Below are 144179 nucleotides of genomic sequence, written 5' to 3'. Positions count from 1 at the left end.
CTTCCCAGCAGCCTGCACAAGTGACTCACGCTGACTTCCGTGGGAGCTCCATGCAGGGAACTAGGTCCCTTTATATAATCATGGGAAAGAAAAGCGCTGTCATCTTTACTTAAGGAAGGCAACTTGAATCTGTAGATATAGCTGGCTATTTTTATGGCATCCTCCCATTTTACTCACTGCCATTGAATTCTGCTTACTCTTAATGTTCCTTCAGAGATTCTTTACTCCCACATCTCCCATGGTGTTTGATTTCCTAGGCATTGTGGCCCATGTTTTTCCTTTTAGGCACATTATCCTCACTGATGGTAGTATCACCCCAGAGATATGAAAGCAGAACTGGTTCCTCTGGCTCTGAGAGAGTTCCTTTGTCTCCTAAAGTCATTCCAGTAAAAGGTATCAGTTGAGTTTTCTCCTCCTCTTGCCTACTCCTGCTATACATTACTGCAGCTGCAATAGTTGCAGCAGATCAAATCCTGGCATATGTTGGTGTGAGAGAGCTGACTGCTGCTTTGTGTTTTGTTTAAGCCTTAGCTGTCGTGCTTGCACAGTGCAGTTTGTGAGCTTGACGTTTTGTGCATTGTATAAACTACGGATGAGTCACAGAGTCAAAGATTCATGGGAACCTCTCCAGTAACTTCAATGGGCTTTGACTCCAGCCTCCAGCTCCCTTAACTGAAACAGATGGTGTGTCTGCAGGAAAGCAGGCAGCCTGATGGACATAATTTACGGCTGTATGATGTCATTGACACTGATTTATGCCAGTTGTTAGTGAAACAATACTTCACACGCCTGCGAAGACTATCCTGAGAGTTGCCATACCAAGTCCAGTCCTGTCGTCCCTTTGTTCCATCATTCCCTGCCTGGCAGTGGGGGCTGTAGGTGGCAAAGCAGCAATAGATAGATGTGGGATAACCCATTTCTATTACAATCTTCTCTCTTAAGCATTGGGAACTGGGATAGGTTTAGTCCCTAAAGCATGGGTCTTTTTGAGCTTTTCACATTTTAGCATTTATTTCTAACATTTGTATTCAACTTGGAGGGGGTGAAATGCTTTACTAGAAATTGGCTGTCATTTCTACAGAGACGAATGGAAATGTTAACCTTGACTTCAGAAGTAGTACAATAAAGGTCTGTTTATCCACAACTTTTCTGAAGTCATCCTGTGGTAGAACGCAACAGCCTAAAATGTTTACTTTAGGGTACCGGAAAACCTTTAACAGTTGTGGAAATATCACCAGATATTTCCTGTCTGTGTAGAAGTAAACTGATTCCTGTTACTAAGGTCTCATCCTAAGAGCTGACAGAAGGTAAATCACACAGCAATCTCTTTTGTACATCTGAAGCATGAAGGAAGGGTACATCCTGTAAGGACCTATATCTGTAGGCAGTGTACAGATACAGTTGCTGATTGTCTTTGAAGAGACTTGTCATGACCACTTCTTTTTTGCTGTCTTATTCTAATTGCTTCTTTTCGAGTAAAATTCTGGAAAGGGTGACAAATATCAGCACTTCTTAGTCTGGATAGTTGAGGGTTCCTCTTCTTCTGTCTTTGTCTGCTTTGTCTGCTGGAGCTACTGACCCCCAGGCCAACATGATAGCAAATTCTCAGGAAGAAGAACTCCAAACGCCTTTATTTGTACCATGTGGCAAGGATCAGAAAACTCTTCTATTCTGCCTTCTAAACTGTGGTGGTGTAGATAATTTATTGAGCTTGTAGTTTTCAGTGATAATGAAACTGGGGAACTTTCAGTTCAAAAAATACAAGCGGCTCAAGATATAGAATGCAAGAGTGAAAAAGTAAATCTCTGTATTTAAGTTCCTAGAAGTGAATGGAGGTATCAAACTAAAACCAAAAAGCAAGTTCTAGTTTAACGAAATGTCCATTGTGATCAACCACTTTCACACAGTTTCCTTTCTTCTTAAAACAACAGCTTGCATGAGGAACTCTTTCACTGCTCACACTCCATCAGGCTCATGTTTTAGTTTTCCTCCTGAGGCAAAGAATGGGGGAGAATCCTTCTTGTCAACAGTACAAACTGAACCTCCAAATCAACAAAGACTCCATGACTCATGAGCTTTCTTCTCTGGTCAGGTCAGCCACTGCCAACAGCTTCCTCTCCTCTGTTTACAGCCTGCTCCACTGCAGCTAGGAGCGTGGACTGTTCATGTTGCAGCCCACTGTCGTGCTGATGATGAAAGAAGAGGGAAAACTATTTGTATGTCTCTAATAAGCTGTGAGATGTGATGAAAAAATTCAGGATTTAAGGCACCACCAGCGTTAGAAAGAGAACTCTTCAGAGATTCTGATGTACTTCCAATATTTAAAAGAAATCAGATAACTTTTACCTTGTACTCTCCCGAATATTAATATATTGTTTATTATTTTTAGGGAGGAAAACAGTTAATGTTTTTTATTGGCTTTGGATGATTTTTAGTAACTAGAACTATTTAGAATTGGAGTTTGCAACAAGTATCACATTTTAAAATTTATTTTTCTTAGGCAAAGAAATTGAACAGAAAACTGGTTTTGAACAACACATATAACATGTCTGTCTGCATATATGCCTTCAGATATATTATATATGTGATAATGATGTACTGAATTGCATCAGGTTCTTCCCTTCATCTGTGTATGTCGTGACACATTTGGCTCAGTACCTTATGGCAAAAGTTCCTTCTTGACTAATAGTCTGTTTTGCCAGTTACAGAAGTTTTAGGATTTCTCATACATTGCTTCAAATCTGGTTTACTGCTTCTGATCTAAAAAATCACATTTCCTATGATATTCATCTGAAACCTCTATTTAAAAAGTGCTCCGCATGCAGATCTACTTGTAGATAGTCAGGAAATGTCGGTAGTGGTATACACAGTTATGGGGCAAACAGAGAGAGGAAGAAAAGAGTTACGCTTTGTGAACTCACACCTATTCATTTCAGAAATGGTCTTGGGGGATTTCTTCAGAAATAGCTCTTATCTCAAGGTGCAGTTTGTTTATAGTGGGTGGTAGAGGTTGGCTATATATATATATATATGTTCCCTGTTCTTGCTTTGGAGTGTAAGACCATTTCTTCTGCTTCCTCTTGTGGCTGAAAACAAGCTGGCTCATGGATAGTCCAACTCTGCATTCCCATTAGTAGAGATAAAGAGTGAAAAAGAAGAGGATTGTTATCCGCTTCTTGCTGTTCAATGACACCAAATGAGTTAGTGGTTAATGTGCAGATGTGCGCACCACAGAAACATTACGGACAGAAGAAAATTACACAATAAACTCTACTGAGCTGTTGGAGGCTTGTCACTTGCCAGCAGAGCAGACCCTAGGCAGCCCTTGAGAGGAGCTCTGCTGCAGCCTTCCTCTCTGCAGGCGATACTACATTGCTCATCCTTTCTCTTGCTGTCTTTTGACTCCACATTTGTAGAAGAAAGACTTCAGTATCCAACTTCAGCAAGGATAGTTAGGCCAAGCTCTGTATGAAAAACCGCAAAAGTGACATTTTTTTCCTTGCTGAAAAGTATTTATTTAAAAAAAAAATATTTTATTCAACATCTAAGCAGTAATTAAGGCATGTGAAGCTCCATCTGCCAAATCGTTAAGTCCCATGGCTCTTGCAAGGAACTCACAAGTGCAGCTGAGACCTTTGCCACCCACCCGTTTCTGCACACATGGCTGTCTCACAGGTAACTGGAAGCAGTCTGGCAGTCAGTTGACAGAACTGCTGAGCAGCACAGCAAGACTTTTGGCATGCAGAAACCTGAAGTCTCCTGGAAGGTGCCCTTGCATGCCATGCTTACGGATTCACTGTTGCTGTTGCATGGGTTAAAAGGCCTACTGAATCCAGACAGCATCAGTGCACCGTCCTCTGGCTGTTCTTCTCAGTTTGGGCACCCCTATCTAAGACCAGACAAATAATGGCCTCTTTAGCCCTTGTGACCTGTTCAGATCCTTCAGACTTCTTCTCCAGCTTCACTACACCTTCTCACAGAAGTCCAGGTAAGTAGTACTCTGGGGTTATGTTTACAGGTGTAACACATCACACATATGGAAGCAGTGTCTTCTGAACATTTCAAGGCTTCATTCATGTTTTTTCATTTGTGGTTTTTTTTCTGTCTACATTGTAGCGTACCACAGAGAGCTTGAAGAAGCTTTCTGCTGTTCTTCACTTGAGCCATGGCCCCTGTATGCTTTCACCAGAATAGAGAAACACTGATTTCTAATGGCCTGACATTTGCCTGGTTGAAAAGAGACAGAAGGCAACTCTTAGGACCTGGTGGTGCATTTCATGTATATTGAGGCAGTCTGCATGATGATTTCAAGTGTTGTTCACATGCGAGTTATACATAGAGGCTATTCATTTTAGATGCAGGTCATGTTTGCCTAATGCATGACAAGTTACACATGGTGCCACAGGTCATATATCATGATACTTTCCTCTTTTCAACAGTATATATAATATTTTTAGTTCTAGTACATCTTGCAAAGAGATTCTTTCATAAAGCAGAAGTACAAAACTGCAGCCATTTCATACATAACAGCAAATGTGTGATTAGCAGAATCAGGTTATTATTCTACTTCCTTAAATGTTATAACTACGTAACTCCATTTGTAGTGATCAGTCCATGTCCAATAGTGTAATAGCATTAGCTACCATGAGTATTTAACCAGCTTGGTTTTTTTTTTTTCCTGAGGTCTTTGTAATTTGATTTAACAGTGCTTAGGCTGTTAGGCATAACACATTTAATAGTATCATCTGTTGTGCAATGAGTAAAACCTGAAGAGTTAGTAGCCCACGGTAAATAAAAATGGAGTTCAAAGCCTGTGGATAAAGCAAATACTTTCCATGGAATACAGGAAGAGGAAAGAAGGAGTCTTAAGCTCTAATAAAATATGTGTACTCCTCACAGTGTCCTTCGTGCTTGAGAATGAAAGCTCATTGATAGCACTGGACTGCTTGCTTTCATTGCAGCACTAATTCAAATAAACTGCTATCCAAGTGAACTCATCTTGAGTTAACTTGTCAAGTGTGAGTGTCAACACAAGAAGACTCTAGAGCTCCACAGAGTTACTCCGCAGACTAGCTAAGATTTTACCCTCATGTTACAAACATGTGATGACAAATCTGCCTTAAAATATTCCTTTCTCTCTGCCTGCTGCAGGCGATTCAACTGTTTGTGTAATTGGACTCTGAACTGCATCTGAGAGAACCTGTAGTGGTGACATGGCTTCACCTTCTACAGGAGATGAAGGGATGACTGTCTGGGTGTAGGAACCTCTTCAGCTGGATCTTCTGGTGATGGAGTAGTACCAGTACCATGGAACCACCGCCTGGTGGGTCAGTGAGGACAGGCCTGGGAGCTCATAGGTAATTGCAAAATGAGCTTCTATACTCTGTGCTGTCAGTCTGCCCCTGCCCTGGTGGGAAGACAATTACCAGCATATCTGTTACTTTGCTTCTCCAAGGCCCTTCTGGAGTGTACTCCCTCTCTTCCCCTGCCTTGTGTGAAATCCCAGGATCTACCATCTTATGTCTCTAAGGTTCATTTTTTTTACCAACTGTGGCTCTTCAGAAGCTCCAGGTAGTTCAGCTTCTACGAGACTTTCCTTCTGGGGCTGACAGCAGCAGGCAAACACAATGACTCACATTTGATCAACCCCTGCTCTCTGCAGAGATGGGCTGAATCAGTCAAGTGAAATGAAGTGAGTGACTTCCTGTTTAGCTGGTACACAGAAAAGCAAAATTGTGCCCATTACTCATGCTGGGCTTAAAGGAACAATTCACAGTCAAAGGTCTTCATATCTCATCAAGAAACTTCTAGAAACCCTGGCTGATAAAATCTTGTGCTCACTCTTTCCTCCCTGTTTTCTGTCTTTTTCCTTTATACAGTATAACATAACAATCTCCAGGAGAGATTGCACCATTACCAGCTTGCAGCTCTGGAGCAGGTGTTTATTTATTGCTTCATTCAATGCAAACTGCTCTGTGATGGTCTTTTTTTTTTTACTAAAATACTATGATTTTTATTTCTCTTTGTTAGGGGATATATTAAATTGTCCAAGGGGATATATTAAAATGTTTGCTGTAGTGAAGGTTTAATGAACAGAAAACTTGGCACTTCAAAATGGCTTTCCTACTGCCTAGATTTCCTCTCAGTATCTTAGCAGGGTCTTTGTCTTCAGTTCTGCTTTATTCTTCCTCCTAGGGACCTCAGTTAGGAGTTGACTCCAAGCTGCTGTTGTTAGCCAGCTCTGGATTCAAACCTTTGGGGGTTTTGACTTAGATGGCAAGATTAACTGCCTGCCTGAACAATTTCCACGGTCTCATTGGTCCTTGGTGGTCTCAGATGACACAGGCAGGGGTCACATTTTATTGACAAGTGGTGAAAGTTCAGTCTAACACATTAAAGTACAGCATGACTTACTTATTAGTGCACCTGCCTGTGCATTTGCATTTAACAGTCCTAAGGCACCTCCACTGGCAAGAAGTTACTGGGCATGGTCAAGAGCCAGTCTTCTTGACAAAATAATACATCTGGTGTCTTCTCTTCAACGTCCCAAAGAATTTTAACCTCTCTTGTGAATAGAAGTTATTATTTTTTACTTTGAATGACTAATTAATTTTTAAATGACAAAATTTCTCACACCGGTTAATGCATACTGGTTTTCTGGGTTGGCTGCAAAATGCTATCTTTCCTTGCTTTGGTTTTTTGGGGTTTTTTTGGTTTTGGGTTGGGTTTTTTTGGGTTTTTTTTATGTTGTGCTTGCAGAATATCCTATTTTGTGGACCAGGCTGGCAATTGGAAGCAAATGTGTTTGTAAAACAAACCCTAAAATCTGCTGAGTTTGTAACAGAAGCATGATACCAACATAAGCAGTTCTGTCTGAGCACGTGAAACAACTGTAATAACCTTGAGTTCTTCATGGCAGAAAGCAGCAACAGTTTATGAAGCATTTCAGATTAGTTTATTTCCCTTTTGAATAAAAGGTAGGTCTCCTTCCTCTCCACTAATAAGAAAAAATAATGGGGCTGGAGATGAGGCAGCTGTTGTAGAAAGTCTCAGGATCAGGACAGTCATCTACAGGGAGCCAGTTTGTGGCTTTTCCCCATACAGAATAGGTGTATCACAGGGTGTGTGGTTTAAGTAAATTAAAAATTCAGAACTGAAAACTCCAAGCAAATATGAAGGGCAGCGAAATCCTAATTAGCTGCTTTCTGTTTTGCAAAAAGAGACTTGCAGATTTCATACAGTATCAGTGAAGACACCCAACATGGTTACCCGTAGAGCAACAGAAGGTAAAAGAGATCAAAGCCAAATATTTATTTGCATTATTAGACAGGGACGCTAAATCTGTCAGGAACAGAATGTATAATAGTGCTCACAGGTATTTCTGTTCTCTGGTTGAAAAGAAACCAAATGGTATGCTCAGCTCTTATACTTTCTATTCCAAAAATAATTAGGAAATTTTTTTATATGAAAAAGTACTACTTAAATATTTTTCAGCCTGTAGAATGAGTAATTTATAACCAAGAGTTTAAAAAAATGGCACAAACTGACAAGCTCTCTGAGCCTCTGATGTTAGTGTGTAACAAATTAGATAATAACAGTAAATGTCAAACTCTTTCACAAGCTTGCTTTTAAAAGCTGGAGTTCCTCACTTTGGGGACAAAACATTGCTCTTTTGAACACCAAAACATAGTTCTCTCTGTCTTCTCTGTGATGAATGAAGAATGAGTGGACACGTCTTCCCTGTGGAAGTTGTCACAGAAGTTAGGTCTGTGGTTAGGGTTGTGATTTTGGAACTCATTTTACTTTCTAATATGTTTACTGTATTCCAACCCTGGTCATTAATTAGAGGTGCTTGGAGTAAATGTGACTCGCCAGCTGTATGGTCTTGCCTGAAGAAATGGGATTTCAGAATTTTTCAGTGGTTGATCTCCAGCTACTACTAAGGGATGACATGAAAAAGATTTCCTGGAAACTGATCATCTGAAGGGAGGGAAGGTAGACTTGGATCTTATTATAGTGACTCATGTTCCCTCTGGAACAGACATGAAACAATCTATGAGGAACTACCTCCTGCACCAGCTAAGACACAAACACTAGTAGAGCATGAAAAGACCACTTTTAAGATGACATTAAAAGCAGCATATGACATCGGCGTTGTGTAATTCATACTAGCTGGCTATTGGGTTTTGGCTGAAGTTACAACTTTTCCTCAACCGCAGCATACAAAGGAATTGCATCAGTCGCTCTCTATTCAAGGGGAAGTTAATGAAGTTCATTGTCCTTCAGAGGACCTCAGGTTTGAAACCTTCTTGGTTAAAAAGTCTTCCCAATCTAGGCAGTAGCACAGGATCTGTAACTGTACGTGGTTCTCTGTAGAGGTAGTAGGGCATAAAAGCTGATGTCTTAATACAACAAAGAAAATTTGCAATCAGTGTTGTTAGTAGCCGTCTTTTCACTAAGAGCAGGAAGTAAGGAGTAGTTAAAGATGTACTATTTTCCTGTACATTTAACTTTTAAATAAGTAACTGGAGCCTAAGATGGCATGTTCTTGCATGTATGTATTTACTATGGATGGAAAAGTTGCTGACGCTTGCATCTCCTTGAAATCAATAACATGGCTCCCGTTGTCTTCAGGGGGAAGAGAGGCCAAAGCTGCAAATCCTATTGGATAATTATAAATGAAACAAAGAGTTGCAGCATGCAGTAAAACCCTGTGCGGCCGTGATTCAGGAAAACACTCAGTGTTCTTTGTCAGGGAAGTAAATCATGTAGCAGCAGGAGACATTTTCAAAGTTTTAAATGCTCTTCAGGAAAACTAGACATAATTTTGACTTGTACTCCATACCTTCATGGAATTTTTCCACCTTTGAGGGCTTTTTTTCTAATCACAGAAAAGCTTCTTCCTTCTTTTAATATGTCCCAGTGTGCATTTCTTTCCACAGCTGAACACTGAAACCCCAAGAAGGCAATAGCTGTTGTGAATATATAACCAGATTGCCCAGCTAATTAATGGTTTTAAATGGACTTGGGTTTTTTCCCCCCCTCTCTTTCTTGTGATTTTAGTGTCAATAGCACTGTTAATAAATTCTTAATGAGGAAGAATGTTATATAAGTGTTAGGTAAACTAGGTCTTCTTTTATATTCAAAGCATAGCACACAATTAAAATGTACCGCGGATAGAATCATAGCTTCATTTAACTCATCTCAACCTACGCACTCTGCGCTGAAATGAATATATCCTGCTTTTCATTTGATGTGTCCTGTTGTGTTAAATGTAGCATACTGATCTAAAAGTGGCAAATTCTGTGGGTGCCCAGAGTTGTTATCAGAGCCAGACGCTGCATGCTTGCAAGACATGCCTCCACACAGCTCCTCTAGTTTGAAGAAAAAGAAATGTGTAAAATGATCTCACTTGTCCTTTCAAAACAGGTTTCTAATCCATTTCCTTGCAAAGAAACCATTGAAAAGACAATTTTCCCATTAAAGCTGACAATCTATTACTTATTTTTTCTGTAAGGTTTCCTTGTTTATTCATGGTGTGGTCACAGTTAATCAGGGAATAACTGTGCAATCTGTAAGGAATTTTTACAATTAGTTGGAAATCATTACTTTTAAAAACTGTTATTTAGGATCACTTCTCAACATGAATTTTGGAAGCATACTGATTTTTTTCAAGGGTTTTCCCCCCAAATTGTGGGGTTTTTTAAGAATGTGATTTTTAAAGATAGAGCGTTATATTTAAGAAGCACTAACCAGAGGCTGAAATCTTCTGAAAGCCTTCCTCTGATCACCTCTGCCAAGCAGTGCTGGCAAGTAGGAGGGAAAAAAATTGTCCAAACAGAAAAAGGAAACCTCGCAGATTTTTAAAGCACAACTAAATTTGAAGTGTAAATGAACCTAATTTCTTCAGTAATGTGGGAGTTTTAAGGAAATACCTATTTATGGTAAATTCTCGTTTTTTAGAAAATGGACATGTATCATCAGCTGTCTTTCTGGTGGAAAAGTCCTGCTGGAATTTGTGTGATGTTAACTGGCCTCAGAATACAGAGAATGATTTAGCTCCTGTTTACTGCTGGGGGAGGAAGGCTGCTTAAGCTTCTGCATATAATACCAGGGCCCCACACGCCATGAATCAGCATACCTATAGAAAATAATGACATTAGCTTCAGAATTCATAATGGTTCTGAAAATACTAAATATTAATTTATTTTTTAGCTTTCTGTTTTCTGAGACTTTACCACTTTCATTTTCTGTGCTTTGATCTGCAACTCTGAGGATATGAGTCATTTTTAAAGGGGAAGAGGACTTTCTTCATTGACCACATCAATGCAAGAGCTGGGCTTTTATGAAAGATAATCCAATATTATGAAATATATTATGAAACGTCAGAATTGGTGTGGCTGAGAGGACAGCTTTAGAGCATGAGACGTACCAAGTGCTAATGAAGAGAGTGAAGGGAAGATAATTCTGAGCTCTGTCATTGCATCCTGACAGCCAAGTACCTGCATCCAGAGTTCAGCTTAATTGTTCCTTTTCCTTGCAGGCACCAAGCAAATGTTTTCCTACATGCACCCTTTTAAACATGATTGGCTTGTCTATATTGCTGGGCAGAGATTTAGCTTATTTACCTAAGGTAAGTGAGTCTGTCTGACAATTTCTAGCCACTTACCAACGGTACCCTCCTCAAAACTTTTCTTTTTATGATCTTTTACATAAAGATTTGGTACTTATGTGTCTCTAACTCTAAGGTTATATTTTCTTTAAATATGCTGTTGGTGTGACAATGTGCTCAGTATATGCAGTAACAAAGGTACATGCAATTCTGACCTATATGCAGGGGTTAGAGTTATGGATCAGAAAGGGAAAGAGCTTTTCCTTTCTTTTGGAAGTAATATCCCAGCTGATGTCATTGCAAATGTTGGAGCGGTGCCTCTGCAACTCAGTAGGTAAGCCCTGCCAATCTATTAGTTAAGTTGTTTAGCATGGACTTCGATTAATTTTCATTCCAATTTAACTTTCTCTTGGAAAACCTGTCTGTTTGTTTTCTGTTGTTGCTACAGTTGTGGCTAATATCTTGAGATCTACATTATAAAAGTGAATAAATAAATGATTGTATTGATACGGATTTTTGTTTGGCATCAGCAAGCTATATTCATGCCTACCAACAGCTGAAGGAGCCAGATGTGTCTGTACGTGCGTGGTTTTTCAACCACATGGGCTTTTGCACAATAAATCCATTAGTGCTGATTGCTTCCCTTTCTCTAAAAGGCCCTGCTTTTTCACTTCATTTTGCTATCTCTAACTCTAATTCAGTGAATAGCTTTTAGTAAAATCCTAAAGACTAGGACATTGGTGAATTATATAATTTAATGCATTAGTCACAAAATAGCAGATGAACTTGTTAACAGTGAGTCATGACTTCAGTGACTGCATCTTCTAGATGTAAAATGGATCTTCGTGGATTTTTTTTTTTTTTGCCTCCAACCTTCTTTATTCTGTTCTGAATGACAGATGCCTTGTTTGTTTTATGGCTAGGAAGACATACTGTATGAAAAAGGCACCTGCTTTCTCCCTGGGTTTAGTCTGCATTTTTAATTGTATTTGCTTATTACTACCTGTGAAACCTCACCTTTTTTTTTTTTTTCCTGAGCAAGTTGTAAATATGGCTCCAATATACATTATGCTTAACACAAGAGGAGTATTTCTTGGCATTTTTCACCAGGTCTCAGAGTGGCTCACACCTTGCAAAGCCAGGAAAGCACCCCTGGAGTTGAGGGGGCTCCGGCTGCTGCTGGAGTGTCAGAGCAGAGCCAGGGCCAGGAAGCATGTGAGGTACGGTCTCTCAGTGGCAGAATGTCCTCTTCTCTTGAAGGCATAATTTCAGTTTCCAAATGACAAGTCATTTTATGGAGGTTTATCACCCTGGGCTTGAAACGGAGCCTGCAGCTTAAAAGTCAACCTTCTCTCACAACAATTCATACGCTACTTTGCGGTGTGGCAACTGAAGGCAGCTAGAGGAAGAAGTGATTTCCCTGTGACCCCGACTATTTATTTCGTACATTTACCAATGCGTTTGTACATCTCTCAGCACCCAAAGCTGCACGCTGTGACTAAGCTGTTACAACACCTCCCTGCCAGCAGAAGGTCTTCCTTCCTCTCCGCATCCCTCCCACTGCCCAGTCCCCAGCTCTCCCTTCTGCCCGCTGCTACTTATGCGACCTGTCAGGGAGCCTGGGCAGCCCGGTGGCTTGACACACTGGGTCAGAAGAGGAGGAAGGAAGGAAAAGCTGGGGCAGGGGAGAAGATGCCATTCCCTTTCGATGGTTCTGAGATCAGCTCGTGCCAAAGCCATAAGGCATGTTGCTTCACCCAAAGTTTCACTTTTCCCATCCCATGGGTTGTTAATCGACGAGCCTTTCACATTGCCACACAATACAGAAAACCATTTTTTGAAGACTTGGGAAATGCAACTGTATGATAATGAGATTTGAAGGCACGTTGATAACGTTCCTCCTCAGGGAAGAAGTTGTCACAGTTTCTTCTCAAGATCCCAGCCTTTTTTACAGTCTCTCCAGATACACCCTAAAGCAAGAGACACTGTAGCTTCTTCATGGGGTGGGTCCAAAAGATCCCTCAAGACAAGGTCTATGAGTCCAGCTCTTACTCATTTCCATGGACACGCGAAGGAGTTTGGGTTTTAAGGCACATACCTTCCAGGCAAGTAGTGCTATCAGAAATAATTGTAATGATGCAGCTCTCTCTCCCAAACAAGCCAGCATTTGTTAGTTCACTGGACATAGTTGGCGGTATCCTTTGATTAGAGGGCTGATTCAAAATTCAGATTACGCCTACAGATGCAGAGGTAGCCATGCAACAGGCTTTGCTTTTCCCAGGAAACCTCTTGCTGCTTTCTCTCCCTCTATGCACCTCTTCTTATGCATCTTTGCCTACTATGCCATGTCCTTTTTAAAATTTTAATTACTGAAATTACTCCCCAGTTATCAGACCTTCTGTTATCTCCACCATGGTGCTTTTCCCTCAGGAAAACAGCCCATTCAGCTATTGACAGATCATTTCATACCAGCCTGCCCTGGGTACTGTTTGCCCACATTTTGCTTTCTACAGTCAGGGCTAGTGATTAACTATTTTCCCACTGCTCCCCTGCCCAGCAGCACAAAGGAATCTGGAGAAGCACAAACGTGGTTCATAAAAATAATACCCAAAGCCCCTCATTCCTCACTGAGAGTTTATGTAGGGGTACAAAAGACTTGTCCAAGGGCTCTTGAAGTTTTGCATAAAGCAACGCGTTAAATATTTCTAGTTCACATGTGCAAATGCAACAGCACTTCAGTAGTCTGCAGCTGATCACCTGCACCCCTGAAGACCAATGCCTGGTGTGCTGAGGGGAAGAACGTTGCCCCTTGTGCTTACATAGACTTCATGGACTTTGTGAGGACTTTGTAAAAAGGGTGATTCTGCTAATGGTTAACCAAGTCAATAACAAGACTGGGAAAACTGTTGATGATATATTTTCCTGAGAGTGCAATTTGTAAAATGATGCGTGATACCCACATGCATACACAGACATATCCCAAGAAGAAGTGGGCAGAGTATCACAAGCAGTGTGCAAGGCTTCCTGACTCACTGCACAAATAACACAGTCGGGGGGTATCACTTGGAATGATTCCTTCCAAAAAAACAGTGTTATGTAAGGACAAAATTCACTCCAGTCATGGTAGGTTTGATTTCATCTTTGCCTGCCCACACCTAGGGTGAGAGCAATAACTTGTGCCAGAGTCCTTGACTCGGGAACATCCAGGTCCCTGCATGTTGTTGTATTGACTGGAGAGTTTTGTTATGCAAACACTAAATCACATGGAGTACAGGCAAAGAAGAGAACTGGTTTGCACTGGGATGTGGCCCTATGGTGTTCAGTCATTATCTCCATTTCAGCCCCACCTCTGAAGATGGCTGCTTTGCTTATGGCCACTGCCTAAATGCCAGTGGCTGCATATTAATGCCCACTTTTTTCCCCGCCTTTGCATAAGAGAGGCGGATCAGCTTCTCAGAGACAATCCCACTACCTGTGCCATGTTTGTGCTAGCCCTGCCATAGTCTGTACATGACAGCAGTATTTCTACTAATTCTAGCCCCATCTTAGCAGGGCATGGTTTTGAGAGACCTCTGAACCACCGTGGGCGTCCTCTTCTGCAGGCTGGGGAAGGGCTGCTGCTCTCTCCCATCTTTCACCTCCTGTCTATGGGCCTCACTCAGCAACAGCAGCTGATGGGCTGTTCAAAGGGAGCTTTCACATCTGTCTGTAACCATAGTGACCAGCTTGGTCCCGGTGTTTTGGGTTTCCGGGAGCTAGAAATGCAAGTGCATGTGTAATGTTTCTCTTCTGTGGCATCTTCTCTCTTTCCTGAAGATACCTGCACGTTCTCCCCAGACTATAGCCATGGAGTACAGCAGATTTATGGAAAGTAGTTTCCCTTGTCATTTTGTAAATACTTTTAAAGCCTCTTTTTTATTTCCGAAGGAGAATCACTTGGCTTCCAAAGTGTATTTTTAGAACAACATGACTTCTGTGACTATCCTTCATCCACTGGATTTATATAAATAGCTTCAGTTAAAAAAAAAAAAACAAACCAAAACATGAAGGATTACTAATACAATGCAAATCATCATCTTAAAAGGTATCTGTCTCTTCCTCCCTCTTGTATTACAGACTGCGGATTTGCTGGGGAGTTTCCCTTTGCATTAAGAAGACTCAATATTGCTGCTTGGCTTTCTGCCACTTTTCATTGCTTAAGTCCTTTTGACAATTAGCAGCTCTTCTGTTTATTTGGTTTGTATCAGTTTAATGAGGCGTCTCCACTGGGCGCTGTTAAATCTGCCTCTCTTGAGCAGCACTGCTCATGCTTAGTGACTAGCTTCTCCTGTCTGCTGCGATTCCACTTAGTGAAATCCCAAGCACATCAGCCTGAAGTGTAGCACACAGTCAGTGTTACAGCATGCAATAGTGCAGGGAAGAGGAATTTCTTAATCGGAGGTTGACCCCACAGCCCACTACTTCCATACATGAATCCAGATCCCACAGTGGCTCCTATGCAGGTAAATGACCGTTCCGGCCACTGGAGTCTTTGCACACCCTTGGAGATCTGTGGGCATGGCAGCACATGGGTGAGCCCCAGCCTGAGAGGGACACACTGACATAAGCCTTTCAAAGGGAAGCAGCATAAAAGCACCAACTTCTTTGTAAATTATTTGCATAACAAATTTAGAAAATGACTGAGTATCAGAGTGACTAAAGGAGGTGATGTGGGTTCTGCTGGGGCAAGGCAGCACAGCCAGGAGAATGATTTTTGCTGCCTCTCCTGCCCTGTTTGGGCTGTTAGGCTGATTATACTTAGTTTGTCATGTACACAGCTGCTATGGGAGTACATATGTAAATATTCACTAAAATAAGTATCCCAGCTTTGGTAGATGCACCTTTTCTCAATGACTCTCACCAGCTAGCATAAATTAGTACAGATATTAAAAGCAGAGATAATAAGTAGAAATTTCTCCTTTTGTGCGCACAGTAGATGCCCGTAAACTTGTCACCTTTGCCTTGATGGTGATATCTATACTCTAAGTGGTCTATAGGCTAACACGCTGCCTGGACTGTGGAGGTGGAGGAAAGGAGGGTTTTCCTCAGGACAGATTTTAAAATGAGAATTTAATCCATAAACGAGACAGAGATGGCCTTGGATTTATTCAGTAATGATTCAGAGGCTGGAGTGCCAGGAGCCTCCACTTATCTGCCATACAAAAACAATGGGCTGCGGGAGTCAGGGCCAGAGCCGTGTTTGCCGAGCATGGCAAACGTGCAGGCAAAGCTCCCGCAGTCCTGGGGCTCTGCAGCTCCTCGCTCCTCTTGTTCTCTAGGGCTCAATATTACAAAGTGATGGAGCAACTCTGGCCATGCTGAAATCTCTCAGCTTCCATGGAAATTAACTGAAGTGGAAAGTGCTAAACACTTTCCAAGAGTTACTCGACACTCTGCAAGCTGAAGCTGTAGCGGTTTGTCATTTATTTCTCTTTCATTTGCATGTTGGCCATCTTGCTGAATGGAGCCTGGTGCTTACTTATACTCAGGCCTCTCTGAATCACACCTGCATTAAGATGTGGCGATGACACCTCAGTCTAAATGAAGGTGCACCTGTATAGCGGGCATACGGTCTGCAAAGCCCAAACTAATCCTTATCGTTCTGAAAGGCTGGGGCCAAGCCATCACATGCTGTGCCTTTGCTGGGGGCCATCAAATAAATGTGTCATGAAGTGACAAGCTAGAATTTATTATAAAATCTGATAAATGGAGGAAGGAGGCAAAAAAGAGCAAACAAACCTAATTACCTGCATACTGTAATTGGTCACTGGCATTCTTATGTTGCCTGCAGACAACTGAATCCATTTAAAGGAATACATGTAAGGCTTATGATATCTGATGCTCACCACAAACTGGAAAGTTTGGAAACTGAATCTCATGACCTGTGCCTACTGAAGTCTGACTAATGCTTTGTGTCTTTGTTGCATTTACTTGATCCACAGCTCAAATTACAGCTCAGAAACTGACCACACAATGGGATAAAAGAGAAGCTTATCTGCATCAGACAGAACCTTTGCCTCTCTTGTGCCTAGTCTCTCTCTGGGTGAATTGGCATAGCTTGGCAGGAGGTGAATAAAAAAGGAAATAAACTATTTCCAAATCTTTTACCCGTCCAAGAGCCATCTGTGCTCAAACTTACTCTACTTCTGTTTTCCTTTTATTTTCTACCAACATTTGGAAAAGGGGTTTCTTTTTACTTCACATTGCAGGGAACTTTTTTTCATAGACCAGTTTTAGGTAAACTCACTAGCAGGCAAGTGCACAGCAGAAATAACGCATATGATTTAACCGAAGAGTCACATGCAACAAATAATGAATTATGGATAGTAGAAGTCAAAAGAGAAGTCATAAGGCCAATGTAGCATTTAAATCCTGTTTACAACTTCAAATGAGGGCTCTTAGATTCAGTTCTTTGCATATTTGCGCACAAATCGGCAACCTTTCGGGTTTCTGTGAGCCAGAAAGGAATGTGACTGATTTCCTTTTGCTAGTTCTCCATACCTTGCTCTCCGGCCTATGGAAAAAAAAGAAAAATAGGAAGACATAAGAGACAAAGAATCAATAAATGTCCTTTAGCTGAAACTTTAAAAAGAGCAGCATTTAAAAATGCACACTGCAGAGGCGCCACCAAAGCTGCCAGGAATTGCCGCGCTTGCTGAAAGACTCGGCAGAGAGAAGAAGAAACGTGTGCCTGTGAGAGGCAAACTGCCTCCATCCTCTGTGGCCCCCGTAGCTGAATGAGGCACACTACAGGCCCCACTTACACTCTGTGAGTCCTGTGGTTAAATGCATGGCTTTACTTTCCAAAAGCCTTGGTTTGGTATTTCTCTACAAGTGTTATGTAAGTGATAGATAAGCGATCACACGTATTAAATTCATGTGTGGGCATGGTTAGAAGAAACACAAAGCCCGTTTTGAATAGTTGCAGAAGAGTCTGAGGCTTGCAATAAAAGTATCGCTGCAGAATGAGTTATACCCCCACTGTGGGACCAAGGCTGTAGCTTTTATATATAGCAATCGGCCAAAATACGTAGTTGTTTGCTTTGCACCTTCTGGCACAGAAATTGGTGTGATATTGATCTAACACAATCTTTCTCTTCAGGGTCATGTTGCTCAACACCTGCTCTGCACACACTAGTCTCTGTCTCTCTGGCACCAGAAGCAGAGCTGGCTGATGCAGGGAGTTCATTTAAGTGAAAGCAGGCAGGCAAAACAGGCTGACATTGTGCTTGGACTATGCTGTGTCCCTCGTTACCTCCTCTGCAGATTGGCTCTTAAGCCAAACTCTTTGCCACCCCTTCCTCCCAGTCCCTTCACTTCCAGCCAGCTTCATTGCCTGTTCTTCCGCTCGTCCTTTGCCCGTGGTTTACCACCTTCAGCCTTTGTTTCCCACTGTACTTCCTTTCCTCCCCCAGATAAAATTGCGATGGTCTGGTGTCTCCTCTCTCCTTCTACTTGTGACCAGTGGCCCCACCTGCAGCGCGAGCCCCTTGGAGCAAAGAGTGCTTTGCTGTGAGGCTGTGCAGTGCCCACCACCCAAATGTCCCAGTGCAATCTGAGCCCCCTTGGTGTTGCTTAACCAGCCCATCCCCTGCATCCAGACAGCACTGCCCACCCTCCCACAGGGGTGTAACCAGGTGATTTTGGCCCCTGCTGCAGGTGCTCTCTCTGAAGGCCCAGCTGAAATCACAGCTCATACAGGAGCTGCCTGATTATGAGCATCTTCAAGCAGTAATTAATTCTGCGACAACTTCCTTAAGTCTTCACCTCTCCCTTTTTCCCCACCTCTGGCTCCTGCTGCTCCGTGGCTTTTCCATGCCATACCTCCAACAGCCAGTGGAGCAAGGTGCTCTCTGTTCTCTTGCACAAGCCTTTACGGGCTCGGTGGCAGCCCCAGGTGTAATTTCCTCACGCTCCCAGGACTGCTGATGCCGAAGCGGCACGGGAGGAGCAGGGAAGGGCCACCCTGTTTCTCACAAGCGAGCAGAGCTATCCCAGGCTGGTGGCCTCTTTCTGCTCCGGCTTGTGAGGCTTTTGCCTGCTGCCTGCTCCCCTGCCAGAGGCGAGGGAGCTGCCTGCCTGCTTCAACAGCCCCGGCTGGCCCAGCCTGCCGGAGCAGCGCTGGGAGACACGGCCGGCAGCGCCTTCCCCAGCACCTGCAAGCTGTGGGGCCAGCTCTGCCTCTCACCGCCCAGCACTGCACGATGGCGCTGGCTGCTGCTCATCACCTGGTTGCAGGTTGCTGGGGCAAGGCATGGGCTCGGGTGAGGCTTCCCAGCCTTGCCTCGGGAGCCTGGCGTCAGCCAGTGCCCAAGAGATTTGGAGACCGCCCCGGGGCTGAAGAGGCACTGAACCACATGGTGGGGAGCAGAGCAGGGTCTCATTCACGCAGGCTCAGGAAGACAAAGCAGAGCACTTGAAGTTTCCAGGTGTTTGGTGTCCACAAAAATCAACCAAGATACTGTTTTCCTGCTAATACTCTGCTAATATGCTGGAGTCTGGGGGGGTCTTACGCCAAAGAAAAATGCTGGGGATGGGTCTGTGAGAAATGGTCCCAGAGGGCTGATGCTCACGTAGAAAAGGCAGAAGGATGCCTCCTTCCCTGAGGCTCTTTCCAAAGCACCTTTCCAGTCCTTTCCAGGGACTTTGCACCGGCTTGTCATCCTGCCCCTGTTAGCAGCTGCCTGGCTCTTGCTGTTACCTTGGGACCTCCGTCACTTGCCCTCCCTCAGTGTGGGGAGATCAGGGGTTTCTGAGGGGCTGCTGGAACGTGTGTTTGCAAAAGCAGCTCCTCCTACCCTCTGCTCCAGCCTAGCCAACGAGCAGAGGTAGAAAATTTGTGCCCTTGCAGCCATAAGAAGTAATGTGAGCCTGACGCCAGTCTTGCACCTCTGCCGCGTGGTTGATTTTAACGATTCCATACCTTTGCGGGGCAGAGAATCTTGACCCTGAGCTGCCTCTGCAACCCGCTTTAACCCCCAGCTCAGAGCAATCAGGCACCCATCAAGGAGCCTGCTTACCGAAATGCCACAGGAAAGCGAGGTTGGGTACTGTTCAGAAAGGCAGGCATTGCTGTAAGTGAACCACGCTTTATTTGTAGCATTTGCTTTTACTCACGACACGATGTCACTCAGCCTGTGGCCTTACTGGGTAGTTTAAGAAAATAAATACCTTTGGGCAGTACCAGCCAGCTGATCCATTCCTATTTGGAAGCAAATTTCATGCTGGAAAATGTGTGTGTAGTTAGCTGACAGAAAGGAAACAAAGGCAAAGTTTTTCTTTATTACACAGAATGATTTTGTTGTTTAAAATGATGCAATTAGAATGAGCCCGATTCATTAGCTCTCTTTAAAAAGTCATACACCTTCAGTGATAACGACCTTTAAATTTTAATTCCATTTCTAAGTGGCTTAGTTTGACCTGTTTTCCTAGAAATAGTAATCCTGCTCATGAATACCATCTGCCCATTCAGACTGCTCATGTACCAAATAATATCTTGAAGGCTGGAGCTTACGGCTTTAACTATCACATGATACACAGTCCCATGCTTCTTAATCAGAGCATCAAGTGATTTATTCAATGTGCTTTTTTATTTCCTGCCATGGCCTGCCCTCTCAGAAGTTTCCAACAGCTCAAGGCAGCCAGAATTCATTCCTTTCTGGCTGGCAATGCTTTTATAAGGAGCAGAGCTTTCTGCTTTACCTTGCTGTGTTTGTTTCTCCCTTGCACACTTCCCACGAAGTGGTGAACATTGTCAGTCGGAGCATGTAATTCTGCAATGAATGCAGCAAGATCTCCCCTGCCTCCAAACATTGCAACCTGCTTTAAGGAAGGAGGTCATTTATTTGTACCACACGTGGCACAATGGGACCCTGAACGTGCTAGCCTTTAGGCAGTACCACAGTGTAAATGTTAATAGGTTGGCAAAATTGCATGAGTAAAACTACTTGATATGTCACATTGCTACGGAAAAGCTCAGCCTGTAATATATTTCAGAACTGGCTTTTTTGTATTTACATAGCCATGACCTGCAAATGGCATCTCGTAGGGGAGCCATGTGTCAACTGGTATGCCACTGAATGCTTACTCCAAGCTGACTTGCAAGATGAGCACTCACAGTGATTTAGATGCATACAGAGCATTCATTTAGTCAAATTTTCTGCTGGAAATGTAACTAGACCTAGTTACCCAAAATTTGATCCAATCACCAGACTTCAAATCCAGCATTTTTTATATCAAAGGTGCTCCTGACCTTTCGCAGGTCTATTGAAAGAATGATTCAAAGACCTGTTCAGAGAACAATTTGGCCAACGATGGAAGAATATTACAGAAAGCAGGAAAAACCCAGATCGTTGGGTCCCTAATTTTAAATGTTTGTTTTGTGTAGAACAGGGTGCAGTGTCTTCTTATTTCACATCAGTTAAGGTTTATGCACCAGAGCCACCTTTAATGTGAAATGGCTGTTTGGTGACAGTGCGGACTCACTGCACATACAGCAGGCGACCGGGAAGGGATGGACAAGCGGGGACCCTGCATGGTGGTGCATGTTTCTTTGTAAGTCTGTGAGCCAAACCTTGGAGGGCAAGGGCATGTAGTGAAGTTAGAGTACTAACCCCAATTCAGCCTTCTTCTAGGCATGAAGGGCAGGTAATGTCCAGGGAAGAGGGCACAATGCCGTGTTCCCATGGGAAACGTGTGTCCCAAACACACGGCAGGTCTCGGCTTGACTGATCAGATTAATAACAGGCAATGACATTACACCGTGCTGACTCCAAAGGGCTTCTGGATAGGTTTTGTATATAAACTACGTTTCCTTAGTGTTGATCATAGTGTGGCCTGTCTTCATCACCTCTGACACCGATTTTGGTGGTAGACTCACTGATGACATTTCCACTGACTAACTCTCCTGGAACATCTGTGCCACAGTCAAAGAACAACAAGCTTTCCCTTTCCCTTGGATCACTAACATACGCATTTCTGCCTTTCATGTCTGTTTATAAAACAGAATTGCTTTTTCAGACCAAAGTGGTTTGTTTGTGAAAACTTTGCTTGTGAAATCAGGGGCCTTGCCGCATTGAAGACTTGACATTGTGGACAGAGACCTTGAAAACATTTTTTCGCACCTTAAAAGTTCTTACAATCCTGTAAGCTAAGGAAGCATATCACTCACTCTTTCCTGGGGTGAACAGAGACCAAAGCTACCGAGGAAAATTTTGAAAAGCTGAACGTTGGTCTCCTGACTCGTAACTTGCAACTATAATCACAAGACCATCCTTCCTCCCATTTCAGTTATAAAAAGCAGCAACCAAAACTGGAATGAAATGAGAGAAAAATGTCTCTCTCTCATTGGAAAGTGCTTAAATATTAAGATTAGGGATGTAGGTTGCTGTTTGTTTTTATTTTAGAGCAGGGTGAAGTTAAGGAAGGGAACTTTCTTAGCATCTCCTTTCAAAATGGGTATCTCCCTGAATGTAAGTGCACAATTTGATTCCGGCCATTTTATCAAAATGACAGCTTCCATCTGTGACTGAGTTGCTTTGTGTTTCTCTTACAGTCCTACGAGCAGAATACAGGAGCAGTTAGACTGTACACAGGGTCGGGAGGGAAGCTGTTGCGAGAGCAGTGGAGCATACAGCCGAGGATACCACCCCGAGTCTTTCTTGACTCTTAAATGGCGTTCTGCATTTATGTATTTTAGGTGGAACATCACACTGGCACTGAAGAAGCAGAGCCCTCCGGGATGAGTCATTTGTGTATCCTGTGTTTTTGGTTTTGTTTATCTGCCTGCCAAGATATAGATTAGCATCCTTTGAAGGATGACTAAAAATTGTCGTATGTTGCAGCTAAATCAGCATCAGCTGTCTACGTTAATATTATCTTCTAATTTTTGTAATCTTCCTCATCTGTCTCTTAGAGATTCTGTGTTAACAGAAACAGACATCTAGCTTTCTTAAAAGGGCCTAGCATTGCTATCACTGGCTGGGACAGCATTAATGCTACTGAGGTGACACTTCTTGTGACATCCAAAGTGTTAGAGCACGATTTCCTGACTATGTTCAGTACGAGTAGGATGTGTTAAAGCAGCGGTCTGCAGAGTGCATGCCACAGGGGAGAGCCTCTGGTCTCCAATATTGCCTTGTGAAAAATATGTATTCAAGAACTGACCTGGTAAGTCAGCACCAGCGTAAGCAAAACTGACCTCGCTTATGCACTGTAAAGACATTATTCCAGATGCAAGGGTCTTCCTTCTGTCTCCACGGTGTTCATATCAATTCTGTCTATAGCCACAGTGACTTGGACACCAGTCCCAGCTACCTGAAGCAGTAGTTTCTTGTAGGTTTTCAAACAAGAGCCCTGTTGTACCATGGGAGAGGATGGAGTACTATTACAATCTGCTGGGCTACTCCACTCGGTCCCCCAGTGCCAGCACCAGTGTAAAGTCCTTTTCTCAGGACAGATGAAGGCGAGTGATCAGCTTTCATTTCTTGCTGCTGGGGAATAGCGGAGATGTAGCTGAGTTGATTTCAGGACATGCCAGAACTGTGTAGGGAGAGCCAGAGACTCAAAGATGGCTCCTGAAGTTCACGATGTCATCAGACACCTTTGAGCGGCAGCCTGGCAGGATGGCTCCATGCTGCACCCGGAACAGCTCTTTGCAACCTCTTTCAGATCCAGACTCTGACCCTAAACTGATGTTCGTGGGTCCCAAAATGAAGAATAGCAACTGCAGAACTGCTGAATGGGGAAATGAGTGTATCTGTGTCCCCATCAGGAGCTTGGCACTACTGCACCACAGCTCCGCCAGTTTGAAAAGGAGCTCAGGGGTGGCCATCTGGAAACTTCCATTTTCCCCTTGGCAGTATTGATCAGACGGTGGCTTGTGGCTGGGAGACCCGCAGTGAGCACTGCTGCAGTGTTTGGAGGCAGAGGCGAATGGTACAGCAGCAGTCCTGGGAAATGCAGATAGAGGAGCTCCCCAAGAAACCTCAACAGGAACTTAAACCGTCTGTTTGGTCCTCTTCCCCAACAAACCCTGGAGAACCATAACTTACACCAAGCTGTGGTGATGCAGACGTTAGAGGGCTATCGTGGAAAGGGCTAGGACATGAATATCACATGACTGGACACACTGCATACAATAATGGTCCATATACTCTTTCTGCTGAACTACACAGGAGCTATTGTTACCATCTTGCTGAGCATCTGACTGAACATATACAACAAACATTGATGAGAATTACTTTTGATCGCTTGTGTAACCACGTATAATTTTACTTGTGTTTTCAACTAACTCTCTTACCAGGATGAAAATTAGTAGAAAGTGCTGAAGAAAATGGCTGAATAAATTTCTGTAACCAATAATTGACATCTGATACCAAGTTTTCCTCCGGAAAGGAGCTGGAATGCATGAGCTAAGTAAAAGTTATTTAGAGAGATAATCACAAAAAGTGTAATGCCACAGTCAGGAAATCAGAGAGAATCCAGCAGCTTGTCAGGTAATGGTAATTGTATAATGTGATATTTGCAATGAATGCATTTAAAGGCAAATATTAATGGACTCCTCAAAAAAAGATCAACTTTATTTTTCAGACAAAGCATAGGCTTACAAGCAGTGTACACCAAAACTATTTGTAAGTGTAATTAATATACTTGTGGGAAAACCGAGCATTTTCTGTAATAAAGATAACCAACAAAATACCTAGTGCAACAAAAACTGATGAGCTATGTGATATTTTATACCTCTTTAATGTTTTGGTAGATAGGCATAGCTTCATTCAAAATGAGTAATATGCACTTTGTTTTCTATTTGTTGCCAGTGTAAAATACTTCAAAAGAAAATCGCGAATACCCTGGGCTATGAAGTATGCACAGTGCTAAGACAAGCTAACGAGAACTTCCTGCAACTAAAAAAAGAAAGAACAGTCTTCTGCACGTCAAGAATAACAAAAGGAGCGAGAGCTATGATCATTATATTAAGCCATGCGGCCACTTACTAAGTGCTAATCAATAAAGACAGATTTAGAAAAAAACTAAGTCATTTCCAGTAACAGAAGTAAGCAGAGGGCTTGGAAATGGCGTAGCAACAAACCTGCTCTGCCTGGAGGAAGCCATTACCATCACTCGGGCTCCATTGCCGTCAGCTGTGACACACGCAGGCCATGGAAATGGTACCATTTCAGTGCTGAGTGCGTGCAGCATTTAGGTTTTTCTGTTCCCAAATTACACATACTTGCAATCTGGTCTGAGCAGAAGCGCCTGTTTAAAATCGTACTCGTGGTAAGATTTATGTTGTACCTGGACTGGAGCCAGCAACTGGCAAACTGACTTTGTACAACATGCGTATAGACTTGAAAGCCTGATGCTCTCACTCTCTGCCAGAAGAACATTTCCAGACTTTAAGGTGCTGCAGACTTCTGGACCTTCATCAGGTGGTTGTGCTTGTCTCCCAGTATGTTGGTGTCCTGGTTTCGGCTGGGATAGAGTTAATTTTCTTCCTAGCAGCAGGCATAGTGCTGTGTTTTGGATTTAGTAGGAGAAGAATGTTGATAACATGCTGATGTTTTTAGTTGTTGCTGAGTACTGCTTATGCTAGTCAAGGACTTTTCAGCTTCCCATGCTCTGCCAGGTACACAAGAAACTGGGAGGGGGCACAGCCAGAATAGTTGATCCAAACTGACCAAAGGGCTATTCCATACCATATGACGTCATGCTCAGTATATAAACTGGGGGGGGGTGGCCAGGGAGCAGCGATCGCTGCTCAGGAACTCTCTGGGTATCGGTCGTCGGGTGGTGAGCAATTGCATTGTGCATCACTTGCTTCGTGTATCATTATTATTATTATCATTATTATACTGTTACTATTATCATTACTATTTTACTTTATTTCAATTATTAAACTGTTCTTATCTCAACCCAGGAGTGTTTCTCACTCTTACTCCTCCGATTCTCTCCCCCATCCCATCGGGGTAGGGGGAGTGAGCGAGTGGCTGCGTGGTGCTGAGTTGCTGGCTGGGGCTAAACCACGACAGTTGGGCACACCCTCAGGGTGAGCAGGAGCTAAACTGAATCCTGACTTTGGACCTCTGTACTCCTGCTCAGCATGTGGTTCCTCTGCCCACAATAGTCACCTACCAGAGAGAGGAGACCCCCCCTTCCCACCCCGGTACAACTGCATGGGCCCTCAGACTTTCTGGTGGCCTAAGTATACCCTGTACTGGACCTCCAACCCTATGGGCACTCTGGTTTCCCGTTCCATAGGTAAGCGATAGCTCAGGAAGTCAGGAGAAAATAGGCTTGCACAAGTTTCTGACAGCACCTGATGCACACAGCTCTAGATTACCCCCACAGCCCGCTCCATCCTCATGAATCTGGATTTTCTTTGGTTCCTATCAGTCCAGGGGACTTCCTTCTTCAGTTTAAGGCAGTTGCCTTGGCTTCTTCTATCATTGGTGGAGAGAGAAGGAGAGGGGCAGTTTCAGGGGCCAGTTCACCCCACTTATGCAGCATACCTGTGTTAGGATGGACTGATTTGTCTTCTGGAGATTCCTATCTGTCCCCGCTGACCATACAAGAATTTTGGTTTAGACTTCATGTCTAACTTATTGAGGGGAGGAGTTAGATGAGACAAACCTCAAGCCTCATCCGCCTATTGCAGATGTCCAACTTCCAAGCAAAACACTAAAGAGCCATCGAAATTTCTACAAATGCCCAGGCAGATGTATAAACAGATTTCCCAGTCATCTTATGACATGGAGATACTACAGCACCAATGCAGGAATTGTTTTAGGTCTCTGTGTCAGACAGAAAATTCCGCTATAGTATTTCACAGCCTCCTGTGCCAGGTTTCGTCTCCTTGAAATTGAGAAGCAGCTTTCTCTTGGTGTAAGAATAGGAAGGACTTTTACAACTGGAGAATTTCCAAGAGCTTGTCAAAATTGAGAAGTCAAATTAAATAGTGATTACATGTTTTCAGCAATATTGCACTGGCGATGATCTGTATCTTCTTCCCTCATACAAGCTGCTCTTTGTACAGAGATTTCCTGAGTTGCCCCTCAGACAACTATAACTTCGGAGAAAATCGCCTGAAGTTAAGGTGGTGTAGCTCTGGTGACTATAAATGCAGACTCGAGTACATACAACTGCGCTTAGCCCACACCTACGTCGTTCAGCAAGCATATGGTAAACTTTGCCTTCACGGTGAGGCTTAAGAGACTGACATGCAGACTGAAATCAAAACGGATGGCACTGCTCTTCATCTTGCAGATGCACATCCCCCCTCTGCCTTGTGCTAGCACAGTACTCGTGACTATGCCATCAAACAGGTCAGCAAGCTGATCTGGTTGAAAACTTGCCCTAGAAAAATAGCAGATTGTTTTTCAGCTGGGTCAGTGGGCTGATCCATCTGACTGCAAGATCAGACAAGCACGAGCACTCCCTTTCCAGCACCCAGGCTTGGTGAAACTGTGCCTTGAGATGTAGCTGTGACTATGCAGAAAGTAAAAAACAAATGTGCCTAGCAAATATTTGAGGCAAATCCCAAGACTGTGTTGTACTGACAGGAGAAGCCATGAAGGTAATTCAGTATATTCAGACTAATGGGTAAATTGGCACAGTGATATGTGGCAGGGAAGCTCAGAGAAGCAGTCGAAACCATCGGTTCTTCATGAGAAACGCAAATATTACATTGACAGCTCAGCTCAGTGCTCAGGGAGTTGCATTGAGAGTTAGTGACTTCTCAGCTCTAGCTGTGCTTTTGGCACCTGGCTGCTGCCAGTCCCTCCACCGTGCAAAGGCAGATCACCGTCATAAAGGGTTCATGGCTCTGGGTCTCTTCCCATTTAGCTGAAACCAGCACACCAGTGCTAGCCATAAGAGAGTTGGTGCCTATGCAGTTGGGATCACTCACATTTAGATCAAGTAATTTGGTATTTTAGAACAAATATAACTTTTTATTGCGATTAGAATAAGGGGATCCTGGCCTCGCTGTCCTTGCAGATGGAAATTCAAAAGGAGACATCTAAAATTGCAGGCTCAGCGATACATGTGCAGATTTTGAATTGCACGATTTGATCACCCTTTTCTTTTTTAAATGTGCTTAGAGAAATAACAGCAATTGGAGACTAGAAAGTTTTTTTTTAATCAGCTCAGATTTGCTCATTGAAAGTTTTTTTTGGCAGAACAGGGCAGAGTTTTCAGTTCTTCACACAGTCCTCTCAGTTTATGAATGTGGCCTTAAGGCTGAACTGTTCCCTTTTTATATGCCTGTATACAATACTCAAGCAGACACAATGGAATGGCATATTGGAAAGCTTTTAGCCTCTTGCACCACCTAGCACAATCTTTTTAGCTGTCTGCATTGTTTACTCATCTTCCTGCACCATTGACAGTAAAAGCCTTGCAAGAGTTTCTTTTTGTCTGTCTGTCTTTCCCTTCCTTTTTTTTTTTTTTTTTCCTCCAGCAGCACTGCAGACACAGTAGCCCAACCAACTCAAAGAAAAACAAACCAAAGCAACCTCCAAATTCCAAACCTCTGCAGGACAGGCTGCTTGTGTGAAGCTGAAAAGGAGCCAGAGCATACCAGCAAGGAAGCTGTGATTTCATCCAGCAGCCTGACAGAAACTCTGAGGCTTCACTGCAGCAGTTTGTGCAGATGCAGCAGCGTCCCTCTGACCGGGTCCGTGTCAAATGCTAGCAGAGGAGTCCCCAGAAGGAGGATGCCCACGTAATTCCGTGTCACTGCCCTCTTGCTTTTCAGTTGCAACTCTCTGAGGAAACCAGGTATGGTCTACAGGTTTTTAAACAGTTTTTATTCCTTAGGATGATGCCTAATTTCCAGGGGAAGGGTAAGCTGCATGGAAATGGGGAAGATTGATGAGAGAAAGAAAGGTCCCCAGGAGGGTCATTGCTCTCACCCTGGAGTGGTGGTAGTCAGGTTTCTTGTGGGAGGAGGTGCAAGAACATCAGCCTGAGTGGTGGTGGCTGGGGCATTTGCCTGGGGTGCAGGTTGGCAGGGAGGTTTCTGGCGAGGTCTGGCGCGAAGGCTCGGGGGTGAGTAGCAGCTGTCACACACGTTTTGGTGCTTGTCTGGGGACTGATCGGAACTGGTGACTGGTATTTGTGGTTTGGCATCTGCGCGTCGGCTTGTGTGGCAGCAGGCAGGGGAGCACTACTGGCCAGGTTGGGGAGAAGGTTTAGGACGGCGTGTGCTGGGTTGGGGAAACGCTGAAGATTACAGCAAACCCATTTGCACCAGTGTGGCTCTGGGGTGACTCTGCCGAAAGCAGTAGAGTAATGCTGACAAAACCGTGAACAGGATTTGGCCTTATGAATGCAAAAATGAGAAGATTTGGCAGAGGGCCTGGAGGGGTGCTGGGAGCTAGTCTCTGAATGTATAAATGCATGTGTTTCTAAAAAAGTCTGTGCTGGTTGCTGGATAGATGGCTGAAGCCCTACAAGCATGCATCACCTTTCATAGGGAACAAAGGGGCTGTTGCGTTTCAGCCAGCCTCCCCACTGAATTATTCAATGCAACTAAATAACTACAGAGCTCCACTGAGTTACATAAAACTGAAAAACTGGCTCCCTCCCTTGCCTTGAATCAATGCTATTTTCTCTTTCTGAATGCTACATTATAGCATCGAATGGGTGGCTTGGAGCAATGCTCAAGACACTTGGAGAAAGAACAGAAAACACAGTAAGATGAGCATGGAGGGGAACTGACATAACACTGTCAGAAAGCTTCAGACCGAAGCACAGAATGCTGCTGGTCATGGGGAAACGACAGCATCTGAAATAGAGCATGCTTTGTGCCCCCTTGTGTCTTCAGAGCCAGTGCCTGTCCAAAAATGCTAATCTGGCGACAGCACCACCTAAAGAAAAGCAGAAAAGCACAAAGGCTGAGTGTTGTTCCAGTGACTACTTCATGTGCTGGGTTTATTCCAAAGCAGGCGATGCAAACCCTGAGTACCATCCATGCTGGCTCTCTTCCACCCTTTCGCTTGCTCAGCATCATCGCTCTTCCTGTCAGATCGCCCCACTGTGCCAGCGCGGAAGCTGGTATACGTACCCACAGGGAACCAAATGCCTCTAAATGTCCATTCGCCGGAGCTGCCAGCCTGGGGGGAGCAGTTTGTCCCCCTTAGAGCAGCCCTAAGGAAACGTCCCGTTTGCAATGCTGACATGAGCTCCCATGAACACCATGACAGGTGGGGAACAGGCACTGAACCAGCCCCTCACCTCCCCCCGACACCACGCCAGAACCTCCTGCACAGGGGGACAGGCAGCCACGAGCCCCCCAGCGCCAGAGGATTATTTGAGAGCAGCCCCGTGATTGCTCTGCATCTGCTTTACAGGCAGCTAAGGAGCACCCTGAACGCTCCTTAGCAGTGCATGCATGGAGGTGGGTTATTGCTTCTGAAGATGGAGACATCCGATGCTCTAATCAGAAAAAAAGTGTTTGCAAACATTGAACATTTACCTTTGCTGAATTGCTTTTCCTTTCCCAGCAAAGGCAGTTCACTAAGAAAGTCATGGCTGGGCTGGAAACAAAACTATTAGTTTGCTTGTCAGAAATCACAGGGAGAAACGCAATATGAGTCTCATGCAGGAGCAGAAATGTTTTAAACAGGTTGGCTTGTTTGTTGTTATGTAGAGTTAACGTATTTGTAAAAATCATGGTCAGTTTGCCAGAAAATGATTATGTTTGTCTCATAATTTATTCATAGTGTTGTGATTAACTGCTTTGTGTTGTTGATCTGGCTTACCTATTTTCCTTTTAAAAAAACCCACAAAAACTAATCAATATAGAGTGACATCATTTTTTTGTGAAAGACAAAGTTTTGCTGCTCAATCTTTCTACTGCTACATTGTCTATAATGAAACTCATGGAATTTAGAAAGGCCCAGCTTTAAAAAAAAAAGAAAAAAGAAAAAAAAGAAAAACGGATTATCACAACAAATGCTTTATGTTTATATTTTGATATCTGACCTGGAGTGACCATAAAGAGTTGCAGAAATACTGAACAAATTGGTAGAAACTGTAATATGTAACATAATTAGCAGGTGCATGAACGTATGTGATATCATGAGGAAAAATCAGTATAGCTTTTGTAGAAAAAATCTCTCACAGCTCTACTGGAGTTTTCCGGGAGGAGGGAGGAGAGAGGAGTCACCGGTGAAGCCTCAGAAATCTGCCCCTGGGCCTGTGGTGTTTGACATAGAAGTTATCTGGAAAAAGAAGCGTAGTCTGGGGCGAGAGGTTCCTGATGGTAAGTTACGCTAGGTAGCAAAAATGGAAGTCAGCTGGGAAAAGGATTTCATGCTATGAGTTATTGGTTTAAAATGGCAGAAATAAAAATCGATGTTGATAACAGCAAAAGAATACACCGCAGTCAAAATGATCCTGACTTTGCATGCAAAGATAGAAGTGCTGAAGACAGAAGTCCTGGTACTTGGGTAGAAGAAATCCCTGAGTTACAACACACAATTTTATGAAGCTGTCCGCTCAGTGCTCAGTGGTGGAGGAGGACAGGGAGTATAACATTAGGAATTATTAAGGAAAGAATAGAGAGGAGAACATAAGCATAGTACGCAGGAAATTTATGGTGAACTCGCATCTCAAATATTGTCTGCAGCTCCAGTTCTCTCATGCTAAAAAGAACAAGAAAAGGTTCAAAGGGCAAGAAAGCTGAAGCAAATGGTACACAGCGAATGATTAAATAGTCCAGGACTCTTCAGAGGGGAATAGAAGGAGCCGAGGGGAGATTTGGCAATGAATCTTAAACCCATGAGCAGTGTAGAGAGAGGGACTTAGAGAGTAATTGCTCCCTCTTTCACAAAGCAGAAGAACTAGAGGAACCCAAGAGAATTGGGCAGGTAAAAAGTCCAAAACAAATGAACAAAGATGCTTTGTAGCCAGCCGTATAACTGAACTTTGGAACGCTGCAGGACTTGGTGGGTGCCAAAGCCTTACGTGGGCTCACACAGCTACTGGACAAATCGATGGAAGAAAAATTAATCAAAGTCTGTAAACGATGAGGATACCACAGGTGTGCCGGGATGTTATTGAGCTGCAGACTGGTACGAGCTGAAGCACCTGTTCCAGCTAAGCGTGCCAAGTGTCGCAGTACCCTTGCCTTGGTCATGCAGCTTTCTGCAGGCAACCGCAACTGCTGCGGGGCTGAACAGCTCTTTGGTCTGACCCAGTCTGGCCATTTTGAAGACACGACTGGGCTCCAGCAGGAAACTGCAACAGTGAAAAAGCCACGGAGTTATTTGCATTGAAACAAACCCAAAAAGTGTCCCCCCTGTCAAAATAAACAGCAGTGAAGAAAGATTAGCTGTCATAAGAATAATGAGCAGTATCAGACTGTTTCAACTGTGTCCAGGCAAAATGATTAATTTTTTTTTTCTTGCAAAAGGGAAAAGGAGAGATATGCCAGGAGTGGGAGGAACAGGGTGAAAGGATTCAACATGAAAGCTTGCCTAAGCTTTATCCAGACAAATACAAACTCCTATCGCCCCTGCCATACAGTCAATGGTGTTTGGACCTGCAGCTCCCAGACCTACCACTCTGATGAAAAGTAAAAAAGATTTAAAAGATAGATTCTTATCCTGACAAATTCTTGGGGATAACCTTCATTATGATATGAATGGATTAGCAAGTTATGACAAAAATGTGCATATGGCAATAAGGTCATTTTCAGGGGCCTCTTCGTGCTTTTGTGAATTACCTAGTTTTTGGTTTGCTTTCTCTTTATAAAATATCCACCCATCCTAAACTTTTCAGTCCAATCTTAATTTAATATTTGAAGAAGAGCGGGGCAAAAGTTCAGAAATGGTGTATAAGTGGTGAAAATGAAAATCCACTAGGACTTTCCCTGTGAAACAGTACTAACAAGAAATTAAAAAAAAAAAAAATACTTCTTTCTATGAGTTAGCTAGTTTCATAGTGTTTATCGGGAAAAGGTAAATGCAAAGTATTTGTTATTGTGAACTGCAGATAGGCTTATTGCAGTGGATAAGGAAAATAAGGAGGTTTGGTATTTTCCCATAGGTTGTCGACCCAGCTAAAGACAATGATGAACCTAGTAAGGACATGTGAAAACTGCAGCCTGACATGCCTTTATTGAGATTTCCCCTCAGTTTCACCTCTTGAACTGAGTCAGTTCAAGAACACGTCCTTTGCCTGATTATTTACTGTAGAACAGGGACGAGTCTTTAGACATTGTTATAGACCCATGACAATGTGTAACTGTAAAAGACTATGATCTGGTGCAATTCATACATATGAGAGCCATGAGAAGGTGCGAAATAAACCTCAAAGGCCTGTATATAGGTTTTTATATCATTTGCATTTCTCGTTAGGCTTCTCTCATTCTTTGTAGTGGGAATTATTCTAGCCTCAATCATTTCTATAGAAATTTATTTCAATCGAGTTTTGTTACATCATCCAAATTCACTGCACTAAAGGCAATTTAATTCTAGTTCAGCGTACATTGAAACTAGTGATTTACCTCATCTGTTTTTGAGAAAACTTTTAACTGGATTAATTCCTTCTAAATGGCAAAGACAAGGTTGGTTAAAGTAGACTCACTGATTCAAAACTGATAATACAAGTCTTTTTTAATTCTTTCATCTAGATTAGGCATTGGGTAAATTTAGGGGTCATATAATGTGTTACAGCCAGGCTATCTGGCTACTGCTTTTCTATTCTGGAAACGAGAACTAGAACCATCAGTAAATACGTCTTTACGTCAGTATGTGCTGACCAGGAATTACTGCAATGAAAAATGAAGCGTCACTGGGAATCAAGCCCTGCTTGCAGTAGGCAAGCCTAAACAAGGATTACAAACAACTAGGGAAAGCTTCCCACAACTCCTGTGCTTTAAGCTCCTTTTGGAAACATTTAATTCCACCTTTGCTTTCTATCCACTGAATGATGTTTTCCTTTTCTCTCCAGTCTTTCTATACCACTGTAGTCAACTGGTCAAACACGAAGAACGCAGACATGAAATGCGACCAGCCTGAACTTGTTTGTCCTTGAATTTATTCAACAGCTATCTCCTCCAACATTGATCTAGAAGTGCCTCTACTCACAGACTGTTTCTCCTCATGATATAGATAGACCCACATGTAAACTAGTATGTTTTTTTAATGAATCCAGTATGTTTTTTTAACGAATCACTCAGACCATTCATTGATTCCCTAAGCACAAAATTGTTTTGCTGTTTTATTCACTCTTTCGGATTTTTTATGGTAGCATAGATAAAAAATGGAGTAATGTGCCTCCTTGGGAAAACAGACCGTTATTCATTCCCTGCTGAAAGACTGCTCATCTCAGCTGACAAAAGATGCCCTTTCCACAACCTTTCTGATTTAAGGTTGTGGATTCAGGACAGCTCACATATTATATGTATTACTTCACAGTTTTTATTATTGACTTTATTATACCATTAAAACATAGGTGAATTTTCCTAGACAGGTAAATACTCATTGGAAAGGTGAGAGAGAGAATGAGACTGTAGAAATGGCCCACAAAATATAGGCCTTACATTATCTTTGTAATGCTTTCAGCTGAAACTTTGATGATGAGAGTAGATGGAGCCTTACAAAAAGTGGGTAGTGGATACTTCAGAAGTTCTGGGAATGGACAGTGGCTCATTGACCCCTAAAATTTTGGAACCATTGATCTAAATCCACTGTCTGTGAATGTTAATACCACAAACTGAAGAATTTGAGTACCAGTGCGACCTGTGCAGGTCTCAGTGCTGTGGGCTTGTTCTATTGTCCAGGAGAACAGTAGGGAAATATCACTCATATTCTTGTTTCTTGCTTGTTTTCCATCTTATTACCTTCTGCACGTATGCAGAATAGAGAGAATTATAGTAGAAATTCAGGGAGATTTCAGATGAAAAACTTTATAGATCTTGAGTGAGATTCAGATACTGTTCGTAGAACAGAGGGAGTTTTCAGTGAACCAATGTTGATACAAAGAACCGGACTTGATTTATATTCTGGCATGAACTGGTGTCATTCTACTCACTTTCAAGGAGCTGCTGCAAATTTATATTCACGTACATGAATTCAGAATGCATCATACTTTACTGAAAAACTCAGATTTAAAACTGGCATGCTGTCATATCTGTAGCAGGAGCTTTAATTACTGTAATTAAAGAAAATCTGTGTGAGCTGAAAGATAGGTTGCACTTGGAAGCATTCAAGTGAGAAGAACATTACTGTTCTGACAAAATCTTTAATTGCACCTACTTACCTTTCTCAACAATTTTTTTAGTCCAAACAGTTTATAATCTTTTTTTAGCACACACGACAACCGCTTCTGTGCATTTCAATTTAGGCTACGGCTAACTTCCCTTCTGAAGATTTTAATAGATACCTTGCAAAAATTCACTCAGATGTTTGTACGTGGTGGCCAATTCTCATCTGAAGACTCTTAGTTTCAGTAAAATTTATGTTATCAATCTGAAATGCTCCTATTCTTTGCACTTTAAAAGCTAATATTCCAGGGGTGAGTTGATGTGCTGTTGGCTGTTGACTTCATTTTCATTGCTGCTGTTTCAGTTCTGCCATACAACCACACGAGAAAATGTACGTGCTGCTTAGTTTCACTGGTCTCCTTGAGAAAACCATAGACAACGTGTAAATGTCAAGCACGGTGTTGGCTCTGCCCTACATTGGCTGCTGAGGAAAATTAGGCAGCAGCAGAGGTACCAGCAAAAAGCCTTGGAGTTATTGGTAGGCAGGAGTTTCATGGGAGAGGCCAGGAGATGCCTCTGTCTTCCTGCAGCTGTCAGCACCGAGGAGGGACATATACATGTCCTCATCCTTCGGCAGCTGGATGATCTGAAAGAAAGATAAAATAGTGCTATCTCTTCCTTTTGGTAAACAGGAAGCCCTGGTTCAGAGGTAAAAGAGACCTCTTTTTCTTCTCTGCTGCAGGAAGTGAAGTGGCTTTACACGAGCATTAGGGTGTTTGCTTCAGGGCAAGGACTCCCCAAGCCCAGGGCTGGGAATCCTGGCTCACTTCTCTCTCCGGTAGCTGAAGTGCCAGCTGGGGTAGGCTGGACCAAATCCTACCACATTCTCCAGGAGTTTAAAATAAACTGGCTTAAAAGTAGGATTTAGTCTGCCTGAATTAGCAACTAACTGGCATCTAAACTTCAGGGCATCGAGTGAACCGTTTTTCCCAAAGTGCCTAAGTTTTCTGTGGCCATTGAAGAGAGCTGGGTGCCCTCGAAGGCCACTTGTATCTCTGAGCTGGGATCTGGCCTTCCCAAGGGTGGGCACCTAACTGAGGACATGGGGTGCCACTGGGGCTCCCATGCTTCCAGCTCCGTGGCTGTGCTGTGTAATTTGCTCGGCAGCAGAGCAGCGCGTTGGGCTCCTTGCCCTTCCTGGTTTTTTGCGAAATACCAGCGTCACTTGCCTAGGACTTCTCTTTTTCAGGGATTTAAGACGTTTTCAAGTGCAGAAGTGTTGTCTAGGTGCCTAACTTCCAGAGAAAGGTGCTGTCCTGGGGGTCTGCACAGCTGGCCCTTGCAGGGAAATTGCTCTCCTGGCTTGGACCAGAAGTCCATTTTGCCCAGTTCCCATCTGACAGGGACAGGTTGCTTCCTGTCAGTAAGGTAAGGACCTGCACAAACAGCCAAAAGCAGGTGCTGAAGAAGAAAATAAGAAATGTGGCCATAAACAGATGCCATGGGAAAGACTACGAGAAGGAGGGTGTGCAGGCGGATCGAAATTTGTATTTGCAAAAGACTTAACCGCAGTTACCTCGTGTGTATCTAAACTTACTTTGGCAGATAGGTCCTGGGATCCTGCTGTCTGAAGCATTGCCAAGATCGCACTCTGTCCATCCGTGTAATCCTTGCAGGCAGCCTGGCTTAAGTTTTACAAACCCAATATGCCACTGAGGTAGCCAGCGGCTACCTGGGGTGGTAGCTGAAGTGCAATCACGGAGTTGAAGCAAGTCCTCACCAGGAAAGGCAGCAGAGGTCAGGGAGTAAGAGACCAAAGCAGCAGGGAGAGGCGTAAGGATGCGAGAAGGATGCACTAAGGTAAGGACACTTGTGCACCCTCTGTACCTTTTTCTCATTTCAAGAATCGGGAAGGTTATGCCAAACGTAGGCATGTATGAATATATGAAGCGCGTGCTTGTTAACATCACCTGCAATGTGTTGCTGCCGCTTTCAAAAAATTAGTTAAGTGCCCCGGCGGTGTGAGGTGAATTCCTGGAGAGGACGAGAACAGTGACATGGAGTCAGGGCACATTATAGATTTATTTGCACATGCGAACCAGCTCCGACGGGGAGTTGATCGAGCGGCATTCAGGGCGATCCTTTCTTCCAGGCATCTCAGCCAAGTGCCAAAGCCCAGCTCCACGGCCATAAATCTGCTCCAAGGATTTGCTCGGAGCGAATACCAAAGCAGAGCGCAAACTCTCCCGCTGCTTGCAAAGCCCTTCATATCCAGAGCCCCTGCATCGTGAAACGGGTAACACGGTACGGCGTAACTCGGGAAGCGGGCTGCAGCAACCGGGCAGCACCGGACGGGTGCTCCGGCCGCGCTGGCGCTCATGCCCACGCGCGTACTGGGTGTACGTACGTATGTTAACACGTATGTTAAGGGCGTTTCTTAATGTCGACGTTAAAGCTGGCGGGTGGGGGGACGGCGGTGGTCTGAGCCGTTGTGTGGGGAGCACCTGCCCGGTGGGCTGCGGAGCGGGAGCTGCGGGCAAGCCGGCCGGCCATGCGGCGCCCGCTGTCACGCCGCGGCGCCCGCTGTCACGACGCGGCGCCCGCTGTCGCAACCCGACCCCGCGAGTAGGCGGAGCAGGCGGGGCCGCCGGCCCCAGGCACACCGCGGCGCTTCCAGCAGCTCCCTTCTGCTGCCGCCGCCGCCCGCCCCGCCCCTGCCCGCGCCCTTGGGGGCGGAGCGTGGCGGGAGTGGGCGGGGCACGGGAGTGGGCGGGGCCCCGCGCGCCGCGGGGCGGCTGAGAAGCTGCCCGCCGACGGCAGACCCCGCCCAGCCGGCCCGGGCCCGCCCCCCGCTCGGCCAGGCGGCGGCGCCGATTGGCTGGGGCTGCGCTCGTCATGCCGCCCGCGGCCCACCCGCGCGCCGGTGCTGGCGGAGCGGCGGCGGCGGCGGGAGCGGAGGAGGCAGGTGGGGCGGGGCGGGCGCTGCGTTGCCCGGGCGACGGGGGCGGGCGGCGCGGCGGGGCCGGGCGGGGCCGGGCCCTCCCGCCATGGGCTGCCGGGACGCTGTCAGCGGGATAAGAGCGGAGCGGGCGGCCGGCGGCACCGGCTCTGGCGCGGCGAGGAGCGGGTAAGGGCGAGGCGGGCGCCGCCTCCGGCCGTGGGGAGCCCGCCTGGCGACGCGGGACCGGGCGGCTCGGCGGGCACAGGCCCTGCTGTGGGATTCGGCGAGGGGGGGCCCTGCCGCGGGCCGAGGCCGGCGCCGGGAGCCGCGGTGCGTGGGCCGGGCCGGGCTGTCACCCGGCGCCCGCCGCCTGGGTCCCGTGAAGATGCCGGCTGACGGCGGTCGGCGGCTCAGGGCAGCCTGGCGGACGCTGCCGCGGAGGAGGAGGAGGCTGTGGGAGGCGGAAGAAGCAGCCGCCGGTGGCGCAGGCGGGGCCCTGCCCGCCCCGAGGCTCCCCGGGGCAGGGGCCGGGCCGCGGTGGCCGGCGGCGGCGGGAGGAGGGGTGCGGGCGCGAGGCCCTGGCGTTTCGCAGGGGCAGGAGCCGCGTTTGGCGCCTTTGAGGCGGTTTGTCGCCCGCAGGGCTTCGTCCTAACTTGCGGTCTCCGCTTATTACCGAAAGGCGACGTTTAATGCCCCGTGTGCGCGTGCAGGCGGTGCGGGCGGGGTTGTTTTCCCTTCCCGCCCGTGTTAGCGGCGCGCCGTGGGCCCCGCGTTACGGCGGGCTGGGCTGTGCCGTGCCGTGCCGTGCCGTGCCAGGCGTGCGTGCAGAACCGGAGCACAAAGCCTCGCTGGCAGCAGGGCGTTTGTGGAAGATCGCAGCTGAAGAAAAGCGAATGTGGGCCGTTCACGGAAATGCGATAACGGTGATGGACGTGGAGTGCAACAGTCGCAGCGCTTCAGCACCTGAGCTATGCTTTTTCCTTACCCATTAAAAAGAGGGGACAGAGGAGCGATGAGAACTGTTCTAGATATTCTCTGGGCACGGGGAGAATGTGTGAAGATACTCTTCTGAGGAGGAAAAAAAAAAAAATCTAAGATTTGGAAGTTGCATGGTATCCCCAAATGAACTAAAGAGCTGCCTTTTACTTACCTATACAGTGAGAGGGAAGGCAGGGAAAGCAGGTGCATCACTAGAAATTAGAATGAAACTTCTTGTGTAAGAGAAAGCAGAGCTATTGAAGAAATTCTTCAGAAAGAGGATCAGATGACTGAATGTGCTGGCCTAGGAGTTGGAAAAGCATCTAATGGGGTTATAAATGGGAACTGGCTAGCGAAGAAAATCTGGATGGGAGACTTTTTTTTCCTTTTTAGTTGTAGTGCCACATGAATCAGTAAGACTTCAATATAAGGATCTAGAGAAACTTCAAGTTAGTGACACAAGCTTGTGTCACTAACAGAATAGTACTGTTGCCTGTGAGGTGGTGGGACAACCTTTGGCAGAAAAACCATCAAGGAGATCTGTTTTAGTCATGTGTATCATAATCTTACGCTAGGTAGCAGAAAAGAGATGTCTGGAACATTCCTGAAGGAAGGCTCTGAATTTGCTTGCTTGGACAAGAGACCATGTCTGCATGGAGCTTTTATCATAATGGGGCTACAGCATGGTAAGGAGTCAGGAAAATACTCTGAGCCTCCTTTTGCCTTCAACTGTAGGCTCACAGACCAATAGTGCAAAGAAGAAAGTATCCTCTTAGATACCTTAGAAAATCTGTGGTTTAGTGGCTCCGAGAGTTTCTGCTGGATGTTTAAAGTAGAGTGAATGAAGATTGAGAACGCTTTGATGTGTTGTCGTAGATAAGGAAAAAAAAAAAATCAGCTTTTTATAAGGTATTTTAATTTTACTCTTCTTTCTTCCTCATTGTGCTTTGGACAGAGAATCTTGCAAGCTAAAAGCAAGTAGCTTTCAATGCCTTACTTCTAAAAACAAAGTTAATAGTAAATGAGACCTCCGGAAGTCAGTCGTCACTTGGTTTGTAAGATTATATACAGATTTCTTAAGAGGAGCCTTTTTAATGGCACTCCCTTCCTGCTTTCCCTCTCTCCTTCCCCCATTAGTCTTTTTTACCAGACTCAAAGACAACTTTCCATTAAAAATGTTTACTTAATTGTAAGAATTTTTTCTGTTAAGTTAGTAACTATTTAATTAAGCTTCTTCTTAAATGCTTCTTTTGCTTCTTCCTTTCTCTTAGTCACTGCTAAGTTCTTCATGTGCCTCCACATCAGTTTTTAGTGCAGTTTAAGACAATAAGAAAAGAGACTCTAAGCACCTTAAACAATAGCATAGGATCTACTGGAAAGTAAGACATATATGTAAATATGTAAACATCAGAAAAGAGAAACTACATTCTTAACACTTACTAAAAGTAAATTGTTGCTCTTATATAGTTCTCTTTCCAGTTAAGCTCAAAGAGCGTAAGCAAATACTATGAAATATGAACAAACACTTCAGGAAGCTATTGGTTCTGTATTTTTATTGGCGATTTCTTTAATAGGCCACGTATGTGCTTTTTAATACACAGTCGTACACCCTTGCAGCTTGTGCAGGGATCTAATTTCCTTTGTATTTGAAGAATTTTGCCCTTGTCACAGTGGTCTCCTTTCAGATAAGATAATGTTGCACTGTTTTTGATACTTGTCTTTTGTGGGCAGAATGGAGCAGAGGGAACGTAGGGTGAAATGATTTATTTTGTAAGAGGATTATGGCACACCAGGAAGCCCTTGCTGTCCAGAACACGCTTGCTTGTCCTCTGCAGGCGAATTCAAGTGCTTTGGAGTGAAGAGCTGTTATCGACAAGACCTCACTAATACCTGTTTTATTCCTTTTTGAGGAGATGTCAGGCTCCATGGACTTCCTTAGTGAAGAACTGTAGTAGCTGTTGCCTGAGATGTTACTACTTCATATTGCTTATTCAACTTTAAGGTCATCTTTTTTGCTACGTTTGTTGGAAAATTGGATTATAATGTTGGAAAAGGATTGTAATAGGCAGTGTAGGGAGGGCTGTATGTATGTATGTCTGGGATTATATTGACTCTTGCTTGCTTTTCCAGTTCAGAGATGGTTGTGAGAATGTCAGATACTCTGGCAAATTATTGCTTGATGAAGATTCATAGGCCTTTAGATAGTATCAAGTAATTGAGCTGGTCATCAGAGCTGTTAGCTCCTGCAATAGCACTGATCTGGAGATGATACACCTGTTTTTAGACTGGGACAACATCAGGTAGAAGAGATCTGTGGTTGCTTCTGTTCTGTCACCCGGACTGATTTGTCCGAGCTGGCTAAGCTGATCGAGCAGCTTGTGGCTGCCGAAGGGGGAGATCTCCCTCCTGCCTTCTTTCCTTTGGTGGCAGTGACAACTGCCTGATAACTCAACATGGCAATTCATCAACAACAAAAAAAAATCCAGCTGAAAAAAAAACTAGTTTTCTGCAAACCTGTAGAGATGAATCACATCGAGAAAGAATTGGATGAGCGCAGTGCTGGAGGAAGAGGAAGGGAAGAGTTGCTGGGGAGCGACAGCAACACCTTCCTGCTAGTCATGAGTTGTCAGGTGGGCTGAGCTGTCTTGTTTAACTGTAGCCTAGCTGTTCCTTGGGAGGTGGGGGCTTTTGTTTAGACTGAACATGGGGTCTGCTTCGGCTGTCTCATGGTCATTTGAGAAGAGCTAATAGAGCAGTGTAGTATGCACTAGACCCAGGTTTTCTTTTCCTGTGTGCAGATTCAGGTCTTGCATTTGAACATGTCTTTCAGTGACTTGTTGAAATTAATGCATGGGAATGTCTTGCCTCCAGATAAAGCGCTCTGGACAGAAGTGATACTGGAATGTGTGAAGAGGAAGGGAAAGGAGAGAAAGATGCTATGGGCAGTCTTGAGCTTTTTCTTGCTATAAGCTACTAGCTCTTTATGGCTCATGTTTGCAGCCTGGGGTCTGATTAAAATCTCACTTTTCTGGGAAGTCAGATTTTTCTGGTACTGCCTATTAGAGTAGAAGTATGAATCTTGCTAGTGTAATTTTTAGGTAACTATGCTGTGCTCTGTGTGAAGATCTAGCTTAAGTCTGATGCTGAGTGTGAGAGCAAGACAGAACAAAATTAAGTGCAGAATTCATTAGTTTGTATGTTGAAGAAGGGATAGGTACGTAATTCTGTGATCAATGTAGTGAAGTCCTGGAATAGTGCTATATCTTGGTACCTGTAAGTGCTGAAACTTCTGTTGTATCTTTGCTCTGGATATTTCTTTTAAGTTCCACTAGCTTTTTTAGTCACCACTGCACATCTCATCTTCTTTCATATTTTGTAGCTCAGGTATTTTGTGGGTTTGGTGTGCTACAGAAGAGCAGGGTGTCCACTCTTCTGCTTCTCTGACTTTATTTCTTAGCCTCTTCTCCCCCATAAATAACTCGCTACTGCCTGCTGTTACTGTGGGTGGGATTTTGCAGTAGCCACACAGTGGATAAGCACTGAAAGGCTTGTCTTCTGTGCTTCTGAGCTTGTGTCGTTCACTGCAGGCATCTGGGGTTTGCCCTGTGACAGCTGTGTTTATATGGGGTTTTTGAGCCATGTGGAGCTGAGGCACTGTGCAAATCACTCATATATTGTGAAAGAGCTTTTCTGTGCTTTCTGGATAATTTGTAAGGTGGGAAATGGAGGGCAAAAGTGATGAATGGTGGTTTGTGAAAGATGGTGGAAGACTAGTTCCTGTTAGACTGTGTCTGTGTTAGTGGTTGACCAAGCATCTGACAATCTCAGCTAATCCTCATGTTTATGCATTCTTTGCCCTCTTTTCCTGCACCCAGAAAGTTGAGCTCCTTGACTTCAGTTAAAAGCATCACCGTGCTCCATGAAAAAGTATGGGAGCATGAAGTACTAAATGTGAGGTGGGAGGAGAGAGTTCCTGGTTCCTCAAACTTCTGACAGTAGAGGAAAAACTGTTCTGCTTTCCCAAGAGAAAATTGGGAACATGAAATATCAGAAGGAATTACTGTCAGGCAGTGTCAAATGCAAGGCTTCATTGGAAGGATTGAAACTGATGTTAACTTTGTCCGGTTTTATTTCAGCAAATGCCTGACTTCATCTATTCCTCTTTAGTATTGTGGAGGCATTCACGGAAGATTTGTGTTCTTGGGGGGGGGGGATAAATGGCAAAAATCATCTAACAAGACCTGTTAACCTCAGTAAGCAACTGATTTGGTTAGGCTTTAGTATATTAACTAAAAGATGAGGAATCAGTAACAGAAATGGCAACCTGAAGGGATGAATAGTTCTCAATGTCTTAATTCTGGAAAAGAGTGAATTACTACAGAAAAATATTTAAGACTTAAGGAATGTTCCTGATAGTTCATAACTGTATTGCAGGAACTGGTAAAAGTCCAGCAATATACTTTCACTATAATATTTGAAGAGTTGAAATTTGTCTAGTTTTAATTCAGTAATTCAAACAGATACTGAAATGGTCTTAAAATTAACCAAAAAGTGCAAATCTTTCACCTTCCTATTCCCTTTCTATGGGGAGGCAAAAGAGTTTAACAATCCTAATTTCAAAGAATTGAGAGCATTCTTATGACTTGCTGCACACAGCATCTTTTTCTCCTTTCCCTTCCCCTTTACACATTCCGCTGTCACTTCTGTCCAGAGTGCTTTATCTGGAGGCAAGACATTGCCGTGCACTAATTTCAACAAGTCACTGAGAGACATGTTCAAATGCAAGACTTGAATCTGAAAGAGAAAACAAAAGAAAAGCCCCAAAATGTAAACCTTTGTGTACTACCTGAGGTACATATTTATCTTTGTGTTACTTGCATCTTTCAATTCTAAGGGGATATTTGAGTCACTGAAGACAGTGTAGTTGCATTCTTGATTTGTAAGTTTCAATTAACAAAAGATAAAGGAAAACAGAATTTCCTTTGTGTCTGGATATATAGATGAAATGCTGTGTGTGTGGTCTCTTCAACTCCAGAAGGTACTCCTAATTAATCTAGAACTATTTTTAGAAGCCTAAATTACTTCAGTTACAAAGTCAATTTGATTATTGGAGCCCTGCTGAATCCTTAGCATTTGCAGAAAAAATTATCATATGATGTTTGGTTACTAAAAATATTACTTGGCTATGTACGTAGCGTTCATCTGGCACACTTCATTCATCTCCCCAACTGTCTCTCAGCGTTTAAAATCTTGTTTGTTGATGCATGTGTGATAGACATCTGTAGTTTGGGGACTTCTTAAACATAACATTTGGCTATTTTTTGCTTTGTGGATGGATTTAGGGTTTTCTGCAGTGGTTCAGGATTTTCTTAAATACTTGTCTATCTAGTAATAGGTATACTGGGAAACTTCATACTCTTAGTCATTATTATGTGAAATTAAGTATAATTATCGATTGTAGTTTCTCTGCTGGAGCCTATACTGCTTGATTAATTTTGGGTGCTGTTTAAACTTCAAGAATAAAATAAAAATCTTATCTGTTCCTCATTTGCATTCCCACTGGAGAAAAGCTACCTGAAGTGAGATGTTATGCGAGTCATTTTGCCTGTAGTTCTCTTGATTGTCGACTGGGTCTTCTGGGGCCGGTGCAGTGCAAGAGGGGTCAGTGCAGCTGGAAGAGATACCTCTTTGCTGTAAAGCCTGGGAGAAGCACAGGGTCTGATTCCCTAAAACAACCAAAGCTGTTTGTGCTTTGTAAAGAAGCTGGCAGACTGAGCTTAACAGGAATAACAGTGTAGGAATCTCTCAGATATCTAGGTAAATGATTTTTTTTTAATACCACCTTCAGAATTGCTACCTGCTGTCTTGTCTGCATCTGATGGCTAATAGAAAATATGGACTTCACTGACCAGTTTTAAAGTCCCAGAAGCAGAATTAGTCTTCTGCCCATTAATGACCTGTTTGTTTTGGGTTTTTTTTAAACTCTGATCACTGACGTTCCCCTCTTATTTAATTGCTCTTTGTGGGCACTTTAGACACAATGACAAAATTTATCTGAAGCACTCTACTTTCTGGTTTTAATCCTATAACTACTAGCTTTCAGTTTCAGGAATAGCCTTACTCATTCATAGCCCTTCAGGAAGTGTGCCTCAAGATACTGCTCAACTTTTTGTACCTCTTCTATTTCTCCAAGTATTGGTGCAATCAAAATGTGTAATCTTGTAAGTTACAAAAAGATTTGTATGGTTCTCCAGATCACGATTTGAGTGGTAGATTTACGGTTTAAAATAACCTCCAGGTAGATGCAGTGTGGTCTGCATACTTGTAGTGTGGTCACAACTACAGCGTTTTTCCCAGTTGTACTGGAGACTGTGCTATCTGCCATACTGCAGATTAACGTAAGAGGGTACTCGCAAAGTCTGCCTGGTCTTGCAGGGCTGGTCCGTGTAGGCTCGCTACTGGAGAGGCCCTGAACTTCTGCCTTACCTTCTGTAGTAGACTGCTGCTTTTATTCCACTCTACAGAGTCTGGGGAGGTTGGTCATGGTCTTTAGATTTAGTCAGTACTGTGCAACCATGGCTGTCAAAGCTTGCTTTGTAGTCTCTTTTGGGGGTAAGTATCAAACCTAAAGCTTAGAAGAAGGTATTTAGGAGTTTTAGTTGTATATATTTTAATTTGGGGAAGAACTTGTTAGGATTCCGAGTAGTGTTCAGAATAAGGCTCACTCAGGAGCTATGCCACTTCAGCCTTTTCACTGCTGAATGTTTTACAGAAGATCTTCATCCTTCAGTTTTCTTTTGGAAGAACTTGCTGGTCTTTCATAGCTTATTTTCTACATAGATTCTGTCTTGTGGTGGGACGTTTGTCAGTTCCTTTCGCTAGTACCATGTGTTTGTTACAGGTGTTGTCCTCTGGCACTTCAGATAAGATCTGGAGCAGATCCTTGTCTTCAACTCTGCTAACAAAGCTTCTCTCTAGCATTTTCATGGTATTGGTAACAACTTGGTATTCTTCAGTGCATTTTAGCAGGTTTCCATGATAGCAAGCATATTTGTTTCTAACCCAGTTAATGTTGCAATTATTATCTTTGAAGGCCCCCAGCTTTCCCCATGCCTATTCTAAGGAATGTTTATTCTCTGTACCTGCATGCCCTGGTCTGAAATATGCAAACTTTAAATGAACTGGAATGGATTTAATGTGGCTGACATATTTTAACTATATATTGTAGTACTGACTTTGGATAGTATAAGACCACAAGCTAAGCATAAACGAGTATAGCATAAGTACAGGGTTAATGTATTACTTGAGTGTAGGTGGGTGGTTGAGAGCCTGTCTTTCATTAGTGCTATACTTTTTATCTTGTAGATGAATCATCTCTCATCTTTTAACTTGATTTCAGGCTCAACAAGAATGCATTCACAGGTGTTTCACATTGATGACTAAATAAAATTCCATGTGAAGTTGAAAAGCTGTCCCAAAGCACTTGTGTGATATGCAGCTAGCCTGTGGGATTCTTTGCCATTAACTCTGTCTCAGTGATATTTCATCTAGACTCAAAAGGAGGAAATTGTGGATAATCTGCTAATTTATTAAGGGCATAGAGGTCTTCATAGCTCAAGACAGAACCTGATGAATTTTAGCAAGAAGAACTTTCCTAGCATTGATCACTTAATCTCTGGTGCCTTCTTAGTGTACAGTTGGTATTGCATTGCTCTGTTCTATTACAACAGCTTGCACTGGCCATTATTACAGTGAACACTTCTTAAAACTTTGCACTAAAGACTCCTAAAAATCTTAATCTAATCTAATATTTTTTTCCTAAATAAGGGTCAGATATGTCAAATAGGTATTTATATGTGGAAAATTTAGGATGACATAAAAACTGAAACAGTAAAATGTGATTTTTCTCTTCCCATTTTGTACATGATGGTACACGTAGTCAAAGTTTTTGATACTGTGTTGTACAAGTAGACGGTTGGCATTTAATTCTGGTCTCCAAGGTAACAGTACTTTCCAAGAAACAAATATTAAGCACCAATAGGGTTTGCTGATGCTATATGTGTTAAGTTTAACAAATTCACTTTTTAAGTGTCCTGAAATTACAGCAGTATAATAAAATCTACTTGTAAAAGCTCTGTCATAAGTTAAACAGGTAATAGAAATTAGTGTTTTGCAAGTGGACTTTAAAATGATGAAGAACAAATAATGGTGTGAATACTTCACAGTCAAGTAGGACAAGAAATTGTAGTTTAAGTTAAATGTTGATTAAATGCTGTTTGTGTTTCACTGCTGTGAGTGTTTCGGTAGCTTATCATGCACCAAAAGCTGCATCAGAAGTCACTGAATTGAGCTTAATGAGACATCTTAAAAATGACTCTTCTGACAAAATAGACCAATTAACTAAATTAATAAAGTTGCTATACAGAATTATGCTAGGGATTTCATGTAAGAGATGGAAAGCTGTTGTCCATCAGAAGGTATTACATTGCAGATACAGTGTGAGTGAGAACAACTAGCACCCAAGAGGAACTAGCATGAGAGAGGGCTGTTAGCCCTCTCAATTTCTAAAGATTGCTAGCTTTGAGTAATACGTCGTTTGGCCTGTACCGTACTCTAGTACAGACTTCACCATGTATTCTCTCCCTGAATTGTGGGGCCCTGGTAGGCTAGGGCTGTTGCTGAAATCCTATGTTTTGCCAGTAGCTTTATCATGGTAGGTGTCAGAAGTAGAATATTCATTATAATCACAATGATTATGGTTTTAACCTTTGGAATTACAGACCTCTAAAACATCATACAAGGTGTGCATGCTCAACTTCATTTGTAGATCTCTGGTGCATTGCTTGTGTGTGGACAAGTCTGCAGTTAGTTTGCATGTGAGCTGGCTTGCTTTTGGGGCACTCAGATCCTATGTCACTTGCTCTGTTCTTGCTAAGTTGTCTCTTCTGGTTTTGGTAGTCCCTGTTTGGTCAACTTTTTTAATGCAGTTTATGATATCTTAATGTTGTTCTTGCCTTGGTTTCTGGTCACCTGTGTACTGCTACTAGTTACAGTCCTTTTATAATCAGTGGCAGCTAGTAAATTAGAAACTTGCTGGTTTGAGTTGATAGTCACCATTGGCCTTGTAGGACAATTGTATGCACTTCAGGGCCATTAGTAGGGTTTCCATTTAAGGGATTTATATATCTCTGTCAGATACACAGAATAATGAAATCACAGTATACAGTGGAAACACTAGGCATGTAAATCAGAGTTCATTTAATGGAAGTAATGCCCTAAGATCACACTTTGGAAACTGTTGAACAGGAAAACTAAATTGTGGGTAAATGGGATTTTTTTAGTTGTATGTAAACAAGAATATTGTATATATGTTAATCTGTTATACCCTTCTGACTTGTGCTTCTAATGCTTGTGTTCAGAGCTGTTGTTACTAATAATTATGCTAGAGAAAAGTGAGATTCTAAAAATAGTTATGCTGGGGAGGTCAGAATATATCACAGGAATCGGATTAACCTCTAGCAAATACATTTTAAGTTACCTTTGAAAAAAGTACGTTGGCCAAGTTTGGGAAGTGTAGCCTGGAACATACTTTGTGCCCAAAGAAATTACCCATGAGTTTCATTTCTAACTGTCAAAAAACCACGGAGGCCTGAAAATACAAGGCAAATGATAATTTAGGGGTAAGGAAGGCAAATGATAATTTAGGGGTAAGGAAGGGTTTGGGTTTTTTTTCTTCACTTACCTCATATTCAGTGTGGTGCACCACGGGTCTGGGTCTTGATCAGAAGAATGACATGACTGAAACTGTTTCTGAGAAGTTGACCTGCCCATACATGTAATGCCACTTTGTGTATCTCTAGGTGCCTGTAGCCTTGGGTATGGTTGCTAATTATAGGTTTGCTGACTTGTTTATGTATGTCTGATAGGTATTTTGGAAAGTGCCTGTTTCTTTAATTTGGCCAAATCTAGCATAGCATTTGTCTGATCTTGTCTGTTTTTTCCTTGGCATTCCTAGTCTACAACAGGAATGGCTAGTTTAGCCATCCATGTCACAGTGTTTCCTGACCATGCACAATATAAAAATTAGTACTTTTATTTCTTTAAGGACTCTGTTTTCAGAAGGCACAGTTAGTATAATTACTTAAAATTCTGGTTTTTTTCAGTGTAAGATTTAATGCTTTTACATCCACTTAGAGGTAGAAAATTTCTACCTCTAAGGTTGTATAAAACACAGAGCTTCATGGATTAAATTTTGTTTTAATACCTAGGCAGCAGAACGTAAGCAGACTACACACTTACAGGAGGCTTAAGATACTTGTAGAAGCAGGACTCTCAGACTTCTGGTATTGCAAAACAAGCATCCCACACAGGTGAAGCAGGAGTTAAATATGCTTTACATAAAAGTGGCATTAGTAAGATTATATACACATAAACACACTTGTATATACAGCAACACCATTGCTCTGAAGGTCTCAACATACTTTCCAGTGTTCATTAAAATAATACTTGTTTACCATCTTGTGAACTTGACACACTTTTCCCTGCTTAGTTAAAAGGACAGTACATGTGTTATTTATCCAAAAGAACTAAGAATTTTTATTTTGCACTTTTTTCATTATTCTGGGGAGAGAGACTCTGAATAACTTGATTGGAAATAATATTCATCTAGTGAAGTACACAAAGACTAAAAGCTAGTTGCTGAACTCCTTGATGAAATCAAGGACTTTGTCAGAAGTAGAACTGTGCCAAGGAAATCAACACCTACCTGCAGTCTTATGATAAATTCTGTATGTTAAGAGGTTGCTTTTCATGTGAAACCTAATGGCTGGAGCTACACTGCCTTAGTATGTTTTAATAAGTTGTCTGCTTCTGCAGCCCCAAGTAGTTAATAAATAATAGCGAAGGACAGAGCAAGGAGTGGCTGGAAATAAAGACTAAGTAGGAGGTCTTCTGTGGAGCTGGAGTGTTGTCTGGTATGTCTGTTTTGTGAATGAACCAAACTTGAAGTGTCTTGTTTTTGCTCCTGTTTGCTCATGTTTTTGAATATCAGAGTTGTTGGATGGTTAGCAAATGTTCACTGCCTTTTATAAGCTAGGTTTTGGCTGATTGCCTTGCATTGGTAAAACAAGGCATCAAAGCGTCTCAAGCTTTCTGTTGATGCTCTGCTTGAATTGCAGGTTCCTGCTTTCTTAAAGGCTCATGTGTTGCTCCTGCTGTGTAACCTATTTTGGCAATGTCAGCTGGGTATTTGTTTCTAGCCTATTCAACGTTTCGAATGATAGCAAAACGACAGAAAAGGAAGAATGCTGATTTTTGGCGATGCCTTAGTTTGAGGCTTTACTTTCATTTTACCACCAAGTACAGACCTCAAGGCAGCACTGTAGGGTATGTTCCAGTTTTGTTCCAGGCCATGCTAGATATGTATTTCTCTATTGCACTCTCTCATGCTCTACTTCCTTTTCCTTCTCCAGTTTGCACAGCGGAATTAATCGTAGTGTTCCCTCAGTTTTATTGGTAACAAATTTCTTTAAACAGAAGGCAGTCAAATTTGGTGTCTGCTACTAAGAAGATAAACTTAGTTTCTGTAATAAACCTGGCAATCTGTGCTACAATTGCAAAAGCCTGTTATGGAGTGTCTTAGTGTTAATAACATGCTGGTGCTCATCATTATGCCTGTTGTCCTCTGCTAACAGAAGCTTGAGCTTAAATTGAAAGTTTAACCCCAAAGTAAATCTGATTAAAATTACTGTTGATACAATCATATTAATGTTAAAATCGCTGAAGAGGTCACAAGCATGTTCTCCAGAGCATAAATGTTAAGTACAAGCGATGAGGCTGGGACAAGTATATGTTAAATGGAATGAATACTGTATAAAGTAGATGTAGCATTTATTGGCCAGTGGTGACTCATATTCCCATATACTTTATTCTAGAGAATGGGTAAAAGGGCTGCAAGTTTTGAACTGGAGGCCAGAAATAACTGGATTGTACAATGGCTTATAGAAACTACTTTTTTTAAAAACTGTTAATTTTCATACCTACTGAAAATGCAACTTCATTGTACTCTGTATTCAAAAGGACTTGCAGCCATGCCATGCCTGGTCAACGTTTGTCTCATCTGAAACAGAAAACTAGGGAAGGTAAATTAACAACTTCATGTAGCTGTATGTTCTCTAATCCTCTGCATGATCTGTAAAATAGCTTCTTGTAAGTTTATTTTTCTTATGAGATTGGCTGTCACTTCTTTAGTGCAGTAGATACTCACTCATATAACCTGGTTTAGGCTGGGATAGAGTTAATTTTCTTCCTAGTAGCTGGCCTAGTGCTCTGTTTTGGATTTAGGATGAGAATAATGCTGATAACACACTGATGCTTTAGTTGTTGCTAAGTACTGCTTACACTAGTCAAGGACTTCTCGGCTTCCCATGCTCTGCCAGGTGCACAAGAAGCTGGGAGGGGGCACAGCCAGGCCAGCTGACCCAAACTGCCCAAAGGGCTATTCCATACCATATGACGTCATGCTCAGTATATAAGCTGTGGGGAGTTGGCCAGGGAGCAGCAATCGCTGCTCAGGAACTGTCTGGGTATTGGTCAGTGGGTGGTGAGCAATTGCATTGTGCATTGCTTATTTTGTATATTATTCTTCTATTATTATTATTATTTTCCCTTCCTTTTCTGTCCTATTAAACTGTCTCAACCCATGAATTTTTCTTTTTTTTTTTCCCCCCCGATTCTCTCCCCCATCCCACTGGGGAGGGGGAGAGTGAGTGAATAGCTGTGTGGTGTTTAGCTGCCTGCTGGGTTAAACCACAGCACAAGTGCAGGAAATAGATTTATACCACAACAGCAAATAGAAAATAAGTCCCTCGAGAGCTGGTGCGGAAAGGGGCCAGAGGGCAGACGTGATACGGGTTCAATTATAAGGATGATAGAAAGATGGTCATGAAGAGGGCAGATTATGTGTGAATGTCATATCACTCACGGTTAAGTGGTGGGTTTTTTTTTTTCAAAGCTTTTGGATTTTTCCTTCTAGAAATAAATACTATCTAGTAGAGGTAGTTTTTATGAAATATGATAATATTCTTCTAGAGGGTGAAATGGAATTTAAGAATGTGATTTCTGTGCCCTCCCCTCCCCAGGCTAGCTATGTGAAGCCCTGACACATTGTGTATTCCAAAACTTAAGTGTCCTATTGGGACTGTACACAGCAATGGTGAACTGAGATTCTTTCTGCTCTCTTATGGCTTAGTTCATGTGTGATGTTTCAGGTTTTGGGGTTTTTCCCTAGTTAAGGTGACATCTGTGAAGTCTGAAGAGAGGTGAAGGCACTCTACCTCAGTACAGGTGTTTTGTATAGCATCTGCTTTCGTATTACCAGGCAGTTAGATGTGTCACTTTAAACAAAAGAAAAATTCCGCAGTAGAGTAGTTCCTACTTAAAGCAAATTGGCTGGCATACTTTCTTGGAGTGAGATGAAATGCTATGCTGTGTAGGGTATAGTATCAGCATACCACAATCTGCAGAAAGAGAAGGTGACAAGCAAACTGAAACCTTAGAGTGGGGATGGATTTTTTGTTTTTAAAAACAAAACACACTCCCAAAAACCACCTCTGCAGAGTGTTTGCTATGTTACAGCATCAGCAGGGCAAGTTAACGGAGTTCTTTGAAAAGCAATGTGCTTTAAGTGCTTGAATCACTTGTCAGGAAACAAATATGAAAGGGAGGAAAGTTGTCTGTGCATATGCAGCTTTTTTTTGGAAGCTTCTTAATTATTTCCCAGTTCTCCTTGTATTGTTCTCTGTCTCTAGCTTCAAGATGGGATGAATAATGAGGTTATATCTGAAGCTGTTTCTGAAGGCACATTTGTGCTGTCAGTCTGTTTCAGAACTTAATTGCAGAAAATGAAATAGGTGCAGCTGAGAAGTAGCTAGCACTTGTTGGAATGAGTCCTTCTGAAAGAGATGCTTTATTATCCAGCCTGGTATCTCTTTACAAGTTTTTCTGTACTGTGGAATGAGAGCATTTTAATTCCTTACTAATTATATATTGAATTCTTGCATTAAGATGACATGCTTGATGTCTTTTTGCATTAGCATCAACAAAATAGTACTTTTACCTCACCACTGATGTTGAGAATTCACCCTTTTGCTAGAATATGGCAACAGATGTTAAAACTATGTAACAGTGTAAGTAATCCAGGAAACCTGGAGACTGAAGTTCCAGATGGAAGGACACTAAAACTTGATGGACAGCGTATTTTTTACGTCTTCTAATAGCCTGGTACAACTGCAAAACCACTAGATGCTTAAGCTATTCAGTCGCAAGGAATTGCAAATGTTAGCTGTATGGATAAGCTGGTTTTCTGTGAGGCTGTGGGTGAAATGTGTTGTTCCCAAGCACTCAAAGAGGGGCCAATTATTAGGAGCTTGCCTGGGGAACCTACGGTGTTTCTCTCCTTCCTTAAGAAGGTCTTTCATGTAATGTTCATGCTCATAACTTCAACTTAAAGCTTATAATCGTTTTTATTTACTTAGCACCTGAGAATACTAAAATAATGACTTTAGTCTTTTTCTTCTTTCTCTTTTCCTATCCTCATTTTTTTTCCCTCCATGCAATAAATTAATTGTGGAGATAATAAATGTTTTCTGAGTGATCACCTAGATACCTTTGTAGTTGAATGTTTTTGAGGCTTTTCTTGGTTACTACCCTTTGCAATCCCATGGATAGCAAATGCGTTTTTGGCTCTTTACCATGTCTAGAGGATGAGGTTTTAACATTTAGACTAGCTTGCAACTGGAGCACCCCAATTTGTGGACGCTTCAGTAAATATGGGTTTGGACAGTTCATCTCTGTATATGCCTGATGTGCCAGTGGATGTAAATTCTGAGAATTTTAGGGCTTTTAGGAACTGGACTCAGTTCAAATGCACTCAATGGCACCAAACACAAATATTCTAACACCAGTTTAAAAAACTGGAGTAAATACAAGGAAGACTGGTTAGCAGCCCTGTTACCATTGAATGGCTGAGTAATTAACACTTGTTCAAGATTTGAAAATGGTAGCAAAAAATGCTGAGAGGTTGCAGAAACAAACATTGCGTCTGTAATTATTGGTGTCTCTCTTCTAGGAAACAGCAGAGAAAGTATTCGGCCAGTCAGATGAAACCATACATTAGTATTTAAAGCATATTTAAGGAGCTCTTCAATTGTATTTAAGTAAATAAGAGTGTTTCAGGAGGATTAAAATAGTTTTTTCATTTTCTTAGATTGAATACACTCTAAAGATTTGAGAAGTGTGGTAAATAGAAACTTGAAGTTTTAAAATGGAAAAATAATAAACCCTTTGATAGTTTAGCTCACAGCATGGGATATGGGGAATATGGGATGTTGGGGCTTTATGAATGCATACTCTCTATAGCAATCATTTTCCTTGAGTTGTTACAGAATCTTTTTGCCTTTTGTGCAGAGCTCACAAAGACAGGGCTGGTGTATGTGTTGCTTTGTTTTGACTTCTTTGCTAAAGCATGTACTTGGGGTAACTGTCTTGCTGTTTCTGGCCATTCTGGAGTGAATTGGGAGACTGCTTCTCACTATTGTTATCTTAGTCTTTTCTTCATGACTAATTACAGCTAAAACAGGTGTAGTTTAAAGTACTCCTCTTAGGGGGGGCAAAGAAAAATGCTTTGCCTGTTCTGATCCTCTGTTAGGACTGGAGGGGGTTAAAGGGGTAGGAGAGAAGTAATGCTTAAATTGCTTTAGTGGACTGTACAGAGCAGGTGTAATATGGTTCCTTTCCAATTTTATTAACTACATCTTCCCCAGTGCTTAATGTAATAAAGATTAGTTATCTGTCAGGGCAAAACAGAAGAATGGTTTTAAAATGCATTTATGTCAGCAACTGACTGCACAGTTCAGTTTCTCATACTATCTATCACTTGCACCTAGAGCTGCAAGTGCTTCAAGTATTATGTATGCAAGTAGTGATCACTAAAAATGCATACTGTTTCTAGAGGGGAAATGTTTAAACTAGCATGCCTAGCTCATTTTACGTTTTAAAAACTGATGAACTTCATTATGTTAACTTACCTTATATGCATCAATTATTTTCTCTGTAATAGGATTTTGGTTGTACACAGTCACAAACTAAAAGTGAAAACTAGAGCCTTAAAGCTCAAAAAAAAACCCCTAAGGGACTCTTAATAAACTCCAAATAGCTGTTATAAAATGAGTTTTAGAAACAAACAAATTGCATATTAACCATGATGTATTTTTCTGTTTTTAAAAACAGGTGATCTGAGGGTGATATTTCCAGAATATATTTGCTTTTTCTTCCAGATAGAAGATAGATGTGTTAAGCTGGCAAGGTAATTCTGGTAAGAATTTTCCTGTTTCTTCTACAGTGAATGTCATTATATGTATAAGTATTCAGTCTTGCCACGAAAAGGAGCTTTCTGTACTGTTAGTGCTAACTAACTTGCTCTTTCTTACAAGGTCTTATTTTTTACCTAATAATTGCATCTAGATGTTTCTTGATCAAGCAGTATTAATCCACCTGTTATATTTAAATGTTATATTGAAAGTTACTCAGCTGTCTTTTTGCATGTTCTGTGCTTGGACATGATGAAAATATTTGATTTTCAAAGATTTTACTTCAACTGTTTACACAGAAATAAAAGGAGTTAAATGTGCTGTAGTATTCATTAAGTGGGTTTTATGTGGATTAAATGTTCTTGTTTCTATAGCTGCCATCACTGATTCTTGGTTTTGTTTTGCCTTCCTCAAGTGATCCTCTTGAGAGTTTTCTACAGCTGAGTCTCGCATTTCTTGCCACATTTGATTTAATGTTTGTTTTAAATGTTTCAGCATGTACTAGTGCTGACCAACCAAAGAATGCTGTGTTTGGAAAACAAGAGGTGTTTTTATAAGATTGAGTGAATAGATGAAATGTATGAGTGCCTTGTGTGCATTATCTAAAGCAAAATTAATCAGTTTGGGAATCAGTACCAATGGTTTTGGTATTTTCCGCTGAATGTGTGCAGTAGAATGCTATCTTGATTTAAGTACACTGTAGTACTGCCTGCCACCCACTCAGTCTTGCTTGAAGGAAAACACCGTGAGAGCTGGTAAATCTAAAGCATTGTATTTCTGAAACTCCTATATTTATCTTAACTCACTAATTTTTTTTTTTTTTTCAAGGGCGGGGGGGAAAGAATCTGCATACTGTTGGGATACATAACATAGTAGAAGATAATGCGTTCAAATAAACTACTAAAGAACATGTTTTCTGTACAATGCTGTGTAAGAGCTGCCTGTTTTCCCCTTATGCTTCAGGTCACATACCTTTTAGAAGCAGATGAAGGCTGAAGCTCACATTAGGTTACAAAGAAAAGCTGGAACAGTCATTAGCTTTCATTTATGCAGCGGGATGGAATGCTGCATGTCATGGGCTTTTACCTGGTAGATTTATAAAATGAATGTTTAGTGTCATGGGCTGTTAGCTAAAGTTTCACTGAAATCAATGAAATTCTCTAAGCTCATCCTTCCCATTCCCTTCCACCCTGCATTGGTATATTGATTCTTTAGTTTTACAGACAGTTCTTCCTTTGGGGGTTCTGATACAGGGAAGAAAAGCTCCTCTCTTCCCCCAGTCTTTTTTCCGTAAGGAATGTATTTTCTGATGGATTTAATTTCTGCACTTTCCTCTACTTACAGCTCAGACATGAGCAGTGCCAGTAACTCACTGGCACGGGAATTCTTGACGGATGTCAACAGACTGTGCAATGCAGTGGTACAGAGGGCAGAGGCCAGGGAAGATGAAGAAGAAGAAACTCATATGGCAGCACTGGGACAATACTTGGTTCAAGGCCGTGGGTTTATTTTGCTTAACACACTGAACTCTACTATTGATCAGGTAGTAGCTTTTCTTAACTGGTTATAATTTTTTATTGAGGTTTGACTGTGTGGGTTTGTCTGGCTCATGTTCTTCTTGGTGCTGGTTTTCTTGCCTTTGTATGGTCGAGTGTATGAGTTAACTGTGAAGACTAGAAGTTCAAAAGGATATGTTGCAGTTGCATTCTGTCCTTCAGCAAGAACAGAAAAAGAAAAAATAGCTAATCGTATCGCTGTTTGTCAGCTGATACTGATGGTTGCTAAACTTTGGACTAGTTAAGGCATGTGTGAAGCTCAAGTGCAGTAGCTGGGTGGAAAGAGGCAATAGGTTAGAATTTTCAAGAGAAAAGTGTTTACTGAACCTGCAGTACAAACTGACAGTTCTTAATTTGAGAAGGTCCTGCTGGTTTAAGGCAATAAAATAAAATTAAAATATACACCTTTTAATTTTGTTTATGGGCCATGAGATACATTTTTGTTCTTCGTTAAGTAACTTGCTCTTGAACATAACAGAAAGTAAGTATTTTGTAACTCTAGCTTGAAAGAGAAAGCATTTTAGAAGTGATCAGTTTATACTATTTTTTAATAGAAAAAGTCTAGCACGCATCCCTGTAGCTGCAGATGTCCATTTCCTTCTTTTCTCCTTCCTCTTCAACACTATTGGATATGTACTAAGCAATGGTAGAATGAGATGTGCATTAAGTCTTCGTACTTTGAAACTGCAGATCCCAGTATTTAAAAATAATGAACCAACTGAATCCTGGTTGAGTTTATTCAGCCCTTGTCTTAAGTGAGGTCAGCTGTTAACGCTGGTCAAATTAATCTTGGAGGTTTGCCTTTCCTTCATGCAGTGACTTGTGCTAAGACTCCAGTCAGGTCTGCTGGCTTGGTTCTGGATTCCAGTAGGTGCACTAGCTAAACAGTAAAGCCACAAGACTGCAATTATATATAATTGCTAAGAGGAATCCTTACCACTTCTAGAGCCATGGGTTTTTTTAGATGTCACTTGAGTTCTGCATAGTTGCTGTTAATAGAGGCTTCAGGACTAGAGCTGCTGGAAAAACAGCTGGCTTTCATGTAAGAAGAAAATGGGGGATTCCATGTCCTACCCTCCAATAAAAATCCACTTCTGAAGTAGAAGGGGAAAAAAGCTTGTGGCGTTCTTCATGCAACATCAGCAATTCAGGAATTATTTCCTGAGGAAATATGTTTTTTAAGAAGGTGGGGGGAAGAACAACTTGATTAATGAGGAAAGTCAAATTCTGGAAGTGTACTACTGAAATTTGAAAAGTTAATATTTTGCTTTTTCCAGTCTTACTATTGTGCTTTGAATGCTGTATTGCTCATTCCCATTTGGCTGAGAATACCTTTAATAGCAGAAGGGAGTTGGGAGAATGTCTTTGAAAAAGCTTAGTTTTCAGGTCTAATTGTATTGTATCAGTAGTTTTTAGATTTTTTTTTTTAAAGTTCATTTAAATTGATAGTCTCATCAGACAAATGTATGCAGTTATATATATAGTTATAAAGCTATATATATGTAACAAATAGTTAATATTTGCTATATATAACCATAACTATTTAAGTTGCTTATCTCCATACATTTTAATTTCATTGCTACCTTGAATTTTTGGAAAAGGATGTTGCTTCAGCTGCATATCCCTGGACGATGTGAACTGCCAAAATGCGTGTCAGCTTTTTGTGTTTGAAAATTTTTGATCTTCAAGACTGAAACCATTCTGATAGTGCTGCATAGCACCCAGGAAAGGAATTGTGTTTGTATTCTGTACTTTCTACTGTTCTGCACTGAAATTCTTAGTGTATAAGTCTTAAAATCCCAGTAGGAGTGAGGGTTTTTTAGTGGTTATTCTGTTTTGGTTGGGTTTTGTGGTTTTTTTGTTTGGTTTTTTTTTTTTTTTTAAATTGAGAGTAACTTTTCCTCTTCCCTCCCATAAAACTTCACCTTTCTATTGTGAGTTAATAACATCACATAATAAATGTAAGCTTTTTTTCATTTGCTTAAAGGTGTCATTTTGGAGAAAGTAGAAAGCTTCCCATAAAGTTCTTCAAAGTTAAATTTTTGGAACTACAGAAGTTTCAGACTTGACTTGGGCTTCATGTTGGCTTTGTTTAAATCAACAAGTTATTTGCTTTTGGCTTTTCTGGTTTTGTTCTTTGGGTGAGGAATTCCTTCAGCAAGGGAGACTTGGAGAGCTTTGTATAGAAACAGTTGCAGAAGTGTAATAAATATCTTAGATGCTTTCTGATTGGCTCTAGTTAATGATTATAGCACTCCTTGCAATGTAGTCACTTTTTTCAGTGCATAGAACAGCAGAAAGGCATAGGGAACTGAATGTTGAATAGCTTTGTAAAATAAAGAAGGTTAATCTGTTTTTTAAAAGTACAAAAACTTTTGTTTCTATTTTGTTTCTAACATAGGAGCTGACATGTCGGGAAGAACTTCTGACCCTCCTCCTGTCACTTCTGCCGTTGGTGTGGAAAATCCCTGTCCAAGAAGAAAAAGCAATAGGTATGTTTTATCACTTACAGTATCAGGGACCTAAAAGAAGTGGTTTGCGCATTACTACAGAGCATAGGGCTCCTGACTAAAGAGTAGTAGTTTGTTTAATACATATCCTCTTAACATAGAATGAAGATGTGGATTCTGCAGAGAATTTAAACTAAAAAATAGCAATGTTGTTTCAGCATACAAGGAAGATCAAAATTGTACAGAGAAGGTAAAGGCTCTTGGTTGGTATGAAAGGCAATGCTCGTATTATTGTGTAGCTGAACTTGATGGTGGTGTGATTTTTTTTTTTTCCTTTTTGGGTGATTTTGGGGGAAAAGAGATTTGAATGAGTATATGATGTTTTTGCTAATATGAAGGGTTTCATGATGAGTAGAAGGGGAAAATGTACTGATTCTTTTTAAAAACAGAGGAAAAGTGATACATGCTGACACTAGAGACAGAATGAGACAGACTTTTTCTTCTGAAATTGAAGAAATGGGAAGTAAAGAATAAGTTTAAAGCCAAACAGTGGACAACAGAGCATGAAAGAAGTGCAGTGTTATCAGGGAGATAGGCCCTGAAAAATAGAATAATACTGGAATGATTATGAACAGAACCAGGCTGCATTCCTTTAGAAAATATGATGTTCTGTGTCAGAAACTGCTGTGCTAATTGAGGAATCAAATCACAAGGGTTCAACTGCCAAAGAGTCAGTTTAAAGTGAATTAAAGGAAATGAAAGGGATGATACAAAATAAACTTTGTGCAAAAACTGAGCCAGGAAATGGCAGTGGTTTGTTTTGGTTTGGGCTCTTGCATTTGCCTGCATTCTTTTCCCTATTAGAAGATAAAACAAATGAAGGTACCTGTCTGTTTGAGAGAGTTCCTAAGGATGCTCACCTCAAGCTCTCACAATGTTGTCTGCTATTTTAGACTCCTTGCAAATTGATGGCTTTTGTTAATGTTTGTGGACTTGGAGTATTTAAAGTGCCAGTTTCATAGCGCTTACTATAAAATAAACTTTCCTGCTTGCTCAGTTGCATCATTCTTTCATGCTCCTGTAAGCATGACTGAATTAAAGAAACATTTTGGTTATCTTATTAGAGCTTTAGTGGCTTTTTCAGGGTTAGTTAAAATGCTGTTGTATAAATAGGTTTTAAGACATTCTGGTTTTGTACTCCGTATAACGTACAGTTTTTGCTTCTACAAATTTCCCTCTCATAGTACTGATGCAGTAAACATGATGTATATCCAGTTGTGCACCAAGCACTTTCTTGGACTGAAATAAATCCACCTGTATTAGGCAGCTTTTTTCTTTCTGAGCAGGAAATATCCTTTGTTTGATAAAGTACTCCTGATTAATTTCCTGCCTCCAAAGCAGATGACGTTTTTTCCTTAAGCATCACAGCTATGACTTTATGAAACAGCAAGGCACAGTCATGCTTGCACATGGAAGCATCTTTTCTTTCAGTTTGATTAATGATTGTATCTATTTTGTGGGCTTTTGGCATTTGGGAGGGGGGCTGTTATTGTTAACTCTCACATTTTTCTAAGTACTAAACTTACTGGATGGTGGATACTTGCAGTTGTTTTACGCTAGGTATTTTACTAGCCAAAACGACCAGATGCAGTTCTGTCACTACTTAAAAATGATGATGGATTTTATCCAAGAACATACAGACTTTTTTCTTTGCCTGCTTTTTCAACAGTTTATGGTCTGAGTTTACCAATACAAATTAACTGGTGGTACTTGCATTTTATTCTTCAAAATCTTCTTGTCCATTGAATCAGATGTAAATTTTGTATTTGCAATCTTATACTGCATACTTGAAAGTTGTTTGGTTTGGGTTTTTCTTGTCTTGGCTTGGCTCTTGTGGCAGTATTCAGCACCCTAAACATTATTCTTTTCCATCTTCCTCTTGTCCCTGACTGTTTTAAAATTCACTACTTTTATTTCTGCTTCTTGTGTTTGGAACAATTAATGCTGAAGTAAAGACTGATGTCTGTATACTTGAAGATCTGCACTAAGTAGAGAAATTTTTTTTATTACCACTAGTATGCTAACAATTTCTTCATGTGTTCTAAAAGGACTGTGAGTTAATGCACCCAGTTCCTATAGCAGCTGAGCTGCAAAAAGTGACAATGGGTCATCAAGTTGAAAAAGACCTTTTTTCTTCCCCTTAGAGTTTTTTTTCACTTGTTGTGGGATAGAGATGTTTGACAATGCTCATAGTGAGAATTTGAATATATCAAATGGTATACACAGAGTAAATATTGTTTGAGTAACCAGCTAAAACAGCTTCTGTAGCTGATTATTAGAGGAGATCTCAGAGTTGGTATCCTGCTGATTAATGCCTAACTTACACTGTATTATTTTGTCTAACTTACCCAAATTTAAACTGAATATAACTAGAGGCTTGTGGCTATATTGTTCCTTTATATCCTAACAGGCCAAAAGATTTTCAGACTAAGCTTTCTTCCCTTTGCTTATGAAAAAGTCCTTTCATCTACCTTGATAACATCTTTTCTTAAGAGAATGGAATAGCTGTGCCTGCAAAAAAGTTTTAGAAAACCCTGTAGCACATTTGTGTCTAACCCTAGTTAGAGAATGAACTAATTGGTCTAGGCTTTGAAAATAGCCAGTGTGCTTCCTAAATATGAATTGTTGCTGACATTTTTGTACTGAAAATATCAGACATAGGTATATGCAAAACCATGACCTATTACAATACAAATTTATTTCATATTTTTAAGCTGAAAGTATTAAACCATAAAATTAGGAAAAATGCTTTACATATTATAATGTTCCTGAACATTGGTTTAATGTTCCTTTTGTTATCCTTCTTTTTCAACAGATTTTAATATACCCTTTACAGTAGACACATGCCTGACCAAAGAGAACCATTCAATTTCTGTGAAACCTACTCAGGAAAAACTAGGCTTAGATGGAAGCACTCGTTCATCTCTTCAGGCTTCTGTAAAAGTAAATCCTCGATCTCGAAAAAGTGGACGTCTGCGCAAAACCACCCATCGTTATTCTGTGCGAGATGCGAGAAGATCTCAGCTGTCCACTTCAGATTCAGAAGGCAATTCTGATGACAAGACTACTGTAATAATGAAACACAGACGCTCCCAGTTACTGCAGCCTTTTTTAACATATCCAGCTAGGGACAGCTACCTTGGGGGTAGAAATGATTGCCTACCTGTGGAACTGGTACCAAATTCTAATCCTGATGCCCCTAATCTAGAAAATTCCAGCCAAATTATTCCAGCACGTGAGCTAAACGCAGAGATTTTGAATGAGCCAGCTGCAGGAATTGCTGAGAGCAACATGGATAACTCTCCTTTTGATTTATGCCGTGTCTTATTGTCACTCCTAGAGAAAGTGTGCAAATTTGATATTACTTTGAATCACAGTTCTGCCCTTTCAGCTAGTGTGGTGCCCACATTGACTGAGTTCTTATCAGGATTTGGAGACTGTTGCAATGCAAGTAGTAACACAGAAAACGAAGTAGTTTCTGCAGGGTGGACAGAGGAACCTGTGGCTCTGATCCAAAGGATGCTCTTTCGAACAGTGCTGAATCTTATGTCTTTAGATATTAGCAATACAGAAACAATGCCTGACAATTTACGAAGAAATTTAACAGACTTACTTAAAGCAGCATTAAAAATCAGAATTTGCTTGGAAAAGCAATCTGATCCTTTTGCTCCAGGATACAAGAAAACACTACAGCAGCCGGTTCAGGATGACTTCATATTTTCAAGATATCATCACAGAGCCTTGCTTCTACCTGAGGTTGTAGAAGGTGTCTTGCAGATTTTGATCTGCTGCCTACAAAGTGCAGCCTCCAATCCATTCTACTTCAGCCAAGCTATAGATCTGGTTCATGAGTTCATACAGCAGCAGGGATTTAAGCTGTTTGAAGTAACAGTGCTTCAAATGGAATGGCTGTGTATGAAGAATGAGGGAGTAACTGGGGAAGCCTCAGAGCACCTGAAAGCACTGATCAACAGCATCATGAAAATAATCAGTACTGTCAAAAAAGTGAAATCAGAGCAGCTCCATCAATCAATGTGTACAAGAAAGCGGCACAGACGATGTGAGTACTCCCACTTCATGCATCACCACAGAGATCTCTCTGGGCTCTCTGTATCTACTTTTAAACACCAAGCTTCCAAAAACCCCTTTGAAAGTGCTGATGGAGAAGTTCGTTATCCTGACAGATGCTGTTGCATTGCTGTTTGTGCCCACCAGTGTTTGCACTTGTTGCAACAAGTTTCTTTGAGCAGTACTTGTGTTCAAATTCTCTCAGGTGTACATAATGTAGGAATATGTTGTTGTATGGATCCAAAGTCTGTTATCATCCCATTGCTTCATGCTTCCAAGTTACCAATATTAAAAAACTTTCAACAGCACATATTGAACATCCTTAACAAGTTTATATTGGATCAGCTGGGTGGAGCAGAAGTTTCTCCAAAAATTGTACAGGCATCATGCAATATATGTACTATTGACTGTGATCAACTTGCTCAGCTGGAAGATGCCTTGCAGAGCAACTCTAGTGATGCTGGTCTTGCATCTAGTTCCTCTTGCCGAGTTCAGGGAATTCTGCCTAGCAGTGGATCTGAAGATATGTTGTTGAGATGGGATGCGTTGGAGGCTTATCGGGACATTGTTTTTGAAAAAGACCAACTACACAGCGTGCAGATTGCAAGCCATATTTGCCACTTAATTCAAAAGGGAAATGCAGTGGTCCAATGGAAACTATATAACTGTGTTTATAATCCTGTGCTTCAGAGAGGGGTTGAGCTAGCTTGCCATGCTCAACAACTCGGACTAACTACAGCCGATAAACACACATGCAGTTACCATAGCCAGTGTTTGCCTTCTGAGGTACTTCAGATTTATTTGCAGACACTCCCTGTGTTGCTTAAATCCAGGTTGGTTGATTTTCTGTTTACTAATGGAAAGCCTGCTAATTATATACAAAGCTTTGTATATTTGTTACTGATAAGAACCTGAGTTTTATTTGGACTGTAGGCTGCACTTGGATATTGTAGGGGTGGCAACAAGATAAATGCTTGAATAACATAAGATTTAATCCTAGATTCATAAACCATAGAAAGTGAGGGCTCTCTACCGATGAGTTATGGTCTTTAACAAGCCAAAGTGTGTAGAAACAAATAAAATCTTTGTCCAATGTTGTATGCTCTTTGCCTCTTCATTCCTCATGCTAAAGTGAGTCAGGAATGTTGAACAGATTGATGTGTCACTTCTTCTGTTGGGGAATTAGACTACTTAGTTTTCTGATCTGTTTCCCTTTTCCTTCTAGAATGGTCTTCATAGAAACCATCTGTCAAAAATAAGGCTTGAGAGATATACTTGTCCTGAAATAACTGTTTCCTAATATATAAAATCCTATTCATTTAAACATAGTTTAAAAAAACAAAAACAAGAAAAACCCACATAAATATTCTTCCAAGGTGTGAAATAGAAATTTTCCTATTTATTGTTGAACTGATGAAATAGTTATTTAATACAATATGTGGAAGTTTATTCAGAATATGAATATGTCCCCTCATACAGGAAAGATTCTGATCTTTTCTGTTGGGAGTCCTGATAGACTGAAGTGAATTTAGTAGGGTTATCTGCGACAATTACAAAGAATAGACTAATATTCCAGTTTATGTAAAAGATTGTCTAATACATTTTTTGCTTTTATCCTAACCTAAACTGTATCAGAAGCTATTAATTTTTGAAAGTGCACTTAGTGGCAAAGAGGCAAGAGAAGTAAAGTTTAGATACCCTATTTCCTACTGGCTTAAAGGTGGGAATATACAAGTAAGTGCATGATTCATTTGATTCTAGAGTGTGTAACTTGGTTATAGTAAAAGCTGACCCTGGGGGAAGGAGACAGAAGGGTAAGGAAGGTGGATGTCTACAAGCAAACATAGTATACTAAGAAGCTTACAAATCCTTACCCCAAGTTCTGTGTGAACTCAATGTAATAGTTGGAGAAGAAAGAAGGGAAAAATATACTTGGAAACAAATATACTGAAAAGTTTTCTAACATTGGACATCTTGGCCTAACAATTGCACAAAAAGTTGTGCTTGAAAGGCATTCCTGAATTCTATCTGAAATACATCATCCATGCAACTAATAAGACATAGCTAGTAAAATGTCTTAAAACTTCAAGTTTATTTGAGAAGGAATCTCTACTTTCTGGTGAAGTCACAGAACTGAGAGCTCCAAATGCTAATAAAAAATTAGGGGAAGTACCACTAAAGAACAAGTGTCATAAATAAAGTTAATTAAACACCTTTTAATGTTTTGAACATCATACATCTTTGTGGTCTACATTTTAGAGGTTAATCAATATTTCCTACATGATATGTTAGGAAAAAAATTGAGTTTTCTACTACTAGATGAATGCTGCTTACTTGGGATTCTAGAGTAGTGCAAACAAGTTCCTCCTCTTTAATTTACAGTTTACAGTAATTATAGCAATTACTGTAAACATGATCAGTCCTTGGTGTTACTCAGGTGTGTAGAACAGAGGCTTATTTTTGGATGTGTCATCTGAACTACATGAATTTGCGGCTGATTTATAAGATAACTCTTATGTTTTTCTCTTGCAGGGTAATTAGAGACTTGTTTCTGAGTTGTAATGGAGTGAATCAAATGACTGAGTTAAATTACATAGATGCTTTAAGAAGCCATTCTTTGAAAGTGTTAGAGACTTTGATACTCTGCCTTGGTGATCAGCAGAAAGACCAAGCAACACTAGAACTGGAAGGCCTGAACAGCAAACAAAAGGAGACTGCGTCTGACTTGCCTGCTTCTCTTTGTAGCCAGCATGCTGTTTCAGAAGTTCCTCAAAGCCTGAGCAAGTTTTATGCTGGCTTGAAAGAGGCTTACCCAAAAAAGAAAAAGTTTGCGAGCCAAGACATTCATGTCAACACAATAAACCTATTCCTCTGTGTTGCTTTTTTATGTGTAAGCAAAGAAGCAGACGGTGATCTGGATTCAGCTAATGACTCTGAAGATACATCAGGATATGATAGTACAGCTAGTGAGCCATTAGGCCACAAATTACCATATCTGTCACTGGAAAGCCTTACTCTGCCCTCTCTGGAACATATTCACAGGGCTGCAGATATTTGGTCCATGTGTCGTTGCATATATTTGTATAGTTCAGTTTTCCAGAGACAGTTCCACAGACTTGGAGGCTTTGAAGCATGCCATAGATTACTAATCCTGATAATTCAGAATCTTGCAAAAAGTAAGGAAAAGGAGCAAGAAAAGAGGGAGAGAGTATTGAGCGAAAGCAGCAGAAGTTCACATGGGAGTCCTCGGGGTGAGCTTCTCACCAAGGATGACTCGGTTCAGTTGGCTAAAAGCAGAGAGATGACACAACTGGAGCTTGATAGTTCTGACAGTCTTGCTGGTGCAGAACAGCTGGTGCCTGAATGTGTCTCCTGTGACAGCTCTTTGAGTAGGGAATACAATTCAGTTACTTCAGTTGTCAATCTTGAAGGGATAAAGACTTGTGTAAGAGAAGAGACTGAGTGGGCGCTTCAAGGTATCAGACTTCTAGAAGCTCTGCTGACAATCTGTCTACACAGTGCAAGCACCATGCAGCAGAAGATGGAGGTGGAGATGTTTCACCAGGTACTGTGCAGCTTCCCATAGCTTACTTTACTCGTATTTGTTACATACAATATTATTTTAACAGCAATTTAGTCAAAAGTTCTTTTAGAGATGAAAAAAGCTTCTGCTCTTATTATGGTACCATATTTTTTTGTGTAGTGCTGAAAGTATACAGCTAAATGGTGTGCTTAGTAGTCAGGAGTAGTGGTCAGCAGGCATGAAAGAACGGGAGTGGGTGGATGAACAAACTGGCAGTTGATGTTCCTGAGGAGGCATTTTCCCATGTGTCAGCTTGTCACTTTCTGTATTCAGTAAGATGCTGGTAAGGACCCTGCACCCCTTTCCTTGCTCCCCAACATGATCTTTGTCCTCTGTTCTTTTGCATTGGATCCCTGTTCATGGCAATGCCTGCTCCTTGTGGGCTGGGAAGGAGCCTTCCAGAATGGCAGACTGATCCAGGCTCTATGAGATTTTTACCTTGCTCACTTTTTTGAACTGTATTTCTGGCTTATTTTTCACAGTATCTGTTACAGTTTGGGCCAGCATGGTCAATATGGCTAAAGGCTGAACTCAGCATCAAATGCTGTTTTCTGGGTTAATGTATCTTGAGTCCCAGGGAAGACTGATCCTGGCAGATGAAGATTTTGGTTTTCTGCATAAAATGGTCCTGACTAGAGGAAAGGGATGGTTTCCTTTTGACTACAAAGGCAGTGGTGGATGTTGACAACTATGAATTGCTGGCTGACTATGCCTGCATTTTTTTTTTTTTTCCTGGTCAGTTATGGCCTGCTTTTTCTCTTTTTTCCCTGTGTAGTCCTCTTGTCCAGTCCTACATTCTCCAGAAGCTGACTGAGCTGATGGGATTTGAATGGTGGGAGAGACTTGGTTTTTTTTGAAAGGGTATTCAGTGGAGAATGTGTGTGACAGGTGGGATTGAAGGACAGCTATGAGGGCAAGATGCGAGTGTTATATATGATGACTTACCCGTGGTGGTTTTGGCTGTTCAGAGTGTGGCGCATGAGAAAGAGGAGTATTAGAGGGCACAGGTACTGAAAGAACACCTGAAAAAACTATTATTTAAGCCGTAGAGGTGAACTAATTCAGTGTTCAACAGAGTTGTTACTTCACAGAAGACATCTTCACTGTGCTTTAATGTTTTAATTGCTATCTTGAATTTTACTTGGCAGTTTGTTACAAAAGCAGGAAGTGTTAGGTAGAGGAGAGAACTGGAAACTGGAATTCTGTCTGGGCCACGTGCTATTTTTGTGAACTTGGACATGTCACCCCTCTGTCTTGTTAACCTCTCTAGTAATAGTGTGGTGTGATCTGAATGCACTGTGTACTTGAAACTGTTTCAGAGATGTTTATTTTTGAAACAGTGCTTTCACTTGCAATATTTGGGAAACAGTATGTTGCCAGATTTTTTCAGTGTGCAGGTTGCTTAACCAGCTAAGTCTCTGTCATGACAAACAGGATGAATCTTTCTTATTGCAAAAGACTGGATGAAGTCTGTTTTTAGCGGAGAAGTCAAATCAGTGTAGGTGCAAGGGGAAGTTCTTAAATGAAAGTATTAGACCATTTCTGTTAGCTGAAACAGAATAACATGAATTAAAGTGTTTGTCTTCCCCAAAACACAGAATACCTGTGTGGATGATATCCTACTTCAAATAAGAGAGCAGCTTGCTCAATCAAAAGTGATAGAAACTGACTTGGCAAAGCCTCTGTTTGATTCATTGCTGCGTGTTGCATTGGGCACTTTTTCTGCTGATCTGGATCATTCTGAAGAAAAAATTGAAAAGGTATGAAACACCAAATAAGTAGTCTAATTCTAAATACCACAAAGCTCTCTGTCAGATTTATGTTGTTTGGGTCTATTTTTAAAATTGATAGAACATGTTTAAATGTGTTTGGTTATCGTGGCTGTTGAACGTTAATTCTCAGTTGAATGCTGGTTATTGATATGCTCCCCGCATTTACTGCCCAGAAACGAGTCATGCCCCAAAAAGGAGCAAGCTGTGTTATGCCTTATGGACATACCTGAAACCTGATGTTCTCTTCACTCTTTCATCCCATAACAGTGTGTGACAAACTCTCAAAGGGAGAGCTTCAAACAGGCATGTTGACTGACCTTAGTGGCTGCAGACGTATCTTCACCTTAGAGTGAATGTCAAGGTGCATGTTTATGGTGATAGTGATTTTTGGAAACACAGTTATTGTTAATGCATTGGCCACCTGCTTACCAAAGTTTTGGTCAGGTCGTTAGTAAGAAAAAGCCATCTTTGCAGAATCCATTTTCTATGTAAGAATGAAGTATCCATAACAAGTATCTCAAGTTTCTTGAAAGCGTATGATCAGTTTGTTTCTTTTGCCAGTGGGCTTGGAGAACATAGGTATCTGGAAAGTTCTAAACTACTTTCTTTTCTGACCAAAGATGGTAAATTTGTGTTATATAGACCCATTACACTGAAAAGGAGCCTGTGTCACAACCTGGAGATATTTCTGAAGAAACTGAAGAATCGCAGTGCTGTAGTCTTAAACTTTTTGCTGAAGAGGAAGGATATGAAGCAGATAGTGAAAGTAACCCTGATGATAGTGAAACCAAGAATGAAGGTAAATGTGAACTTTCTGACTATACAAAGCAGTCTTTATGACATAGCAAAGCTTGCTTGTCTTGCGAGATGTGCAAAAATAGGGTGAGCATCAGAGACCTTTAGCAGATAGAAATAGTTTAACATTTTTACTTCCAGTAGGATGCCATTATAGATGGAGAAATGATTAATATTCTTACTGAGTGTTACAGGAACTGTTCTGTCTTGGTTTATGTGACTCTTGCTCTAAAGTCATGTTGCTCAAATGTATTATTGTGGTCTAGAAGCAATTTTCTCCAGAGATGCTTATCAGTAGTTTGTATGAAAATCAATGCTCAATTTTTTATTTGGTATTATAACAATGTGGAGAAAATTAGATAGTCTAATTATATCTCTTTATATTCATTCAATGACTGATGTGCACATCTCCTGCTGTATTGTTTGTGTAATTAATTTTGAACATGAACTTGCTTTAATTTTTTCTTTTTTGGTGCACATCTGGATGCTTACATTCTTGTATGAGGTCTGCATGAGCAGTAACAGCCTTTAATAGAACTGCATTCAACTGTTGCTGTTTACCCGTGTGACTAGGCTTTATCAACAGATATACAACACTTTAAAAGCATTTCTGTATTAAAATTATTTGGTACAAACATGTTTCATGAAAATGTTTCATGGAAATACTTCAGGTTAAATTTTTAAGTAATGCGTTTTAAAGTCTCTCTAAGATGTGAGGCTTAAATTTTTTTTTGCTTTTTTGATTATTGTGGAGATATGCTGTCATGTGCATTTTCTGAGTTAAATAACTAAACAACTGCCTCCTCCAACCTTTTAACATGAAATAAAGCAATTTAAATTAATCTCCTTTCTTGGCAGGCTCAGAGTTCTGTATAGAAGCTTGGGGCTCTCTTACAGTGATTTTACTGTCACGTTTCATGAATTGCATATTTCTTCATTACTGTGTGTGTCCAGTTCCCAGGAAATGAAGGCACATAGTTTAATAGCATGTAATGGGAGAAACTAATCCTTGCCTGTCTGTTTCGGCAGGAAAATACGAAAATCTGAACCAGAATAGAAGATTATACTAACTTCTGAAAACTGCTTGTAAGCTAGTGACTATTTTTGTTTTGTACCTATTAGAAAGTTGGAAAAAAGTATGTCCTTGGATGTTCTGTTTAAATCATGCAAACTGTATTCAGCTGAGTAAGTTTTAGTAAGACAAGTGTTTTCTTTCAGGGGCAGACACAAAGGCAGAACCAGGATGTACTGGTCCTTCAGGTTATTTTAATGATCTAGCTGAAAACATCAATCAAGGAGAATTAATGTATCCTGAAATCTGCATGTTAGAATTAAACTTGCTCTCAGCTGGTAATGCAAGTTTAGATGTGCTTGCACATGTATTCCAAAGCTGCCTGGAAATCATCAGCCAGAAGGAGAGAAATGCCACAGTACTGATAGAACAGGTAAAAATGTTGTTAAACAAAGGCAATAGCTTAGCAGTTGTATATCTTATTTTCTTCAGTTTTATAGTACCAGTATATCTAATAGAGTCATCTCGGAAATATTGTCACTTGTTACGGGATTTGATAAGACCTGAAACAATGTGACTGATACTGCCAGCTGTGTGGCATTTAAGTTACTAGAAACTATAGTTAACTAATGTATTGAAAGATATTTGACCTACAAAGCTTTTGAGTTTTACAGTTGCCTTATTTTATCAAGACTGTTCAATCACTAGGGCTATAGATACAGATTTAATGATCATCAGGCCATTGGAAAAAAAAAAAAAAACCACAAACCAACAAAAAAGCAAATATATTCTTATATATTTAGAATGTTTACATATATACATATACATGTATTCAATATGTACTTTTAGAAACTTTCAGTGATGTACCTCAAAAATATTTCATGCTTTTATTCTTTATAAGTTTATATTAGAAATTAGTTATACACACTGATGTCCTCATGATCCTTTCAAATTTCTGACGGTTAGCTTGTTTGCTTGGTTGCTTTTTAATAACTAAATTGAGTGTGCCTCTCTTGCAGAAGAGGAAAATATGGTTAAGTAATCTAAGCTTAATGTGCTTGTTTATCTAATCATTTAACTAAGAAGCAAAGTTAGTGCTTTACAGCTTAAGCCAAAAGTGGGAAAGGAAAACATTGTTTTATTTCAGTACTCCAATTGTTTGTGTGAATTCTTAGCTTTAAATCACTAGCACACATCTATTTCTTTTTTCTGAACTTCACATGAAATTATAATTCAAAATAATCTCTTTTTCATTATTCTTCAATATCGTTTAGAAAGAGCAATCTACTGAACTAATCAGTTTAGATTTTGAATATCTTTAGCAGGTTTTCAAATTACATTTTTATAAGATGCATTTTTGAAGGATGCTCATAAGTAAATGGCTTTTCTTTGTAATTATTTGTAATTATTCTTTAAAGTAAACTTGCATAAAAAGGTTGGGGAATGGTTGAATTTGCTTTCAGTGTTGCATCACTATATACCAACATATTTTGTATTTTGTCACAATCTATCTGTCAAATCCTGTAATTCTGTTACGGGGCACAAAACAACGGAGGTCTTGGCTGCTGAATTGATAATGGTTCAAAGGTTTTTTCTAGAATCATTTGGATTTCAAAGTCTCTCTTCTGCAACTGAACTGTACAGAACATGAAAGAATGTTCATTAGCAAATATAAAAAATATTTCCATATTTTAAAGTAACTGGAATTGTTTTTAAAATCAATAGTAGACAAGAATTGATTGAAAGAAATTATTTCTTACTTCTTTGAGCTGGTGTATATTCTTCAGGTATCAATTTTCCCTGTATTTTTTAACAGGGAGCTGTTAAACATCTTTTGGGAGGATTTCTGAACATATTGACACAAACAGAGTCTAGTTTTCATGGTGAGTTCAAGGTCTAAGTAACTTAAATATTGCTTTTTATACCTTAATATATACACACTCAAATTTTTAGTTCACAATGCAAATGTGAAACTGACAAAGCAAATTCATTGGCATGTGTGAATTTATGCACCTGCTTCAACTTGTGACAGGTATCTAACTTACCTGTAAATACAGGGTTATTTCTGAGCTAGTGGAAATGGGTTATTTAAACACATGCTGGCAGATCTGAAAATGATAGTTGAAATCAGAAACCTAGGGTTGACAGTGTTAACAAACACTGCTTGGAAAAACAGCAGTTATCTTACTGATTGAGTCTGACTCCATCGCAACCTACGTTTTTATTTCAAATTTCTTTGTAACACGGGTCTTCGTGATGTCTTGATTGAGTTTTATTTCTAATAGGAAAAGAGCTAGCTAATCCAAGAATGTGGAAGCACATTAAATGCTTGCCCTAAGGTAGCTTCCCATAATGAGGTTGTTCCACAGCAGGAGATGATGTAAACCCGTCCCAGGACTTTGATCCCTAGCTTTGTGGGGAGAGCCTTTGCAATGTAGATGCTAGGTTCCCAGACTTTCAGACTCCACTTTGCAAATGTAGGAGCCAGACTTGCTGTAGCCATGTAGATTCATTCAATGAAATTTTGAAATGATAGTGTCAGAAAGTACTGTTGGATCTCTCTAGAATTCATCTTGTAATCATTACTGCTTCCTGAATTTGAAATGTTTTCGCAAAGCACTCTGAATTCCAAGTTAATCTTTCCTCATAATAGCATGGAATATGAATTTCTAAAGCTTTTAAAAAATTCTTTTCAGGAATATTATTTTGTCTCCTTATTTTTAGCATGTCAGATGGTGCTGGTAGACCTGTTAGTTTCCTTGATGAGTTCACAGACATGTTCAGAAGAGCTAACTCTTCTTCTGAGGATATTTTTGGAGAAGACACCTTGCACGGTATGTATGGAATAGCACATAGCAAAATTCAGAGGCTTAATAAGAAAAATGAAGCAAAAAGAAAATCCTTTTGTGTCCAAGTGTTTTGGGAAATAAGGAGACTGTAACAGCAACGTTCTAACTGATCAGAGCAAATAAAATTTGGTTGTTGAAATAATTCATTCTCAAAACATGAAAAGGAACTAGGAGATGATAAGAGAGGGTTTTGAAGTGTGTGTTAGAGTCCTGGGAACTCTCTTCAGTACAAGAAAAAAAGGTTCCTTTTGAGGAGACTGACATTGTGGTTATGGATGACAGAACACTGGAATACTGTAAAACTTGAAGTCATTCCTTTGTTATAAAGTATCTCGCTATTTCAGGAATGCTTTAGCAGCAGGAATTACTTTCAAAACTGTCATAAGTTGGTTTGTGTAATGCTGGAATCTACTGTTTGTGTGGGATATACTGCTGAAATACCTATCTGTTGGTTTGTGTGGGAGTCTGTAGAAAAAAACCAAGTGGAATGAAATAAAAAATACTGTGGAGTCTGAAATAGTACCAAACCAAACAAGGAGACACAAGTCAATTTTTCAAAGGTAGCTTGCAGTAATTGACTAAGTACCTAGAGAAGCTTTTTTGCTTAAGAGCTCAGCCAGTTTTCTTACTGATTGTGCAATTACAAAGTGATGGCCTCTGTGTGTGTTCTTAACCAGCCTCAAATGTGGGGTAAAAGGTGTGGTCTTTTGTTGAGATATAAATTAATCTGTTAACATGTGAGATAAGATTGTGCAATGACCACCTGCTGTGGTTCAGCTGATTCCTAAGCATGGTAACTTGGAGATTAATATGCCCTGACTAAAACCCCAAAACTGTTTGGCCACAGTCTGTTGAAGTTGCTGCTTGATGCTTTGTAAATGTGTGTTGGTTTGGATATGGAAGTCCACCTCTGTTGGGAAAACAGGAACCCAAATTTAAATGAATAGTGGGGTTCTGTTTAGTTAGATGATACTTGACTACATGGTGTAAACAGTTGATATTTTTTTCTCATTTTTTGGTTTATTTTTTCTAGGAGATACTGCTCAAGGGTGTATTGAAGATTATAGAAACTAATATTTATATGAACCCGTTACAGTACCTTGCCTTCCCTTTGCTAAATGGCACAAATTTGAGTAGTAGTTCTTCACAAAAATCTGCTAGCACTTCCAACAGCAAAACTACTGGACTATTAAAAAGAGCAAAATTTTCACAGAGTAAGAAAGAGGCAGATGGTGAAAATTTGAGTCACCAGTTGCTTTCTTCTTGGCATGTAGCCCCAATTCACTTGCCTTTAGTTGGACAAAACTGTTGGCCACACATGTCTGAAGGCTTCAGTGTCTCACTGTGGTTTCATCTGGAGTATGCTCATGAAACAGAAAATTCAGCAGAAAAGGGGAAAAAAATCAAGAGAAGAAGCAGACTGGTAGCTGTAAGAGAGAACAGCTTTGACAGCACAGGTGAGGATGTAGTGCTTCCTATTTCTATTTTAGGTAGCACTGAAGGATTCTGGTTACAAGTATTACTAATTGATGTGCCATATACAAAAGGTTGAATTTTTTTCTTACGATGGATATTAAACAGGTGTGGTAGTCTTTCTGATTTTTCTTTGAGTACTGTATCATATACTTAAAACATTTCCAGTCTTAGTCCTTAAGTTAGATTAATGCCTGCTTCCTTAGAAATTTAGTATTCTTATTGAATTTGTAACTTCAGTAAAATGTCTTTATGCTACTTCATGTTATGCTGAAGAAAATATTAAATGCTGCAGCTGAAAGGTCATGGGAAAAGAATGCTCTCAGATTTATTTGGCCTCATGTATCGATGAAGCAAGTGGCTTTTGTGTTCTTTCTCTTTAATAGAGAGCTAGTAAATCTTTGTGATTTAGGATTTAAATATTGGAATGCTTAGCTAAAAAATGCTTTGAATCCATCAAGTCAGAATCTGAGGCTGACTTGGTATGAATCATAGAATGCTTTGGTTCTATGATTCTATGATTGTCTATCCTCTAACTTGCCTTGTGTGTGCGCCACTGTAAATGTCAATAGCTGTACAACATTTCTCTGTTCATACTTTTGTAGAGACCCACCTGCTCCCAAACTCTTTTGAGCAGAATCTTTTGGATTATAATTTGTAGGAGGAGAAACTCCTTAAATTACTTAAAATGCCTCCCAATCACAACACTTGGAATACCTTTCACTGTACCTTTTTCCTTTTTTACTGTATTTGAATAAAAGGGGGGAAAACCCAGCACTGAATATTGGAATTCACTAGAGCTGCTTTTGTTAGGTCTGTGCTTTTGCTTGGTAGAGTAAAAAGACTGAATGCAAGATCATGCTTAAAGGGTAGTATGATTCGTGAAGAAAAACCTAGTGGTGCACACTAAGACTGCCAGTTCAACATAGGAATGTAATATGATATGGCATGTTGAAAATGTCATTGAATTAGATAGAGTGTATTCATGCTTAGTGGGTTTACATGATTGCAAACAAAAACATGTGAAGTGCTGAGCTCATGTCAAGCTCCTGTGTTTCAGAATGAGACCTAGGTCTCTGAAGAGAATCGTACATACTAGTCAGCTCACTTGAGGGGGGGGGGAACCAATCCCAAACAAACAAACAAAAAAAGAAAACCAAAACACCAAACTCCCCAAAAACAAAAAACCAACCAACCAAACCCCAACTAAACAAAATCAATTCTCTGCAGTACCTGAACTGTTTCTTTTCACACTTGATAGCTGGTAGGACAGGTATTGTTGTTGTGTTGTATTGTATTATAATTGTGTACAAACATGTTTATTTCTAGAAGAAACAAAGTCTGTAGGAATGGAATACCTAAGCCTGGGAGATAAACTTGTTGAAGATGGCTGCATTCATATAATTTCACTGGGTTCCAAAGCATTGATGATACAAGTCTGGGCAGACTTGAACACTGGAGCATTCATATTTCGGTATGGTGTATTAGTCCAAAAGCAGTCTTGTGAACATATGTATTGTTACTTCCAGTAGCAGTTTGCAGAGAATACTGGTGGAGAGTAGAGAACTAATTTCTATAGTAGAGCCATCTTGCACACTGATGGCAACATCACGTAAGTTTACTGCATACAGATCTACGGGATTACTTGCTTAAAATGTTAGTCTCTGGTCTTGTGTGTTTCATGTAGTCATATATAAATAATTGCCCAAAGTAAGATGCAAGATAATGTAATGCAAGGTAGCAATTCAAGTATTAATGAAAGGAGGCAATAAATGTGTGAAGATAAGCAAAAGCTTTTGTAGCTGTAGGTTTTCACATCTGAGGTGTGAAAATTGCTGTTATTTAAGACTTACCACGAAAGACTTACCATGACAATCTTGGTTCTAATCTTCTGAGCACATTTTAGCCCTAATTTAGTTCTCATGAGTAATGCATCCTTAAAATGGGTCTAAAGCTGCAATTTTAGAACACTTTTTCACAGCGTTCAAAGCACCTGCATTTTTTCAACAAACTGAACTTGACTTCTCTGTAAAATAGAGATATATCCTTATCTTAAATGTAAGCAGATTCATGCAAACATGTTAAATAAGTTGAAACCCTAATGTGAGGATTTCCCTAGCTTATGTTGAGCACTCTAAACATAGCATTGTGATAAAAAAAAAATACCGGTGAAAGTTAAGGAATGCAAACTCAAAGTAACTGAGGCCAAAAAAATTGCAGATTTGGGGCTTAAAATGCAAATTCAAAACCAAACACACACACTTGTTTTTCCTTTGTTGTTTTCATAGTATGTGCATGGATCCAAATGATGAGATGAAAGCTGGTCTGCTGGCACAGGCTGAATCTCCAGAGAATGTTTTCCTTGTGGGCAGGTGGCAGCATTTAGCAATAACATATTTGCAGCAGCCAGAAGGCAAGAAAAATATCCATGGAAAGCTGTTGCTGTGGGTTTCTGGTCAGAGGTAAGGTATACATTAGTTGCACCTAGATATTTTCGTATTAAAAAGATATTCTCTGGTAGGAAAACATCTGCACTATTTTGGTACAAGCTGAAGTTATGGTTGAGTAGTCATCTTGGGGGTAGGAGAGGGGTGTCTTACACTACTAGGAATTCCCTAGAAATATCCAGAATGGTCTTGATTGTTTTGAGAATCTTCAGTTTGTACCATGGAACAACGCAGACATCAGTGGTTTTCTTCATCACAAATAAGTGAAAGAGGTAAGTACTACACGATTTTGAGTAAGATTCGAAAAAAGCTATGGCATGAAGTTAGCAGTAGGCATAATGTTTCTGGTTAAGTTAAGAATCTGAATTAAGGAGGTATAGTTCAGGTACTGGCAATATTGTTCAAAGTAGGAATGAAGAAGAGATGGAGAGAAGGCAGTCATTTTGCTCCACTGAGAGAAATGGAAAGGGGAAAAGTTAAAAAGATATTTCAGACAAGATCTGACCTGGCAGTGGGAAGTACTACTTCTTCCACTGAAAACTTAAGGTCCATGCTCCTAAATGAGGTACCTGATGCTGGGTTGGGTGGGCCTGTGCCTGCATGAAATATTTATTGGTTAGAAAAAAAGGAATTATCCTTTCTTTCTGAAGTCCAGACTATGAAGTCTTTTTGTGTCCCAAATATGAAGCAGGTGGTCAAAATGCTATGTTGTAAAACAATTAGGTGTATCACAAAAATTCTTCACTATTCTTCTAGAATTTGGTCAATAAACAAGCAACATTATTAAAGACATTCCTAAAACTATATCTAGGAAAAAAGCTATTGCACAGTTTTTTCTTCCTCCAGTTAAGCCTGGAATTGTAAAGTATAATACTTGTTTTACTTTGTTCTTGAAACTACACGGAGTTAATTTTTAAGCAACTTTATTTCCTCCCCCTCATTGTTCAGTCTGTGCATGCTGACATGCTATAAAGTCCAAATATGGAGATGTAGGGGAAACTAAAAATACTACAGTGTTCTGCACATGTGCAGTTAATGAAGACCCTCTATATATAGTTAGTTGCCAATTTTCTAATATTTAGGCTCTTCCAGGAAGCTTCAGATGACCTTTACAGTCCAATTGGTCTGCTTATGTAAATGCACCTAAGGTTAATTGAATGCTTTCTGAAAGCATCAGGCTTATTGCCCGTGGCTGTACAACACACTAGCTCTGAGAGCATTCCCTGGTATAAGTAAATCCTCAACATGATATTTTCCAGCATATGGGAACCACAGTTTTCATGATGTGCATTAGCATATTCAAAGGCCTTTGACTTTTTAGGAATAGTAGAAATTCTTGAAAAATGGTGGCATTTCAGAAGGGTGTATAGTGTTATATAGAGTTTTTTTCTTTGAGGTCAGAGGGAAGGAGGAAGGAATTTCAGATCTAGGAAATGTTGACTCTACGGCAACCCTTGATGGGACTCCATTCCTCTGTTGTGTGCAGTATTTGAATACATACATCATTATTTACTGAGTTTTAAGGTGCCTAGAAGTTGAAGATGGCTGTAGTAATTTAATGTTGGTAACAGCATGGCTTCTCATCTACTAAATATTAAAATCTATTTTAAGCCTAAGCTGAATACCTTAGACAGCAATTTTGGTCACTTCTTAATATTTAAACTTGTTTCTGTATATGTATTTTTAGGAAATGTGAGATTAATTTAGACTATGCGGTACCAAGGAAATCAAGCTTATCATCTGACAGTAATAAAACATTTTGTATGATTGGCCATTGTACATCGTCTCAAGAAGAATTGCTTCGATTGTCGGGTCGATGGGATCTTGGAAATCTGCTTCTGTTTAATGGTACTTTTGTATACTTTTTTCTTGAATATGTCTTCGTTTCCTCTTCCCCCTCCAAGATCAAAGGCTTCATTTGATTTTTTTTAACATGCTATGCTTTTATAGTAAAAGCAACAATACATTCTTTACCAGCATAATGTATCAGGGAGAAAGTAGGCAAATATTTCAGTATTGGGTACTTCCTAATGTGTTGTTCTGCCATTATTCTCTTGCTTTCTTTTTAGTGCTGTAATTGGCAATTGCAGTTACTTTAGTGTTTCTTTTAAATTTCTCTAAATAATACCTTGGGGTAGGGGATGGAGAGATGGTGGTACTTGCTCTGTTTTTTTTTTTCTTAAAGCACTCAGTCTCTCCTGAATAGAAAACTGATTTTACTTTACCTGCTTCTAAACTGTTAGCTTCAAATTACTTAAAGCGTCTTAAAAAGCAAACAAAATCTGAACCACCAAATACTGCGAATTAAGCATGCTTATTTCTGAAACTGCTGAAGTTACTTTGGGGTTTTCTTAGATGTATAATTCTCCTCCCTTCTTGGAAAGTTTTGTCCAGGACTTCTGGGTGTTTGCTGGAACCCTGCTGGCGGTCTTCCGGCACTTCTTCATGCGCAGTGGCCTGGTTGGGACTACTACACAAATGAAATCAGTTTGCCAGGCTGGGCGGTGCGTGCAGGTGGTGTGTGTGTAGATATAGGGTATTTGTGCAGGCCATGGATGAGATGCTTGTTGTAAATGTAAGCTCCACCTGGTGAATCTACATGGTCTGACTGCTGTGTGCCTACAGCCAGAGAGCACTGGATTTACTGCTATACAGTTGTCATCTACCCATACATCAGACTTGGGTCCTTCTGGATGCTTCTTTTGAATTTGCATTCTCACAAACAGATGACCTGAGATGTGCTGCCTGGAAAGGGGAGGGAGGTTCATTTGGCCTTTTACTTCCTACAGTCCTGACCCCCCCCCCGGCCCCCAGTAGTTGTAGTGAACTTTCATTGTTGTTGCATCCTTCTTGGTCACTCTGCCCAACTCTCCATGATGTTGTAGCATGTTGTTAGTATCTGTAACATTGCTATGCTTTGAAAACTTTGAGGAGGCTTGGATAGATGACTTTTCAATCTAAAAAAGAGTAATTGATTTTTCAGAGCTGTTGGTCTTCAGTTCATGCAGATCATTGTCCTGATTTGGTTTCAGTTGCCTTTGCCACTGAATTGATCCGGCCTGTGATGTGTCAGAAGTCACTGATGTACAGTAGCTAACAGGAAGCATTGGACTGTACTGACTGTTTCTCATCAGCAAGTCCTACAAAAACTAGCTAGTGATCTTCGTGTAAAGTCTCTGATGCGGTCTACTAGCCAATGTATGAATTTTGCTTTATTGTATGTTAAAGAGTTAACAGCTGCTTTCCTGGATTTTAGGTGCAAAGATTGGACCAGAGGAAGCATTTTACTTATACACATGTGGGCCAGACTTCACATCTGTAATGCCTTGTAAATATGGCAAAACATTGACTGATTGCTCTAAGTACATAAGTAAAGAGATTCTACAATGTGAACAAATTAAGGAGCTCTTCATGGCAAAAAAGGAAGTGGATGTTGGACCCTTAATTGTAAGTTTCTACTTAAAAATGGTTCTTAATCTCTTAGAACAGATTAAGAAACTGGGAATACATTTCCTGCTGTCTTCCAAAGTGCTTCACTTGCTCAAAGCAGGCAGGAGCAAATCCAATTTTCATTAAAATCACTGCAGGGTTCTTCCTATGTATTTCAGTGTTGAAGTCAACACAGGGTGACCATTTCATCTTGCTGTAGGTTGGGTTCTGACAACTTCTAGAAGTTCCAGCATCTATAATACTGTGTATTTCTTCTATTAGAGAAGTAGCCACCTCCAAAGGTGTATTAAGTACCTGCCCTAAGATGAATAGCAGCTCTTCTCTCTATTAGTGTAAAGGTAGCCAAGGGCAGCTTAGCTAATCTTTTAACATTAAAACTGAGAGAAGAGGAGAAAGGAGGATTTATCCGGCTTTAACAGGAAGCAAAAGACTTCATCCCAGTTCTTTGAGGGTTTTGAGAGAGAAAGTTTGCATCAAGTTTGGCTGAAAAGTTATTTTGCAGCTGGCAGATGTTAGCTTTGCGCATTTTCCCTGACAGCTGTGCCAGATGCAGGTGTAAATACAGTTATACTAGAAAAAGGATAAAACTTTCATACCAGTGGAGCCTGCTGTATTTGGGGAATTGTCTTCATGTGCTGGTAATTCCTGCTGTATGAATTGTTTCCACTAGAGGAATTTTTCTGATCTTGCTCTTACAGCAGCTCTGTAGCTGTAGGCAAAGGGTCACTCTGGATGTGATCCTTGTAAACAATGGTACTAAATTTTGAATAGGTTAAGAAGGAATGAATGGAATAAGTAAAAAGCCTAACAGATCAGTCATGCAACTTTTAAGCTTATTTTGCCTTATAAAACACCAAGTAAACAGAGAGAAGAACTATGAGCTCAAGTGATAAGTTAACCTCTGCACTTTTGCATAGAATGCCAGTGCCTTAAATGTAATTATTTCTCTATTTTAAATAAATAACCTCCCAAATATGATAATTTTATGCTTTCTGTAAAAATGAGTCGGTTACTTTCCATAGGAGCTTTGGTTTTGCTCTAAGCCTCTTAAATGAAACTTCTTCTATTGACACACTTTTTCTTATGTCAAAGCTGATTAAAGGGTAGACTTAGGACAAAAAATTGGAGATATTTTGAAAAAAATAAATAACTTTCTGTTTTGGACTCTCCACTTTAGAAGGGAAACAATTTGCCCAATACCCCTGTATGCTCATTTTCTTTTAAATTTGTCAGTAACTTTGTTTTTATGCAAAATAGCTATAATTCTTCTTCAGGTGATAAGAGGGGGATCCTTGGTGGAGGTTTTTTGGTGCTTTCCTAACATTCTGTGTTGTAGCTATTGCATATGTTCACTAAAATTTAGGAATCCTGTTGCATTTTAGTGCACATGCATCCACACGAAACTTAAAAGCATGCTAATGGTAAAGTAGAAATCAACTGCTGACATTGCTGCTACTTGCTGTTAGGTGGCTTTTTTGTTTGTGGCTTTCTGTGTTTTGAGGGTTGGGTTTTTTGTATTAAACTTTCTGGAAAAAATTTATGAACTTCTCTTGTTTCAGGAGAGTCTTGCTGTTGTTTATACCACGTGCTGCCCTGGTCAGTACACCATATATGAACCTGTTATTAGACTGAAAGGTCAAGTGAAAACTGTACCTTCTCAGAGACCTTTCAGTTCAAAAGAAGTTCAGAGCAATGTATTGGACTCTCATCACCTAAAAACACTTCAGCCCATTGAATATAAAACTCTTCAGGGTATCCTACATGAAATTGGAGGAACTGGCGCATTTGTTTTCCTCTTTGCCAGGGTAAGGGAGCTGGAGGAGGGGGGGTGCATGTATGTGTTCTTCCATACAAAATTTCCTTTGGATCTTGGGTAGCAAATCACATAATCTAGCTACTTTGCTCTAGTCTGCATGTGACTTCTTTTTTTCTTAAAGAAAATTTGTGGAAAATATCTGTGGCATAACATAGACTGCATCATACAGTTTGTCTTAAATTGGAAACTTAATTGTAATTCTATTATATAATGTTTTTTATAATATTGCTAGTATGTAAGATGTAGTGTTACATTCTGATTTAGAGATGGGGCTTTAAATGTCAAACAAGATTATTTTTAGGAGTGTTGTAGAACTGATCATATTTTTGGTCTCTAATTTTTAAAGGCACTTAAATTCACTGCATATCTTTAACACTTTAAACAGAGGATATTTGCAATGCAAGTATGAATAAATATAAAACTACACAGTGTGCAGAGCTCTAATTTTATCTAATAAATAGTGAGAGCTTTTTTGAGAGAACCGTTCAGCCATGTTCAAAGGCCTCTCCTGTCTAAGGAAAACTGTAATTTCAAAAATATTAAGGCTGTCAGCCTTAACTTAGTTACTACTTAGCTGTGACCTTTACATGGAGAGGCTAATATTTGTGCTAGGAGTCTCTGAAGTACTACAGTTAATTCAAAATACTAATGTAGGCCTAAAACTTGTTTGTTTTTTATGCCTCTGGCAATGGTAGAGTTCTGAAAGGTGTGTGGGGAGTAACCAGTGTGCACTAGACAAGACAGTCAGGTGTTCAGACTTCTGGTTATGAAGACACTGCCTGCTGTAATTTTAACATTGATAGTGAAATCTGAGGAGAAAATCCTTATTCGTGTTACTGTATTATGTAAATTTATGCTAAGTATGTGCTACAAACCCTGCTGTAGGCTCTATTTGCATCAGTAAAGCAACAAACAGTAGATCACCTGTCAGACAATACAGGTATACATGTGTATAACTAAGTGCTGCAGAATTAATGGATACACAGGAGGGAACCTGTAGGAACTGAAATTCCATTCATGTGAGACTTTTTTCTTGTACATTTTTGGTAAAAATACTATTTACTTTTTCTTGGGATTCAAGAATTGTAGGAGGCAGAGAGTGAAGAATGGTCCATGGTTTTTCATCTATCAAATGGCATGTTTCTTTATAGACAAAATAAAACTTTAATGTTTGACACTTGTCTACACCTTCAGGACCCTTAATTTAAAGCTTTCCTTAAACATTTAGGAAACATACTTTTCCAGGACAAACAGAGTTTATTCTTAAGTGGCTTATGTGTTTCATGACCTTGTGACTTCATAGTATAGCAAGAATAAATTGGTGCCTTCTACTTAAAATTTATTTAAAACGGATTTTTTTCTTAAAAAGGGATTCTTTTAATGGGACTTCTATTTTCTTCGCAGATCATCATTTACCACAGTAGGAATTATCACTTCAGATATAATGTCTGAATGTACAGACATAGGCAAAAAGGAAGATTATGTACATAACCTCAAAATCTTTAAAAAGCATTTAATCCAGAAGTTATGATTTAAGACTGCAACAAAGCATTTTTAAGGCTTTTTTCTAAACGTTTCTCATTTAAACTGTTTTGTGAAATTTGCCTTTTCTTCAGGTTGTAGAGATTAGCAGCTGTGAAGACACTCAAGCTTTAGCACTACAACTTGTACTATCTTTAACAAAATACAATCAACAGAGAATACAGGAGATGGACAATTGTAATGCTTATTCTATGATTCATCGAGTGTTGATCAAACCAAAATGCATTGTTGGATTTTGCATGCTGAAGGTAGAGTGCTCTTTAAACCTGGTATTTTGTTCAATGTTAGCACAAACTTAGAAACTTCTATGTGATTTTAATTCTACATTTGAAGCTGTCTTCACAAAGGCAGAACAGTGATTTGGAGCAAGTTTGGTCTAGGAGTGTTTTGCTTTGAACTAGAAACTCCTGATAGGTCAGAGAAGAAAAGAAGTGTTGAAAGACCCTGATTTCAGAGGAGATGGTGGGCGGCAGGAAAACAACTTTGTTTCTCTGAGAGCAAATATATTCAAGTAAGCTTAAACTCATAATAATTAATAAAATATTTGAGTGCACTTGAAAATATTTTTTTAAAAATTTTTTACTAGTGTTATAAGAATGAAACCTCTTAAATGCTTCCAGTGGGGTTACTAAACTCAGTAACTATTTTTGAAGTTGACCAGGTAGATACATGCCTTCCCTATCAAGAATTTGATGTCTCCTTAAAGATTTTTTTTTTTAATGAATTGGATAGGACAACTGTACTTCTTTGTGCTTATGACATTCAAAAAAAATTTCCCCCTCTTTAAGACTCTCCTTGAAGGGTGCTGCAATGATGAGATTCTCTACATAAATGAAAATGGGCAATTCATGCTTGACACAGATTCTACTGCAGTTATCCAAGATGTTCAATTGTTAGAAAAGCTGCTGCTTGACTGGAAGATATGGTCTAAAGCAAAGGTAATTACTTTCATTTTGGAAAGATTTTAAGTCTAAAAATCAATTTTTAAAAACAAGTGATAAAGTGTTGAGGTCTGAAATTAATTTCTCCAGTTAGAGGTCAGTAATTACTAAAATCTTCTAAAATTAATGGTCCTTATTTTTCTTTGAATAGCTGGTAGCAGCATCAAGCTCCCATTATCAATGATGCAGGTAGCCTTAGTGTATTAAATTCTGTAAATGTAATGTATGTAAATGACTTAGTGGAATGGATTAATTTTTAAGGAAACTTGCTAAGACTGAGAAAGACCTGCTTCCCTCTGGAGGTCAACTGTTGAAAATAACCATCCAGTGTTAATAGAACAAAGAGTATACAAAACTAGTTTTAGACAAGAAGTAATTTTTTTTTTTTGGTAACTTAAGCATTAAAATAAGCTTAATTTTATATGAGCGTAAGTTTTCTGATAGTTCTAGTTCTGACCTGACCATTTGCAGTCACTTAGTCTTTTTCTTAGGTGCAAAACTAACTTGACTTGGTTATGTTCCTAAACTATCTGTTTTTTTTTATTCTCAGTGTGTAGACTCAAATACATTTTTGAAGCCATGTTCCCATTTTGTTTTGTTTTTCAGCAAGGTGTTTGGGAAACTCTGTTAGCAGCTCTAGAAATCCTTATCAGAGCTAACCATCACCAACAGATGTTTAACATTAAACAGCTATTGAAAGCTCAAGTGGTACATCACTTCCTATTAACTTGTCAAGTTCTGCAGGTACTTTCACTCTGAAATCCTACTTTATGCTTGGCAAATACTCGGTTTTACTGGGGAGGATGGGCGGGTGGGAAGAGACTAAATGCTGCAGAAAAGAACTACTTCAATAGATCTGTCCTCTGTGCTTCCAGACCCCTTTCATCTTCTTCAACAGGCATTGTTGCCATAAACTGGTGTGGTTCCCCACTGGGTGCTCTATTTGGTGCTGGACAGAAGGGGCAAGAGATTTTAACCATCTGCTACTATTTGAAAACCTAGGCACTAGGTTATTTGCAAAATCCATACATGAGTAGGAGCTGAAATGAACTGTGACCCTTTTTTTAAAGACCTGATGTGTCTCTTAGTAGTTCCTGAGGTGTGTCTTAGTAGTTCAAGTCTTCATTACTGGAAAACATAGATACTGTGCAAGTAGTAGAAACTGTCTATTCTGTATCTCACCAGAGCTAATAGGGCAACTGGCCTGTAGTGCTCAGTCTGAACACTCCTTTCAAAATTTTGATCCAGTAGTAGCTTCCTCCATGGCACAGAGGTAGCTGTTCTAAAAAGGACTTCGGGGAAGAGCTTCAGCCCTTTGATAGACATTTCTTAGAAATTATTTTGATTTTGAATGATTTTGAATGGTTTCCTGCTTATAGTACATATCTGTTTGAAAATACGTAGTGTAATCCCTTTTTTCTACACTGTATTTTCTATCATACATTCCTTTTTATTCAGAGTTTCTCACTCTAACACATGAAACGCATTTATTGCTTCTCTCTGTTCTAATAATTTTCTTTAATGTGTCTTTTAATCATTTTCATTGCTGTAAATTTTGAATTTTGTCATTTTTATGTGGTATTCCCTACTTGTGGAACTTGTTAGTGGTATAGTTAACTCTTAAAATTGTATATTAATGCAAATGCCTAGATACCAAATGTTGCACAGTATTTTTCCTGTCTTTTGTACATGAACACAAACACTAATATACATGCCTATTAGGAAAAAATTAATTTCTTAGTTAAAAAACTACTCAAATTAGTCAACAATGGTTTGGCAATTTTTTGGGAATGATGGAATGGAAGATAAAACTACATAAATCATTCTCTTCAAAAACCTCACTTAAATGAACTTCATTTAGTCTTTTCATACAGCAGTCTCAGTTAAGGTGCTTGGGTACCAAAAAAGAAGTGAAATTTAGAGCAGTTAGAAACAAGTTAATCATCACGCTCACATTACAGTGAGGTTTCCCACAAGTTTCTTGAAGTCCTGTTCTAAAATAATTGTTCAGTTAATGGACTTTTTCAAATAGCCATTGTCAAACTATATAGAATGCTTGATCTATAGCAGAAAGTATAAATGTAATTATCAGTGAAATCTCAAATGTGTATGTTTATAAAAATGGCCATTGAAGTGGAAATACAGAAGACCCAGTGTGGCACTGTTCAGAAAGTTCTTAATATGTTTGAAATGTTAGTATCAGCAACTATTTTGATTTCTCTACAAATGTATAACACAATGACAGTAAACTACACTTTCAATGGTGATTCATGTCCTTAAGGCTCCAGCATTTCAAGTCAGAGTAGTATAGTGTGCAGAAGATGTTAATTTTCTAAAAATAAACTTGCATAACATCTGCAGTATTTTGTTTGTCTGAATTTTGAGTGTGCTGGACTTGGGTAACATTGAGTAGGTACAGTAGCTCCTCTCAAAGAATACAGGCTCTATTACTTCAGCTCTTCTTTTGTTGTCTGTTTTTCTACTACAGCATGACAATTTAAAAAAAAAAAAAGGCAAATTTCAAATTAAAAATATAAATAACTTAACAGTTGTACTGCTCTTCCTTTCTAGGAGCATAAAGAAGGGCAGCTTGCATCCCTGCCTCGGGAGGTTTGTAGGTCATTTGTGAAAATAATTGAAGAAGTACTTGGATCTCCCCCAGACCTGGAACTGCTGACGCTGGTCTTCAATTTCCTCTTAGCAGTTCACCCTCCCACTAATACATATGTTTGTCATAATCCTACCAACTTCTATTTTTCCCTGCACATAGGTAGATATGTTACATTTAACTAGCAATAAACAATAAGATAAGAATCTAGTCATAAGTTAATATGCCAAAAAACCTTTCACTCTTATAAATTATTATTCTATGAATGTATTCTTTGATTGCTATATTGTAATATCTATATATAAAAAATTATTGGGACTTAGTAAAGTAAAAGTAGTTTACAGTATTGAGAGACACTATAGTTAGACTTTGTTTGCTTGGCTTACTTGGAGAGCTTTCTTCTGTCTACAGCCATAGATAATCTCTCTGGTGGTTATGTCTTTAACTTGCTTTAAAGTTTGATGCCGCTAAATGGAATGCCTAACATGAGCTGCCTGTATGGATGCATTTGCCTGTGGGTAAATCTTAGAGAAAAAAGCCTGAATTACCTGTAAATGAGGCTTCTTCAGGACCATATACACATATTTCTGTCTCCATCTCTGCTTTCTTGTTTCCTGTTACTGAATTCCTAGAAAAACAAAAGGCCTGAGGAGCGTTTTTAGCAAATGATCAGTTGCACTGCAAGATGTCATTGGCAGGCACCATCAGTGCATTGCATACAAGTTACTGAAAGTACCTGTGGACTTTGAGGGGTGCAGATGTAGGACAACAGCTGTCTTTAATATATCTGTACTAGGTGATCACTTTGACAAAATGAGTGATACGAGCTTTAAAAATTCTTTCCTGCTCTTTTAAAAATGAGGAACTGGTAGGTGTATAGTTCATGCTTTAATATTAGCATTGTATAACCTTAGCCATAACTTACATAAACATGGAAGGCATCATCCAAGTTTGAAATGTTTTCTCCTTTTGCAGATGCCTGTGTACCTTCAGTTTTAGTAATCAGTTTCAAAGTCAGTTGTTTTTATCTGTATCTGTCATCTAATACTAATAGATGTAAAATTCTGAGTAAAAGTAGAATGTACTTTTTGATACTTTGAGCCTTATTAGATGAACCTGTTTGAGAACAGTCACCTGTGTTTGAGATGGCAAAAAGTCAAAGTTATTACTTCTTGTATGCCTGCAAGGACCATCTTTAAATATAATTACTTTAGAACAGCATAATGTTTTTGGTGTTCTGAAGTAAATTTTAAAGATACATCACTAAACCAAAAACTTGTTCTCAAGTGCTTTTCCTCAGGTGCTCGTGAGCTGAGCACTTCTCATTAGCCTCCAGTGATCAGCTAGAAATGTAACCTGGCTACTATGAGTCTAAATATATCAAGGAGGCAAACTTTAAAAGCTTTTATGTAATTTTTCCCCTTATCTTTTCTTTCTAGATGGCAAAATTTTTCAGGAGAAAGTTGAATCACTTATGTACCTAAGAAATTCCAGCAGCGGTGGGAAGTCAATAGACAGTTCTGCATTTGTGATTACAACTCCAACTGGATTTACAGCTTTACCACTGGAAGGTAAAACAATGCTGGAGAAACAAGGACATTAAGACACAGTCCTTTGGCAGATGACTGGAGTGCCTTAAAGTGTTACTTTCCCACAGATGTTTCTTACAAAGCTCCCGCTGCCCCTTGGAGCTTGATGCCTGAATGGCAGAGTAAGAAGAATGGAATTGAACATGCTACCTAAACTGCTCTTCATTCTCAGGTTGAGACAAATTGCCACATTGATGGCTCAGGCAGTGAAGTGGACCAGATAGCTGAACAATTTCATTTGTTAAACAGACCTGCTAGAGATGTATGAGAATGCCTTAACCAGGCAATAGTTGAAATAGTGAGCCATAAGCACCTATCCTATCTGTGCAAAAAGCATTAAGCAGATACTTTTCTTTATTTGTGCATGATTGTTAACAACCATCTAAATACAGTATTAAAGTATTGGCATTTAGTTATACTGCAGGTATATATACTGTTCCTACATGAGAGAGGATGGGAAAGTAATCTTATAAAGAACAACTTAGATACCTTGGTTATATAAATTAAAATTGAATAGTTTTCTAGAAAGAGTCTCATTATATAGCATGGTAAACAAGTTGAGGTCTATAAAGATAACTGCTTTAATCAGTTTTGAATTCCTCTGCTATAGATGCTGAAATAGTGTGAAGTTACTAGTTCAAGCTGGTAACTTTTTTCAGTTGGTGTGCTGTCAGTGTTTTTTGCATTGTTACTGAATTAGATTTTTAATCATACTTTTTACACAGATTTGCATGGGCAATCACCAAATATCACCTGTAAAACAACAGCTAAAGCATATAAATTATGCCTAAGCCTTTATTTGAGCTTGTTGACAATGAGAAATAAGTTATAAATAAAAATGCATAATCTAAGCAAGTTTACCAATATATATATACAAAGTAGGAGTGGAAACAAACTACTCTCATCTCTAACTTAGCTGCTATATATTTCAGATCATGTATGACTTAGCTATATTCTGTGTATCACCAATGTAATACCTTTTACAATGGGTGTCTTGTTGCTACTTTGCTTAGAAAAAGCAAATTGAGTCTTCAAGCACTACCTCAGTTGCAACAGTGTTAATTCAAGAGTCTTTTACTAAAAGCAGTGATATGAAGGGCAGACCACAGTACTAAATTGTCTAGGGCATTAGTCATTCTCCCATATGGATCATATATGAAATCTTATTCTTCTAAACAGAGTACTTTTTTATATCAATAATACCAAAATGTTGTTCTCGAATAAAGATTATTCATCTGTGCCAGAGGAATACTCAGCATAACATTTTGTGAAAATAGGTGTTTGATTGTTGTGGTTCTCAATCTGAGTTTCTAAATTTAGGTAAAATATTTGAAATGGTATGTTCGTTAGATAACTTGTTACCTGCATGTGGGTTTGCAATTTGTTGCACTACCTGTGCACTACTGCTAATGTGTAGGTAAGCTTGGCTGTAAGATTGTTGCAGCTATATAGATACTTCCTGTTGCCTGAAGGCCAGTTTGGTTTGGCTATGTTTGCACATGTATGTGTGTGATATATAAAACAAATATATAAATATACATATAATCTCATTTTAAAAAAAATATTCTTGATCCATTGTCATTACATTAGTACTAACTGATGCACAGTTTTCAAAAATACTTCTGAGTGAACAAAGTCTCAATTTCCTAGACTAGCAGAAAGCTTCCTCTACCAGTCTGGTATACAGACTGCTTTCCCTCTTAAATATATTTTATGAAAGACATCTGTAACGTGCTCTGAAAGTTTGACTGTTTCAGGTCATATCGTGCCCTTAAAAGGAAGTCCTGTTAAATAAAATACGCGGTGATTTGTTATAAATCTGAAGTACATGTAAAGCCTTCGTGCAAAGGGATTGGTGAATAGTATTTCAATGTCCACTGAAACATGTTGGTAGATTGGACCTCTTACACAAGAGCTCCAAATAGAGCAACCTGCCTTATTTGACCCTGCTTTGAGCAAGTTGGGCCAGACAATCCCCAGAGGTACCTTCCACCCTCAATGATTCTATGATTCTGTACAAATTCCTGCTGAGGGTTAGTTGAGAGGATCATAATACAAATCCAGAAACTCCAGTATATATGCTAAAACTATTTTGCATTTTATGTATCTTTCAGACTTGTGACTTGCTAAATATATGGCTATGTAATAGTTTACTAACTTTACTTGATTGGCCAAATCTGAGCTATGCCAGGTGTTGAATCAGTTTTGCCACATAAAATTAGCTTGGGTCATCACTGTGTTAAAAATGTATGGGGAGTGTAACATTGAGGGAAAAGCGTGTTTCTAGTTTAAAAGGAATGCTAAAGATACCCTTACTTCTCTAGGGAACACTTCCAAGGCTAGTGTACAGCAGAAGGTAAGCTCTCAGGCACCTAAAAGGCTTTGCAAAAGCTTACCAGCATCTCCTGCTTCCTCACCTCAAGTTCATCGAAAAAGACTAACTGAAAGAATGGGAAGGAGCGTTGATGACCTGCAGGTGACTGGCAAGCATGACTACATTGATCTCCAGGGTAGAATTGGCTTTGCAGGAAGTTCTGAAACCATGAAGAGAGTACCAGAAGAACTCTTTCTTAGCAGTTGTGAGTCTGCAAAAACAGTCTGTGACTCAGAGTTAACATCTGCTGAAACGTTTGAAGATATTGCAAAAGAAGAAGAATTATCTGAAAATACATTTGACAGTAAAGAAGCAGAGGCAGACCTGAAATGTAATGAAGGTGGTGGTGCTGCAGCTGAGCCATCGCTGCGTCGTCCAGACAATCTGAAAGGACTGCCTTCATTTCAGAAGAGTCAGAGTAGTTTTGCAGGGTTGGGATTAGCATTTTCCGTTCACGGAGGATCATCAGCCATTGCTCGCTGGCCAAGCTTTGCTGACAAGAATGTACTTCCTGAAGACTGGGAGAGTCTTGCTTTTTCTTCAGCTAATGAGACTACCCGAAAACCATCTGAAAGCCCTGATGACGGGTAAGCAGATAAATAGAATAATTAATTGGCAGTAGCTCAGTATATGAGCTTTAATTTCAGTCCTTGGTCTTGATTACTGTTCCACAAAAACTGGAAGCCTGAACATTAAGGGAATGTTTTCAGTGACTGTCATAAACCAATTTATTAAGCTTTTAGTCTGTAGAACTGTGTTGTTTCAATTTTTGCATTATTTGCATAGCAAACTTTAAAAATCAGGAATTTTGCTATCTACAATAGGAGCGGGAACTTTTTATGTTAGCTCACAAAAAATCGCAAGCAAGTAGTTCTGCTCAAATTATGCTTTTGGCCATCTGCCATCCAAAAATAAGTGTTAATGAAGAGTGGTAATAGGAGTATTGGAGAAACGTTTGCCAGATTTCCTTCTCCTACCCCCTGCCCCAAGAGTAGCTGACAATTATGCATTTTTTAATGTTTCCTGTTGTAGACAATAAACAGTGGTAAAACATATTCCTCTGTTTTCAGATGTACAGAAGACTGCCTTGTGCTCATCTGTTGTGGATTATATGACCTCTTGCGTGGAGTTCTCCTAATCCTACCAGATATCATGCTAGAAGATGTGATGGACAAACTTATCCAACCTGATTATCTCATAGTTCTTGTGAACCACCCATCTCCTCTCATACAACAAGGCGTCATTAAAGTAGGCCTATATAAAATGTTTGCAGCTAAAAAGTTGTGAACTAGTGTAGTTAATATAGTGGAAATGCAAAGTTTTATTAATAATCTTTTATTTTGCTTTCTTCAGTTTTCTAGGTTTACTTCTGAATTTTAAGATATGTTTCCACCCTCACAGATTCTTTTAAAAAAAAACAACACAAATATAGAATCTTTGAATAGATAAATATAGTCTATGACCTAAGCCAGAAGGCTTAAGAGCATATGATAGCATTACTGATGTAAATGGAAGCAACGACACAGAAAAAGTCGGTGACCATCTCTTCAAAATTAAATACATGATGCACTATGTTAAATTAAGGTGCAAGTAAAGTCTTGACTTCTAACACAGTTGACTTTCAGTTACTCTGGAGAGTCATTCACACATTTGTGGCCTGAACATGGACTTGAGGCTTCAAAATGTTTTCAGGGATTTTTGTAGTATTGACAAGGACAATGTTCCTGAATGATAATGTTATGTAGATGAAAAACTTTGAGTAGATTTGCATTTTAATTGGAAGAAGAATAAGATTATATAGCTTTATTAACAAAATGATCCAAAAAAATCGTGCATGCACTTGCACACACACCGAAGTATGGGATTTAACAAGTATAAAAAGTTTGAATGTATTTCTGTATGCATTCTGTAACTGTTATGTGTGTGACTTCGTTTCCCCCAAACTTGACTAAAAACCTAAGAGTCTTCAGATTAAAAGGATAAACTCAGCTGTCAGTTGTAACAAGGGCAATGTAGATTGCAGTTGCAATAGTGCAGTTGATGTTTTTAGTCTGGAATTAAAAATTTTTATTTCAAACTGTTCAAGTCACAGACAACAACTTAACTTTCAAGGGAGTTATATTAAATGTGTAAATCTTACATCGTAATTATGCATTTATTTTTAGTTGTTGGATGCATATTTCAACAGAGCAAGGAGGGAGCAGAAGGAGAAATTCTTAAAGAATCGTGGCTTCTCCTTGCTAGCCAACCAGCTTTACCTTCACCAGGGGACTCAGGAAGTTGTAGAATGCTTTTTGGAAATGCTCTTTGGCCGCTCTGTTGGCTTGGATGAAGAGTAAGTAATACTTTGCTTTTGCGTCCTGTAACTTAATATTTGAATTACAGGCAGTGCACTTTGCTGCTGGAGGCAAGGATGTGATAGCTTTCTAATTTCTATTCTCTTCCTAGTAGTCAACAATCATAAAAAAAAAAAAAGTTCCTTCAAAACTGTTTTGAAATAGTTTGCTTGTAGCTTTAACATTTAAATGTATTAAACTTCTTATGACTATTTTATGGCCCTTAAGCTGTTTGTAAGCAACTTCATCTGATGGGTGCTCTCAGCTGGAATCTTCTAAACCCTCAGCCCTTCTGAGGGCCTCGGAGGCCTTTGCACTTCTAATGTTCTGTTGTCAGTTTAACTCTTCCTATTCTTTCTGATCCTATGTGAAACTGATTTATATCCTTAGAAGTTTTAAGTAGTTGTCACTAGACTTCTGCTACTGGATTTTGGTAGGTGATTAAGGAAAAAGCTTGATGTCACAGCTGCTTCCTTGGCTTGGCACCAAGTTTAAACCTCTATTTCCTTTAGGGAAAATCCCACAGATATACCATTTCCTTGGACCAAAGAGCCACCTCACATTGACAGGAAAGGAGATTACCTTTAAGCAGACAATTAACTAAGTAAATAATATTTTTTTAGAATTAGTCTGACTACTTAATGACTGTACAGGGAGAATATGCATCTAAGTATACTGAGCAGTGCAAAAATCTTGCAAAAAGCTCCTTCTCAGTTGCTGCCTTTGTAGGATTTGTAGCCAAATTACTTCTGCCTGTTGGCCTGATCTTCACCCCCCCAAAAAATATATTCCTGTTTAACTGCAAGACTTAAGCCTGGCTGTTTAACTAGCCACAAAGCAGAGAATTGTTACTTCCTCGGGGCTGATCATGGGCCCGAAAAGGTAATTCTTACGGTTCAAATTCTTTTAGGATTGTGTATAATAGTCATGTGATCAGCTGATAACCTTAGAAAAGTAATCAAATTTATTAATGCACAAGTAGTACAAGGTCTGAAGTACTGTTCTGAATTCTACAATCACAATAAGCTAGAAGTTGCTAAACCTAATTAAACTTTGGCAGTAATGGATATAGGGTATCAAACCTGCTGTCAGTTGGTATATTATTATATTGATGCCAAGGTGCACCTGGTTTCTTGATAGTGTCTGTGCCAGTTGTAATACTTATTACTGGAAAGATGGCGAGTCATATTTTTCTACACTGATTAAAAAAACCCCTGTTTTCAGGCACTTCATTTCCTTGTGGCTCTTTGAAGCATCTATTTTGTTCTTATTTCCTTTAGTAGATGGGCATTGTTACTGCAATGAAATGTAGGAAATTGCCATCTACATCTTTGCCAAAATACTGACATAGACTGGTATACTAGTTGCATATACTAGGTTGCTATTTTAAGGATGTCACTCACTTATATTTGTGTTAATAGATTTGATCTGGAAGATGTCAAGAATGTTGGACTCTTTCAAAAATGGTGTGTCATTCCTATTCTGGGTCTTATAGAGAACTCTCTGTATGATAATGTTCTGCTGCATAACTGCTTCTGTCTCCTGCTGCAAATCATAAATTCCTGCTCAAAAGTTGCAGACCTACTGCTTGATAATGGTTTGCTGTACGTGTTGTGTAATACACTGGCTGCTCTCAACGGACTGGAAACAAAGTGAGTATCAGTTGCTATAAAATAGTCCAGGCACAACCTTAAGTCTAGCAAAAATTACTGTATTCTACTTCCTAAAATGATGAGAGACCATGTACAAAATAACACTGATTTTGAGGTTTTCAGCTTTAATTATACCTGTAAGTGAAAGTTAATGTTTAGATATTCAGTTCAAACAATTAAATATAAAGTGTTCTTTCCATACCTTAAACTTCCAAGTGAAATGAGATTCTAAAATGCAAGTTTGTCACACTGTGTACTTCGGATGCTTTTTCTAATGAAACTCACCTAAACAGTAAGATAAAGGCCCAGGAGATAGTAGCATTCTACTGTATCTATAGCCAATGTCAAACCTGCAGGAAGAGTCTCTCCTGTGCTGCCTGTGACTTAATATTTGAGACTGTGAGTGACTTGAATTAATTAATTAATTACAAACATTCTGTACTTTAAGAAAGGCTATACAGTGAAGGAAGGAGAGGTGGGGTTTTGTTAACTTACTTCATTAGTTGGTATCCTGAAGAAACAGACAGTTTTCCTTTTTACCCCAGTAAAGTATTAGTTCAGCATGCTACAAAATGAGATATTATCCTGATTTTTTTTTTTTGAGAAATACAGGATTTCAGACCTGTTCTTTAACTTGGAAATCTGAAAATAATACATCATTGCTTTTCCAGTAGAACTTTGTTACAATCTTAATGTTAGAATGTCTCAAAGATTTGTAGGCATCCAATCTGCCAAAGTTAACACTGAAGAGGTGACTTTAATTACAATTTCTAGCCTTCAGCAGTATCATTTTTGTATGAAGTACAACATAATATTAAGTACAGTTGGCAGAAGTAGCAAGGGGAATAGTAATGGGTCTTGTTATGGGTTACAATCTACTAGAATTGTCACGTTTCTGGTAACTCCAACTTTGTTTGCAGCATTCCCTTGAATGACTACAAGTTACTTGCATGCGATATACAACAGCTGCTGGTAGCAGTTGCAATTCATGCCTGCAGCTCCTCAGGTTCTCAATATTTTCGTGTTGTTGAAGACCTCATTGTGCTGCTGGGTCATCTTCAAAATAGTAAAAATGCAAGGATGCAAAGTAAGTTATCTGCTTATTTTTGGGGTCACGGGACTGGAGAAGTAAATCCTTTCCCCATTGATTTTTGTTTAAATTAATATTCCTGCTGAGGGAGAAGGGGGAGTTTTCTGGTGATGGATCTTCTTTCTCTTCTAAGTGGTTCTCAAAGCAGTAGTTTTCCTCAGGAGCCTGCCTTGTGGTAAAGAATTGTGTACTGCTAATCTGAACAAACAGTGACTGTAAAAGTTCATTTAGGGTATTCAAATGGAAATATTCTGTACAGTTTCATTTAGCTTATTTCAATCAAATTCAATGGCTTCTCCATGAGAACTCATTTGTACTGTCTGTATCTGGAATAGTGAGGTGACATTCTATGTGACTTCCACGGAATCAAGTGTTTTACAGCTCTTGACACATTTTGCTGTGTCCCTTTACTTTTTTACAAACATATGGTAAAAATTCTTGAAGACAGGTAAAGAATGTTGTGTGTCCTTTGTATGCTTATCTTTGTAGATATGGCAGTTGTTCTGCAGTTAAGAGTTCTTCAAGCAGCTATTGAATTAATAAAAACTACAGCAAACCAAGATGCTCAGGAGCAGGCAAGTTCAGTCCCATCACCATCTACACCATATCGTGCAATGTTTCAAAAGCGTAAAGGCATTGCTGGTGAGTAGCAAAAGTGTAGTATTCTTGTACTTTCTCCTGTATGTATTACTTTCAAACTGTAATTTCAGTGATACAACAAATGAGTCCTATTGCTCTGCTTTTTCTGTGGATTGGCTTTATAAATCTATATATATATATTTTAGAATAGTGTAGCCTGTACCCATTTTGAACTTGTGGGTTTTTTGTATTAGGAGGAGGGAGTGGGGTATGAACATGAAACCTCAGTCACCTTATTCTCACTGCAGTGACTAAAGCCAGATATTACCTTCTTTTGGGATTCTCTTCAATTTGTAAGTTGCATAGTAAAGACATTTTTAAAGTAATTCGTAATGGTTTTAATAGCCAACTTCACAGTAAGGAAATACCAAAAGAGAGTTAGAGCTTGTAACTTTAACACAGCTATGATGTGGGGATTGCATTGTTGCACAACTTTTATTAGTGATCATCCTGAAGTAAATACCTGACACTCCAAATTAATAGTTGGGAATGCAAGATTCCTTGATTCCACTGTGGCTGAGCTTTTAAAACGTTTGTGCAGTTCTAGCTCTAGCAGTAATACTTTCTCTGTATTTGGTAGCTTGTGAATCATTCTGTAAAGGCTTTGGAGTCTTCTGGCTGGAAATGGATTTTGTGTACCTCTCATATAAATGAAGCTGCATTTAAGACTTTGTAGAAGATAAAATTTAAAAACCTGACATGTATTTGAGTTCTTAAAAAAAAAAAAAACAAAAAAAACCAAACCCCTATTTTTCTCTGTCTACTATCAGAATGTTTCTCTTGATATGGTCAGCTTTGAGGCCTTTCTCCATCAGCCTAGTAAATACAGTGAAAATATTTTTATATTAGTGAATCTGGTAAGGCACTAAAAATAAATTAAAAAATATAGTTATTTCTGAACTAAGCAAGTACAGTCAAGGCCCATCAGTTCATTTCAAGAAAATTTTAAGGAATACTCTTACAAGTTAGAGAAAGTACTTCTGTCAAAATTAGTGGCAATGGGTATGGTACAAAATGTGTGTGTTTATAAGCTGTTAATATAACTGATTCCTCATTTGTGCTAATAAAGCTAGTTTCCAATATGCAATATTTTTTTGTTGTAGCATTAATTTTTAATTCTTGATCCTAATCATACAGTAAAAACAGGAATAAAAGTAACTTTTTTTAGAATCTGCTTTACACAAAAATATGCAAGTTGTACAATAAATCTCATCTTGAGACTAACTCATTTCATGGTATCACAGAAAAGCTTTTAAGAGACACAAACACCCAAATGACATTTACGTTGCCTTCAATAATAATGTATTTCAAATGTTTTGTTTCCTTAAATGATGTGAACTCTTCGGATGACAGCAGTTGCCCAGTGATTAATTTTCTGTGCATTTTAGTAGGATGCTATTAACGCTTCTCTACTTAAAGGCTCCAGAAAGTTTTCACTTGCTCAGTCTGATGCTCTGCTGATGAAAATGCGTTCACTAGCAAGTGAGGAATTCAACATGATGATGCAGCGGAGAATGAGGCAAGAAAATCCTATCCAAGCCACGGAGACTGAGTTTGTACAAAGGTTACAGAGGCTAACTGTTCTAGCTGTTAACAGGCTCGTGTATTTAGGTAGGATTTCTTTCTGTTCATTTCTGTTTTGACAGAGCCAATGTAGTGCTATATGAAAAAGGGATTCTTGTTTTTGGAGTGTTGAAGTGTTTGAGAGGAAGGTAATACTGTTGATGCTAGTTTAATGGATGTAACCATAAAACATCATCCTCTCAGTGGTTTGTCTCACAGTATTATGTAACTGACAATCTGGATAAAGTTTTTATCTGAATGAACTGAACAAGTTATTTTAATTCTATGTTAGTCCATTCACGTGTTAACTGCCTGAATTATTGCCTGAAGATTTAACTCTGCCAAAGGGGGGAGCATCTGCTCTCTTAAAATGCATCAGTTTGCATGTTTCTATGAAATGGCTACACTTATTAGCAAGATTTGATGACTTTGGGGGCTAGTTCAAATTCCACAGAAGCAAAAGAAAGAGTTTAACATGTGGGACAAGTAATTTAATGGCTCTGTGATTAACTGTAAATCATGAATAAATTTGTTCATAAGGGAATTGAAATAAGGAATACTTTTTGATATTTAAAATAAAAACAGTATGGTAAGTATAGTGGTAAAGGCAATATTTGATTTAATGCCAACTAAAGGATCAAAAGATTGTCTTGCTTGAGATGGTACTGATCATTATGTGCCTCTTAAATTTTAAGCATTTACTGAAGAGTGCCTTGATGTACTGGGTATAACAGATACCACAAGTCAAAGCAGACTTTCAGCATCCCAGCTGGAAGCCCCTGAAGAGGAAAGCCAGCAAGAACTGCCTAACAGAACAAATCCTTTTCTTAAAGAAATGTTCAAAATATTGGTGGAAGGAATCAAAGTATCCATTGTAAGTAGTTAAATGTTGTCCACATTAAAGTATATTTCACAAGGTTCCTTTATTAGGAACTTTGTATGCATAAAGGCTTTTGTCCATAAATGCTTTTCTTACTGCCTCTCTCAATTCAGCTGTAGTATTAAAAGCTCTGTTTAGCTTCCCAGTTACTCTGCAGTTGTAAAATAATAAATGCATCTGTTCTAATTTTTACCTTAACATTTAGCAAGATTCTGTTTCTTGAGCAAGCACACAAAGGTGAAGTAGATGTCTGTAGTCCACAATTCTGCTTTGTCTCTTAAATCTCAAGGTTTAAGTTTGCTGGAGCCTATAAAACAAGATCTGCTGTGCATCCACAGATGGAGAGTTTCTGAGCAATTTGTGTCTATAATATATTTTAGAGTTGGTGATGTAACTGGGGGGGAAGGGGAACTTTCTCCTTTTTCCAATTGTTGCCAAAGGGCTGAGAGTTGTCTTTTCTACCGTACAGGTGTTAGTTTGTCAGCCTTTCCAAGGTCATCAGGTTTCAGTTGGGTAATTTGAAATGGTGTTATTGGAAAACTTAACTTACTGCTTCTTGCCTCTTTATTTCCCTTAGGTCATCTTTATAAAAAAAGTAGCCCAACCTAATTTTCTTTCTAGCTCTGGAAAATTAAGTTTGTTAGGTCTGTTATCCTTCCATCATGCCATGCATAGTACTTTTCAAAGATGGCAGGTTTCTTTTTGTGAGCACAAGCACCTCAATCCAATGCCTAGTTGCTAATCTTTTAGGTAATCCATTCAGAAACTAGTGGTTAACATAGAAAGGCTATTCATTAAAATAAGCAAACACCCCCTCCCTTTTTTTTTTTAACTCTCTACATCACAATTTTCACTTTTTGGACTGTTTCATAGTCCCTCTAACTGAATATCCAGTTTAGCTAGGAGTTGCATTCCTAATATTGGCAGACAGAGAGAAATGCTTATTTTATTGAAGGAACAAACACTTCTTTCATTTTTAGTAGAAATCCTTTTAACCCATAATAATCAGTAATCTAAAATTAAACACTATTTTGGTAGAGAAATCTTTATTGTCTTACATTTTGATCATATTAACTGTGTTTGTTTTGTAACATGAAAAACTTGGTAAAAGGAAGCCCTAATCCTGTAATATTAAAAAATTGTCTTTCTTACTTAGGCCACCAGCAGAATGAACACGCCAAAGCAGCAGTGGAAGAGAATCCTCTTGTCATGTAAGGACACGTTCCGTACACAACTTGGCAGGCTTCTTGTGCACAACTTGTCTCCAGCAAGGCCGCTGCAAGAGAGAAAGCAGGCTTTGGAGATGGTACATGAAGTAAACTATCAAGAGATTATGCGTGACTGTCTTAGCCCAACTTTACAAGTAAGCTCAAGAGTGTTTGAGAGAAGTTTGTAAAACCTGTATTCAACTTTTTGTTTAAATTTTACCATTATTTAGAACTGTATGTGGCTAAAGTTGTTCACTGGTGCTTTAGCAACGTTTAGTGTAATGACAAAGCCATGTCATACAAAATGCCTGTGTGTACCTCTGCAATTGCGATATTATCCTGAGGGTAGATAGTTTTGTAAGAGGCAAGATAGGATTACATCTGGGTATATTAAGTCTGTAGCATATCAAACATCACATATCTCCTGTTGTGCAGAAACAAAAGGTGGTACTAGCTTTAACATGAAGAATTTTACTGAGGATGCTTGAAGTTAAGGTACCCTGAAAAAGCAAATTAATGAAGGAAGTACCCTTGCCTTGGAACTCTTAACTGCAGACTTCCTGAAACTTGGAAGAACTGACTGCCCCTAGATTTTAAGAGGTAGTCAGTCCTCAATCAAAGCAGTACTCTATCTTTTCTTATTCAGCCTTTATTAATTCTTAAAGTGGGATTGTGTATTCCATGTTCGTAACTCAAATAGCTGAAAAGTTTCTCCTTGCTTTTCTGGGTTTGTCAGGAAAAAGCTTTTTTGATTGTACTCTGTTAGTGCAAGCTTGAGAGAAAGCATTTCTTAGAGCCATGATCAGGAGTTACGTAGGAATGTTGCTGTTTGAGATCTTCATTTATTTCATTCTTGCAGTTCCTGATGTAACACATGCCACAGTTTGAGTCACTGTATACTAAGGAGAGAAAGTACTTACTAGATAAACCTATGACACTTACACACTTCTGACCATGTGTACATAATTAAATTAACGCTTTCGCCAGTAAGAAAAGAGCTGATATATAAGCAGTGGCTTCTTTGGAGGAGTGTCATGTTGAGCGCATTTGTGGCCTGTGTCTCCTTAACTTCATTATGTCAGCTCTAGTTCCGTTACTCAAGGTGTAGCAGTCTTGGCATGTGAAATTAGGAGTGTCTGGCACCTATTTCCTGAAGTATAAACAAGGCTGCAGGAGCTGAGTATTTGGAAAAGAAACTTAGCTTTCCTGTAAGCCATTTGAAAAGTCACAAGATGCTGGGGAAGTTTTTATCATGTGGAAGATTAAATTCAGCATGTTCCTTCTAGTTTTGTAAGAGTTTGTCTTCAAACATTAAAGCAGCCATTTTCTTTAAATCACAGAAAAATCAGTAGAAGAAACCTGTCTAAGCTGACTAAAAAAGGGAATGAAGTTGGAAGAAAAAATTGCTTGGTGTTGTATGGTGGAAATGAGAATGACCATGCATCTCTTTTTCCCCTCTTCCCTTCTTTTCATCTTTTAGCATGGACCTAAATTAGTGCTCTATTTATATGAGTTAATGCACAATCACAGCGGTGAAATGACCAAAGAAGAACAAAGAGCAGCAGGAGACTTTGTGAATACATTAAAAAGCTGTGGCTATAAATGCATTCCCCTGAGCCCACGACCAAAACCAGATCTAATAAAAGCTTTGAAAGAGGTTTGTGAATAAAAGCTTATTTCAGAAACTAGGTATATTTGAGACAATTGTCTGTTTTATGGGGTCACGAGTTTTACTGCAGACAGCTGTTTTGTTTGCTTGGTGCATGGCTGATGCTTTTGGGGGTTCTTTTTGGGTTCTGACTATTTCTGTCACATATACTCAATGCTTCACAGCAAGCTCACATGTTAATGCTTCTTGGTTAAGCATATTACTTAACCCAGGCAAAAGTGAGAGTTCATAATAAGCTACTAGTATCTCTCACTGTCAGGAAAAATAATTTTTAGGGTTCCGTGCGAAAAAATATAAAATTATATCTAAATATAATAAAACTGCAGTAACTGAAATGAAGTCTTGATGGTTTTAAATGCTGTGAAGATATCAGTTGAACAGTTTTGTCAGGCTTCCATTTTTAAATTGGCATATCCTTTAGCCTCTGTTTCCTTATTTCATCCATCTTCAAAAAAAAAAGTAATGTCTAAAACTTCTGTTCAGGATCAGAAGAAATATGAGATGGAAGAAGGTGTAAACAAAGCTGCCTGGGAGAAGACAATGGCTAATAATCGGCAAAAGTAAGTGCCTTCTAAAAGGGGCTGCAATAACTCTAAGAATGTTCTCTGTTCAGCACACCCGATTGCCAAGTTGCCTATATGATTATTATAGACGTTTTTTCAAATTAACAGCACTGCTAGCTTTCAGGTTTTTATTTTACCATTATAAAAACAGCTTGATTGTAGGTATATGCATTTTGATAGGTTGTATAATAAATGGCATTGTGTGAACTTCAGAATACTGAATTGTTTTTTGCACATTTGGCATTTCACCCCTAGTTTTACAGCTGTTGTATCTGCCCAATCACCTCTCCTGTTGCTGTGATCTGTGCAATTAAATGTAAGGCAAATGTCCCTGCAACTAACCCTGACCTTCAATGAATAAAATATCATTATATTCAGCATAGTGTTTGAAACACTTTTGTGAGCTACATAGACTGCTGCTACTTGGCGTAATGTAAATTTAGGTAGCTTGTGGTAGATTAAGAGGCTTCTTTCCATTAATTTACATTTCAGGCTCTGCCATAAAAATCGGATCTGGGATGCACACACAACATGCTTCAATGTAGGCAACTGTAGTAGCTGTAAAGGTCAGCTTAGTCAAGTCTGTCCAGATAAGCGATAAGACTTTACTATGCTGAATAACTTAAGAGACGTGAGCAGTGGTAAATTACTGTTCTTCAGATTTTTATTGTAATGAGCATACATTAATTAGTGAAATGTGCTAATATATAGCCACTGATCTGCTTGGCTTGGCTTGTCTTTGGCTGCAAGTAGTAGCTTTTTTGAAGGCTAAGAAGCAGAAGGTATTCGTGATTCTTGTGAAAATTATGTAGGCTAAGTTGCTCTGCATCTGCTGTAACGAGAACTATGGATATCTACTGCCAAACTGATTGTATTTTATAAGGGGTTTTGATGTCTTGCCTTCCCTTTTCAGTGTGTTTTATGTGACATTTTAAAACACAACTGTTCTTCCTCAGTCTCTTTCAACGTCTGGATACAAAATCTAAAGACATTTCTAAAATAGCTGGAGACATCACACAAGCTGTGTCTCTGTCACAAGGAATGGAAAGGAAGAAAGTAATCCAGCACATCAGGGGGATGTATAAAGCAGAGCTAAGTGCCAGCAGACATTGGCAGGAACTTGTTCAGCAGCTTACCCATGATCGGTAAGTTGTTCTCTCATCTCGGTGAAAAACCAAGAGTGAGACTCAATGCCTGACGTGTGCTTCTTATTCTACTTTAGAGGCACATGAAATGTAGATGATATTAAAATTAGAATTAATTACTTTTGCTAGTCATCTGATGGTTAAAGACTTGTAAAAGACTTGATTTAGTCTCCTATTTTTTTAGGCTGAGTAGCCAAGTAGTATTTCTATGCCATTTAGACAGGTTTTTTGTCAGATACATTTTGCTGTGCCTAACAGAATGAAGAATGTTGTAAAGTTTCAATATTTTGCCTTACACTGATGGAGTAACAAAACAGGGTAATGTTATTGACACTAGCATCCAGATACTTTGTTTGCTAATCTGCATAGAGCAAAAGAGGTTAAGTCTTGACAAGAAACCAAACAGTGGTATTTTTGCCACTGCAGAACTAGTATTCTATCATGTTTGCAGCAGCTGAGTTTTCAAAATACAATATGGGACACATTGTATTGCTATTTTCATCAGAATTAGTAACTTCAAGAATAGTCTTACAGTAGTAGCTCATAAGTAGTCAGTGGGATAGCTCATGAAAATCAACTACAGAATTTGGTCTTTTGAGGCTTTTTCAGAAATAATTTGCCCAGTGTACTACTGTGAAACTTCTGCCTTTCTACTGTTGAAAGAAAGACAGAATGAGTAAGCATATATACTGCCTCTGCTGCCAAACTCTAACATGTTTTGGTTTTTTCAGAGCACTCTGGTATGACCCAGTCTATTACCCAACTTCTTGGCAACTGGATCCAACAGAGGGCCCAAACAGAGAGAGGCGCCGCTTGCAGAGGTGCTACCTAACTATTCCAAACAAGTACCTTCTCCCAGACAGGCAGAAACAGGAAGGTAATTATAACATCTTCCAGGAGCATATCTGAATTGTAATGACTACTAGTGCCTTATTATTTGTGGGTCTTTTTATAGGTGTGATAAAAACTCCGTTATCTTACCTATTTGAAGACAAAACACATTCTTCTCACTCTTCTACTGTAAAGGACAAAGCTGCAAGTGAACATATAAGGTAAGGTTTAGGTAACACTTACCTCCCTCTCCCACCCTCTCCCATTCCAAAGAAACAGTCCTCCTCACTCTTTTGTCTAAATAAACATTAAAAAAAAAAAAAAAAAAAATCAAGTGAGATGAGAGAAATGTCAAAAATAGTGTTTTTGTTATACTTGTAAGCAAAAGATTAGTGTTACCAACATGTACATTTTCTGCGTCTTAAAACAGTCTATCTCATGACTTCAAAAACCAGTAAAAGCAAATACTATCTGGTGTGCTATGGGGATGGGACTTGTGTGGGATAACCTGATGGGATTTCTTTACTTATTTATCACTTGCATATCTAAGACTAGATCGGGTAGGTCTTTCCATCAGTGTTTAAAAGCAAATTGTGTTTTCATCCTCTCTGCTTTTACCATTGTGTTACTCAACTCTGCAGTTGTGTCAACTTACCACCTATTACAGGCAGAGAATGCACAAAGAAATAAACACAAATATGCTAATGTGCAAGTCTAGAAAGTTGAGGTTCTGTTTTCTTTCCCTCCTTGTAATCTGAACCATTAGAGTCATAGTGTTGAAGTCCTTTCTTCAACTGTAGCCTTTGAGCCTGTTAGTTTTAGGTATGTGCCGAAAGGTGCATAAATCCATAAACAATAATACGTTTTAAATATTTCAGAGTTAATCGAAGATGTGTAAGCGTAGCACCTTCTAGAGAGACTGCTGGTGAATTGTTGTTAGGTAAGTAGAATTTTCAGTCCTCATAAATATCCTTTTTGTCTAAGATTCTGCTGTATAGATAAACTTGGCTGATTTTTTTTTTAAATGAGAGATGTGGCCTGAATTCTTTTGTATTATATACTTTATAGATCAGGTTTGGCTTTCTTCCCTACTGTTCATTTGAGTGCTATTTGGACTGTAGTTAAGTTTTTACAGTTGCAGACCATGTGCTCAAAGATGTGGAATGCTAAATTCTATTTCTGTCAAGTACTGTCTTGCCCAGGTACTATTCTTAGTATTCTTAACACCTGTACACTGTTCATATAACATTAAGATGCATTATACAAATAGTAATATCATGTACCTTTTTGTAACTATGTTTTCCTGCAGGAAAATGTGGTATGTATTTCGTTGAAGACAATGCTTCAGATACAATTGAAAATTCGGTAAGTATTAGAACACACTGTCCAGCTTTAATTTTTCTGAGCTATGACCGTGAGTAGCTTTTGTCCACTGTCACTGAGATTTCTGGTGTACTAGAGTTAGAGGTCTCTGGACAATGCTAGCCAAACTGATTAGTTTGGGTTCAGTGTTGCTTCTGTTGCCCCGGCTGCGGAATCGGTGGAGAAAGCAGAAAATAGGAAAGATGTGGGCCTGAGGCTGGCGGGGAGTGAGGAGAGGGTGATGTGGGGAGGCTTCTGCACCTTGCTGTCTGTTGCTCTGAGTTCATCAGCATAAGTGCACAGAGCTTGCTTTGGTCTGCACCTGAGATAACTTGCCTTACTGGAAGCTGGAGCACTAGGAAGTACAGAAGCTCACAAGTGTATTAATTGTGCTGTATGCTACAGCATCTGATTCTTGAATTTTCCATTATATAGGATGTTCTAGCTCCCCCCTTATCCTATACAAGAGAGGACTGTTTCATGGAAGAAACAGGAACTGACCTAATCCTTCTGATATATAAAGGCTCTGATGTATTAAAGTTTATACATCTAACAGACATTTAAAAAAAACAATCAAGATATGGGTTATACTGCTGAAAGTCTTAAACTATTTTCAGGGAGCTCTTCCTTGCATCTGCTAAGCACAAAACTGCTGTGGTTTAAGATGTTACCAGCTGGTTTGCTGCTTTGTCCTTCACAGAGCAGTCAGAATTGTGATTCGTGGCAAAGCTTTGCTCGCCCTGGTTGGCGGTTCAATATTTTAGCTTAAGAGCCAGTGAAAGTATGGCATTGTGTGCTAGTGTTGGATAGGGAACTGGAGCAGCTGAGGAGCATGCATGGTGTTCTGCCCACTGCCCCGAGGAGAGTGGAGGGTAGGAAACATATGAAGAAAATCACAACAATGTCTTAAAGCATCACAGCAAAATTAAAGTTTGCCTTATGATATGCTGTATGGTTATAAACTGGCCCTATTGGAGGGTTTCTTGTTTGGAAAAATATACTATTTAAAATAACCTTTTCAATTGCAAATTTTGCAGAGTTTTCATGGAGAAACTGAACCAGCATCATTTTCTTGGACCTATGAGGAAATTAAGGAAGTTCATAAGCGCTGGTGGCAGTTAAGAGACAATGCTGTGGAAATATTTCTAACAAATGGCAGAACTTTACTCTTGGCTTTTGATAATACAAAGGTAATGTGGCACTGATGGATAATAATATTGCAAAGCATTTTGCTGTGTCTTCGTATCACGTACATTCATGCATTAGTTTTTAAGGAGACCTGTTGCATGGACTAATTAAATTCTGTTTAATACGTTTGAAAAAACTTTGCTCAGCTAGACTTCTTGACAAACACAATCATGTTGTAAAACACATCTCTGATGTATTAAGACAGTAAAGAATCTTAGCATTACTAAAACATTATTCCATTACAGCAGAAACTTGTAAAATGAGAGAAACTTACTAAGTCTTGGTAGCTTGAAGCTTTTTAAAATATATAATTAAATCTATGGTGTTTTCTTCTAGGTCCGTGATGATGTGTACCACAACATCTTAACTAACAATTTGCCTAACCTTTTGGAATATGGAAACATTACTGCTTTGACCCACCTGTGGTGCACAGGACAGATTACTAACTTTGAATATCTGACTCATTTAAACAAACATGCGGGCCGTTCCTTCAATGATCTCATGCAATATCCAGTATTTCCTTTTATACTTTCTGACTACACCAATGAAACGCTGGACCTAAATGATCCATCGGTATATAGGTAATATGAAATGTTTGGAACTGGTTATTTCCAAATACCTGAACTGGTTGTCCAGTATAGCTTTTTAACTTCATTGTACTAAACTGCACACATATGTGAATGGAACTGTTCAGGGACAAGCCTTGTCCATAATAACTTCGTCTTTTTACAATAAGTGGCTGCTTCACCTCAGACATTTAAATAAAATGCATAGTATTATGAGTGTCTATATTCAAAGGGTGCTATCCATTGGACTTATATACTGTCTTAATATGATATGGATAGTCTGCAGATTTGAATAAAAGCTGTATGCTTAAATTCATGTGATTAAAGACTTTCAGGCCAATTAGTGAAAATTAAACAGAAAAGAAAATAATATTGTAAATTATTTGGCCAGTTACAAAATCATAGTCTTAATTGTGAATAGATCCAGGTAAATTATCCCACCCTAATAAATTTCTGTTAAGCTCATTCAACATTTGTGTGCACAAAGTCTTTGCCATTATACGATGCTGCTGATTTGACAGAGGCAGTTAGGGTTTGCTTGCCTGTTACCGTGCTATGGGGTAGCCTGTGGATCTGAGTTTGCCTTTAGCACTAACTAAAAGTGGCCTTTTTATTTGCTGATCTCTCTTGTAAAGTGCTATTAAGTTTTGCTTGTGCTTTTCATGATACTAAAGGCGTTATTCTTAATAATGCATTATTAAATGGTGTGAATTTTATAATTTTTTTTAATAAAAATTTTTTATAAAAATGACAAGATATCAGTACTACTTCTGTTACAGAAATCTGGTCAAACCAATAGCTGTGCAGTCTAAAGAAAAAGAGGATCGTTATGTGGATACTTATAAGGTAATTTTGGATAACTTTTGCTGCTTGCCTTTTTCCCGTGTATAAATAATATGGAGGCTTTAAATTTTTTTTAACATATATTGATAGGGAAAAGAAACTGCAAATCCAGTATTTTATGTCTATGGAATTCTCATTTCCAGTATGCTACCTTTCCTGGGAATTGTTTTATGACATGCTTGGAAACCTGTGTTTGTCTGTTCCTATACCTGAAATCATGAATCAGTTTAGTCTTTCCATCTGATACTGCTGAGGAGGTTAAACTGATAGCTTCTTACACATGACTATACATATATTTAAAGATTCCTAAAGATCAGGAAGATAACTTACTGCTGTTTATTTGAAAATTACTTGAGTGGAACTTGTAGCTATTCTTTCTGTTTGATAACAGAAAAGCTGTTTTCCCTCAAGTACTCTGTTTTAACAGGTTCTGCTATGATTACAGTGCTCTTTGATTTTTGTTCTTCAGAATGTTTTAAAGGCTGTGGGAAATAACAACGTGCTGGGGATGGAAAGCATCTGTAGCTGGACCTTCAAACTTATGTCTATGTCATCATAGTCTACTGCATTATTTGCAAATATTGTTTTTTCCATTTAGTATTGAAAAGCCTGTACAATGACTGCAGAATTGGAAAACAAGAGGGGGGAAGGGGGAAAAGCCAAAGTAATACATAATGGAAAACAGGTCATTTAAATTGGCTTAGGACTTTGATACCTAACTGGATTGTAAAAGTGATCGCATGTCTTTTGACATTTAATGTATTTGATTCCAAATCACTTTTAAACGTATGTTCCTCTGAAAGTTTAAGTTTTATTCCTAAACAACTTAAGCAAGCTTTTGTTTTTGTTATTGGAATACAGTCTAAGCAGGAGGCTTGTGATTTTTTTTTTCTTACTACTTTCCTAGTATTTGGAAGAAGAGTACCGTAAAGGAGCACGAGAAGATGATCCAATGCCCCCTGTACAACCATATCACTACGGATCTCATTATTCCAACAGTGGAACTGTGCTTCATTTCCTAGTTAGGCTGCCACCTTTCACTAAAATGTTTTTAGCCTATCAAGGTAAGGTTACTTCTGCTCACACTTGCCTTTCACATCTGGGCCTTGTCCCAATGTCCCAATGACCCAGGAATGCTACATGTTACTCTATTTAGCATAGTTTATCAATTGCAAATAGCTGAGTTCAGTAAAATTAAATCTGGTATGCTTTCACAATAGATACATTCTGAAATTACCAAGCTAGCTAAACCATAAAGTTGTACATCTTACATTTATACATTAGTGTATCTAGAATAAAAAGCTGACCTATTGTGGCTTAACCCTAGCCGGCAGCTAAGCACCATAGAGCCCCGGTGGGATGGGGGAGAGAATCAGCAGAGTAAGACTGAGAAAACTCGTGGGCTGAGATAAAGTCAGTTTAATAAGTAAAGCAATAAGCTGTGCACGCAAGTAAAGCAAAACAAGGAATTCATTCACTACTTCCCATCAGCCGGCAGGTGTTCAGCCATCTCCAGGAAAGCAGGGCTCCATCATGCATAATGGTTACTTAGGAAGACAAAGGCCATCACTCCCAAGTGTCCCCCCCCTTCCTTCTTCCCCTAGCTTTATATGCTGAGTATGATGTCATATGGTATGGAATATCCCTTTGGTCAGCTGGGGTCAGCTGTCCCAGCTGTGTCCCCTCCCAACTTCTTGTGCACCCCCAGCCTACTTGCTGGGGGGGCGGTGTGAGAGGCAGAAAAGGCCTTGACTCTGTGAAAGCACTGCTCAGCAATAAAGAAAACATCTCTGTATTATCAACATTGTTTCCAGCACAAATTCAAAACATAGCCCCATACTAGCTACTATGAAGAAAATTAACTCTATCCCAGCCAAAACTAGCACACCTATATTTGACTTGCAGTCCATGTGTAACACACATAGTCATTGAGATGGAAGAATTCTAAATGTTCTCAGCTAACTGGAGAGCAGTTAAATACTTGAAGTTGCAGATACAACTGCTACTGTGTCCATCATCGATGTAACAAACTCAGTTTGAATTTCTTTACAGATCAAAGTTTTGACATCCCAGACAGAACTTTTCACTCTACCAACACAACCTGGCGACTCTCTTCATATGAATCAATGACTGACGTAAAGGAGCTTATCCCAGAATTTTTCTACCTTCCCGACTTTCTGGTTAACAGAGAAGGTATACTGAGAGGATACCAAAACTATATACCCAAACCAGCTGTGCAGTTGAGCCTATGGGTTGAAACTGAGGACATTTATATCTATTGACTGAATATGCTAAGCAGTAGATGTATAGGAGAAATCTGGCACGAATTTGCAGGATATGCTACAAATGCTGTTATGTAGGACTTAAGGGAAGTTTTTTTGTAATTATGTCAGAGGTGCAAAGGAGTTTCCTATTGTCTGATTTTTCCATTTGAATGAGTATGTACAGGTTGAATGTGTTTGGGGAAGGACTTGTTAATGGTGCTGCCCTGTTGATCAGCAATTACTGTGCTTAATGGTTAGCTTTTATAGAACCCTATAAAGGCCTTTTTGAAGTTACTCTGAACTAAAATATTGGAACGTTCACTTCCCTGTTTCTAGGTTTTGATTTTGGAGTACGTCAAAATGGTGACAGAGTTAACCATGTCAATCTTCCACCTTGGGCTCGTAACGATCCTCGTCTATTCATCTTGATTCATCGTCAGGCTTTGGAGTCTGACCATGTTTCCCAGACAATCTGCCACTGGATTGACTTGGTGTTTGGTTATAAGCAAAAAGGCAAGGCCTCTGTTCAGGCTATTAATGTCTTTCATCCTGCAGTAAGTATTTGTTCAGCAGTCCGTTTGTTCATTGTACTTAGTATCTCAGTGGGGGAAGGTTTGGACTGACTTGGCTTGGAAAGCATCCAGCATGAAGCAAGATCCCTTGCTCATGAAGTCTTGAAGAATAAGAACAGGCTTTAACCATTTCAGTGCAGAACTGATAAGATCCCAGGGACTGTTGTAAGACTTTGAATTTGTGCTGGTCTTTCTTGCCTTGAGATGGGCATGGGGCATGATCAGGTATGGGGTTTAGGCTTTCTGGGTAGTTGTTTGCAGTGGTATACAGGTATTGTGTTTGTGTGTCTGCTTCCATTTCATTCAAAAGAAGCCTTTCATTCAGGCAGATTGTGCTGCAGCTTTTGATACGATTAAAATAGTTCAGTTTGTCCTGAGCTCATTATTTGTGTTCTTCCCTTCATGTACATACTGTGTTTTGTCCCTCTAATGAGCACTTTGCCCTGAGGAAATGTAGTTTCAAATAAGTCTTCATTTAATGTAAAGAATACCAGAGTTTCACTACTTAATTGTAACAAGGATATCTCAGATTGTATTCTTCAGCTTCAATCCTTGCTATCACAAGGCTTGCTCAGCCAGGCAGTCCTGGTCTCAAATGAATTCAAATGTGTTCCATGTGTTTAGCATTCATTCTATAGCTGGAAGAGTTAATGAAACAGTAGTGTTTGGCAGTGGTGGCTCTTTCTTTTCGAGTAGCCATCCAAATGCTTCTCTTCGTTTTCCCTTTTTTTGTGTTTAAGTATTGATTTAGTTGTTATTACCTTAATTTTCAAATACTAAGTTTGTGTGAGCGTGTTCATTGTTTTTTAAAGGGAAAAGTCAAGGCCTTTGTCCATGTGACCGAGGAAAAGTATGTGGTATACAATTAGAGAGACATTAAAAAGACAAATGGAGAAAGGAAGAATTTTCACTCCCCTGAAATATGAAGGTTCTTCCTCCCTCCCCACCCCAAACCAGAGCTTTAATACATTAATTAAAAAGAGGTACAGAAAACAAACTTTTTCAATTTTTTGTTTATCATCAGCAACCCTGCTGGTTTTGCACAGATTAGTAAAGGTCTACTAAGAAAGCCTCTGTGACAGAAATTAGTCATGGACTACATGTAGGAGCAGCTCACATGATAAATCTTTGTGGTAGTTGTCTCCAGTAAAGTGGTGACAAGGTTACTGTTCTCACTGGCTCTGTAGTCAGCACAGCCATTGTGGGATGGCTTCTGGTCCAAGTCTTAACCAAACAACTGAAGAGTCTGCCTCTAAATTTGTGTGCATGTGTTGAGAAATCTTTCCCAAAGACAAACTGGATAAGCTTATTCTTGCTCCTCCCGTTGTTTTTTTTTTTTCCCTCTCTAGACCTATTTTGGGATGGATGTTTCCGCTGTGGAGGATCCTGTTCAGAGAAGAGCCCTTGAAACAATGATAAAAACATATGGGCAAACCCCTCGCCAGCTGTTCCACACAGCACATGTTAGCAGACCTGGATCCAGGCTTATCATGGAAGGAGAACTTCCTGCTGCCATGGGATTACTAGTGCAGTTTGCTTTCAGAGAAACCAGAGAACACACTAAAGAAATAATATATCCAGTATGTCATTTTGACTTGCAAGACAGTTTAATTACATTTATATGCTGTAATTATTGTGCCCTTATGTTTACAGTTTCCTTCCTAAAACTGCAACTTACTGCCCATACTGTACTGTAAAGAAAATACACAAAATCAGGAAAGTGATAGTGAAAATTATTTTCATGCATTTGTGATATATTTTGTGTCAAACTAAGACAGATCAGAATTATCGTGCATATAGCAAACAGGTGTTGGAAAGCATTTCACTTAACCAGTTTTATACTTTCAGTGATGAATTCTGGAATCTGTGTGCAAAACTATAGTAGGTAAGCACGTACTGTGCTTTCCTCCATCCTCAGCTTTTTCATTGTCTGTAGGACAGTTAACTTTCCACTTCAAACACTTGTTTTCCCTAAAGTCCAGCGAGAAACTGAATCCTTGCATTTAAAGAAATTTGTATTTTTCACTGAACTATCTGAACTACAAGCTTGCTATCTCAGCCCTAAAAGAAGTGGGAGAACTCCCTTAAAACTAATAGCTGAGCTGATGATACTACAGTGCTTCATAGTTGTCTTTCTAGTATTTTTAGAATACTTCAGCAGTCCTTACCATGTGATTGCTTATGGGACTGTGATATGAATGATTCTCCCTTACTACAGAAATAATATTTTTCTGAGAACTTTTTACCACCTTTTAATTTGAATCTTATCTGTGCTTGGTTTAGAGTCCATTACCATGGATAAAAGGCTTGAAGTGGGGAGAATATGTTGGTTCCCCAAGTGCTCCAGATCCTGTTGTCTGCTTTAGCCAACCACATGGAGAAAGGTTTGGCTCTCTCCAGGCTTTACCAACTAAAGCTATCTGCGGCTTGTCCCGCAAGTTTTGCCTTCTGATGATATACAGCAAGGAGCAAGGTATGAATCTCTGCTTATTCTTTATGTGCACAATACATGCAAAAATGAGCCATAAAAAATTTCAATCTAATGCCACTATTATTCTCCAGCAAAATTCCCAAATTTAGTCTCTTTTGCCAAAGATTGATTTATAAATCCAGTAACAGCTTCCACACGTGTGCTACCTTTCCTGGAGGGTGGATATTACTTGTAATTTTCAAAACTACATAGAGGCATCCTGTAATTAAGTTGATTTTTTTCATTGAAGAGACTGCAGCATGAGGATTTAAGTTTAGAACTTGCCAGCAGATTCAGTCCAAGAAGAGCTGAAGAACAGGTGAAAAGAGCATGTGGTAACAGAAGGAATTCAAGGAATGGTTTTTAGAGGCAGAGAATGAGGAAAGCCATTGGTAAAAAGCAGAGAGAGCTGAAGGATCTTCCTGCTTTTAGATAAACTTCTTGGAGGGACTCTTACTGATAATGTATAAACAGGTTCTCATACTCTTGTTTTCTTTGTAATGCGTACTAGTGAAGATTTTTTTAAAAATAAATGGCTTCACATTTAGTCAACAAAAATAAGTAATATTCTTGAAGTTATGAACAGTCAGTTCTCTAGCTGGGAAGTATCATCAGCCTCTTCCCCTTTTCTCTGCTCCCAACAGATGCAACATTTCTGCAAAAAAGCTTTGTCCAGGTTCCAGACTGTCTTTGGAGAATACTGAATGTTTACATAGTCTGAAAACTATGTTTGTTTATAGTACACTATGGATTAAGCCATAGTGTAACAGAAAATAATCTTATTTTGAAACTTTGGAGTGCTTTATAGTCTAGCTTGTGGGAAAACATGGACCTGAGACTTTTATTGTTGACTATCAAAGTGATCAACTCTTTGCGCATGTGACACAATATTATTATATGCCTTCCTTCAGGTGTGAGAAGCATGCACAGTACTGATATTCAGTGGTCAGCTATCCTGAGCTGGGGATATGCCGATAACATTTTACGACTGAAAAGCAAGCAAAGTGAACCTCCAGTAAACTTTATACAGAGTTCACAGTTCCATCAGGTAAAAAAAAAAAAAAAAAAATCAGTCTCTTGGTCTTCGATTTAATATTGCTGATTTAAGTGGTGGCCTGACTTGGCAGTAGGTAGTCTTGCTTGCTTTTTTGAGATGAGCATCCAAACACAACTGTCTTTAATCTGTTTGATTCTCTTTTGGAATGTGTCCCTCATTGCTCCAGTGTATCTTGCTCCTGGATGTGTTCCTATACTAGGTAAAGGTCCCTTCTGAAGGCATTTGATTTTTGTAGCTTTTCCCTCCTTTGGAATATTGGTGTGGATTTATAAAAGCTTACTTTCTGGGCCAAGAAAAATGGATACAGGAAAAAACTGTAGGTGCCTCACATTAGAAGCAGAACTCCACTATAGTTTAGGATTCCTCTGAAAAAAGATTGTGTAAAAGATTGTTAGGGAACACTGCATAATCTCTGTTATGCTCCAATGGTTGGTGAGATTCTACCGAAAAGATTTTTGGCTGATGATGTGGCTGTAGATGTAGAAGTCCGCAGTAGTTCACTACTCTTTGGCTGTGGGTTCTGGGCTACACAGAATTTTCCTCTTTACTTTGTTTCTGAAGTAATAGCAAATATGACCTAAAGCAGGTATATTTAAACTCTTGGATTTCTTTAGCTTTTCTTAGGCTAACCAATAAAGAATCAGTTTGACCAAATGCTATGGCATAATGAAAACAGCAGTTCTGTTCTAATTTTTTCTGGCTTTGTTTTGTCTTTCCAAGGTAACAAGTTGTGCTTGGGTGCCAGACAGTTGTCAGCTGTTCACAGGTAGTAAGTCTGGTGTCATCACAGCATATATGAACAGATTCACTAGCAATATGGTAAGTTCTATTGGACAGGATTTATATTTAAGGATTTAGCTGTGTTAACTATTACAGTCTTTTTTTTTTAAACAGGAAAAGTGAGGAAAGGGGAATATGTTATATTCAGGACAATTGCTAAAAAGATCAAGTGCTTGTTTAGTTTTATTTTTGAAGGATTCTCTTTGACATTGTTAAATAGATTTATCTCAGCATGTTTATTTGTGGGTTCCTCTTAAGGTGCTGTTTGTGTACTGCTAGCCTTTAGTCAGCCCTCATCATCTGGGTGCATAACTGATTGTACATACAGCTCTCACTGTATTTGGGCTAGGGCTTGGAATTGAAGGTCTCTGGCACAAAGAAGCTCCCTACATTAAGGAGTAACTTTTTCTGTGAAGGAGACAGAGCCTTTCAAAGCCTTAATTGAAACTGTGGAATGCATTTCCCCAAAGTAAACAACATTTCAAATGCAGAAGGCACTTATACTACAGAGAGCCGGGATGAAACCTCTGACAGCGTATGCATTAACCACTAAGCCTCTTCATGTCACGTTCCCCAAGGGGAAAACCTGTGAGAAAGGAAGGGAGAAAAATAACTTGCATTACTTAATGCATTAGTGGAAGATACTGAGATAGTAGTAGAAATCACCCTGATACTATGTGGTGATAAGCATGGTATGAAAACACAAACAGAACTTGAAATTCATCTTCTGGTTCAGACTGAGTTTCTGAGCTTCTGTCTGACTTTCTCCAGCAGTAACTTCTACTCTTCATACAAGGAGTTTGCAACATTCTTGACAGGTCATTTCAGGTTTGTCTACAGGATTACCCAGAGCAACAACAAAAGTAAACAGATTTCTCAAATGTAGCTTGGTACAGACACAGGTATTGGCAAACGCATTTGTAGTAGTGTACTCTTGATGCTCTTGAATTGCTACATTAGCATGGCTAGAGGCAGCCTTGGTATGATCTGCTATGCCTACCCAGTGTCCTGTTTTCAACAGTGGCAAACAGCAGATGCTTAGACTGGGAAGAGCACAAACATACAGTGATTTCTTCCTTGGCTTTCTTCCAGTTTCTGGTGATCTGCCACTCATACTTCCTGAGCTCAGCAGCACTTTGAGGTTAAAAAATGAAGTAGAGCTTGAAGCCTGCAAGCTTCAGTCAGTTGGATCTTAAGTCAAGCACCTTAACTGCTCACCAGAATAGTGAGCTTGTAAATAACCTGTGCTGAGACCTGGATTCCAGTTAAATTTTTTTTGAGGCACTAAAATAGAAATTCAATGTACTTGCCTTCTGCAATGCTAAAAAGAAACTCTAGTAGTGGGGTTATGATTCTTAAGTTCCCTGCATTTCCTAGAAACAAGTGATTTTTGTTCAGCTGCACAGATGTTGTCCTCAAGACCATCTCTGCTGAATTTCTCAGGACTGACAGTTTTACATGCCCCAGGCAGACTGACCTCGTGCCAATTTTCTAGCTCCTGTTGCTGTCAGTTACCCAAGTCAGGGCTGCAGGGAATGCAAATGTGCTTCCTAGCATCTGTTCTGTATGCATCTTGTCAGCTGTTCGGTGATTAAAGTGAACAGTCTGTTATAATGCAGTACTTGAAACATGAATATTTTGCCCTGTTTCACATTTATATAAATTCAATGCATAGGCATAAACCAGATACCATGTTGTTAATTGGATATGGGAATTCAAAGGCATGCTGTCAGAATACAAAAATACTTCAGTGTTTTACTTCAGATGCTCTGTTTTGCCTAGCCTTTGTTTAAGATGGTCAAAAACCTGATGAAGTACTGCTTTGAAACTGTGGTCTGTCTAGACAATAAGTCATACCTTCATGAAAACCTCAGCAAAGGCTTTCTGGTTGTACAAATTACTCCTTCCTTCACTTGCTGACTGTCAGAGTTGTCCTGCAAATGGAAAGAGAGCGCTTTAATAATCTGTTTTACTCAAACTGGGCAGTGATCATTTAAGGCCTCCGCTCAAGTGCTGCAGGCGATCATTCGGGGTAACCAACAGAAAGAACTGCTATTTAAAGGTAGATACATACCTGCATCTTTTTCCACATCTAGATGCTGTTTTAGTGGTTGTCATCTAAAAGCAAGCAGGAAGTAAAAAGGGAATGGCATTTTAGGCATGAGAATTATTTCACAACTTATTAGACCTTAATACAGTTGGTGCTAAAATTCCAGCTTGTCTCATTACAATATTACAATATTATTGAATAACCCAGTGAAGAATCAATGAACCATTGCTATTAGTGCTATAGAGAGAAGCTGCTAAAGGTGAATCCTGTTTTCAGTTCAGGTGTTGAAATGAAGATCAACAGCAAACACTTAAAGGAGATGGGGGGAGCACAGTAAAAGTGTTATCAAAATCAGTTGTTCTTCAGAAAATCAGAAGTCTTGATTGTTGCTGTTATGGAAAAATTTGGTATAATTTTTTTTTCTCTAAGCTGAGCATGGATTAAAGAAGGATCTGCGTATGTGAGATACGACACTGTTCTGAGAATGACAACTGGATGCTTTCCGAAGTGTGTCTTACTTGGATGAGATGCTCAGTAGCAAGAGCAAAACAACAGATCTTCCTGTTGTCAAAAAGTGTATTGACTTCTGAAATATTACATAGATTATATTGTCCCTTTTAGTGCAGAAAGACATGTAAATTTTCTACAGACTGAATTAACCAGATGTATATTTTAACTTGTCTGTTTCTGCTTCCAAGCTTTTTGTAGACCTGCTATATGCATCCTGTACCCTCATACAAAAATGCAGACAATGTGCTCTGACACATGTGAGGAAACAAGCAGAAAAATGTTCCTTTCTTTTACAAAGATTCTTCTAATCTCTGTACAGCAAGCTGTCTTAATTAAAGCATTAGTATTCTGATTAAGCAGCTCCTTCGACTTAGCCAGTTTTCAGGAAGTCTGAATCATTTCAGATGATATAACTTGAATAAGAAGTGTTATTTGGTGTTAAATTTGCTGCTTTAAATTTTTATCTAGCAGTTTCTATATTTAAACCTGACTTCCTGCATGTTTTTCCAACTTGGTATCACTGAAGGACTTGGCACCAACTTGAGGAATTCCCAGTTATTTACTGTACACAGTGATAACTGCTGAGCTGGGTTTTCCTTCTGTGTTTCCAAGCGCTTCCTTTAGATGTGAAAATATTGAGGACTGTCATTTTGCTGTCATGTGGAAACAGCAGTCTTGCAGAAAACAGATCAGCTGATTTCAAGGTGTGTAATTGAGACAGAAGTAGTACAATAGTTGTTCGTTTCGATTCATTGGACCACATCAAAATGTTTGCTTAGACTAAAGCACTGGAAGCAAAAAGTTGAACATTAATGATATGTATGGCTTGTCACATTATAAAGCATTAAACATAATAAAGCATTAACAATGTTGCTGAACTGATGACATTAAAAGCAATGGGAACCATTTTTTGCAATCTAAGAATTAAACTTGTCCCTAGGCTTATCCTTTTCAGACAAAAGACAATAACTTTTTTTCATGAGTTCATGTTTTATCTTGCTATTTTTCAGCCTTCAGAGATAGAAATGGAGTCGCAAGTCCATCTGTATGGTCACACAGCAGAAATAACAAGCTTGTTTGTGTGCAAACCATACAGTATAATGATAAGTGTCAGCAAAGATGGAACCTGCATCATATGGGATTTGAACAGGTACAAGTATATATGTAACTTTTTCCAATGGCTTTCTTTTAAATACCTCTTTTCCAAATCCTTAACTTTTTAAAGTTAACTGAATCTGTTCCATGTATATCTTAATGTGAATTCAAACCCTTACTGTTTTTTCCCATGAAGGGTGTTGGAATTCTAGAAAGAATACAAAAAATACCATCATCGTGCAAAATGTTGATTGAAATTAATATAACTCTTAAATATTTTCCTCAAAGAACCTTTTCTGTGTTTGAGTCTGAACTTAGGCTTGTTCTTTTTATTTTCTCCAGGCTGTGCTATGTCCAGAGTCTGGCTGGACACAAGAGTCCTGTGACTGCAGTTTCAGCTAGCGAAACAACCGGTGATATTGCAACAGTTTGTGATTCAGGTATATTTAGCAGTCAAGAAAGCCGTTTTGACTTGGAGACCAAATAAATAATGAGACTTGCTATTGTATTAGTTACTGAGTGTGTGTTAATCATCTGAGGATGCATTTGGTCAAATAGGAGTGCTTTTTTTTTTTTTTTTTTTTTTTTTTTTTTTTTTTTTTTTTACTTAGTGACATACAAATTTCTCCAGAAATGATTAGGTAGGTGTTTGAGTAAAATGTAGAGATATAAAAGCTAACAGCTTGATCTCTTTATAACAAGACTTGAAATTTCAACAGATTCCTGGGAGACCTAAATTCTGTGAAGTTGGCTGCTTTCATTTTTAACAGGGATTTATTGTCAAAGGTACAGTTCTTCAGGGGAGTACAGTGTATTACAGAGCAACAGAATTTTTGTTATTCACTCTATCACTTTAAATGCTTCCATATCCCCAGAAGCAAACATAGATTTGCTTAGCTATTCGCTAGATTAAAGCAAAGAGGAATAACAGCTATACTAAAGCAGAAATAGTAGATATTTGTATTGGGGGGTCTACAGAGGGAAATAATTCTCCCCATCTTATTTTAAAGCCGGTTTTTGTACTGTCTTGTTTTCCACAAAGTACTGTTTCTGGATGAGAGCATTAAAACCTATTTGAGCAGTAGGGTTTTGAGTATTTCATAAATCAAGATGCTGATTGACTTGAAGATTGACTGTGTGCTACAAGACTATGTATCGGTAAAGCAGGGCCAAGTCAGAATCCTCACACCATTTTACTGTATATAAGGGATACCTGTGTGTATTGTGTTGACTTGAGACTGTGGGGGAAATAGGCTCCATCTAAATGACAGAATATGGTTCCACTGATGCAAGGAAGTACAGAATAAGGAGGAAGAGAGCTTAACTTTGTCTATCCATATGGTTAAAAGACAGTTATTGACCCAATTCTCACTTTGTCTGGGCCAATTTTCTTTCTCTTTTGCCTTGAGTAAGATGGGTCTTACATACTACAGTATCTTTTAGCCACCTTTTCTCACTGTAGTCCTCCATAGACTGAAACTGAAACTGTTCCAAATTGGGGCAGGGCAGGGGGAGCAAAATAGCACAGTCTATAGTGTTAAATGACAAGGGGAAATTAGTCTGGCAGTTTCAGAAAACTAATATTTAGGTTTTAAACTGACATGGAGACTGTCAACTCCATTTCTGTAGCTCACAAACCAATTTTTTTCTGGAGAAGATGGTATAGATGGTATTCTTCTTTAATTGGCAAGGGATGTGAATATCAATCCCTTTTAAAACACAGCAGTAGCTGGGTTATTAGCTCTTTGATAGAATCAAATAATACCAGATAACCAGGTAAGATAATTGTGCTTGCTACTTTTAAGTATTTTGCTTAAAATGCAAGCCAAGGTACAAGAACTAGCTGTTTAAAGTAGATAGTATGAATTCCCTCTTAGTGCTTCCCTGTTAATACATGAAAATTGGTTATTAAAAGTAAATTCATATAGCATTTTGTAAATACAATGTTCCATAAATATGAAGTGATGTCTTCTAAATCACTGCAGTGGTGGTTTGCATGCTCCCTGTCACAAAAGGAGAGAAGAGTTAATTGTTTACTGCAGCACACATCACTCTGAGTCATGTAAACCTTCTGATCTTTCAAGAAGTTGCATTCTTTAACACTTAAAGACCTAGCTGTAGTCTAGATTTATTTTTTTTAATACTGCCATGCTATGTTCTGTTGCAGTTGGAGGGGGTAGTGATTTGAGACTTTGGACAGTTAATGGAGATCTCGTGGGACATGTACACTGCAGGGAAAGTATTTGCTCTGTTGCTTTCTCTAACCAGCCTGAAGGAGTGTCTGTCAATGTGATCGCAGGGGGGCTTGAAAATGGAGTTGTAAGGTAAGCATTTAAAACTTTTATTTATCAAAATGGTTTATAACTTAGGCTCACAGTTTGAGAGCATGTAGCCAAACATCATGCTGATATTTGGCTTTAAAGAAGGTAGACAAGCTGTTGTTCAGTATCCAATCCTAATAGGTGCTAAATAGGTGATGTTTATCACTGAAATATTTATAAAATTAAATGTGAAGAAAAATTACTCTTTCTTCCAGACTGTGGAGTACATGGGACTTGAAGCCAGTACGAGAAATAACATTTTCAAAGTCAGCCAAACCTATTGTAAGGTAAAAAGATCTTAAGTATACAATAAATGGATTTTTTTTTTCTTTGGGGGTGGGTGACCACAACAAAATAGCCTTGAGTATGGAGCGTGGATTTGACATGAGGACAGGAGGTAAACACCCATGTCTAAAAAGAGCAATGCAATCCTACTAATTATTCATGAAAGCAAAAAGAGCACAAGTGTACTGTATTTGTAATGACAGTAATAACTAGGTTCTGCTTCTGGCAGATAGAAATTAGCAGGATTCCCTTGAGAACTGAACAATAGCTACTCTTGTTATTCTTCAGTTTAATATTTTTCCCCAGAATATGTGTAAAAATCATGAGATAATCTTAACTTTGTCAGCCTCAAATAGACAGAGTTTTTTCTCCCTCACAAATAAATGAAAACACTGCATTTTCCCTGACTGCTTTTTTCTGATGCTGGAGGGAAACGGTAGAGAAGGGAGTAAAGGAAACTCAGAGGAGCCCGGAAGCTGCCATTTTTGGAGTGCTTGTGTAATTTTCTCTTGAGTCCCCTTGATGATTTATATAAGCAGAATTATTCTCATGCCAAAGTGTTTTCAGAACACAGTCAAAAGACTGAGTCTTTGATATCCGCAGTGGTATAGTACCCTCCACAGAGGTCTTAGTTATGCCAAAATTTTATCATCTTAATGTTAGCATAGTAACAAATTACTCTGAAAATTTTTGACCATTGCTGAAATATCATTTAAAATCCAAACCACTAATCACCATTTTTTTAGAAATTAAAAACATTGTCTGATAGCAGTACTGTCTTTGTTACCTCATTTAAGAAGCATATTTCACAAAGCTTGTTGATAATGATTTAGTAGCTATTTAATAATTTAAAGTTTCCTGCTTAAATGAGACAGAAAATGGATGCTGACCTTCGTGCTCTCTAACATTACCCATGGCGTGACTGAAGGGCTTTACTACTGTTATAGCGCAAGAAATGCCCGGCTGAACAAAAGTCCTATGCTGTGCCATGAAATCTGATGGATTTAGTTTCTGCCTTTGTCAGCAAGCCAGTTCAGAGGGCACTGAGTTCTGTTGCTGAAAAGCCTTCCTTTCAGAAGCAGAAGGGGCAGCCCAGGGAAAGAGTAGGATGCTGCTACTGATCCTACCCTTTTCTTTGACACTGCAAAGAAACGAGTACCAAACTGCATGGCATGTTGAAGTGCTGGACAAAGCTGTAGTTTAGTCTGGTTACAAAAATGAATAAGCAGGTATATGCAAACGTATTACTATGTTAATGTATGCACTGGGTCTCCCCTGAGAACTAATCTTTGTTGGCTATACTTGTATGGTGTTTTTTTTTTAATGTCTTCTAGCATTTTAAATAGCCAAATCTTATACAAAAAGAGATTGTCTTCTTGTTTTTCAGCCTTACATTTTCCTGTGATGGTCATCACTTGTTCACAGCTAATAGTGACGGAAACGTTATAGCTTGGTGTCGCAAGGACCAGCAGCGCTTGAAGCTACCCATGTTCTATTCATTCCTTAGCAGCTATGCGGCTGGGTGATGACTATTTTTGCTGCTAACTTATGTCTCTGATGCACTTTAAATCCAAAATAAATTATAGAATCTTATTTAACTGGATTTTGAAGTAGTTTGAATGTCTCTAGAATGACTGAATAGACTTTTAAAAAAGAGCTCTCTAAGGTGGTGTAAAATTGCATATGTGCATGCACAAACTTGAAGCATATCCGGGTCACCAGGAAGCTCTGGTCATATACTCCAATACCAGCGAAGTGACTCATAAATGCTCTAACATACAAGTCAAAATGCTGCAATATAAAACATGATAGTATTTTTTTTATCACTTCTTGGACAGAAGTATTTAAAAAATTGATTGATAATGCTTATTCCCCTTCTTATGTTGTAAAATATTGGCAGCATAAAGTTCTGTAAATATCTGTTAAAATGTCAGCATATGTATATCTGATTAGTTGAGCATGGTATGGTTAGCTCTGGGATAAGCAACCCAAAACCTAAAAATCCAAGATCACTGAAAATTGCTTTTTTTGAGAAGCAAAGAACTTAGTAGGTGCTATTTGCACCATCTTACGCTAAGAATTTAATTTCTGTTATCTTTGTAATTTTTGCCATCTTCTCTGTTAGTATAATGGTCTTTACAACAGACAAAAATAAAATACTTGTCTTAGTGATGGGTAAACAACTCATGGCATAGTGAAGCAATAGTGAGATCACATTTTGGTTTTGTTTTTTAATGTAGTGTTAACTCCCTAACTTGGTAACACCTAGTTATTGCGGTTCTGTGGCAGTATATGTTATATACACACAATGCTTATCTTCCAGAGCTCTAAAAAAAAAAAAAAGTATTAAAGAAGGCACAGATGTGCCCCTGTTCTAGCGTCACTGAAGTTCAATACACTGTAAAATGCTGGAATCTAACTGCTTGAATAATCAATGTTCATAGGCATCAGATGATTTGGAAGAGTTTACACAGATACACTGTGCAAATATGTTATTTATTCCTAGGTGCTATTTTTTTGAGGACAAAAATAAGCCTCCAGTTGTGAAAGGCTTAACAAATTTGAATTCTTAGGCCAGATCAAAAATTAACATTTCAGTTGATGGATTTGAAGACCTCTAAACCTGACACCATGAATGAGTGCCTGCTAGTCATGCGAATGGTAAAACAAGAATGCTACGCCAGTCTGATGTAGTTACATTTTTCTTTTAAATTGCTTTGCTTTTTCATCATTGACATGTTCTGCTATTGCCGTACAAACTGCTATATCTTCTCATGTTTAAGGTTTATCTGCCTTCAAAACACTGAATATGAAGTTGTCAAGTTGTGATGAAGGTGACATAGACACAAGAAATCTTTACACTTCTTTTGAAAATTCCAGTCTTCGGAAATTCTTGCAACTTTTCAAACTAGAAAAACTTCAGGAAAATATTTTCATAGTCCATGACACAAAGGCTGATCTGTGGTTCAATTAAGCAAGTGGCTACATACTGTATGAATTGAATTTTAAACTGCATATATTGTAGCAGTGTTGTATGGGATGGCTTTAGTCATGTTTTTCACTGTCTAAATGTTAATGTAAGGTCCAAATACAGACTGAAAAGCGTCCTGGCTCATGTTGAAGTGATGTGCTTTGTTTAAGAGAGAAAATACACATATTGTGGGCTTGGGGTGCTTTTGTGCTCCCCGGTTTGGGGTGTTGCTCACAAAGGCTTATTTTTATAAAGTAGAATTCTACTTGTTACAAATCAACATGCAAAATTGCTGGCCTTGTAAAGAGTGCAATATTATATTTTTATGTAAAAGTAAAAATGATTTTTTGAAGCAAGGAATATTTATTCAGCTTAACATTCTGAAACTATTAAAATAACATTGCAATAGTATCTGTGCATGATGTACTGAAATTTCCTGTAAATATCACATTCCACACTGTCTTTGTATACACTGTCACACTGTTGGGTAATAAACAGATCTTTGTACCAAATCGTTTGAGATGGATTAGAAACATGTTTCTGGCTCAGTTTCACCTCTCTTCTTTTAGGGATCCTTTGCACACCTTGCTCCAGATCAATTTCTGTTGGTTCATGTCTTTCATATTTTAAAAATAATGAAGTGGGGAAGTTCTGTTTATGGACTACATTATGTGGCTGTCAAACCGAATGGAGGGGTATAAGATTGGAAGTGGGAAACCCCAGGCATATGACTTTGCACATGTGTGCATGTGTCTTTCCTTCCCATAGGATGTGTGGCTACAATTCGGATGAAGTGATGGCTCTCAAAGCAGAGACATTTCCCTTCCTCCCAGCTGCCTCCTCCCTGAGAACCGGACTGAGCTAAAGGAAAGGCAGAAAAGCAACTCCTCTCTGGATTCTCTGAGGGAAGGATGAAAACGGTGCTGGGTTGGAAATTGGAGATGGGGATCTCTGGGAGGTTTCTGACAGAGTATGCAAGGTCCTTCCTGTTGGAAGCCAGGGTTTCGGAGAGGTTCATGTGCTAAGGCCTATCTATGCAATACTACTTGCAGGATTCTGTGGTAAACCCAGATGACTGTGTTCTGATTGCGGACATACATGGTGAGAGAGGGAAGGGGGAGGCAATAGCAAGATACTCATTTGTGGGGGTGAGAGGAGAGGGAGTCTCCAAATCATTACTGAAAAAGGGAACACTGATCTCAGGCTTGAGATCCACTGTTTAGACAAACCCATGACAGTGAATAGGAGAAACAAAAGAAAACTGGTAGAGAACTGCATCTGTGAACTGAATTAAACATGACAACCATTTTTCCTAAAGAAAATTTTTCTGTGACAAAATAAAAACACCTTTCAGCTTTGACTCTGAAACATCAACTTCAAGGATCTTCTTTGCATTTAAACTACACCTATCTTTGGAGAAACAGTTGAAAGAGTTCCTTCATACTTCCCCCTGCCTCCAGGATTTCTTGATTTTTACTATGATTGCAGGATTTACTATGCATTTTTGTGGCTAGAACTCTAGAGAGCAGTAGGGAAAAACATCACCTGGTTTGCTGCTAACAACTTTTGTTTGCCTTTCAGTTTTGGTCATGCTTTGTTTTGTTTAAAGCTGTGTTGGCTTATTTTTTTCTTCTTGCATATGCAAATAGAAGTCATACTTATGCTGCTACTCTGTCACAAAAAATATAAAATACTATGTAAAAACCTCTGCTTGCCTTGAAAAATATCCACCAGAACATTAGTTCTAGAGGTACAGACAGCACTGTTTTCTTTGCTACTGTAGTAAGTTACAAACTACTGACAAACATCCTTCATGCTAGTAAGATATAGTAGAGATTTACTTGCCATTACTGCTCTGGACTGGAGTCATAAAGCTGCTGATTTTGCACCTGGATTTCTGTAATAGGCTGTATGTATTTCACAATTTGGGCAGGTCAGTTTTGAAAGGGGATTGAGAGCTATATGTGACTAGTCTGATTAGACTCTTACACTTTCCTGGGCTACCCAGCAGAAAGTTAAGTGAAAACACGAGTTTGCTCACTGTTCCTAGCTTTGAGCTAGCATTCCCAGAAAAATTACAACAATCCAGATTCTCTAACAAATGAATAAGGCCCATGTAAGCCTCATTGGGGCTAGTTCATGTAGATTCAAGAAATAGAAATTCATGCTAGCTGGTAATGGGTATTGCATTCAAAACCTATAGGCTAACTCTGGTAGGAGACTCCTGGTTGTGGTGGAACATACAAGTTTGCATATTAAAGAGAAAACATCTCTATAATATATGATGAAAAAACCACTTTAAAACAGCCATTTTTGCCCCTTATATTTTTAGCTTAAAGAATAAAATTGTTAGAATCCAGTGGTAAAAATGTTGTGTAAATCAGTGACAACTGTCTGATTATCTGAACTGTCTAGCAAGTGTTCTTTGTCTAATAGCATGTAAATCCTTTGTCTAGTAAACAAAGCCTTTTGTAGAATGATGATGCAATTAAATGTGACTGAAACAGTAGCAGCATGGGCCAGTTAAGTTTCCTACCAGTTTCTGGCACTCTAGTTAAGGTAAGCTTATGAACTTCCCTATTTATATTCACTAATGTTTACCTTCTTCCTGCTGCATTTCCTTCTCCTAAGCCTCTACCCTAAAAGCCACTGACTCAGTCTTTGACGAGGCTGCCCTTGCTCCCAAAGCACCTTTAGAAATGGGGCCTTTCCCTGTTCTCTTTCATATAGAAAATGAATGAGACTTGGCCATGTTTCTGCTATTAAGATGGAATGATAAACAGTGGTGATAGCGGGCTAAGAGAAAAGGGTGACAAATGCACATCTCTCCAGAGGGAGCAGCCACCTTACTGGGGAACAAAATAAATGAGATTGTGGTGGTGGTACTCCTGCCGATGTGTTAATTATTGGGGCAGACTCATTTTTCAGTTAAAAATGTTAATTGGTGGTTTAACTGCCACTGACCTTTATGGTCGACTCTCAAATTTGCAATGGAGAAGCCTATAAAAATCGATCTGTAATGCTGAATTGTTTTATTCTGACGTACTAGTTTTGACAAGGTGAGTCTTAGCGGTCCCTCTTCCACAGTGGTTCCTTTTTTCACAGTGGGCTTTTTTTTTGTTGGGTTTTTTTTTTTTTTTACTTCACCCTTTGTTCAGCGTGAGGAAGGGACAGGCAGTTAGGGCTCTTGCCCAAAAACCCTCTGTCGTACAGGCTTGGCCCGTTCCATGTCTTAGAAATACCTGGATGACTGCTTGATCCCCAGCGTCTGCTGGAATGGGAGAGGTAGGTGGCTGCAGCAGTAAAATGGAGGCGAGTGCTCGCCAGCACGCTGCTGACAGGTGCCGCTGCCCGGGCCCGGGGCGGAAGACGGTAAAGCTGCGAAGGCGGGACGGGAGGGGACGGCGCCTCAAGCGCCGCTGACGGCCGGGGCCCGCTTCCCGCCCAGCGCTCCGCGGCCGGCTGGCGGCTGCGAGCCGTTAGCGGCTGCGAGCCGTTAACGGCCGCGCCCGCCGCGCGGGGAGGGCCGCTGGCGGGGGCCGCGCCGCGGGAGGCGCGAAGGCGGCGGCAGCCCCGAAGGCGGCGGCAGCCCTTGGCCGCCTCGCCTCGCCTCGCCCCGCCCGTCCGCGCCATGTGCCGGCGCCGGGCTGCCAGCCGCCTCGCTGCCTGCTTGCTTGCCGCCGCCCCCGCACGGTGAGTGCCCCGGCGGCGCCGGGCGAGGCCCCGCCGCTGCGCGACAGGCGGGAGAAGGTGGCGGGTGGGGCGAGGCGGGATGAGGGCAGCTGAACCGGCGGCGGGGGCGGCCCTGGCCGGGGCGCCAGCCCAGCGGGCGGGCTGGTAGCGGCGCTTCCCCGCGGGGGTTGAACCGCCGCTGTGAGGACTCTGGGGAGCCGGGAGACCCGCGGCTGCGCCGCGCTGCCCGGCAGCCCGGTTGGTCCCGTCGGCTGTGAGTAGCAACGCTGCTTGTGGAGTTCACCCGGTTACCCGCAGAAGTCAGCTTCGGGCTCTGGGTTCTGCCGTTGTTGTTGTCTTCGGGGGGGGGGCGGGCCGGCGGTCGTCCTTCTCCGAAAATCCTGCTTTGACCCCAGGTCCCCCTTCCCGCGGGCGGTGGTCTGGGGGCTCTTCCTTCAGCTGGCGGCTGTGAAGGCGCAAGAAAGTGGCTGCTTTTCCTGCTGACCGGTTCGCATTGATGGAGGAATAAATCTGACTGCCCAGCTGCTGCCGGCGGTCGTTATTAATGTGCGGTGCTGTAAACTGCTGCACGGTAAAACGCTTAAGGTAGCTCAGCGAGACAGAAAACCTGGAATAACAACTTGAAAAACGTTTATGTCCTGCAGCTAATAAAGTGGTAAGCTTCTTGGAGGCGTTTTCTCTCATTATATGTTCCAATTCAGTTCAAATACATTTTAAACAGCATTTAAGCGGTATAATCAAACTTCCCCGTGTATTTAAAAGGTCACAACTATCTTTTAAAGTTAGCCGAAGAGGTAAAATAGTAGGTAGGTCTCATCTTTCTCTCTCAGACTTTCTGGATCTCTGCTGGTTTGCTGGACTGTACGTGCACATAACCTGTATGCTGATGATAAATATGTTGCATAAAAAGATTGTCCTTGTGAAATGTCACATTGGTTCAGCCATTGTTTCTTTAGATTTTACATGTTGAGAAGCGAGATGATATTTTTGGATAGAAGATTTGGGCATGCTGGCAAGAATTTTTGGAACTTGACAGTTGGACTGAGTATAGTACCTATGTTAGACGAAAACTGAGCTGTTGAAGTTTGGCTGTTTTGCAGTTACACGATCAGTCATTTTTGAAGGCACCATATTTATGGAATGAAAATTATATTCTCTCCTTATCGTGAACAATAGTCTTGCCTTTAATCTAATCATTTCTGCTCGTACCACTAAGCTTCTACTTAGTGGATGGAGTATAACATTGTAACTTTCTATTATTTCTTTGTGCAGCCGTGGAATAGGGAAAGCAAAAGGATTCCTTAGCTTCTTTCTCTGTTTATACAGCTACATCAGGTGTGGTAAATCTTGGAGCAAGAACTGCGAGAGTAGGGACAGTTGTTCCTATCCCCTCTGTGCCCTGCAGGTGAAGGGGAAATTATCTATGTGGACCATGATGCTAGCTCAGATAGCTAGTGCTCTTAGTGCAGGGGTATTTCTTAAGTTTCTCTTACCTGAATAGCAACTGTGGAACTCCTTCCCCCCCCACCCCCACCCCCCCCCCCCCGATCTTCCTTTGATATGCCAGTTTGGCATCAAACAGCAGTGAGGCTGTAAAGTTTGCGATTTATATTCCTGGTGTGTTTGCAAGTGGATAATGAAATGTGGGGATCTTTCCACAATTTAGAATGTGATTTACAGGTCATTGTTCAGGGATGATTCCCGCTAATGTCACTAGGACTTAGTTGTGCGATTGGGTTAAATTTTCTATTGTGTTTTGTGGTCCAGGAAGTACAGAGCTTGTGTGGAAGATGTTCTTCAGAGTCATTAAACCCATGTTTTCTAGTAATTTCAGGTCCATCACTTTAGATTGCTGAAAGAAAATAGAAGGCAACAATTGGGTTTAGGTCTTTTTAGATTGAATTCTACAGGTCTCGCTTTTGGTACGGTGTTTTAGGGTTGTACTTGGAAGTGGAGGGGGGAAAAATTGCAGTGCAGCTTTTCGTCCATGTTGGTTGTAGAAATCTGTACAGAAGAGCTTGAAAACTATATTTTGCTTCTATGTTACTCAAATTTTCAGACTTTTTCTGCATTTTACTAACAAGTATTTATATAAAGTTTGGTAAATGTAGGTTGCGCTCCTTACCCCTATGCAAGGTCAAGCTGTACCTGCAAATACTTAAGCAACTTCCTGGGTTATCATAAGATAAGTTGGCCTTTGAAGTGCTGTTGGGTACAATCTAATCTATTCTAAAAACAAATAAAGAAATGTTGCTCTTCACGAGCATTTTTATGAGTCCTGGAGATTAAGATCTTTGGCACAAATGAGTTAACTGCACCCAGAAAGAAGATTAAGTTCATGTGAGCTAAAAACACCCAAAACCCCAGAAAATTCAACTGGCTGGGAGGCTGTCGTTACACAGCTTTCAGAAGCAATGCTTCAGGAAACGGCTGGCTAGCGTGGTGTGCCAGTCAGCAGAAACTACTTGGCTGAAAAAGGCCATGTAGCTGCTGTCTTTATTCTTTGTTAACGCGATCAGTGTTCCCCTTAAAGGCAAGAGTCACAGGGACTAGATTAATGAGCTCAGTGTGCTGCATAAAAATAATAGTGGATAAATGAGCTTGTATATAATCTAGGTCCGCTGTCATGCATCAGTAACATGTAGGCTGCACGTAGTCTGATCACTAACATAGTTACTGTAACTACGGCGATTATCAGGACCCGTGTACGTGTGTATCAATCTAACTTAATAGGTGGCTGTTGGAAAAACAACCAGGAATGAGCATTAGTGAACCCATCTGAGAAATTTCTGGTTCAAGGCTTTTTAGGGAATTTAAAAGATGGGGAGAAGTTAATTCCTTTTAAGCATCAAAGGAAGCATGTCCAGCAGGTTGAGGGAGGCAATTCTGCCCCTCTACTCTGGTGAGACCCCACCTGGAGTACTGCGTCCAGCTCTGGAGCCCTCAGCACAGGAAAGACATGGACCTGTTGGAGCGGTCCAGAGCGGGGCTATGAAAATGAACCAAGGGATGGAACACCTCTCTTATGAGGAAAGGCTGAGAGAGTTGGGGTTGTTCAGCCTGGAGAAGAGAAGGCTCCAGGGAGACCTTACTGCAGCCTTTCAGTACTTAAAGGGGGCCTATAAGAAAGATGGGGGCAAACTTTTTAGCAGGACCTGCTGTGATAGGACGAGTAATAGTTTTAAACTAAAAGAGGATAGATTTAGACTAGATATAAGGAAGACATTTTTTACGATGAAGGTGGTGAAACACTGGAACAGGTTGCCCAGAGAGGTGGTAGATGCCCCATCCCTGGAAACATTCAAGGTCAGGTTGGACAGAGCTCTGAGCAACCTGGTCTAGTTGAAGATGTCCCTGCTTATTGCAGTGGGGTTGGACTAGATGATCTTTGAAGGTCCCTTCCAACCCAAACCATTCTGTGATTCTGTGATCCTGTAGGCTGCCTCCCCCCCCAGATATAATACAAAGCTTATTGTGCCATCCCGGGGGTCTAAAGACCTCAAGAATACTTGACTAAAGGAAGCTGTCTTAGGAGAGAGGGTTGGAGCCATTTGTCAGGCTGCGGCCTCAAAGGAAACACCGAGAGAGGTCCCACGAGAGGGTGTTTGAAGGAGGAAGCTTCGTCACGTTCCAGGGAGTGGTAGTTCAGGGAGAGGATGTGTAATAGACTCTCCTGTTATCAAAATTTCTTTTCTCTCTAGAGCTCTACTTCTAAGTAACAATGTTATTTAGTTAAAGAATATTAAGCTTAAGGTTATTAAAGAATATCACAGGTCCTAAAGAGAGCAGAACCAGGTCTCAGCCAAAGCTTTGTCTGCAAAGAGGATCAGTTGATCGCAGCCTGGTTTGGAAGTGAGTACAATTCTCGTTGTCGACGTCTCTTCATACGTAATAGGGCCTTAAGTGATGCGCAAATACGTAATGTATTTGCAGAGGGTGAGAGAAGGCAGAGGTATATGTAGCTTGGTAAGTGAAATGTGAAATGGGAGAAATCCATCTTACAAAGTTCTGGAACCAGAACTGTCTGTATGAAAAAAAAGAGATTAGATACTTAAATGGATGCTAAGCACTTCCAGAAATATGCTAGTTAAATATTTAAGTGCGTGTAAAGGCCAGGGTAGGAGCAGGATTTGGAACAGAACAAATGTTTGTGCTTCAGAGTATAAACAAACCTCTTACTCAGGATAAGTGGAAATTTTCTCCAGTGGCTGAAACACCTGGTGGCAGACCTTTTTTCTTTTTTGAAGTTCTTTTTATGAAGCCTCTTATTCTGATTGTTTTCTGATATCGTGAAATAGTTTACTAGAGAAGATACATATTTTCTTTTTTTCATTTTTCCTCATTTGCTGTTTCAGAATGTAGGTAAGGACATAGTGTGTTTGTGGCGTTGTTTTGGAAACATGGTTTGGATTTTTTAAAGCATTTTTGTGCCTAATAGCCTTTTCAAAATTCCATTATGGTCTTAACTCAATCTCTTACTCAGTAGATACTTAAAAACTAGCTGGAAGTACTAGAAACAGTGTTCTCGCCAACTTCAATGCAGCCAGTGATGGTTCAAATTGTCTTGCTCTAACGTTTATAACTTTTACAGTTTGAGTGAATGAATTGCCAGGAAAGCTTGGGAGATCTGGAATTCTCTGGACTGTTCATGGAGTTTCAGTTGCTTAATTCAGTTTAATTTAAATGTATTCTTCAAAATTAAATTTCTGATTTGCCTCTGGACTTGGGCTGTGGCAAATGTAGAAATGGCTCTGTGACTACGTTTAGCTTTGACTTTTTTGGCTCTGTGGTCATTAGTAGTCTAGCTGTGGAGATGACAGCAAAATTTAAATGATTCGTACTTGTTTACAAAATGATACCCCCACAAAGATAAATGTGTTTATCCTTATCTTTATGGATAGGTCAAGACTTAAAAGCTAGGGGATTGAGTCAAACAAAAAGTCCAGATATGAGCTATAATGCAGAACCTCTTGCTCTTGTGAATGTCTCATATCCTTTCTGCTTGTCCACTGCAAGTCAAAACACATCTGAAAATTGTTTGGAGGCTGTCGGTTGCTTGTGGGTTTTTGTACCGTACATGGCATTTTATGCAAAGCCAGTTCCTCCATGTGCATTTAATCCCGTGCCTTGTGAGGAATATGAGTTAAAAGCTTGTAAACAAAGACCAAGACAAAAAAAAAAAAAGCTACTTGTGTTCTGACATGATATTAGTTCGTCAGAGTGCATACAAGGGGGAAACTTGTGTTCCATTCAAACAACAAACACGTGTACAGAAAACCTGTTCTTTGTCTTGGCATATATTAAAGCTCTTGTTTTATTTTGCACAGTTAATATATTTTAAGGTAGCATTTTGCCTACCTAGACTTATACAAGTGCTGAAAAGCATTGTTTTGCTTCTTCAAATTAGCGTTGAGCATGGTTCACCATCAAATTTGTATTGCACCATCCCATTTTACAGCACAGGTTACCGATTTTAGAAAGGAGAAGAAACAGCTATCTTTGCCTTGTCTTTGAACATCTGTGTTTCGAAAACATCTGTGAAATCAAAGCAGTTAAAAAGTTATTCCTCTGTTCTTTTTGTGCTCTGGATTGTGTACTTCTATTGACTCTAACACGCTTAAGACATTGTATATACCATTTTTTTACAAGAGCGTTTCCTGTGTCCTACTTGATTTCCTGTTTGTATCTCATACCCCAGTGACTGGATCAGGTAAACTAGTGAGGTTCAACAAGGGAAATTTGTGTAGTTCTAGGTGTTCGCTTCTTGTCCAGAAATAAGCCGGAAGTATTCATTTTGAAAGACCTGAGCGTAAAACTCTTTTGGCAGCAATACAAAATGCCTCCTTTCGTGTCTTTTCTCCTGTGTCCCATCTGCTTCTCACACCCTGTGTCCTTTGTGTTGCCTAACTTTGTATTGGTTTCTAACACTGGGTGCTAGACTAACCTTCAGGGGGCACTTGTGGCATACCATATATACAGGACCAGAGGGTGAGTGTTTTGGCTGATTGAAACCTCAGCACCCAGTCTTACTAGGCAGTATAACTAGTCCAGGACCTGTCTAGGTCATCTGTATCCTATTTTACCTTTCTTTCCATGTGGGCTTAGCCCAACTCCCAATGACTTCAAAATAGTAGCTATTACTTGTGCTGGACCAGTGCTGCATAATGGTATCAGCATGAGGTCTCCTAACGTGCAGACCACCATGTTGTAAGTTTATTCAAGGTTTGAATGTAGTTGTCTTGACTAATCTGGTAACAATGCTGAGGGCTGCACGATAACAAGTTGACTTACCCTCAAGCCCTCGGGGAGTAGCAATGCAAGAAAACCAAACGCTGACATACCTTAATTAGATGTCCCTTCCCAAGAGCTGCAGATCTCTCAAAAAAATAATGCATTCCTATACTGTATGGTATATGTACTAGTTTTTAGTCATCTTTAGACTTCACTGCGGATGTGTAAGGAAAAAGTTGGAACCACTGCATTATTTCTTCTTAATCTGTTACTTCATTTCTAAACTCCTTAGATCTACAGTCAGAATTTTGACTCATTCTCTCTCTTAAAATTTCTCTTTTTCTGATGCTTGGTGAGAGCAGTGTGGCATTCATTTCCATTGTGCACGTTTCTGAACTTGTTTTCATGTTACTCGGTGTAACTGGGGTATGGAGCCAAACTGCGTAATGGCTGCAAGGTCTGTCTGTGACAGCTCTTCTGTGTTGGCAGTCTGAACCAGGACAACCATTTCTACACTGAAATGATAGCCATGTACTCTGCATTTGTATGTTGTTTGCAGAATTCAGACTGAATCATGGTAGTTGAGGACACAAATATGTAATGCAATAAGGTGCTATTGAACAAGAGAACAGAAATAAACGGTGTCTGGTTTGTATTTGTGACCTACAGCCTGGCACTGTCAGTGTGGTGGCTGAGGGTTGATTAGATTTCGGGTAACTGTCTTCTCAGTAATTGCTGTATTTGCTACCTGTACTTTTAAATTGTCTCAACTTTGTCTCTTCTAGGAAAAACAAAATGAAGGAACTAGTGTCAAACAGTACAACCAATATATCTCAAGCCAGGAAAGCTGTGGAACAGTTAAAAATGGAAGCATACATGGATAGGATGAAGGTAAACTTAGACTTATTGTTGATACTTTGAATTCACTCACTAGTTTGTGGTGCAGCCTCCCTTTAATATTGCAGAAAGACTCGATCAGCTGAAAGCAAAATTCTGTGTTGAGCTATAAAACAGTATTCAGTACTGTGAATTAGTTAGGTGCTAACTGCTTGGCTCTAGTGAAGTGATTTTCAAAGACTGTCTCCTAGTCTGCCTTTTATATCTGTCAAAAATGGTATTTTGTGAAATATTTAAAATCAGTTGGAAGATGCACAGGTACTCTTCTTTGTCACCTGCAGCTGAAAATAAGTGCATCTCAGGTTTCTCGGTGGTAGGGTAAGCTGTCCTTTAAGAACTGGAATAAGTCTTCAAGATATTGCAGTTCTTTTGAATAATGATGAGACAAGCTGAATTGCTTTGTTTTGTTTTAGCACAGACATCATTGCACAAAAAATACGTATGATTACAATGTTCAGTTAATGATTCTTCACACTTGATAGCGTGTTGTATGTGAAGGTTTGGTTTTATCATGCCTCTAAATGTATGTGGATTAAATGTTTTAACTAAAGGCACTATTAAACAGAGGTTTTAACCAGAAAAGCCTGTGGGATTATTCTTTCCTGTCATTCTGCCTTCCACTAAGCCAAAATTTTGTGAATAAATCAAGCACCGAAAAACTAATCATGTCATAGAAAGTTTTAAGAAAGCAATGCTCATATCTTTTGCACTTGCGCTCGCTCGCTCTCTGCGCGCCTCTGAAAATAGGGAATAATTATTTGGATGAAAATTCCAGCCTCTACAAGTAAGAAGATTTTAGAGATGGAAAGACTAGAAAAAGGAATGCATTTAAATAATCGTTTTTTCTGCAAACAGCTGTATCCGAGTTGTTACAAACTGTAACTGTTTGTAACTGAGGCTACAAACTCAGTAAGACGGTTTAGAAATGTTGTACATTAAATTTTTCATGTACTCTTAACTCAGTCTGTTTGTCCATCCATCCTGTGTGCTGAAATCCTGCATGTAGTCAGCATGGGGGCAATAGTATATAATTACAATTTTAAAATAGTATTAGATCATAAACTCACTATTAATAATTCAGAAATATTAGTGCAATTCACATGAGTAGTCAATCTTGCTTATAAGAAAATACAAATTTCAGTTGCTCCGTTTTATTGCAGTTTATAGCAATGTCTTGTAAGACCACTGAATTTGAAAAACTATAGTTTCTATCTTGTATAGCGTCTTGACAAATTCGTCACTTAATAGATGCCTGTTCACAGGGACAGGTATTTCTGTTTCCGTCAGTAAGGGAGGGTCTGCCTTTTCAGTGTTCAATGGGGTTAGTCCCCCGATTCAGGTCGTATTGCAGCTGCATGAAAAACAGAACTGACAAGAAGGAGCGGGTGTGCACAAGCAGCAGAGGAAAGGGTTGGAAAAATACGGCCCAGTTTACTGAAATTTGAAATTGTTGATACTTAGTATAAACTTGCTTTTATAGAATCGGTGATAACTGTCACATACCACATCATTAGCTCAGTTATGCAGATAGCTTCATTAGTTAGATGTATAAAGTTCTTAATTACATATGCAAGAAAGACATAGGTTATTTTTACAGTTAGTTTAATTAACAAGAACAGAGTTGTTAGCAACTGTGGCAGACCTAAAAAACAAATAGCTCGAAGGTGCAATTATTTTACCTTTCAAAATAGCTTGGGACCAAAAGGGCACCAAAGAAAATCTGATGTGTTTCAGTATTCTGAAGGTTCCTATACTAACATAAACCAAATGATTTGCAAAAGGTTGATGTCTTAATTTCTAGATTTTCTTTGAACAATTATATGAAGGTTTGTGAGAAGGGATTGGTTGGCTTTTTATTCCCCCGAGATCTGCTTTGACTTTTAATCTTGGAAACAGTTAAGTGTGTGTTTCAGTGTAGCCAGATTTTACCGAGAGACTTTCCAGTGGTTTCAACAGGAGATTTTGAGTTCCCCGATCATAACTGTAAAGGTAGGGAAATGAACTTACTTCCTTTTCTTCTGGTGTTTTGCATCTGCTTAAACGAGTTAGACATTTAACAAAGGATCAGTGCTTTCCAAATAATTTAATTAAACACTGTTTTGCAAGTAGCTATAACCAAGCGGTTATTCCCATAATAGACAAGACCACATTGTTAACATTAAAAAGGATTTTTTCAAGGTGCCCTCATTATTAACTAGGGAAATCAGAAGTTCCCGCTTGTGTTTGTACTACAAAGGCGTTTTGTTTTCTGTGCATAGGAGCTGCTGTAACCAGCAAGAGTTAGGTCCGCTCAATTAAAATCTTGTAGTTAGAAGTATGTTCATAGTTGCCCATTCCCTGCTGTGTTCTGGGTTTTTCAACTGATTCAAAGATCAAGTCCTGTAACCAGTCAGAGCAGCAAGCAATGCAGTGTTTTGAGGTTCCACAAAGACAACTCGCTGTTGAGGTGTGAAAGAAACAGGACAACTTAAAAGGGGAGGATGAAGTTATGGTGTATTGATCGGTAGTTGGAAGGAGTATTACTGCGGTGGGTTTTTGTAAACCGTAAGAATCCCAGAAGGATCATAAATTGAACCTGTCTTACTTTCCCGCGGAAGGAACAGCTAGAATTATAATGGAGAAGTCAGTACAAAGCAGGAGGCGCAGATTTCAAGCTAGGAAACATCAAATTAAATCAGTGGCCTCATGACTAGTGGAATGATGCGTCTTCCAAAGATGCTAGCAGTAAAGTTGAGAAAGCAAAGGTGATATTGGTGCTTAATCATAGTTGTTGCCAGAATAAAGCACTGTTTAATCTTCTCTTTGCAAGCAGAAAAGCAAGGAGGAGTGCTCCAACATTTAAGAACCGTGGTGTATCAGTTATTATTCCATTTTCTTTTTTCTTAAGAACGTAGAAAATATACCTAACTGGTTCTGAATAGTGTTGGGAGGTAAGCAACGGGATTGCCAATAAACGTGTGAATCTCTTTGTTTTAGATGTAAAGGATAAGCAGAGTGGGTGTCATAGCAAAGATGGTAATTAGTCACAATCCATGACAAGACACATGACATAGTAATTGCAGCATTTTGCCCTGTCATTGAAGCTTATAATTATTAGTGCAGCTAACAGGATTATGTTCTAACTTTGGCTGTTTTTATCACCTCTGTTATTCTGAAATATAATGGTAAAATTCCACAGTCCTCCTGAGACTAATTCTTTAAAGCATCACGGTTGAGTGTTTTGTTGTTCTTTTTTTTTTTCATCTTGGTAATCGGACAACCAGATGTATTTTTCACTACACAGAATAAAAATAATTGTATAAAATGTGAGATCGGCGTGATACATATATACTCCATCCCCTCTATCTATGCTCTTCGAAAGATTAAAAAAAATGAAATGTTAACTTTCTGTTAGAACTCATCAATCAAACTGGAGTCTGATTTTTTTCTTTAGCCACTTCTGCAATATGTATAAATTACTTTGAATCTGCAGACCGAGCTGTATTGTGTCGAGAGCTGAAATGACAAATGTGTTAACTTCATTTGAATATTCAAATTACATGCATTTATTTTAATTCTTGATAAAAGCTACTCTGAAACTGTCCAGCATCATTCAGCTGCAAAAAAAACCTGAAGGTGAATAAAAGCTATGATAGAGTGGCCTTCATTTAACTTCCTCCCTGACACAAATAGGGTGATCAGCGCGTTGTTTTGTATAGTAACAAACCACAGTGTTGGTCATTAGGCAACCTCTGCATGCTGATGTGCGCTAACGCAGACATTTGTGCTGTAGCCTTAATGCGATGCTCAATGCAGAGGTCTTCCACCACTGTTGTTCCGAATAATAATACTGAGCAGGAAACTTGCTGGAGGCAACGTTGTATTTTACCCTTTTTTTTGGCCACAGTTCTGACTTTGCCAACACTGCGCACGGCCACAGGAACCAATGTTTTCATTGCTCCTGGAATGTGATCAGCTAGCTTAACTCCCCCTAGTAAATGGTCATCATGCCTCTGCACAAGCCTGAGCTACTCCAGTTTAAGTGAAGAAAGGGCTGTAATTCAGTTTTAATCCCAACGGGAGGCTTTCTCCTCCCCAAACCTTTTATTCTTTTAAAAGATGAAAATACATGGCCTAGTACAGGCTGGGAAGTTTAGTTAGTGACAATGTGCTGAAATGTGATCATGTTCCTCAGTTCCTTGTTGCAGGTTTGTTTTCTACTAAATTGTACTATGTATTATGGTTTCTCTAAAAGCAAACTAATTTGTGAATTAAACACTCTGACACTGAATAAAGTGCTTGCTCTGCTTCATGATGTTTGGCATTCCTACCAGGACATTAGAGGACAAGTTAGATACAAAATTTTATGTTGTGCTTTTGCTAGTGAAAATCCTTTTTATTGTTATTTGATGTCAAAGCACAGTAATATGTAGAGAAACGGTTAGGAAATTATATTACAGGGTTTATCGCTTCTGAGAATGATGATTGAAATTGTACTTCTCTTCCGTTGAACGAAAAGCAATATACTCAGGCTGATGCCGCTTATACGTGGAACAAACAAGATAGTTCTAGGGCAGTCAGTCTGTTGAAGTCCAGTGTTGGTTCTCTGCTCCTGTAGGATCAGTCTACTTAAAAAGATTGTTGGTTTCATGACCAAAATAACTTATTCAGTAGCTTAATAATTGAAGACGAAATGTGCTGGGCACCTTTAATCAACCCTGTGTCTGGGACCCAGAGAATTAGACTAGCTCTCCATTAGGTTTTATGGCAGTAATGTCTGTTATGACATAGCACTGAAAATTTCATTGAGCTTTTTGTGGGCACCTGTGGCTCTGAGTTTGACTTGCTCTGTTTGAATGCAAGTGTTCAGGACCAGCTAATAAATTAATGAGAGCATAGAACTGCCTTAATTTGAGGCACGCAGCTGAGCTTGAAGGACAATAGAAAAGTGAAAATGCGTATGTTAAATAATTACGAATGTACTAGTGATTGTCATTACTTGAAAATACTTCTCCAAAATGCTGTGGTGGTACGTTCCTCCTAACATTACTGGAAGCATGCTAACCTCCTCTTCAGTGGATGTGTTCTATGCTAGTTTATACTTTGCTGAGGTATAGCATAGGTCATTAGCAAAGAAAAGTATGTTTGCTGTCTTTGATCTTTCTTGGGCTTGATAGGAATTTCATAGTCCGTCTACATTGTGCCTTTCTTTGGGGAATCTGCTTTTTAAAAATCCACAAGTAAATTTCGATGAAAATTGGGAATATGATAGGATTTCTGAGTTTTCTGTTTGTTCATTACAGTTCTACCTCTCTATTCTAGACAGTGCCCTCGCCCTAAGCCTCATTCTTTTGTCATTGCTTAGCAAGTAGCTAGTTGAAAAGTATGTCTGAAAATAATGACAATCCTTTCTTTTTACTTTGAAGTCCGTCATTTTCCAAACATTTTCGTTTGACCTGCTTCCTGATTCTCTTTTGAGAAGCCCTGGTCCTTCTGAATATCTCTGCTGATTTGCTCAGTTTAGTGCTCAGTCTTCTGCTTTGCGTTGGCCCAGCAGTCTGTTGTTCACATGTAGCGTCTCTGCCCACCCTTTTGTCTCACAGGCCAATTCAAAGGCAGACTCATTTTAAGTAACCTAAACACCCTTGCTTCCTCTGCTAGGAGGATAGTCTATACGGGGATGACAACTATACGTACTTTATGGGTTTAAGCATTCTACAAAGGCATTTTTTAGTGGATGTTTAAAAATAAAAATATCAGTTACTTTCTTCCAGAAGTTAATTTAAATTTCACGCGAATCCTGATCCAACACCCACTGGCTTCATAGGTCTAATCTGAAGCCTACAACAGGCTGAACTCATGCCAAAGCAAGCAGGGTCTGGGGAAGATAAAGCTAACAGTGATGACACACCTGCTAAAAAAATACCCAAAATCTGATTCGTTTTTCCTCTTCTCTATAGTTGTTCAAACACGCTGACCTCAGTGTTTGACTCAGGAGAAGCTGTCATGGTGCTCAGAGAAAAGGCTTTTTTGTAAAGACTTCTATCTCATTTTCTCAACACTTTCACAATATTGGAAACACAGTAATTAAACAGAGCAAAGATACAGAGAGTTGTAAATATCTTGCTAACTGAGCAGAACAAGAATATTTTGTATCTACATTCTAAATTCTTGAAAAAATAAATGACTCACAGTAGCCTAATATCACCAATATTCTTATGGCACAAAGCTGTTTTCAGCTACAGTTGAAATGGTTTAATATTTCATTTTTCACTTTATGCAAAATATCTTGTATGCCAGCACACTGTTACGTTTCTGTAGGACTTTTCAGTAAGCGTAAACCAACGTTCAGAATTTGGAGACTTTTAGAATTGTTCATTTGAGAAGTATAAAAATATTAAGATAAAAAATACTAAGGTAATGCTCAAGTTTAATGCTATGAATAAAGTATTACTTATAATTTACTAAGCAGAAGATATTAGTCTGACTTCATTGAAAAGAGGAATATTTAGCTTAAATGAGAGCTATGGTACGTGATGATCAAGTTTTGCTCCTGATTTATTATTTATTTTTAATCCCACAGTCATGTGCCTAAAGAACTGTTTGTTTGTTTGTTTGTTTTGCATGCAGAGGAGCAAAGGGTAGAGAGGGTGTTTGTGGAAGACCTTGCAGCCTTGCTGCTCTAATGACTGGGAGTCAGAGCTGAAGCAGGCAGCCTCTACAGAAACAGAGCTTCAAGGAGAATCCCTGGTGCTTATGGGCCATTACCATATACGTGTTTTAATGAGTATATGCTCCTGACCTTCCTTCTGATGGAGAGGAACAGCTGAACATGAATCATATAAATTGATACCATCTCATGTCAATATGTTAAATAAAATGTAGATCAGGATTAGCAGGCCTAGTAAGAGCAAGTTCAGAGTTGTGGTCTCTAGTAATTTAAAGGATAAACCAATCTACTCCTATTTTATGATAGCCGCCATTATCATATCTTATATGGAGAATATTTATGCAATGCTGATTGGTTCAGAATTAAGTGTTACAGTAGTTCTCTCTTCTCTTCTATTAGGTATCCAAGGCTGCAGCAGATCTATTGGCATATTGTGATGCTCATATTGGAGAAGATCCCCTTATTATTCCAGTGCCTGCATCTGAAAATCCCTTCAGGGAGAAGAAACTCTTTTGTACTATCCTTTGAGTCAGTTTTCAATTGAAAATGTCTTCTGCTACAGTTTGGTATCAGTGTTGCATGCTTTTCATTCTAGCATTTTTTTTCTTCAGATATCAAGACTTAGCCTATAATGACAGTATTTTTAGAAGGTAGTGCATTTTCTGGTAAAAACTAAAATCCTAAAAAATTCAAGGTAGTCCTTATCTCTCAGACCAATGTACAAGTTTAATTTCAGTTCTTCGTAGTGATTCTTTTGGTCTTAATGAAAGTATTGAGTACAGTCTCAAATTGTAGATATCTTTGCCAGTGATAGATTTTTCTGAGACCTAAATGAGTCATACCGATTCTGAAGCTATTTTTAACATTCTTATTTTCTTTGGAAGGTGAATTTAATTCATTTGCCTTTCCAAATTTATATCTAAAAAGAGTAGTGTGACCTTTCCTCAAGTAGCACTATTTAGGAAAAAAATGCCAGTGATCTACGATGTTTGGAATGATCAGTCTTGTACAGTAAGTGGTGTTTATAAATGTTTTGTGAAGACTGTAATAAACTTGACTACAAAAACAATCTCAGTAAAGCAACATTGTAACTACAAGCAAAATGAAGATTAATAGTTACACACCAGGACTGCATCAATAAAACTGTAGAAAAACGTGTCTCCCTGTATCTTATTTGAATGATAATGATTTAATTTATTTTAGAAAGTAAACTGAACTGTAATGTATCGGCTGTTGCTGAGGGCCTTAGTGGAGGGTGTAAAT

General features: G+C 39.6%; 2 protein-coding genes across 2 annotated transcripts; both read left to right on the top strand.

Annotated features, from left to right (window-relative positions):
- The first annotated feature begins 55088 nt into the window (after positions 1-55088).
- On the top strand, positions 55089-124540 carry LYST (lysosomal trafficking regulator). Its single transcript, XM_075708503.1, has 52 exons — positions 55089-55156; positions 56496-56694; positions 59109-59199; positions 62033-64118; positions 65818-66850; positions 68467-68628; positions 69283-69439; positions 70654-70880; positions 72264-72330; positions 73172-73281; positions 74330-74753; positions 76099-76243; positions 77058-77231; positions 78904-79064; positions 80473-80663; positions 82226-82471; positions 84099-84272; positions 84813-84962; positions 85572-85709; positions 87537-87735; positions 89013-89144; positions 91487-92123; positions 92607-92784; positions 93702-93871; positions 95294-95524; positions 96445-96611; positions 97104-97256; positions 98673-98864; positions 99512-99690; positions 100853-101059; positions 102385-102561; positions 103057-103133; positions 104093-104281; positions 105013-105158; positions 105237-105333; positions 105991-106052; positions 106422-106477; positions 107512-107664; positions 107999-108243; positions 109008-109074; positions 109979-110135; positions 111124-111264; positions 111672-111889; positions 113257-113487; positions 114191-114380; positions 115289-115425; positions 116155-116253; positions 119785-119924; positions 120212-120309; positions 122037-122193; positions 122406-122477; positions 123863-124540. The coding sequence occupies exons 2-52, from the start codon at positions 56503-56505 to the stop codon at positions 123999-124001; spliced, it is 11421 nt and encodes a 3806-aa protein (XP_075564618.1). The 5' UTR covers positions 55089-55156; positions 56496-56502; the 3' UTR covers positions 124002-124540.
- An 11622-nt stretch (positions 124541-136162) lies between these two features.
- GNG4 (G protein subunit gamma 4) lies at positions 136163-143444 on the top strand. Its single transcript, XM_009488883.2, has 2 exons — positions 136163-136261; positions 143316-143444. The coding sequence occupies exons 1-2, from the start codon at positions 136166-136168 to the stop codon at positions 143442-143444; spliced, it is 225 nt and encodes a 74-aa protein (XP_009487158.1). The 5' UTR covers positions 136163-136165.
- Positions 143445-144179: the final 735 nt, after the last annotated feature.

Source organism: Pelecanus crispus, chromosome 3, assembly GCF_030463565.1.
Source record: "Pelecanus crispus isolate bPelCri1 chromosome 3, bPelCri1.pri, whole genome shotgun sequence".
Lineage (NCBI taxonomy): Eukaryota > Metazoa > Chordata > Aves > Pelecaniformes > Pelecanidae > Pelecanus > Pelecanus crispus.
The sequence above is the reverse complement of the archived record's forward strand: the minus strand, read 5'-3'. Positions and strand labels throughout refer to the sequence as shown.

Bases quoted from the DNA above. Each gene is read 5' to 3' on its own strand.
- LYST (XM_075708503.1), top strand. From the start codon at position 56,503: ATGAGCAGTGCCAGTAACTCACTGGCACGGGAATTCTTGACGGATGTC. The intron at 73,282-74,329 runs GTATGTATGGAA...TATTTTTTCTAG, and splicing joins TGGAGAAGACACCTTGCACG to GAGATACTGCTCAAGGGTGT. The intron at 99,691-100,852 runs GTAAGTAGTTAA...TTTCTTACTTAG, and splicing joins AAGGAATCAAAGTATCCATT to GCCACCAGCAGAATGAACAC.
- GNG4 (XM_009488883.2), top strand. From the start codon at position 136,166: ATGAAGGAACTAGTGTCAAACAGTACAACCAATATATCTCAAGCCAGG. The intron at 136,262-143,315 runs GTAAACTTAGAC...CTCTTCTATTAG, and splicing joins CATACATGGATAGGATGAAG to GTATCCAAGGCTGCAGCAGA.